The 142,280-nt window shown below is 50.3% G+C and overlaps 1 protein-coding gene and 1 long non-coding RNA gene across 5 annotated transcripts; both read left to right on the top strand.

Moving 5' to 3' along the window:
* Positions 1-39,719: 39,719 nt before the first annotated feature.
* On the top strand, positions 39,720-118,718 carry LOC114670078 (uncharacterized). The gene is made up of 5 exons (XR_013397871.1): positions 39,720-39,889; positions 92,132-92,341; positions 106,233-106,490; positions 106,701-114,242; positions 114,351-118,718. It is a non-coding gene; the product is annotated as an uncharacterized LOC114670078 (long non-coding RNA).
* Positions 118,719-119,083: 365 nt separating this feature from the next.
* Positions 119,084-139,713, top strand: LOC114670077 (uncharacterized). 4 transcript variants are annotated; one of them, XM_077945630.1, is made up of 4 exons: positions 119,084-120,981; positions 121,180-121,256; positions 123,215-123,442; positions 138,935-139,713. In XM_077945630.1, exons 1-3 carry the CDS (start codon positions 120,879-120,881, stop codon positions 123,353-123,355), a joined length of 321 nt encoding a protein of 106 aa, XP_077801756.1. In that variant the 5' UTR covers positions 119,084-120,878; the 3' UTR covers positions 123,356-123,442; positions 138,935-139,713. The 4 variants fall into 4 exon arrangements, 3 of the variants coding, with proteins under 3 accessions (XP_077801756.1, XP_077801755.1, XP_077801754.1); XM_077945629.1 differs by lacking the exon at positions 138,935-139,713 and adding an exon at positions 125,598-131,459; XR_013397870.1 differs by lacking the exon at positions 138,935-139,713 and adding an exon at positions 125,598-131,459 and having other exon boundaries at positions 119,084-120,295; positions 120,439-123,442.
* Positions 139,714-142,280: the final 2,567 nt, after the last annotated feature.

Below are 142,280 nucleotides of genomic sequence, written 5' to 3'. Positions count from 1 at the left end.
GGAAAGGTGTGTGTAGGTGGAAAGGTGTGTGCAGGTGGAAAGGTTTGTGGTAGGTGGGAAGGTTTGTGGTAGGTGGAAAGGTGTGTGTAGGTGGAAAGGTGTGTGCAGGTGGAAAGGTTTGTGGTAGGTGGGAAGGTTTGTGGTAGGTGGGAAGGTTTGTGGTAGGTGGAAAGGTGTGTGCGGGTGGAAAGGTGTGTGTAGGTGGAAAGGTGTGTGTAGGTGGAAAGGTGTGTGGCAGGTGGAAAGGTGTTTGTAGGTGGAAAGGTGTGTGGCAGGTGGAAAGGTGTGTGGCAGGTGGAAAGGTGTGTGGCAGGTGGAAAGGTGTGTGCTGGTGGAAAGGTGTGTGGCAGGTGGAAAGGTGTGTGTAGGTGGAAAGGTGTGTGGCAGGTGGAAAGGTGTGTGGCAGGTGGAAAGGTGTGTGTAGGTGGAAAGGTGTGTGGCAGGTGGAAAGGTGCTTGTAGGTGGAAAGGTGTGTGGCAGGTGGAAAGGTGTGTGTAGGTGGAAAGGTGTGTGCAGGTGGAAAGGTTTGTGGTAGGTGGGAAGGTGTGTGTAGGTGGAAAGGTGTGTGTAGGTGGAAAGGTGTGTGGCTGGTGGAAAGGTGTGTGTAGATGGAAAGGTGTGTGTAGGTGGAAAGGTATGTGGCTGGTGGAAAGGTGTGTGCTGGTGGAAAGGTGTGTGGCAGGTGGAAAGGTGTGTGCGGGTGGAAAGGTGTGTGCGGGTGGAAAGGTGTGTGGCAGGTGGAAAGGTGTGTGGCAGGTGGAAAGGTGTGTGTAGGTGGAACGGTGTGTGTAGGTGGAAAGGTGTGTGGCAGGTGGAAAGGTGTTTGTAGGTGGAAAGGTGTGTGGCAGGTGGAAAGGTGTGTGCTGGTGGAAAGGTTTGTGGCAGGTGGAAAGGTGTGTGTAGGTGGAAAGGTGTGTGTCAGGTGGAAAGGTGTGTGGCAGGTGGAAAGGTGTGTGTAGGTGTAAAGGTGTGTGGCAGGTGTAAAGGTGTGTGTAGGTGGAAAGGTGTGTGTAGGTGGAAAGGTGTGTGGCAGGTGGAAAGGTGTGTGTAGGTGGAAAGGTGTGTGGCAGGTGGAAAGGTGTGTGGCAGGTGGAAAGGTGTGTGTAGGTGGAAAGGTGTGTGGCAGGTGGAAAGGTGTGTGGCAGGTGGAAAGGTGTGTGTAGGTGGAAAGGTGTGTGCAGGTGGAAAGGTGTGTGTAGGTGGAAAGGTGTGTGGCAGGTGGAAAGGTGTGTGGCAGGTGGAAAGGTGTGTGTAGGTGGAAAGGTGTGTGCAGGTGGAAAGGTTTGTGGTAGGTGGGAAGGTTTGTGGTAGGTGGAAAGGTGTGTGTAGGTGGAAAGGTGTGTGCAGGTGGAAAGGTTTGTGGTAGGTGGGAAGGTTTGTGGTAGGTGGAAAGGTGTGTGCGGGTGGAAAGGTGTGTGTAGGTGGAAAGGTGTGTGGCAGGTGGAAAGGTGTTTGTAGGTGGAAAGGTGTGTGGCAGGTGGAAAGGTGTGTGCTGGTGGAAAGGTGTGTGGCAGGTGGAAAGGTGTGTGGCAGGTGGAAAGGTGTGTGCTGGTGGAAAGGTGTGTGGCAGGTGGAAAGGTGTGTGTAGGTGGAAAGGTGTGTGGCAGGTGGAAAGGTGTGTGTAGGTGGAAAGGTGTGTGGCAGGTGGAAAGGTGTTTGTAGGTGGAAAGGTGTGTGGCAGGTGGAAAGGTGTGTGTAGGTGGAAAGGTGTGTGCAGGTGGAAAGGTTTGTGGTAGGTGGGAAGGTTTGTGGTAGGTGGAAAGGTGTGTGTAGGTGGAAAGGTGTGTGTAGGTGGAAAGGTGTGTGCGGGTGGAAAGGTGTGTGTAGGTGGAAAGGTGTGTGGCAGGTGGAAAGGTGTGTGTAGGTGGAAAGGTGTGTGGCAGGTGGAAAGGTGTTTGTAGGTGGAAAGGTGTGTGGCAGGTGGAAAGGTGTGTGTAGGTGGAAAGGTGTGTGGCAGGTGGAAAGGTGTGTGTAGGTGGAAAGGTATGTGGCAGGTGGAAAGGTGTTTGTAGGTGGAAAGGTGTGTGGCAGGTGGAAAGGTGTGTGTAGGTGGAAAGGTGTGTGTAGGTGGAAAGGTGTGTGGCAGGTGGAAAGGTGTGTGTAGGTGCAAAGGTGTGTGGCAGGTGGAAAGGTGTGTGTAGGTGGAAAGGTGTGTGGCAGGTGGAAAGGTGTGTGTAGGTGGAAAGGTGTGTGGCAGGTGGAAAGGTGTGTGGCAGGTGGAAAGGTGTTTGTAGGTGGAAAGGTGTGGCAGGTGGAAAGGTGTGTGGCAGGTGGAAAGGTGTGGTAGGTGGAAAGGTGTGTGTCAGGTGGAAAGGTGTGTGGCAGGTGGAAAGGTGTGTGTAGGTGGAAAGGTGTGTGCTGGTGGAAAGGTGTGTGTAGGTGGAAAGGTGTGTGCTGGTGGAAAGGTGTGTGGCAGGTGGAAAGGTTTGTGGCAGGTGGAAAGGTGTGTGGCAGGTGGAAAGGTGTGTGCTGGTGGAAAGGTGTGTGGCAGGTGGAAAGGTGTGTGTAGGTGGAAAGGTGTGTGTAGGTGGAAAGGTGTGTGTAGGTGGAAAGGTGTGTGGCAGGTGGAAAGGTGTGTGTAGGTGGAAAGGTGTGTGGCAGGTGGAAAGGTGTGTGTAGGTGGAAAGATGTGTGGCAGGTGGAAAGGTGTGTGGCAGGTGGAAAGGTGTGTGTAGGTGGAAAGGTGTGTGCTGGTGGAAAGGTGTGTGGCAGGTGGAAAGGTTTGTGGTAGGTGGAAAGGTGTGTGGTAGGTGGAAAGGTGTGTGTAGGTGGAAAGCTTTGTGGCAGGTGGAAAGGTTTGTGGCAGGTGGAAAGGTGTGTGTAGGTGGAAAGGTGTGTGGCAGGTGGAAAGGTGTGTGTAGGTGGAAAGGTGTGTGGCAGGTGGAAAGGTGTTTGTAGGTGGAAAGGTGTGGCAGGTGGAAAGGTGTGTGTAGGTGGAAAGGTGTGTGGCAGGTGGAAAGGTGTGTGGCAGGTGGAAAGGTGTGTGGCAGGTGACACAGTGGAGTCCTCCTGTGTGTTAAATTGTCATCCCTTACCATCATGTCCTAACAGTAGTTTGACTGAGTGTAGAATCTGGGCTTGAGATGATTTGTTGCACATATTTTTTTTGTTGAATGATTGGTTGAAAATTCTGGGTTGACAATGAAGGTGAAGCTTCATTGTCCTCTCGCTTCCATGGATGCTATTGAGAATGTGGATGTCATTCTGCTTACAATGCCTTGTCATTCTCTGTGTGCATTTTCTTATTTGTGGAGGCTTCTCGTTGGTTCTTGTTATTCTTGGAACAAGCCTGTTGGAGAAGGCGGCCCTGGGGTGGGAGGGTGGGCACTGAGCCACGAGGGTTCTCCCTAGCGGGGCTTGGAGGAGCTTGGGGGCCCTTAGGCCCCTGGATGATGTCACCGCCATTGTGAAATTTCATTGCAAATGTCAGCGCTTCGTTCCATCAAATCATGCATGAGGGATGTGTCCTGGCAGGTACTTTGTTATAAAGGCACTGAGTCGGGTGAAAGCAATGTGTTTTCATGTAACAAAGGCCTTGGGGGCTGGGGGGTGGCCAGGTCTGTCTCCTCCCGAGGTCCATCTGCGTTAACTTTATGGGGTCTGGTGGGACTCACGCACTCAAAAAGAATAGCTGCTCTGTCACGGAAGCCAGGCATCTAAAGTCAAGCAATTGTCTTTCTCTGTGATTGGGCCTTTCTGAGCCATCTCAGACCCACAGGCCCCTCAGTCCACCAAGCAGGGTACTGCTTTTGACCATGCCACAGTCTAAAGTCCTTCTCAAGACCTCCCAGGAAGTGGCCTCTGGGGTGCCCAGGCAGCAGTTGGGCTCTCAGCAGCTGGCCAGAGCTTCTTGGGAGTCTTTAGAATTAGAGGAGGAATGGGCAGTCGTATAGCCTCCCACAGCTCCTGGGCCCCTTTGTGCTGGGCGGCACCTGCGGGGCTACCTGCCTGCCACCCTCACCAGGGATAATGCACCAGGGCAGGCGTGAGCCGGCCCGGTCCTTGCCGTGCTCATGAGCACCTGATTAAGGGCTGCACGCAAACATCAGGCCCGGCCCGACGCCCAGGGTGCACAGCGAGGCCACTTCCTTTAGTTTTATTTCTTTTAATTTCCTTTCATTTTCAACGGCGAACTCAGGATATCTGGGTGATTATATTAAAAGGCAGAATTGGCCAAGCCTCATGTCCTTCCTGGGAAAAGTTCCTTCCACAGCTTCTGCCAGGGTCAGCGTCCATGGTGGGGGCCGCGTGGACACAGACGTGGGTCCGGGGCACCTAGGGCAGGGTGACCGCACTCGGGCTGGCTGGTGCCCTCTGACCTCTCGCCCTGTGTGAGAAGACGGGCTGGCCCACCAGACTCCCTCAAGTCTCATGGCTTTGATGTAAGAGAGATGGAGACCACGGGCCACTTTTCCAGGAGCGTTGGTGGGAGGGGTAGAGATGGGACTGAGGCGGGTGGCAGAACCTGCGAGGGACCGAGGACCACTCTCGAGGTGAGAGTGAGGGTGACCTGAGCCCTGGCCGTGGAGTCCCTGAGGCTGCCTGGTCCAGAACTGCCCCAGCTCGGGACCTGAGGAGCTGCAAGGCTTGACCTTGGCTTTCCGCTGGAGCTGGAGTGAGTACGTGTCTCCTGGCTGCCAACTGGGACCTGCTGCTGTCTCCCCTGCACCCCAGGCACCGGCAATGCAGTGCCCAGGGTCCTGGGTGTAGCGAGGCGGCTCCACCCAGAGTGGCTTCGGCTGGCGCCGTGTCTCTGCATGGCTCCGGCTCTGGCTCCGGCAGCGGGATTTAGGGCCAGGAACTCGATCCCACAAGATTGAGACTGGACTGGGAAGCGGAAGTTTCTCCTGCGTCCTTGGGGCCATCCGAGGGTGTCTGTCTGTGGGTTCCACACGCAGCCTCGTTCATTCTAGAACAAGAGCAGCAGCTGCACCCTCTCCCTGGTTTTCTCAGGTGCCGGCGACACCTGCTTAATCGACCCCTGTGTGGTTTTGCACATTTGTGTGCAGCGTGCACTTCTGAAAGCTGGGACTTGTGTTTTCTGCCTTAAATAGGCCTGGCTTCCAAAGCGGGCCCTGGACCTGCCAAGTCTCCGGCACCAGATGGAGAAGGGAAGCGCGGGCGGCTGTACACACAGGGATGCTTGGCGGCACCGCCCGCTTCGTGAGGTCCTGGCACTCCTGCCAGAGGCGGGCCCTGCTGGAGGAGCCCACTGTGACCTCACAAATCCCCCGGGGCCAAGAGACAGTGGCGTCTGGCTTCCTGTCACTTCAGCCTTGCTCCAGCCTAAGTCCAACAGAACAATCTTCCCTTGCTCCATGGTTACCACCTGGGATCAGATGCTTAAGTCAGCTCCAGAGCTGGTTACCTGTGTGTGTCCCCCACACCTGAAAGAGGGCCGAGAGGAGGTTGCATCCATTTGACAGCTGCCTGGTCCTCTTGAGAACATGCACATGCAACTCAGTGGCTGACATCTCTTGTTCTGAGAGAGGCCTCAGGCTTTAAAGGGTGTGCCTTAAGTTCTTGGTCCTAGGAGACCTCAAGGAGAGGGGCCCGAGGTGAGCACCACACAGCATCCGTCCCGTCCCAGCCAGGCCCCAGGTAGCTCAGGGCTCCGCTTCCCGCCTCTGGAGCTGGGACTGTGGTCACTTCAGTGAGGTTGTCCCCTGACCACGCATTGGCCAGACGGGGTGTGGGTGGCGGGTCAGTGTCACCTTTGTCCAGCGGCCGGTGGCTGGGCAGGCCTGGGTCTGGTGAGTCAGTGGAGCAACGTTATCCTCCTGGCAGCTGTGGCATCAGCTCTGGTTGTTAATTATCCAGTATTATTTAGTATTACCATTGGACCCCACTCAGGGTTTGTTAGAGTGGGACCCACATGGGTTATAAAATGTAGAAAATCCATTTATTTCGTATGATTTAGATTTCCAACTCGATGACCAGCTTTGCTGTTTTTCTGCTTCGAGGGAACTACGTACCTGGTTAGCGTAGATGTTCCAAACAGAATTTCCTCCCTCCCCATTGTTGATTTCTGTTTGGAATTACTCAAATTTTACGATGCCAAATATTTCCTGAGCGCATCGAGGGTGTGAGTGGAATGTATCTTCTGATAGGATTAGGTAATGCATCACACTGTATGGATTGCAAATATTTAAAAACCAGGCAGTGTAGTTTTAAACCTCAGACTGAGGAGGCATGAGAAGAACTGATGTCTGTGTGCCGGGTGGGGGCCCAGGGGGTGGGCAGGCAGGAGTAGCAGGCACTGCGTGTCGCCCCTCGGTGCATGTGGCCCCCACCAGCCTCGCCTGCAAGATGAAGGTGCAGAGGCTGAAATGACTCCTGTCCCCTGCGTGTTCCTGTCCCCTGCATGTTCCTGTCCCCTGTGTGTTCCTGTCCCCTCCGTGTGGCCTGGCTGTGTTGTTCACTGCAGGATGGTGAGGAGGCGGCCTCAGGGGCTCTGGGGCTCTGGCCACGTGGGGGACGCAGGAAGGACACAAGCTGTCCCTCCCTGGCCTCGGCCTTTGCCCGGCCCTTCCACGGTTCAGATGCTACCCACGCAGCGCAGCCTTTGCGATCATTTACCCACACCTGCGGCGTTTTGCATTTTCCGTCCACACCCCTCACAGGCAGTGTGGCCGGCCCTGCGCTGTGGGTTGACATGGAGCTGGCGTCCTGTGCTGGTTACCCGGGGTCTGAGCTGAGACTGGCTTTTGTCTGGTCCTGCTCATGAAGGTGGGGCTCTGCCATTTGTCGCTTAGCTGCTTTCCAGGGGAGTCGGAGGCTTAGGTTGCTGTAAGAAACCAGAAGCCACCCTTCAAAGTGACGTCATATCTTCACAGCTGGAGGTGGAAGCAGTGGCCACTAGGCTGCTGGCGTTGTCCTCTGTCGTGATCTTTTACCTCTCACCTCTCAGCGCCTTGCACCCTCTACTTGTCTGCTGTCATTTGGTGGCGTTAACCAGATTTCAAAGTGCAACATTTGGGACCGTGTGTGTCAAATCTTGATAGGAATGAGTTGGGTGCCGGCTGTGCTGTGCCAGGAGCAGCCGTGGCCACCCTCCCTGCTGTCCTGGGGCTGGCGATGGGAAAGTGGCTGTGGCTTTTCCGCCTGCTCTCGGGCCGGTGCGACGGGGGTCAGGCCGCAGCAGCGGAGCTGACTGTCATGTCTGGCGGGGAGCCCGCTGGTCTGTTCTTCCTTTTTCCCACCCCGGCTGGGGCTGGCTGACCCTCGTCCCCACTTCACGGGTCATGCTTATTGCTGGACCCTCCCCTCCCCAGCTCTCAATTCCTGACTGATCTGCCTGACCCTGGCTAGCTCACACCAGAGTCCCAGCCCAGACCCGGCCCAGAGCATCACCTGAGGAGCAGGTGGGTGGGTGGGTGGTATCCTCCGTGATGGGCAGCTGACCGGGCTCTGGGCTGCCTGGGCTCCCCAGACGTCTCCCTTCCCCTCTTATCCCCAGGAGGACATCAGGTGGACATGGTGGGTGGGGTCAAGTGCACAGCTGTGAAGTGCACACCTTCATCTTGCAGGCGAGGCTGGTGGGGGCCACATGCACCGAGGGGCCACATGCAGTGCCTGCTACTCCTGCCTGCTCACCCCCTGGGCCCCCACCCGGCACACAGACATCAGTTCTTCTCACGCCTCCTCTTTCTGAGGTTTAAAACTACACTGCCTGGGTTTTAAATATTTGCAATCCATACAGTGTGATGCATTACCTAATCCTATCGGAAGATACATTCCACTCACACCCTGTGCCTGCACAGTCGGGCCTGGCAGAGCTGGCCTGGTGTGGATGCCACTCGAGGGAAACTAAAAATACAGGTATTCTTTGACCCAGTAACTCCACTGGGAGTCTTCATTCTACAAGAAAACCCCAAGGGAGCAGAAGGAGCAGAAACGTGTGTCCTAGGAGGCTGCCTGGGACTTCGTTCCTGGAGCAAAGTCCTGCGAGAGAGCAGAGGACGGCGGACATGGGGGGCTGGTCACATGGGTAGGGCACAGGGAGGATCTGGTTAAGAGAAAGAGAAACTCTCAGAAAAACATGCAGATCACGTTGTTATGTTCATAGGACAAGCAAGGAGGAAAATCCTGTCCAAATGTGTATTTGCCTGAAGAGACGTACATTCATGTGTGTATGAATGTGGCAAATTCACATGCCACTGTTAACGCAGGTCACCTGGGGCAGGTGAGAGCTGATTGGTGGAGGGAGGGGCAGCCAAGATGGAGGGAGGAGGTTGGTGAAACCTGGAAACAGGAAAGCCTGGGCCTGCGGTGAAGTTTGTGTGACACCGTTTTGCTGACTTGTACATCCGCAGCTGTAAAGACGTTAAAAAACTCACGTTGCCATTAGACTTTACGTCCTGTCCATGGAGGGTGAACCCAAGGCCTGCGTCTGGCTCAGGTGAGGCTGACTCTGCTTCTCCCTTGGGCCCAGGGGATGCCTGGTCTCCCCCCGCACTGTGCCTCCCAGCTGCTGACAGCGGCCCCAGGAGTTTCCATCCCATTGTGGTTTCTGGCTGGGACCCTGTCACCATGGTCACCACGGCCACTCCCAAGCTAAGGAGAAGGCTTCTGACCTGACAGGAGGGAGCCAGGGACGAGGCCTGTGGAGCTGCCCGCAGATGCTCTCAGAGGCCGTGGGGAAGGTGGCGGGATGTGCCCGGGCGATGAGGGTCTTGCCCAGGATGAGGCCTGTGGAGCTGCTTGCGGACACTCTCAGAGGCCGCGGTGAGGGTGGCGGGATGTGCCCAGGCAATGAAGGTCTTGCCCAAACGTTGGAGACAGAGGGTAGAACCCTGCTGTGGCCCCACCCAGGCCTCCCCAGTGCACTGCTTTCCAAAGAATGGCACCAAGGAACGAGGCTGAGAGACCGAGAATCGGCTTCTGTTACCGGATGCTTAAATGAAAACTTATGAAATAATAAGCTACACAACATAAAACCAAACATCTCCCATTTACTAGTAATTAAATGCTTAAACATTTAAATTATCCGTATCTTATGTTTATCAAATTGCCAGTAGCCTTAAGGCTATAAAAGCATGAGTTTCTCAAGCTTCCCAGATGTTTCATAGCTTGAGATGGTAAATCTCAAGTTGTCAATTAGACCTTTCTCACGGCGGATTGGCACGACAAGCGGAGACATTCACTCCAGCGAGCAACAAAGCCCAACCACGGCAAGATCTCCGTGATTAAGAAAGTAAATCTCCTTCTTCGAGAATAAAGACATAAATGCCATATATTTTTGCTGGAGAAGTGATGTAGGAAGATGCCCTCCGGAGATTGTCTGTCAAACATCCTTGAAGAAACATGTCTTGGTGTGCTTGTTGCAGCAAACGTTCTCTACATGGAACCCTGGCGGAAGCTCCGCTCTGCTAAACGCCGCACACATCACCCGCTTCCTCGAGCCGCGTGAAGGCGTAGCTTTTAGGAGCAGACCCGGATCATCCATATCAGCCTGCCAAAGGCTCCCCCAGGAGAGCAGGGTAAGCAGCAGCAGGAGTCCCGAGAAACCCCCGAAGAGTCCGCATTGTCGCCAGCAGCCTGCGAACAAATCCAAATTCAGAACAGCCGTCAGCTGACATGGCGAAGCAGGGCCACCACCCGCCTGTCTTAGCCGGGTGGGAAGAGGGGTGGTAGCTTCTGACACCCAGTAAGTGCCATTAACTCCCCTCTTTCCAGTAGGGAAGAAGGAAGCCGTGGAGCGGTTGGCTCGCCCTGGGAAAGTGTGTCCTCATTAGCACAGGAAAACAAAACACGCATGTTGAGATTACTTCTCTGGTCTTCTCTCTCTTGCCCAAAGCCTGCGCTCTCTTGTGTAGAATGGAAAAGTGAAACCATTGCTGTCACCGGCAGCGTTTCGGTTATGACTGCTGTGTAACAAATCACCCCAGAACCGAGCAGTCGATTTGTGGAGCTTTCCGGTTCAGAAGGTCAGGAACTTGCTGAGGGTGCAGTAGGGGCGGCTCATCTACTCCAGCATGTTCTGGAGCCTGTGCCAGGAAGACTTGGAACTCAGGACTGCTGGTGGGGTGTCCCCACACGGCTTCTCCGGATAGCATGGCCTCCTCACTGCATGGCGGCCTCGGTGGGGGCAGACTGGCACCTGGCAGCTCATGCATGAGAGTTGCCAGGAACACAGAAGCAACGTCATCTCACACGACCCAGCCTCAGAAGTCGCTGTGTGGCACCTCAGCTCCCCAAATGAGCACACCTTTCTCCTGTGGCTGATACCCGTGTGGACCTACTTGGGGAGGGAGCATCTCATAAATGCAGTCCCAGCCTCCAGTGACTTTGCTGCCCACCAGGGGCCCTGTAATCCCAGCCTCCAGCGACTGTGCTGCCCACTGAGGGCCCTGCAGCCCCAGCCTCCAGCGGCTGTACTGTCCCCCAGGGGTCCTGCATCCCCAGCCTCCAGCAACTGTGCTGCCCACTGGGGGCCCTGCAATCCCAGCCTGCAGCGACTGTGCCATCCGCCAGGGTCCTGCAATCCCAGCCTGCAGCGACTGTGCCATTTCCCAGGGCCCCTGAAATCCCAGCCTGCAGCGACTGTGCCATTCCCCAGGGCCCCTGAAACCCCAGCCTCCAGCGACTGTGCCGCCCACTGGGGGGTCCTGAAATCCCAGCCTCCGGCGACTGTCCCATCCGCCAGGGTCCTGCAATCCCAGCCTGCAGCGACTGTGCCATTCCCCAGGGCCCCTGCAATCCCAGCCTGCAGCGGCTGTGCCATTCCCCAGGGCCCCTGTAATCCCAGCCTCCAGCGACTGTGCTGCCCACTGAGGGCCCTGCAGCCCCAGCCTCCAGCGGCCGTACTGTCCCCCAGGGGTCCTGCATCCCCAGCCTCCAGCAACTGTGCTGCCCACTGGGGGCCCTGCAATCCCAGCCTGCAGCGACTGTGCCATTTCCCAGGGCCCCTGAAATCCCAGCCTCCAGCGACTGTGCCGCCCACTGGGGGGTCCTGAAATCCCAGCCTCCGGCGACTGTCCCATCCGCCAGGGTCCTGCAATCCCAGCCTGCAGCGACTGTGCCATTTCCCAGGGCCCCTGAAATCCCAGCCTCCAGCGACTGTGCCGCCCACTGGGGGGTCCTGCAGCCCCAGCCTCCAGCGACTGTGCCGCCCACTGGGGGGGTCGTGAAATCCCAGCCTCTGGCGACTGTCCCATCCGCCAGGGTCCTGCAATCCCAGCCTCCGGTGACTGTGCTGTCCCCCGAGGTCCTGCTTTCAAGTGTTCTCCGGCCAACATGGACCTTTTTGTCTCTGGAGCAGGGGTTTTATGAGTGGGAGGCAGCATGGGGTGGACAAGGCTAGGGAGTTCAGATGTCAGGGTCAGGCCTCGATCTACGCCTGGGACTGTTTTGTAGCCTCTCTGGATGGAGTCAGTGGACTCGTCAGTGGACTGATGGGTGAAATGGGAAAGGTGACTTCAGAGAGGTTTAGTGGGAGAATGTGTGGAGTCCTCACTGGTGTCTTGTTGAATGTGCACCCATAGCAGTGGCTAATTTCTGGGGACAGTGCATGCCGTGACGCTGTGATTTTGACATGTTCATAGTTTATGTATCTAAAGCGGCTCCCAGGAAGGAGTCACATGCACAGATAGAGGTTTTTCCTGCCCAGGCTCACAGAGAAGTCACACCAGAAACAGGCTGAGAGAACGTTCATACAAGACAGAGTCCAGGGACATGGTCGAAGCTGCTGGCTCTGACTTTGCCGGGGCTGCAGCCAGTCGGAGCAGAGGCGGCTGGATGCGTCCTGTTTGGACATCGGTTCTGTGGACAGCGGAAAGCATGTTTGCAAAGCCTGAGTGATGACGTGGGTTGGAGCCACACAGTGTTGGGTGTAGGGGGTGGGTGAGCCTGTGCCGACCCTGTGTCTGGGTGTCACCCTCGCCTGTCACACCTGTCCCCACTCAAGCCTTCTGAGCAGCTGCCAGCACCTGGGTTAGAGTGGATGTGAGCTGCAGCCCTGGCTGGCTGTGACCTATGGTGTGGCCTGGCACCAAAGAGCGGCCCAGATCCCTTGGTTTCTGGCCTTGGAGATGGCCAGGGGCAGCTATAAGGCTGAGAGATGCCCTGAGCCGGGGGCTGTGCTGACCCCACGCCTGGGATGGCGTCTGGGTCTCTTCATAGTGGGGTGGAGGACCCACGAGTGAGGTCTGAGCTCCCTGCCCTGCTGGCCACAGGTCCGGTGAGCTGGACCTCCAGGCTGTCGATGGCAGAGGTTGCCGTGGGTGGGGTTGGGGAGGAGGTGGGGAGACAGGAGCACGAGGGTGCAAAGCCAGAGGGAGGGGGTGCAGCCGGGAAGTGCGCAGGCCTCTAGGAGCCCCCGGCTGGCCACAGATGCCCCAGGTGGGCGTACACCACTGAAGTCACAACCAGGAGGACGTTAAACGGGTTCCACACCAAATGTCCTGAGGGCTGGGCCTGGCCACAGGGCCGGGTGCTTTCTGTGCGGGACAGTGTGTTGAGAAGCTCGCCCACGGCCAGAGAGTGCACTGCACCCTGGAGCCTGGTCCCCACCTTTCTGGTGCTTGAGAGCCCGGGGACTCCGCTTTGGCCCGGGACCCCCTGGGCCTGAGAGGCCAGGCCCAACACTGAGGTCACAGGCTGACCTTTTCCGGATCCCCACAGTGGGAAAACCTGGGATCCACCCAGGTGGCTGCTGTTCCTGTGGGGCAGGGACTGGAACCCAACCTGGGAAGGTGGATGAGGGTCAGGGCAGAGTGACATCATCTTCTCCCCTGGAGAAGGGGTACTCCCTCGCCACCCACAGGGGAAGGACTGGGCCTGTGGCCTGGAGGCCTTTTCTACGCATGACTGCTCCATCTCTGTGGGCCTCAAGTTTGAGCCTGCGTGGCCCTCTGCATCCCTCTCCAGGCCCTCTGCATCCCTCTCCGGCCCCCTGCAGCCCTCTCCGGCCTCCCGCAGCCCTCTCTGGCCTCGCTCCATCTCAAAGGGCACGAGATTGGGGGCACTGTGCCCACCAAGTGCTCACACACTTCTCCCTCTAGGCCACATTCCAGGCACCTGGCACCCCAGGAGCCCCTGCACGGTGGCCCAAGCCCCTTTCAGGGCCTGCGTGGAACTCTCCAGGGTCTGTCCTCCCAAGGAGGGAGGGGTCTTGGCGCTGGCATTGTGGAGGCATGTGTGCGTGTGTGTGGTGTGTTTGTGTGTTTGTATGTATGTGTGTATGTGTGTGCATGTGTCTGTATGTGTGCACATGGCCGGGGGTGGCCACGGGGCTGTCATGCAGGGAGATGCACAGGAGTCATTGCAGGTGAGTGGGGCTGGGGAGGAAGGCGGGGGTGGCTGTGGGCAGCACCCCTCAGGCTACCACACCACAGAGCGAAGCTGGGTTTGAGCCTGGCCTTCCTTGTGCTGTGCAGGCTGTGTCAGGGTGGAGGGACGGCTGTATTTCATTGTCCCTGAGCTCGATGGCTGTCTCTTGATGTCTACACTGCATTCTAGCCCAGGACCCACAGAGCTCAAGGCTGGCCAGCCTGCCCAGCTCCTGTTCAACTCACGGAAGCCTGACCTGCGTCTTGTGCCACGGGAGGCGAAGGCAGAGGGGAGGGGGAGGCAGGGCCGTGGGACTGCCTGCCGGGCGGCTCAGGACTTCCTCGTGTTTCCTGAGATGCGTCTGTGGCCTCATGCTTATCGGTGGCCGGCAGTCGGACTGGGCTGCAATTCCATATCCTCTCCTTCTCCAGTTAGTCCTGAGAGCTGTCTGCATACCACAGGCGCTGCCCCTGCACCCGGAGGGCACCAACGGGGCCTCTGCAGTGTGAGGCATTTCCCACGCCCATGGTGTGGGGTTTGCCATGAGGCCCTGGGGCAGGGGCTTCATCTCTGGGCTCCGCTGCTCCGCAGTGAGGGCCAAGTCTCTTTGCTTGCCTGGGACAGCCCCACACCCCTGTGGGCATCTGGAGCGTGTATGTGTGCTTATGTGTGTGTTGTGTGTGTGTATGTCTGTATATGTGTTTGTGCATGTGTTTGCGTGTGTGTGGTATGTGTGTTGTGTGGTGTGGGTGTGTGTGTTGTCTGTATTTGTGTTTGTGTGCATGTGTGTGCGTGTGTATGTGGTATGTCTGCATGTGCATGTGTGTGTCTGTATGTATGGTATGTGTGTGTGTGTGCACGTGTGTGCATATGTGTGTGGTGTGTATGTCTGCATGTATGTGTGTATGTGTGTGCCTGTGTGTCTGTATGTGTGGTATGTGTGCATGTGTGCACGTGTGCGCTGTGTGTTGATGGTTTGTGTGTTTGTACGTGTGTGTATGTGTGTGTGTTTTCCTGTTGCAGGAGTGATGGAAGCCCTTGTTGCTCCCTGGTGTCCTGGGCACAGCCCCTGCTTGTGGCTGATTCACCCAAGAGAAGGTTGATGGAACCTGACTCCCCACTTCCCAGCTGGCTCCAAGGGGATCAGGGAACCTGAGCCACGGCACAGGATGATTTAGGTCCCCCGCCTGCTGTAGGATGTCCTCGTGCTCACAGGCGACAGCAGGCTTGAGGCCGGAAGAGCCAAGCCATGGAGGAAGCTGTGTCTGAACATGAGTGGCCAGGAGTGTGTGAGCTCCGGGAAGGAAGCAGGCATGTGAAGTTTGAGTGTTATGAGTTCATACGCCAGTGTTCTGTCCTCCAACAAAGGAACCATGGTTTACAAATGTGGCCTTCTTACTGATGTGCTTTGCCCAAGCTCATAAATCCCGCGTGTCAGAGAAAAGGCCGCAGAGGAGCGTGCCATTTCAGACGTGCACGTGAGTGTTAAGTCTGTCCGCTTAGCTTGTGTGCCGCACCGCTGGGCTTGCTGTAACCTTCCCCTCCATCGCCGTGGCAGGAGCTTCCCAGCCAGCTTTGATGTGCAGGGACAGCAACTGGGGGGATTTAGGGGCAGGCACTGGCCGACCACAGGGCTGCTTACATTGCCTTGGGAGGCCAGTTTTCAGTGAAAGGGCAAGAGAAACCCTCACTGGCTATGTGCTTATCCTGTTATCTGTGTATTGTCTTTGCAAAGTATCTGTTTAATTGTTTTGCCGTTAAAGAGACCTGTGCCAGGCGCAGGGGCGCACACCTGTAATCTCAACACTTTGGGAGGCCGAGGCAAGAGGATTGCTTGAGCCCAGGAGCTTGAGACCAGCCTGGATGACAAAGTGAGGCTCTGTCTCTGTTTATAATAGAAAAAAATATAAAAAGAATACCTGGATTGTTAGATTTCTCATGATTGAGGTAGAGAGTTATTTATATATTCTGGATACAAGTTATTTATCAGAAATGATTTGAAAATATTTTTGCCTCATCTGACTTGTCTTTTTGTTCTCTTAACAGTATCTTACAAAGAGTAGATATTTCTAATTTTGACAAAGTCCAGTTTATCCATTTCACAGGGATTATGCTTTTGGTGTCTCATTCAATGGCTTTTTGCCTAACCTCAAAAGTTATATTTTTTTCTCTCTTCTCTTTTAAGAGTATTATAGATTTTCAAATGATGCTTAAGCCCATGATCTATTTTGAGTTAACTTTTGTATAAGGTGTAAGATATAGGTTGAAGTTCATTTTTGTGTGTATAAATGTTCAAATTTTCCAGAAATATTTGCTGAAACACAATTCTTTCCCCATTGAATTGTCTTTGTACTTTTGTTAAAATCGATTGACCATGTCTGTGTAGGTCTATTTCTTGACTCTATTCCGATCCATTGATCTATATGTCTACCCTTTCATCAATATTACATGATCTTAATCATTGCATGTTTAAAGTAAGTAAAAATATGGCAATGTGAGCTTTGTTCTTTTTCAAAAATATATACATTTTAGAAGCAGCATCTGCATGTCTATAAGAAATCCTGTTGAGTTCATTTGGAATTGTATTAAATTTATAGATCATTTTGGGAAGAATTGATATCTTAACTAAATTAACAACATACCTGTCCGTGAACATGGTATGTTGTTCCATTTATATAGGTTTTCTTTTATTTTTGTTTTTCGGAGACAAAGTCTCATTTTGTTGCCTGGCTGGAGTGCAGTGGCATGAACACGGCTCACTGCGGCCTCGACTTCCTGGACTCCAGTCATCCCCTTGCCTCAGGCCCGCAAGTAGCTGGGACTACAAGCATGTGCCACCGCACTTGGCTAATTTTTGTATTTTTTGTAGAGAAGGGTTTTGCCATGTTGCCCAAGCTGGTCTCAAACTCCTGAGTTGAAGCAATCTGCCTGCCTTAGCCTCCCAAAGTGCTGGAATTACAGGCATAAGCCACCAGGCCCAGCTGAATTTCCATCCTTTTAAATTTGTGATGGCTGTTTTATGATCCAGAATTTAGTTTACCTTGGCAAATGTTTTATGTACACTTGAAAAGAATTTGTATTTTGCTGTTTCTGGATAATATGTTCTATAAATGCCAGTTTAGTCAAGTTGGTTGGTGACGGTGTTCACATTTTCTGTATCTTTGCTGTTTTTCTCTTTACTTGTTTTATTGATCACTGAGAGAGAAGTTGTGAAATCTCAAAATATAATTTTGGATTTGTCTATCTCTCCTTTCATTTCAATAAGTTTTTGCTTCATGAATTTTACAGCTCTGTTCTTAGGTATATATACATTTAGAATTGCTATGTCTTCTCAGTGAATTGAGCTTTTTATGATCATGTGATATGTCTTGTTGTGTCTGGTAATTTTCCTTGTTCTGAATTCTATTTTGCATGATATTAATATAACTATTCCAGCTTTCATTTGACTAGTGTTTTAATCATATTTTAAAAGTCCTTTTCTTTTAACCTGTGAGTATCATTATATTAAAGTGGGCTTTTAGACAGCATGTAGTTGGCTGTAAGTGAAGATTCTGAAGAATGAAAAGTCAAATACTGTATGTTCACACTTGTAACTGGGAGCTAAGCTATGAGGACATAAAAACATACAGAGTGATATAATGGACTTTGGAGGCTGGGGGACCAGGTTGGGAGGGGGGTGAGGAGGAAAAGATTACCTATTGGGTACGGCGTTCACTGCTCAGCTGACAGGTGCACTAAAATCTCAGAATTCGCCACTATAGAATTCATCCATGTAACCAAAAAGCACTTGTACCCCAAAAGCTAATCGAAAATCAGTTTGACAATATCTGTCCTTTAATTGGTATTCGTGACCATTCTATTTTAATATAATTATTGATGTCATTGGATTTACCTCTACTATTGTATTTTTTGTGCTACTTATTTCCTTTGCCTTTGTTTTCTGTTTCCATTTTCCTGCCTTATTTTGAGTTATTTGAATATTTATTTTGCATAGCATTTTAATGTACTTATTGGCTTTTAATTATATCTACCTGTGTAAGTTTTTAAGTGGTTGGCCTAGGGTTAACTACACACACATATACACACACATATATGTGTATATATACACACACACACTTATCTTTTCAAAGTTTACTGAAAATTAATATTTTACCACATTAAGTGACATGTACATGTAGAAACCTTATAGCCATATAAGGCCCTTTACTCTTCCCTTTGTGTTTCGTAGTTACCTTATATATTACAGCTACATTTCCACAGAGCAAGGTTTTAATCATGTATATTTCTTTTAATCACACATATTTTAAAGTATGTAAGAGGAGGAAACAGCCTGAACAGGTAATTCCTGAAGTTTCACTTCCTTCTGGGATTATTTGCCTTCTCTCTGAAGAACTTCCTTTAGCATTTCTTTTAGAGCAGATCTTCTGGTGACGAATTCTCTTTGCTTCTCTTAAAATGTCCCTGTTTTATTTTAGTCTCTGAAGGATACTTTCTCTGGAGGTAGAACCCTAGGTTGACAGTTCTTTCCTTTCAGCACTTTAAGTTGTTGCATCTCTGTCTTCTGGCCCCACAGTTTCTGGTGAGAAATCTGCCCTTATTCAGTTTGTTAGCGCCCTTTTTATAATATGTTTTTACTCTGACTACTTACAATCCTTTTTGCTGTATCTTTGGTTTTCAGTAATTTTATTATGATGTGCCTGGGTGTGGTTTTCTTTGAGTTTATTTTATCTGGGATTTACTGAGATTCTTGAATCTCTAACTTTTTTTCCTTTTGCCCAGTTTGGGAAGTTTTAATTTATTATTTTATCTCATGTGTGTGTGTGTATATATATATATATATACACACATATATGTACCATTTTTTTCTCATTCTTTTTTATTTTTATTTTTTTGAGACAGATCCTCACTCCATTACCCAGGCTGGAGTGTAGTGGCATGACTACAGCTCACTGCAACCTTGACATTCCAGGCTCAAGTGATCCTCCCACCCCAGCCTCCCAAGTAGCTGGGACTACAGGTGTGCACCACCACAGCTGGCTAATTGTTTCAAAAAATGTTTTTGTAGAGATGGGGCCACTCTCTGTTGCCCAGGCTGCTCTCTAGCTCCTAGGCTCAAGGATTCTCCAGCCTCAGCCTCCCAAAGTGTTGAGGTTACAAGCACCAGCCATTGTGCCTGGCCTAGTCCCTCATTCTGAGATTTTAACAATATTAGACTTTTTGTTGTTTTTCAGAGGCCATGAAACTTTGTTTTTTTTTTTCTTTTAATCAGATTGGATAATTTCTACTGATTTGTCTTCAAGTTTACCAATAATTTCCTGTGTCATCTTTGTTCTGCTATAGTGACGTCCAGTGAATTCTTTATTTCGATTATTTATATTTTTAAGTTCTAAATTTTTCATTTGGTTCTTCAATGTAGCTTCTAGTTTTCTGTTGACAATTTCTATCTTGCCATTCATTTTATAAGCGTTTAGCCTTACTTCGTGGAAGATGAATATCTTAGCTGTTTTAAAGTCTTTGACAATTGTAACATCTATGTCATCTTGAGAGTGCTGTCTTTTGATGGCTTTTCTCTTTTCAAATTGCTAATATTTTAGTTCTTCTGTATTGTGAATCATTTTGTATTATATTTCAGAAACTTGGATATGATACTAAGGCACCCTTGATGCCCTCTGGCCGCCAGGTTCTGGGCTGAGGCTGTGAAGACACGGCTTTGACCTGGAGGCTGTGGAGTTTCCTGTGGGGAATTTCACTAATGTCCTAGTCTTGGTCCTGGCTCCAGAACCTTGTATCAGAATCACTTGTGGGGGTGTTGGCACACAGAGGGCTGTCCCTGGGGTTGTAGCAGAGTAAGTTATATCAGGGTCACCCATAGGGGTGTGGGTTCACAGAGGGCTGCCCCCGGGACTCCAGCACAGTGAGCTGGATCAGGGTCACCTGTGGGGGTGTTTGCACACAGAGGGCTGTCCTGGGGCAGCAGCACACTGCGCTGACATGTAGCCAGACAACTGGCCTTTTAAATGTTCCGTGGATAACTGTCCAGTCTGTGGGGTGGGTGCTCTGGGGCCCAGAGTCAGCCTGCGCCCTCCCTGTCACCAAGCAGGGCGCTCCTCAACCTCCCTGGTCGTGCCCATGCTCTGTGGCCCTACATACCCTCCTGGTGGTCTCTGAGGCGGGGGGGGGGGCACTCCCCAGACCCTCACCCTGAGCCTTCCTGGGCCTACAGCTCCCTAATTTTGGTAGGGACTCAGCGAAAATGTGGATGGGAAGTTCTCTTCAGTTGTGGGATGAGCCAGCACTTCTGGCTGAAGAAAAGTAAGTGGCATTGGCATCTATGACAAACCCACAGCCAGTATCCTACTGAAAGGGGAGAAGGTGGAAGCACTCCCCCTGCGAACAGGAACAAGACAAGGATGCCCACTGTCACCACTGTTATTCAACATAGTTCTGGAAGTCCTAGCCAGAGCAAGAAAGCAAGAGAAAGATTATTGGAAAAGAGGAAGTCAAAATATCACTGTTTGCTGACAATATGATCATATACCTAGAAAATCCTAAAGATTCCTCCAAAAGGCTCTTGAATTTGATAAATGAATTCAGTAAAGTCTCAGGTTACAAAACCAGTGTACACAAATCTGTAGCACCAACAACACCAAGCTGAGAATCAAATCAAGAACTCAATCCCTTTACAATAGCTGCAAAAACAAAACGAAACAAAAAACCAAAAACAAAAAAAACTCCCACAACAAACCAAAAACCTAGGTATATACCTAACCAAGGAGGTGAAAGATCTCCACAAGGAGAACTACAAAACACTGCTGAAAGAAATCGTAGATGACACAAACGAATAAAAATGCATCCCATGCTCATGGATTGGAAGAATTAATATAGTGAAAATGACCATACTGCCCAGAGCAATCCACAGATTCAATGCAATTCCTATCACAATACCATCATCATTTTTCACAGAATTAGAAAAAAAATCCTAAAATTCATATGGAACCAAAAAGGAGCCCTAATAGCCAAAGCCATCCTAAGCAAAAAGAACAAATCTGGAGGCATCAGATTAGCAGACTTCAAATTATACTACAAGGCTATTGTAACCAAAACAGCATGGTACTGATATAAAAGTAGGCACACAGACCAATGGAATAGAATAGAGAACCCAGAAATAAAGCCAAATAGATATGGCAAACTGATCTTTGACAAAGCAAACAAAAAGATAAATTGGGGAAAAGACACCCTATTCAATAAATGGTACTGGGGAAATTGGATAGCTGTATGTGAAAGAATGAAACTGGATCCCTATCTTTCACTTATACAAAAATCATCTCAAGATGGACCAAAGACTTAAATATAAGACCTGAAACTATAAAAATTCTAGAAGCTAACAGTGGGAAAAGTCTTCTAGACATTGGCCTAGGCAAATAATTCATGACTAAGACCTCAAAAGCAAATGCAACAAAAAGAAAGATAAATAGATGGGACCTAATTAAACTAAAAAGCTTCTGCACAGCGAAAGAAATAATCAGCAGAACAGGCAACCCACAGAGTGGGAGAAATATTTGCAAACTACACATCTGACAAAGGATGGACATCCAGAATTTACAAGGAACTCAGACAAATCACCAAGAAAAACACCAAATAATTCCATTAAAAAGTGGGTAAAGGTCATGAATAGACATTTCTCAAAAGAAGATACACAAATGGCCAACTAACACATGGAAAAATGCTCAACATCACTAATCATCAGGGAAATACAAATTAAAACCACAGTGAGATTCTACCTTACACCTACAAGAATGGCCATTTTAAAAAAGTCAAAAAAGCAACAGATGTTGGCGTGGATGCAGGAAAACAGCGATGTTTATACACTGCTGGTGGGAATGTAAATTAGGACAACCTCTATGGACAACAGTATGGAGATTCTTTAAAGAGCTAAAAGCAGATCTACCATTTGATCCAGCAATTCTGCTACTGAGTATCTACCCAAAGGAAAAGAAGTCATTGTATGAAAAAGACACTTGCACACATATGTTTATAGCAGCGCAATTTACAATTGCAAAGATGGGGAACTAACCTAAGTGCCCATCGACCACTAAGTGGAAAAAGAAAATGTGGTGTCTATACACCATGGAATACTACTGAGCTGTTAAAAGGAATGAAATAATGTCTTTTGCAGCAACTTGGATGCAGCTGGAAGCCATTACTCGAAGTGAAGTAACGCAGGAGTGGAAAACTAAAAACTGTACGTTCTCACTTATAAGTGGGAGCTAAGCTATGAATCTGCATACAGACTGATATAATGGACTTTAGAGACTCAAAAGTGAGAGGGTGGGAAAGGGAGTAAGGATAAAAAAACTACACATTAGCTACAACGGACACCACTCGGGTGATGGGTGCACTAAAGTGTCATAACTCACCACTATGTAACTCATCCATGTAACCAAGGCCCATTTGTATCCCCAAAGCGATTGAATTTAAAAAAAAAGAAAATTGGCTGGACGCAGCGGCTTACGCCTGTAATTCCAGCATTTTGGGAGGCTGAAGTGGGCGAATTACCTGAGGTCAGGAGTTTGAGACCAGCCTGGCCAACATGGCGAAACCCCATCTCTACTACAAATACAAAAATTGGCTGGGCGTGGTGGCGGGCGCCTGTAATCCCGCTACTCTCGAGGCTGAGGCAGGAGAATTGCTTGAACCCGGGAGGCAGAGGTTGCAGTGAGCCGAGATCGTGCCACTGCACTCCAGCCTGGGTGACAGAGTGAGGCTCTGTCTTAAAAAAAAAAAAAGAAAAGAAAAAAGAAAATTAAGTGGCTTTGGGCAATATAATTTTCTCAACTCATGATAAAGTGAGGAATGGTACCTGCTTCTCAGTCATTCATTTCGGCAGAACTGGGGAGAGCGCCAGGCTTGGGGGAGGAGCTGCGCCAGGTCCAGGGTTGAGTGTCACTGCTCCTACCGCCCTCTGGTGTCAGCAGGCACCAGGATGTGCTTGGCCAGTGATAGATGAGAGGTGAGTTTGTGTCATGCAAGTGGGAGCTCCAGAGCCATCTCGAGGTTCCTCCACCTCCCTTTCCCCAGATGGAACTGCTGTGCTGTGCAGGACCCATGAACCTGGCTCCTTTCAGGCAGAGGCTGTTCCTTCAGTTTGGTTTCAGAACAAGGAAGTAGCAGCTGTAGAGTGTCTGGGTCCCTGGCTGTGGGCACGTGACTGACACAGGGCCCCAGCGGTTGAGCTCTGAAACCTGTTGTGGCCTTTGCACTGTGGCCTCCCTTCCCACAACAGTGACTGAGCAAGGCAGGGACACCTAGGCAGACTAGGCACTCCTGGGAGATGTGGATGCCTCTGATGGTGACTTTGAGCTAATTTCCCTAGGACTGCAGGGGTCAAGACTTTTCCCAACTGCCTTCCTCCCCTCTCTCCTTCCTGAGGGTCAGGCCCCAGCCCAGGCTGCCCTTCGCTCAACCTGCCCCGTTTCCCTCACAGCATCGCCTCTAAGATGTGCTTGGGGGCTGCTTCTTGGAGGCCCCCGACTAACACAGCAGACACTGTGCAGCACCCACGATGGGCATGCAAGTGAGTGTGGAATAAACCCTGTGTGAAAGCTGCTTGAACTTCAGGGTCATTGCTGCAGAATAACGTAGTCTGAGATGAGCTACCCACTGCCCTTGTCGTTCCGCTGGGGGCGACCTCTCACAGAGCCAAGAACAGGGCGTGGCGACTCGGTGGAGTGGTGGGCAGTGGCTGGGGTGTGAAGGCGGGCTCCAGGATGGTGCAGCTGAGGTGGTTAGGCTGACCTCTGCTCTCATTCTGACACATCTCTTGCAGATCTGCTTGGTGTTTTCAGAAACTGGCTGAGTTGGACATGATCCTGGGTCTCAGGGAAACAAGCTCGTGGGGGCGTTTGATTTGCATTCACAGATATCTTTAGAGCTGAATGCGACTTTGCATAGGAATTCACGAGGCTACACTACCTGCTTTTGGCGCGGCTGCGGGTGGGCTCTGTGGCCGAGCTGCTTCAGGAATCCGAGTGGCATCTGGCAGAGCGATGTGTGTAGCTCTGCTTTCAAGTCCGAAATCTCAGCTGGCTTATTTGGTTTCTTCCTTGCAGGCTTTTTCCTCTTTCTTTTTTCTGTGCTTATGAAGCAGAAATAATTTACGAGGGGGAGACCTCTGGCAAATCCCTATTTACCTGCTGGGCCTATGGAGAAAACACCGGCTGCTTTGGAACTGGAGACCTCCCGCCCTTTCAGAATGAGAATGAACTTTCTAGAACCAGCCCAGACCTTTTCTGACACCCAAAGCAGCAGACACAGCCCCTCTGTCTGTGGAGGGAGAGGAAACCACTGCGATGGTTTCAGAAAATGTGCAGGCTCAGGCTAAGAAGGCAAAAACTGCTCTCCAAGGCTCTCCTGGTTCCCACATCAAGGTTATTTCCAGAATACCATTCATTTACCCGATAAACGCAAAAATAGTGCTTACTGCGAGGCAGGACTGCTCTGAGCACGTCATAAATGTGAACTCATTTGACCCTCTGAACACACCCTACAATGAAAGTATTACTGTCTCCATTTTACAGAAGGGGAAACTGAGGCACGGGGTGGTCACAGAACTGGCAAGCAGCAGAGTCCAGATCCAGTCTGGGTCATGGCTGCAGACGGTGCTCTTGCCCACACACTAGCTGCCTCAAGGACTCCTTCCTCCTTAAGGAGAATGCAGGAAGGCAGAGAGCCATGTGGGTGGTCCAAGCGACCCGTCCACTTTTGGTCACAGCGCTGACCTTGGCTGACAATAATGATAAGGAGAACATAGGCATAGCTCAGAGACATTGCGGGCTCGGCTCTAGACCATTGCAATAAGGCAAGTCACAGGAAGTTTTGGTTTAACAGTGCATATAAAGCTTATGTTTATAGTACACCGCAGTCTATTAAGTGTGCAACAGCTTGATGTCTAAAAAAGTGCATGCCTTAATTAAAAGTAACTTTAGTGCTAAAAATGCTAACAATCACCTGAGACTTCAGCAAGTCGGAATCTTCCTGCTGGCAGAGGGTCTCGCCTCCATGTTGATGACTGCTGACTGATCTGAGTGACAATTGCTGAAGGCTGGGTAGGGGGCTGTAGCAATGTCGTAAAATGAGACAGTGAAGTTAGCCCCATCGATTCACTCTTTTCATGATCGATATCTCTGTAACATGCAATGCTATTTGATGGCATTTTACTCACGGTAGACCTTCTTTCAGAATTGGGGCCAGTCCTCTCAAATCCTGCTGGTGCTTTACCTTGTAAGTTTATGGAGTATTCTAAATCTTTTTGTTGCCATTTCAACAATGTTCACAACATCTTCACCAGGAGTTGATTCCATTTCAAGAAACCATGTTCTTTGTTCATCCATCACATAAGCAACTCCTCATTTTTTCAAGTTTGATTCTGAGCCTGTAACAATTCTGTCCCACCTTCAGGCTCCACCTCTAACTGCAGTTCTCTTGCTGTTCCCCCCATATCTGCAGCTACTTCCTCCACTGAAGTCTTGAACCCTTCGAAGTCATCCATGAGGACTGGAATCAACTTCTTCCTAACTCCCGTTAATGTTGATATTTTGACCTCCTCTTAAGAATTATGAATGTTCTTAATGGCATGTAGAATGATGAATCCTTTCCAGAAAGTTTTAAATTTACTTTCCTAAGATCTTTCAGAGGAATCACCATCTATAGCGTCTATAGCCTTACAAAGTATATTCCTTAAGTAATAAGACCTGAAAGTCAAAATTACTCCTTGGGCCAGGCGAGGTGGCTCATGCCTGTAATCCCAGCACTTTGGGAAACGGAGGTGGGTGGATTGCTTGAGGCCAAGACTTCGAGACCAGTCTTGGTAATGAGACTCCATTTCTACAAAAATTAAAAAATTAGCCAGGCATAGTGGCACATGCCTATAGTCCCAGTTACTTGGGAGGCTGAGGTAGGAAGATGCTTGAAGGCAGGAGTTTGAAGTTGCAGTGAACTGTGATCGCACCATTTCACTCCAGCCTGGGCAACAGAGCAAGACCTCTCTCTGTCTCTTTTAAGAGATTGGTCTTGCTCTGTCATCCAGCCTGGAATGTCATGGCACAACCACAGCTCACTGTGGCATGAATCTCCCAGGCTCAAGTGATCCTCGCACCTCAACCTCCCAAGTAGCTGGAACTACAGGTGCATGCCACCAACCCAGCTAACGTATTATTATTATTATTATTATTATTATTATTGTAGAGATGGGGGTCTCCCTATGTTGCCCAGGCTGGTCTGGAACTCCTGGCCCCGTGATCTTCCTGCCTTGGCCTTCCAAAGTGCTGGGATTACAGGCTTAAGCCACCACACCTGGCCAATCCTGTCTCTTAAAAATATTTTTTTTTCCCCTGATTCATGGGCTGCCGAATGGATATTGAGTCAGCAGACAAGAAAATTGCATTCATCTGCTTATACATCTCAGTTACCAGATGCATTGTCAGTGAGCAGAAATACTTTGAAAGGAGTCTTTCTCTCTGAGCAGTAGGTCTCAACAATGAGCTTAAAACATACAGTAAACTGTGCCATAAACAGATGTGCTGTCATCCAGGCTTTGCTGTTCCATGTATAAAGCACAGGCAGAGTCAATTTCTTGAGGGACCTAGGATTTTTGGAATGGCAAATGAGGATTGGCTTCAACTAAAAGTGACCGGCTTCATTTTCCCCAGCAAGAGTCAGCCTGTCCTTTGAAGCTTCGAAGCCATAAATTGACTTCTCCTCTCCAGCTATGAAAGTCCTACATGGCCCCTTCTTCCAATACAAGGCTGTTTCATCTGCGTTGCAAATCTCTTGTCTACTGTAGCCACCTTCATCAATGCTCTTAGCCAGATCTTCTGGATAACTGGCTGCAGCTTCTCCATCAGCACTTGCAGCTTCACCTTGCACTTTTATGGAGGTGGCTTCTGTCCTTAAACCTCATGCACCAACCTCTGCGAGCTTCGAACTTTTCTTCTGCAGCTTCCTCACCTCTCTCAGCCTTCACAGACTTGAAGAGACTTAGGGTCTTGCTCTGGATTAGGCTTTGGCTTGAAGGAATACTATGGCTGCTTTGATCTTCCATCCAGACCATTAAAACTTTCTCCATATCAGCAATGAGGCTGTTTTGTTTCCTTATCCTTCACATGTTCACTGAAGGGGGACTTTTAATTTCCTTCCAGGACTCTTCCTTGGGCATCCACAACTTGGCTCACTGTTTGGCACAAGGGGCCGAGCTTTCAGCCTGCCTCAGCCTTTCTCAGTAAGTTGAATCATTTCTAGTTTTTGATTTAAAGCGAGAGATGTACACCTCTTCCTTTCACTTGAACACTTAAAGGCCATTGCAAGGTTATTAATTGGCATCATTTAACAACCCTGCTGTGTCTGCTGTGTCTCAGGGAAGAGGGAGGCCTGAGGAATGGGAGAGAGATGGGGAATGGCTGACCGGTGGAGCAGTCAGAGCACACGGGACATTTATAGATGAAATCCACTGTTTTATATGGGTGTAGTCCACAGTGCTCCAAAACAATGATAATAGGAACATTGAAGATCATTGATCACAGATTCACATAGCAGATATAATCATAATGAAAAAGGTTGAAATATTTGTAAAAATACCGAAATGTGACACAGACATGAAGTGAGCACGTATTGTTGAAAAAAAAGTCACTGATGGACTTGCTGGAGGTGGGGTTGCCACGGAATGTTAATTTGTAAAAAATGCGCCCAGCACTTTGGGAGACTGAGGCAGGCAGATCACAAGGTCAGGAGTTTGAGACCAGCCTGGCCAACATGGTGACACCCGTTTTCTACTACAAATACAAAAATTAGCCGGGCGTGGTGGCGCATGCCTGTAATCCCAGCTACTCAGGAGGCTGAGGCAGGAGAATCGCTTGAACCCGGGAGGTGGAGGTTGCAGTGAGCCAAGGTCACTCCACTGTTCTCCAGCCTGGGCAACAGAGTGAAACTCCATCTCAAAGAAAAAAAAAGTGGTATCTGTGAAGTACAACACACTGGTGTATAATAAAACAAGGTGTAGGCAGGCACAGTGGCTCATGCCTGTAATCCCAGCACTTTGGGAGACTGAGGCAGGCGGATCACATTGACAGGAGACCCAGGCCATCCTGGTCAACATGGTGAAACCCCATCTCTACTAAAAATACAAAAATTAGCTGGGCGTGGTGGCGCACACTTGTAATCCCAGCTACTCGGGAGGCTGAGGCCAGAGAATTGCTTGAACCCAGGAGGCAGAGGTTGTGAGCTGAGATTGTGCCTCTGTACTCCAGCCTGGCGACAGAGTGAGACTCCGTCTCACTAAATAATAAATAAATAAATAAATAAATAAATAAATAAATAAATAAAAAATAAAACAAGGTATGCCTGTAACACTCTTCGGGTTGGTTAAAGAAGTCAGGTTTGCACATACACAGCTTTGGAGGACAACCTTACCTGGGCCCAGGGATGCTCAACTGCTCCCACCAGGGAAGAGGCAAAAGCGAGAACACGGTGGCCACCCCACTGGGCCCTTCCCACCCTGTCGTTTGGGCCAAGATCCTCGAGGGGCTGGGGACAGTGGAGAACGGGCAGATGGAGGCGGCCTGTGCAGGGTCCCACCTATCTGGGTCAGAGCCAGTGCTCAGGACAGCCACAGCCTCCCCCGCCCCGTGCCGCACCCCCCGCAGCGAAGCACCTGGTGCTCAGGCACCTGCCCCGTGCAGGGTCCCATGGTTTCTAAACTCTGTTGCTGAAGTTGCCTAAGTGGAGAGGAATGGGTCTGCCTTCCCCGACAGCAGGTGTGGGCTCTGCCTTCCCCGACAGCAGGTGTGGGCTCTGCCTTCCCCGACAGCAGCTGTGCTTCCCTGGAGTATGGATCCGGGAGGGGCACCTGGAAGGCATGCCTGGGGATGGCAACGTGACACTGGCTTCTCACAGTGGCTTCTGGAACTTTGCTTGGAAAATCGGTCTTCACAGAGATTCAAATGCCATGCCTGCATAGAAGAGAAATCTGTCAGAAATTACTCAGCGAGGGGGGCATCCCTGTGTGCAGTCTGATGGGGAGGGAGCCAGAGAGGGAGAAAACTGTTAGAAACAGCGAGAAGCAGTGGAGACGACACATGGGCCATTCCTCCCCATTTTGGATCTAAGTTCAGCGTTCGGGGGACTCTGTGGCATGTTGTCGGGGAGGGGCTGTGTGTGGATGAAGAGGGCCCCCCAGGAGCCGGCTTCAACCGGCTGGCTTCCCAGCACTGCAGTGGCTGAAACACAGAGCCCGGGGGTGGGGAGATTGGGGGGTGGGAGGCCTGAGAGGTAGAGAGTCTGGGGGGTGGGGGGCCTGGGGGGTGAGTGGTCTGGGGGGTTTGGGGAGTGGGGGGCCTGGGGGGTGGGGAGGTCAGGGGGGTTGGGGGTAGGGGGTCTGGGGGTCTAGGGGGTGGGGGGGCCTGAGGGGTGGGGAGCTTGGGGGTGTGGGGGTCTGGGAGCGGGGGTTCTGGGGGCTTGGGGGGTGGGGGGGCCTGAGGGGTTGGGGGTCTGGGAGGCAGGGGGTCTGGGGGGTCTGGGAGGTGGGGGACCTGGAGGGTGAGGGTTCTGGGGGGTGGGGGGCCTGGGAGGTGGGGGTTCTGGGGGTGGGGAGCTCTTTGGGTTTCAATTGCAATATTCTAAAACTCCTCACCTTGCAGAGAATGTACTTATCATGGTGATACATGTAAACAAAATAAACCTTTTGTTAAAGCAACTTACACAACCTGTCTTGGAACTTCGATGCTGGCAGATGTCTCCCGTTGGTCTGAGTGGGTGTGGGAGCAGTGTCTGGTCACCATGAGATGCCTGCTCCCCTCACAAGTGGCTGTTGGTGACCCAGCGGGGGCATTTTCTCCGAATACCTGCGTGTGGTTCTGTGTCCTGTTTACACGTGAGTCTGGTCTCGGCGAGGCTGCTGATTTTCCCCTGCGTTTCTGTCTTCTCATCCGTGTAAGGGGTGCCAGCTAAGAACTCCGCTTGCAGAGGAAGCAGGATGGCTGAGTCGCTTTCAGATGCAGCAGCATAAACACAGGGGATCCTTACTGGGCACAGGGGGGCCTTATGAGACACAGGGGTCCTTACCTGACACAGGGGTCCTTACCTGACACAGGGGTCCTTACCGGACACAGGGGATCCTTACCAGACACGGTGGGTTCTTACCAAACATGGGGGTCCTTACCGGACACAGGGGTTCTTACCCAACACAGGGCTTCTTATCAAACATAAGGGTTCTTACTGGACACAGGGGAGCTCTGCCGGGCAGCCCAGCTGCTCCTGGTTCCTGGTGGCAGCGTGGATGCTGTTGCCTGGGGACGTGTTCTGGACCGAGATAAAAGGTCTGTGCCAGGGAAAGATGAAGACAGAATTGCTGGCCAGTGGACTGACTGGGTTTAAAGTGTCTAAAGGAGCGACTGGATCCTGAAGTGGGAGGGACCCAGACGCCCATGGATGACAGCTGATGTCCACTCACGCCAGCGAGCTGCCTTCAGAAGGGGCTGCTGCCCGGGTGGTGGCCTCTGGCTTCCCGCAGGTGCCAACACCTACCTGCTGGGTGCCTGAGGAGCCTGGGGAGTCCAGTGCCCGACTCACAGTGACGAAGATGGGCCCTGATCAGGGTTGGTTTGAGCAGACACTGTCTCCTAGTCTCCTGCCCTGGGGTCCTCCTGGCCCCTCTCCCTCCCTCAACCCTTGGACCAGTATGTCTTGGGATGTGGCCGTACCGCTGTGGGGCCCGAGGCCCTTTCAGGGGACTCAGAAGGTAAAATCTACATTCACAACGACACTCGGTGATATTCGCTGGGTTCATAGTGTTGGTATTACAGGGATGTGGCAAAAGCTGCTCCAAAGTCGTAGAACTGCCGGTGCCTGCACAGGAAACGGGCAATGGCCAGGCCTGGGCGGGCAGTGCCTGCCCCAGGGTCTCTCCCAGAGTCTCCCAGCGTCTCTCCCAGAGTCTCCCAGGGTCTCCCCCAGGGCCTCCCCCAGGGTCTCCCCGGAGTCTCCCCCAGGGTCTCCCCGGGTTTCTCCTCCAGTGTCCCTTCCTCAGTGCCACCCTCTCAATGTCTTTGCTCTCAGAGATAAACAAAAAGCCACCTTCACTTATAAATGTCCTTGATGAGGCAGGGAAAGTATTATTTTTTGAATCTCAATCGTTGACCACACATCCTGTTAATATTCTTTTAACAAAACGGGACACACACCGTCAGGCTTCAGCTAACACGAGAATGGTGATGCCTGGAGGAGGATAGAGTGTGCTTGGCTTTGAGCTGGGAGTTGGACTCGCTGCTTTTCTTCTTAATCCAACACTATTTCTATTTGAAAGAATGACTGAGGGAAAACTGTCATTACCCAGGCCTCAGCAGTGCTGGGCATATACTTTCTCAAAAATGAGCAAAGTGAACTTGTCACTTTGAGGAAAACACTGACAGCATTTGGTGCTAATGATGAAATCTGAACTTTCAGACAAAAATTAGAATTTTGGATAACTGGTGTCTGTCGCTGTCTCTGACAGCTTCCCAATATTTAACAGCCTTTCCAGCGGGGTTACTGGTGATTTGAAAATATGTGATCTTTTGATATTGAATATAAAATGTGCCAACAGTTGGAAGCCAGGAGTGGCCCTCAAGGAAGCTTCACCAGGAGGCTTAGCTCAGTGGGCGTGGTCCGAGCTGGGTCTTGAGGGTTGCATAGGAGTCCAGTAGACAGACACAGAGAGAAAGGCGAGGAGAAGGGCCTTTGAGCAATGAAGGTGCCTCATTCACTGAGCCAGTATTTCCAAATGGCCAGCGCACGATGTTATAAAATCATGCACACGAGAAAAAGTTCCACACAGAGTGTGACACAGAACCATGGAGCTTGGCACACAGAGGAGAGCCGGCCCAATGACGTGGGCGAGATCCTAGCTAACCGTCAGCACACCAGCCACAGTGACCTGAGCGGTCTTCAATAGCGCTCTTCCCTTTGCTAACCACACATCTCTGTGAGGATGCATTTTCTTCAAAAATTACAACCAAAATAACATATAGAAGACTGAATATGAACCAGTTATGGGAATGTAACTGTCCTCTATTAAGCCAGAAATTAAAGAGACTGATACATGTTTATCTGCCTACATTTTGTAATACATACGTGTTATACACATAAATACATACACATATAAAATGTCCTCCTCACTAGTTTTTTTGATTTGAAAAATCCAGTTAGTTGTTATAAAAATGTTATGTCAACATAGGATGAGTTCATAATGCTAATTTTAAATGAACCAATCAATCAATATTGACAATTTTCTGGAATTTACCACATGGCATATATTGATAGATCTAAGCCATGTAAACCAAGGCTCTTTGAAGTCCTTACTCATTTTTCAAAGTGTAAAGTTTGAGACCTGCTGACAGGGGAGGCTGTTTGAAAGCCTGGTGGCCTGTGATCACGGCTCCCCGGCTGGAGTTGAGGGGAAGCAGCTGAGTCTGAACAGAGGCTGGCCGCACTCTGCACACAGTGGGTATTGAGTACAAAGCTGGTAACTGCTTGAGCAAACTTCCCTCCCAGAAAGGAGGCCTGGCACCCAAGGCACCTGCTGTGGACATGGTGGTCTCTCTCCAGAGCGAGGGTCCTGTGAGCAGCTCTGTGGCTCTCCTCTCCCATCCCATCCCAGCTGGGCCGCCAGCTCACTGTGGGCCATGGCTTTTCTCGGAGCAGATCTTTCTGTCCATCTGGGGCTGAATCTTTGTATTTTCAGGGGCACCTGCTGTATGCAGCATCTGCTAAAGCCCAAATTTTGACAGACGTCCGTATCACCCAGGAAGGGCTGGTTACCAGCTCAGCCTTCGAAGAAAGAATAAACAAAATATGTCTACATTTTCTCTTGGCGAATTAGTACCTTTGAAAGCAGAGGGCTGCTATTCTTTCTTGCTGCTTTGAACTCGCTTCATAATAAGGAAACGCTCACTATATTCTTCACAGTCGTCGCTGTTAGACTGTCTCCTTCGGGAATTGTTAAAACAGGCTTTCCACGGCAGTCATTGGCCAGCTTTGGTTCTTTATTTCTTATTTGATGGACACCCATGTAAATAACACACTGCAGTTTGCAAACAGATATATGCTATTTACATACTAAAGAGTATTTGCGCGCCCACCCCTGAAGCTCGTCTACGCTGCCCATGGAGTTCAGTTCCGCACAGACACTAGGATGTACGTTTAGAACTTGGTCCTGTTAAATCCACCGGGGTCTCGGCATCTTGACTTGCACGGCGAGGCCTCACTTGATTCCAAGGAATGGTCACACTTCTCATTGTGATGTGGCAATTTATGCCGCATCTAAGTCTCAGATCTTTTGGCCTCATTTGAGTTACTTGCATTTTGGTGTCGCTGGTGTGGGGGCTCAGGGTTAATGTCTGAAAGTGCATTTGGATCTTGCTAGGGAGAATCCCAGCCACTACCTGCTGCAGGGGGCGGGGGGGTGGAGATGGGGGTGCACAGAGGCATTGCACGGGCAGCGCAGGAACGGGGGCTCCCAAGCACTGGGAGTGGGTTGTTCTTAAGCCGGGCACAGCCTCCAGTGCTTCCTGAGACTGCGTCATGCGTCTTCCTAAGACTAAGACTCTGTGGTGCGTGCAGGGTGGGAAGGCCAGACTCCTCCTTCTCCTCAAGACCTAAATATGCCCACCTTGCTGTAAGAATGTGAGCACCCAGCCCTCATTCTGAAGGCTCATACCTTGAATGGTTTTTTCCTAGTGGTGCTCTCTCAGTGAATACTGTGTATTCATACTGTGTAACCTGCCATGGAGTTGGTAAAACTGTCAAGCACGGTTCTCGTTCACAAGGAGCTTACAGTCTTGAGGGGAGATAAGCCTCAACCAGAAACATCACAGACTGTTGTGGTCTAAGCCACTATTTGGCAATTCAGCGTCCAGGACACGCAGAGCACAGTGGCCAGGAGAACAGAGCGGCCCTCAAGGAAGCTTCACCAGGGGAGGCTTAGCTCAGTGGGCGTGGTCTGAGCTGGGTCTTGAGGGTTGCATAGGAGTCCAGTAGACAGACACAGAGAGAAAGGCGAGGAGAAGGGGCTTTGAGCAATGAAGGTGCAGAGGTGGGACAGCAGAAAGGCCAGGATGTGTAGGGTGGGGATGTGTGTTGGAAGCAGAGTGGACGTGGCCAGTGGGAACTTAGGAGAGTCACGTCGGACAGGAAGGCCTGGCCTGATGCCACGGAACAGGTCAGCAGACTGGGTTGGCCTCTCTGCCAACTCCCATGGGGTTATCGTCTTTTCTCTTTTGATGGTTTTGGGACCTTCTCAAGTTTCATTGTGATGTGTGTCCAGGTGTGAACTTCTTTTTATTTATCTTACTTGGAATTGGTTTGGCTTCTTAGATCTACAGATTAGTCTTTTATTGGTTCTGGGATTCTTATCCCTTAACCATTTAACTATCACCTCTGCCCGTTTTCTTTCCCCTCTCCTTCTGGAACTTCAGTTAGACATTATGTTGTTCTGTGCAGGAAACGCACGAGTGTAGAAGAAAAGGCACACACAATACTTTTAGGAGAAAACAGCCTTTATCTCAAGTATATGGCAATACAGATATAATAAACAAATCATATAATCAGCAAATGACATAATAAGTGAATTGCAATGGGAAGGGGAGAAGGGAAAAGATATAGCTCTTCTGTAACGAGTTGTTTGGCATGAGGCGCAGTCACGAGGGCCCTTTGCGACTGGGCTCAAGGAACACAAAAACGTCAACTCGTTTTTGCGATTATCTATTGTTTTTTAGCTAACGTATAGGAATGGATTGAAATAGGGATTTCTCCGAAACAGCGCTGGATGAATGCCTCAAGGGGCTCATACAACCTGTTCTGGGACTTGGTGACCATTGTTTGTGTCCGTGTCCAGTTGAGTTCACATTTGATATTTAACTTTTCCTCCACGTGTGTTAGGCTTTATTCTTCATGTGTTTTAGTTTCTATTTAAATATTTGCATGTTTTTGGTTCTTTGTGTTTTGTTCTGGATCATTTCTTCACATCTGTGTTCTAGTTTATAATTCTCCCTTCAGTCGTGTTTAATTTGTTGATAAACCCATCCATCAAATTTTACATTTTAGTTATACTTTCAATTCTCAGAATTCTGTTTTTTTCCAATTAGGTTGTTGTTTTAATATTAGTCATTGCTCATATTTTGGAATTTTATTTCATTTCTTTAAACATGTTAAACATATTTCTTTTCCATTTTGTATTCCATAATTAAATTTTGAAATATTTGTATGATTGATTATTATTTCTGCTGAATCTTGTTCCTAGTAACTCATGTCTTTGTGGATTTGTGAGTTTTGACTGTAAGCTCATATTTTTTGGATGTTTATGTGCCAAATTTTTTTCTCTGAACTTTTTTTTTTTTTTTTTTTTGAGACAGAGACTCACTTTGTTGCCCAGGCTGGAGTGCAGTAGCGTGATCTTGGCTCACTGCAACCTCTGCCTCACAGGATCAAGCAATTCTCCTACCTCAGCCTCCTGAGTAGCTGAGATTATAGTCAGGTGCCACCACACCTGGCTAAAGTTTGTATTTTTAGTACAGATGGGGTTTCACCATTTTGGCTAGGCTGGTCTCGAACTCCTGACCTCAGGTGATCCACCCACCTCAGCCCCTCAAAGTGCTGGGATTACAGGTGTGAGCCACCACACCTGGCCTCTCTCAACTTTTATTTTAGATACAGGGGGTCCATGCGCAGGTCTGTTACATGGGAATATTGCAGTCAGTGAGCATAAGTACCCAATAGGTAGTTTTTACCCATTTCCCCCTCACTCGTTCCCCCATCTAGTAGTTTGCAGTGTCTGTTATTCCCATATTTATGTCCATGGGTACTCAGTGTTTAGCTCCGGCGTATAAGTAAGAACATGTGGTATTTGGTTTTCTGTCCCTGTGTTAATTCACTTAGGATTATGGCCTCCAACTCCATCCATGTTGCTGCAAAGGACATGATTTCCTTCTTTTTTCATGACTGCATAGTATTTCATGGTGTACACATACCACATTTTCTTTATTCAATCCACAGTTGTTGGGCACCTAGGTTGATTCTATGGATTTGCTATTGTGAATAACATGGTGATGAACATACAAATGTGTGTGTCTTCTTGGTATAATGATCTATTTTCCTTTGAGTATATGCCCAGCAACAGGACTGCTGGGTCCAATGGGAGCTCTGTTTTAAGTCTTTGAGAAATCTCCAAACCAATTTCCACAGTGGCTGGACTAATTTACACTCCCACCAACAGTGTATAAGGGTTTCCTTTTCTTCACAGTCTCGTCAACAACTGTTATTTTTTGACTTTTTAACAGTTGCCATTCTGGCTGATTTGAGATGGTTTCTCGTTGTGGTTCTGACTTGCATGTCTCTGATGATCAGTGATGATAAGCATTTTTCATGTTTGTTGGCTGCTTGTGTGTTTTCTTTTGAGAAGTGTCTGTTTATGTCCTTTGCCCATTTTTAAATGGGGTTATTTGTTTTTTGCTTGTTGATTTGTTTAAGTTCCCTGTATATTCTGGATATTAGACCTTTGTCAGTGCATACTTTGTCAATATTTTCCCTCATCCCGTAGGTGTCTGTTTAGTGTATTGATGCTTCATTTTGTTGTGCAGATGCTCTTTAGTAAATTAGTCCCTACTGTCAATTTTTGTTTTTGTTGCAATTGTTATTGGGGATTTAGTAAAAAGTTCTTTGCTAAGGCCAGAGTCAAGAAGGGAGACTATTTCCTAGGTTTCCTTCAAGAATTTTTATTGTTTGAAGTCTTAGAGTTAAATCTAATTCATCTTGAGCTAATTTTTGTATATGGTGAAACGTAAGGGTCCAGTTTTATTTTTCTGCATATGGCTAACCGGTTATCCCAGCACCATGTATTGAATAGGGAGTCCTTTCCTCATTGCTTCTTTTTGTCATCCTTGTCAGCCCCTTATGACTATATAGTCATAAGTGTGAGGCTTATTTCTGACTTTCTATTCTGTTCCATTGGTCCATGTGTCTGTTTTTGTACTGGTACCATGCTATTTTGGTTGCTACATCCTTAGAGTATAGTTTGAAGTTGGGTAATATGATGCCTCCAGCTTTGTTCTTTTTACTTAGGGTTGCTTTGGTTATTTGGGCTTTTTTTTTTTTTGTTCCATGTGAAGTTTAGCATAGATTTTTAAAACAATTCTGTGAAGAATGACATTGGTAGTTTGATACGAATAGCAATGAATCCATAAATTGCTTTGGACAGCATGTCCATTTTAACAATATTGATTCTTCCAGTCCATGAACATGAATTTTTTTTCCATTTACTTGTGTTGTTTCTGATTTCTTTCAGCAGTATTTTGTAGTTCTCTTTGTAGAGATCTTTCACCTCCTTGGTTAGCTGTATTCCTAGGTATCTCATTTTCTTTGTGGCCATTGTAAACAGGATTGTGTTCTTGATTTGATTCTCAACTTCGACATTATTGGTGTAGAGAAATGCTACTGATTTTTGTGCATTGATATTGTATCCTGAAATTTTACTGAGCTAGTTTATCAGGTCTAATAGCCTTTTGGTGGAGTTTAGGATTTTCTAGGTATAGAATCATATCATTAGCAAAGAGGGAGAGTTTGACTTCTTCTTTTCCTATTTCCTATTTTGATGCCTTTCATTTCTTTCTCTTGCCTGATTGCTGTGGCTAGGACTTCCTTTGCCTTTTTTTTTTTTTTGAAGCCAGAATGGAAGGTGGGTTTCTTAATCAAAATTTGGCCTTGTTTTATTTATTTATGTTGACAACTGCTTTCACATGGATTTTGGTCTTTGAGAATCCCTTACTTTCTTGCCAATCATTAATGCATTTAAAAGCTGTTTTCAGTATATTTCAGCATTTTAAATTGTTTTCAGGAGGAAATAGGGTTCCTGATTTGTTGCCTTGCTGGAAATGAACACCTGCCCATTCTCTTTAACCTGGAGTTTCTTTTCTTTCCACACAGAGAACTAATTTTTTAATTTTTATTTTGTTAAAATCAGCTTTACTGAGGCATAATTTACATAACAGAAATTCAGCTATTTGCTGTTCATTGTTTAATACATCTTGACAAATTTCTAGATTTACCTAACTACCACCACAATCAACATAAAGAATATTCTCACCACTCCCAAAAGTTATCTGTTTGCAGTCAATTCCCTCCTCCAGTTCCTGACTCCAGGCTGCTACTCTTCTGTGTATGTCACTATTGGTTTGCCTGCTATAGATTTCTGTATACTTGAGGTCATGTGGTGTGGATCCTCTTGTGTTGCACTCTTTCCCTTAGCATAATTGAAAGAGATTTATCTGTGTTGTGCTTTATCAGAAGTTTATTTCTTTTCATTCTAAACAGCATTTTATTGATATAGGTATCTATGGGGGGTTTGGCTCCCATGATTCTAGAGGCTGAGAAGTCCAACGGTAGGCTGTCTGCCTGCCTAGAGACCCTGAAATGAAGGCAGCGTGGCTCAGGCCAAGGCCAAAGGCCTCGAAACTGGGGAAGCTGGTGGTGTAATTCTCAGTGCAAGGCTGAAGGCCGGAGAACCTGAGGGGCTGCTGGTGTGCACCCTGGAGTTCAAAGGCCAGGGGGCCAGAGTTCTATGTCCAAGGACAGGAGAAGAAGAAAGTCCCAGCTCCAAGAGGGAGAGGAATTCAACTGTCCTCTGCCTTTTCTGTCCTTTCCAGGCAGCTGAGGGGGATTGAGAGAGGTGAGAGGTGCCACCACACTGAGGGCAGATCTTCCCTGCTGAGTCCATCCAGACTCACATGGGAAGCTTCTCCAGAAACAGCCTCCCAGACACGCAGATGGAACGCTTTACCAGTTCTCCAGGAGCCCCTCAATCCAGGTGCGTTGACACCCAGAGTCAAGCTTCACAAGCACCTTTGTTGAGATTAGTGGCCCGCACAGGCATGGCCTTCCCTGGAGCTTGTCCTGTTGTGTTGTCTGCGCCTGTCCTTGTGCCCACACCCTCCTGTCTGGGTGCCACAGCTTCACAGCTTGTCCCAAATCAGAGCCCGGAAGCCCTCAGCCCTCTGCTTTTCATGTTCCAGTTGCCTTGGCGAGTCCACCCTTTGCTTTCTCACATGGATTTTGGAACTGCTTATCCTTTGGGCCCCCATGGCTTCCATCTGGAGCCCTGCAGGGGCCACCAGGAGTCTCCTGGCTCTGTCTGACCTTCCCCCAACATGGGGTTTTGTTCCAAAACTTTTGTTGATTTCTGTTCATTTCACTGTATGAAAGGGAATTGTCTTTTTCCATAGACCTGCTAGGATTCGTCAATCATTAAAACGTCCTGGTTATTAAAATGAGCAAGGCATTTTATTTTTCTTCATACTTTGGTCATAATATTATGCATGTAATTGTTTTCTCCTAAATCCAATTTTGATTTCTTACAAGGGCTAATGAGAGTTATCATGCTTGTTTGCTCCAAATTGTGTTTCTGCTAAAAATGTGAATCATTAGCTCTAAGCCACAGGGGTTGACTTGGGCCACCAGGTCGAAGATGAAAGTGTCCACAGGCCACAAGGCCGCTTTGTGCTCCTGGCCACTGCCCCAGGTGGCCAGAGAGAGGCTGAAGGTGCCCTGTCCTGGCCTGCCTGACCTCATCAATCCTCTCCACCACCCCCACTGGCAACCCCGGCTCCTCTGGCTCACCAAGTGGAGGGACAGAGGGGGCAAGGTCACCAAATGAGTGACAGCCATTGAAATTAATGCAAAAACCACAATTACTTTTGCACCAACCTAATAAAATGTTCCGGTGCTTAAACTGGGAAATGCTGCAAATTCCGGATATACTTTCCCCCGTCCCCTACATTTTAGTTTTTCTCAAATTGGGGTTCAGCGAGGGTGATCAACCCTTCCGGTTTGCCCTGGAATTCCTTGGTTTTAGCACTGAAGGTCCTGCCACCCAGGAACCCCCTGGGTCTTGGGCCCATATGGGATGGTCGGTCGCCCTGGCTACAGCTTATGGCCCGTTCTGGTTAGTTTTCTGTTTTTCTTCCAACAAGCTATTATGAAACCGATGATACATTTCATAACTGGTGGAGTCTGAAAACCCGGGAACGGAGCCCAATTCCCCTGCGGGAGAGCCACATGTTCATTAAAGGCCTCCAGGAATTCTAATCTTTCCCGAGCACGGGCCACTTTCAGGGCCATCTATTAACCCCTGCAGAGCCATGCTCCGTGGGAGCCACCCTGAGAAAGGCTGCTCAGCGACAGGACGTTTGTGGAAAGAGCCCAGGGAGTGCAGGAATGCATCCCTGTCACAAAGAGCCGCGCCCTGGGCCTTGCTGCCCTCTGGAGAGAGAAGGTGCCTAGCAACAGGAATTAGCTAGTGAGGGGGAGGGAGGACTGCTGTGTAACTTAAAAGCCAACGAATCTGACCATCTAGTAACAGGAATTAGCTAGTGAGGGGGAGGGAGGACTGCTGTGTAACTTAAAAGCAAACGAATCTGACCATCTAGCTTCTGATCTCTGATGGGAGATGGCATTCATTCCTTCACTGAGCACGGACCTGTGGGGTGCCCAGCATGGGATGGTGCTCCCTGGCTCCTGTCCTCACGGGGCTTCCAGTCTACAAGTAAGCAAACACATCAAACAATTCTGAAATGTGACAGGTACTGGGATGGGCCAAGGAGGGTGCGGAAGGGGCTTTCTACTCTGTCTAGGAAGGTGGTGGGGACGTTTCTGAGCAGGGGAATTGCAGTGGAGACCTGAAGGATGACAGGCTGTCAGCCTGGACAGGGGGGTTTAGTGACGGTAGTAGACAGAGTCTGTCTGGTGGAGGGGCTTGCTGCAGCCGAGGCCCAGGACAGCAAAGAGGTCAGTGGGTGCTCTCAAAGAACTGAGAGGGGTCCATGTACCTGGAGGGGAGGGGAGGGAAGGGGACGTGGCGAGAGAAGCTTATGTGGGACCTGATCTCATTAGGGAACTGGGAAGGTAGGAAAGCCACGGCGATACTGTTTTAAAATCAATTCCCATTCCTTGCCAGTCACGACTCACGGTCGTCAGATGCTTATGGCTAAGGAAGGAGTTCAGTAATGCCTGCAACGGCAAACTCCCAGGACAGCAGACGTCCAGATGTCCTGACACCTCATGACCATGCATGCTTTTAAGATAGCTATAGTCATGCTTTGATGTACTTACGCACTAAAGTGTCAAGGATAACTTTCTTTAAATCCACAAAGTGCTACATTTTGTCCCACTGTCAATCCACCTGCACGTAGACATAACTTAGTTTAGCTTTTACATAGATAAGACCCCCATATAAAAAGAGTTTAAAACAAAGACGGCACAATCCTCCTCTTGCTTTCTGAGGACACCCTACTCTGTATCTGAGCAACTTTCAGTAAACTCTGTCTTCTCCATGAACTCTGCAACTTGCTCTGAATTCCTTCCTGCTGGAGATCCAAGAACCCTGTCTTGGGGTCTGGACTGGGACCACTTTTTTTGGCAATGATCTGAATTGTGCTTTGGAACATTGTTTGAGCTGCGTGGGCAGGGTGGGCCATGAGGGCAGAGTGGCGGTGGGAGCCAGTGTTCCGGGCTGGAGGTGATGGCCGCCTGGTCCAGTGGGATTGGAGGGACGAGAGGGGATTCCAGATGGAACTCCAGGGTAACCAAAGCAGAGTGGGGGCAAGGGTAATACCTGCATTTCTGTCCAGAGTCAGGGATTGTGGAGCCTGGGGACATAAGGAAGATGTGTGGGGAGGACAGTGGTGTAATTTCTAGTGGCGTGAAAATGCAACTCTCCACTGTGAAACTTCACAGGGGCTGAGGAATGCAAGGCGGGGTGGGGCAGGCCTTGGCGGGGGTGACAGTGTGACATTCCAGCACCGCCCATGGTTGTTCTCAGCTGCTCCTGGGTGGGACGCGGAGTGGGAGATCATGTGCTTAGCTTGCAGCTTAATGAGTTCTGTGATTTGCAAAGTGGGAGAGGCATTGAGTGAGCCAGGTTGTTGGTCTACAGCTAAATGAGGGAAGTGAATTTCAGTCCTCCCCCAGAGGCCAGCATGAGGGGGTTGCTGGGACATGGAGAGAAGGGAGGAAGGAGGGGGCAGGTGGGAGAACTGGGAAGAGATTCAGCACCTGAGAGTCCCACAGCCCCAGGGACCCCCATGTGACTTGCCATGGCTCCCACATCTGAGGCCGGCTCCTGCCGTGCTCCCAAGCCCTCTGCAGGTGGAGGAGAAGGGGCAAATACCTCATTTGCATTGGGGCAGGGGCAGCAAAGAGCTCAGGGTGAGATGCAGAGGCCAGGTCCCCAGCAAGGGAGAGCGAGCACCAGAGAGAGATGCCATGAAGACGCGGCCCTGTCCCACCAGGAACCCCGGGAGATGCTGCAGCGACCTGCGGTTTCCTCCGAAAGCCTGGAAGACCCGAGACCCTGGGGTCACCTGTTACAGACGGTGGCCTGGGCCCAAAGCCTGGAGGACCTGAGACCCGGGGGTCACCTGTTACAGACGGTGGCCTGTCGGCAGGGACATGTGTGGGTTCCATGGGCTTAGATGTTCCAGGATCAGTGCCTTGTAGGAGGACCCTGCTTCCCTGCGAATCCCAGTCCTGGGCCACCCTTTGGTGTATTTGTGAAACAAAGCGTGGTGCTGAATTGACTTTGGAGGAATGGTGGTTTCCCTGGGGCAGGACTCGGCAGAAACTTTTCCCTGACTCTGCCCTCCACGGCTGAGTTCTCGGTCTGATCGTGCATCAGATTGACCTGACACAGGGGACCCCGGCTGGAAGGGCATCTCTCCGGGTGCTGCTGGGTTGAGGGCGGTGGGGTCATCCCTGCTCAGCCTGGAGCAGGTTGGCTGACCTCTCAGATGTGTGGTTTACTTTGGAACGGAGCTCTTACCTCCCGCCCTGGGCCGGCACTGGCAGGTGCCCCATGAACCCCAACTGCAGGTGCTGCCGAGCTAGGGCCCTGGGTGGCCCAGGTGTGACTCAGGCTTGGTCTGCTGGGGAGTCCTTGCCTTTGGCACACACTCCTTTCAGTTAATTTTTCTTCCCCTCAGAGGAAAGGAGATGAAGTGCCTGTTGGTAGACTGGCCCCGACTCACTATGGCTTTGTTTGGCTTTAGCTATGACAAATGCCAAAGATGAAAGGCTTGATGAATATTATTCCAGAGGATAGTATCAAATGAACCATCATTGCTGTCAAATTATGTTTAAATATGCTCTGTTTACAAAATCAATTATGCCATACACAAAGTAAATAATGTCCCGAGTGGGCAAAGCTAAAAGTAATCACCCAATCAATTATTAAAAAAAATCTTCAAGTACGGAATCTCTAAATATGGCTCCTTGGATGCTAACAATAAGGTCTCATGTTTATAAAGCACTATACATATGTGTGTATATATATGTGTGTGTATATATACACATATATATAGTGTATGTGTATATATACACACACATATATACATATACTATATGTGCGTGTGTATATATATACACGTGTGTGTGTATATATAGTGTGTGTGTATATATATACACGTGTGTGTGTATATATAGTGTGTGTGTATGTGTGTGTGTGTATATGTATATGTATATATACACACACACTATACATGTTGTGGAGGTTGCATTGAGCCAAGATTGCACCACCACATTCCAGCCTGGGCGACAGAGGGAGACCCTGTCTCAAACCACAACAACAGCAAACAAAACAATGAAATGACAAATGCTTATCTGTCAAAGGTCTTGTATCCAGAATATACAAAGAACACCAAAACTCAGCAGTAAGAAACTATACCTGTGTGTGTGTGTGTATATATATATATAGTGTGTGTGTATATATATATACGTGTGTATGTGTGTATATATATTCCTGGGGGGTCGGGACCTGTGTGTGTGTGTGTGTGTGTATATATATTCCTGGGGGTCGGGGACCTGTGTGTGTATATATATATACACATGTGTGTGTGTATATATATTCCTGGGGGTCGGGGACCTGTGTGTGTGTATGTATATATACACGTGTGTGTGTGTACATATATAGTGTGTGTATATATATATACGTGTGTGTGTGTATATAGTGTGTGTGTGTGTATATATATACGTGTGTGTATAGTGTGTGTGTATATATATATACGTGTGTGTATATATAGTGTGTGTGTATATATATACGTGTGTGTGTGTGTGTATATAGTGTGTGTGTGTATATATATATATACGTGTGTGTATATATAGTGTATGTGTATATATATATACGTGTGTGTGTGTATATACGTGTGTGTGTATATATATATTCCTGGGGGTTGGGGAGAGGGTGTCAGGTACTGCGCTCTCTCCTTACTTCACAGGGAGGCTTTCAGAATTGCTGTTGGAATCCAAGGTGGGCTTCAGGGACTATGGCTCACATCTCTGTCTTTATGTAACTCTTCTCAGGCAATTGTCAAGATCAGATGAAAGAGGGTCTTTTTCCTTAAGCCACAAAGCATGGTGCGCTTACAGAGCTTTTCTGATATGAGGTATATCCTGCCTGCCATCCAAACTTCTGCAACACAGAGAATGTGGGAATTTTACAGCTACTGTTTATTGGGCACTACTTTGAGATTCCCACGTGCTGAGCATTTATATACAACATGTATGTGGCCATCACTGCCACACTAAGCACACAGGCTGTTCAATACAGAAAGACGTGGCCGTCACCGCCACACTAAGCGCACAGGCTGTTCAATACAGAAAGACGTGGCCGTCACCGCCACACTAAGCACACAGGCTGTTCAATACAGAAAGACGTGGCCGTCACCGCCACACTAAGCGCACAGGCTGTTCAATACAGAAAGACGTGGCCGTCACCGCCACACTAAGCGCACAGGCTGTTCAATACAGAAAGACGTGGCCGTCACCGCCACACTAAGCGCACAGGCTGTTCAATACAGAAAGACGTGGCCGTCACCGCCACACTAAGTGCACAGGCTGTTCAATACAGAAAGGAAGGTCCTGTGTGCCATGGTGAGGAGCAACTGGATACCTAGATGCAAGAAAAAGAAGACTCTCCACCCAGTCCTTGCACAAGAAACAAAAATAAATAAACAATAAATAAAAAATAAATAAACCCAAATGGATCATAGACTGAAATGTGAAACCCACAGCTGTAAAGCTTCCTGGAGAACGTACGAGATGATTTTTATAAGCTTGGGTTAGGCAAGGGATCTTAGAGGTGACGTGAAACAAAACACTCCTTGATGGGATTTTGTCAAAATTAAAAGTTTTGTTCTTCAAAATACATTTCTAAGCTGGGCATGGTGGCTCACACCTGTAATCCCAGCACTTTGGGAGGCTGAAGCGGGCAGATCACTTGAGGTCAGGAGTTCGAGACCAGCCTGACCAACATGCCAAACCCCTGTCTACTAAAATTATAAAAATCAGCCAGACTTGTTGGCGGGCGCCTGTAGTTCCAGCTACTCTGGAGGCTGAGGCAGGAGAATCGCTGAACCTGGGAGGTGGAGGTTGCAGTGAGCTGAGATTGAGCCATTGCACTCCAGCCTGGGCAACAGAGGGAGACCCTGTCTCAACACAACAACAGCAAACAAAACAATGAAATGACAAGTGCTTATCTGTCTAAGGACTTCTGTCCAGAATATACAAAGAACACCAAAACTCGACAGTAAGAAAACAAAAGCCCCATTTTAAAACTGGGCGAGAAATTTGGACAGACCCTTCACTAAAGCGAATGTGCAGATGGTAAATAAGCACATTAAAAAAATGCTGTGCGTCATTAGTCATCAGGAAAATGCAAATAACAGCTGCATGAAAACATCACGTCACACCTACTGAAAAGGCTAAAAAGGATATAAAACAACACCCACAGACAATGCGGCCCACCCCAGGCCGGCACTGGCAGGTGCCTCATGAACCCCAACTGCAGGTGCTGCTGAGCTGGGCCCTGGGTGGCCCAGGTGTGACTGTCGGAACCTGGCTATCGAAACTCTCACATCACTGGTAGGAATGTAATATGGTTTGGCAGCCAAGGCGGAAAAGCAGTGTGGGGGTTTCTCACACAGTTAAACACACTCTTGCCCAATGATCCAGCAATGGTTCTACTGGGCGTTCACCCAAGGGAAATGAAAACTCACGTTCACACAAAGACCTCCCTGCGAATGTTTCTAGTAACTTTATTGATAACTGCCTCAACGTGGAGACCATCCAGATATCCACCAACTGGCGAATGGATAAAGAAACTGGGATACCTTCCTGCAACGGGAAATGTTCAAGGAAAAATTGCAGGAATAATCCCCACGGGCCTTATTCTAAGGGCAAAGAGCTGGGCTCAGAAGGCTGAGTGCTGCATGATTCTGTTTCCATCACATTCTAGAAAAGGCAGCACTCCAGGTAGGGGAACAGATGAGTGGCTTCCAGGGGCTGCAATGGGGGGCACAGGAGTGGAATTTTGGGGATCATGGGCCTGGTCTCTTGATTGTGTTGTTGGTTACATGACTTTATGCACTTGCCCAAAATTATAGAGCCACATGCCACTTAGTATGTTTTACTGTAGTTTCAAACAAACAAGCAAACAAACAACAGATGAACAGACAACAAACCAAAAGCCTCCAGCTAGGCAGTGTGGATTCTGCTCCCATCTCCGTCGAGTCTCCGTGGCCCTCTCAGGCCCTGAGTCAGTGGGTTTGCCCTTGGAGTGCTGGGGTCTTCCTTACATTTGGGGTGAAGCAGAGTGGCCGGGGGGCGGTGTGGTGGGGGAAGCAGGCAGCATCTCAGAGCCACTTGTCCGGCATCCTTCGGCCTCCGGCGGCCTCTGGTTTGCCCAGGACCATGGCACGAAGCACGTCTGTTCCTGCCTTTCGTGCACATGCTATTTGCAGGTCAGTCTCCCCCACAGGACTGGGGGCAGCTCTCCTCTCAGCAGGAGTCTCTGTCACCTGGAACCCCAGTGCCTCATGCAATCCGGGCAGTGTGGGGAATGAATGGTCTAGGACTTTTCTCCTGTACGACACTTTCCTTTTAGTTTTCTCACATTTCCAGGGACACTGTGAGGTAGACGCAGCCTATGCTTTAATTCCAGTCCCAGGAACAGGTGTCCCCTCGTGCTGGACACCTCATGCTGGAGGCTGGTGGGTGTTGGCATTCAGACCAACCGGCCATGATCATTTCGCATCATGCGACAGGGGCTGGAGCTGCCACCCGACTCACAGACAATGGCCTCGCGGGAGGGTGTTGCTGCCTCTGTCGTAGGCCCATCCTCACTGCAGTCTGGATGGTTTGATGTTCATTCGTCTGCAACGGTCTCAGAAAGAGAAAGGAGTGACTCCCTGGATGCTGGGGGGCACAAAGCTGAAGTGAGTAGTAAATAAAAGTGACTTTTGTAAGTGAAATTTATGCTGATGGTTTTTTTTTTTTGAGACCTGTCGCCTAGGCCAGAGTGCAGTGGTTGGATCTCAGCTCACTGCAAGCTCCGCCTCCTGGGTTTACGCCATTCTCCTGCCTCAGCCTCCCGAGTAGCTGGGACTACAGGTGCCCGCCACCTCGCCCGGCTAGTTTTTTGCATTTTTTTTTAGTAGAGACGGGGTTTCACCGTGTTAACCAGGATGGTCTCGATCTCCTGACCTCATGATCCGCCCGTCTTGGCCTCCCAAAGTGCTGGGATTACAGGCTTGAGCCACCGCGCCCGGCCATGCTGATGGTTTTTAATCACCCAATGTGGCAGCCTAGGATAACTCTGTTCCCAGGGATTTTGCCTGCACCATGGCGACCTTTCCCAGGTATCACTTGGCCTGCATTTTAATTGCTTTAAAAAGATCAAATCAATATTGTATACATGAAATGTGGCCATTCCCAAATCATACATCATTCAGACTTTTCCAAAGGTAAGGCCTTACATCTTTGGGATGGAGTCGAGTTGCTTGTTCTGCTTGTTGAAATCCATGGGGTGGGGCCGTCAGGGCACTGGTGATGGTAGGTTGGCAGTGTGAGCCAGGAGGGGCAGCGTGCCACCACTGGACCACTGTCCTGGTGGGCAGGTCCTAAGGGGCGTCGCTGAGAACAGCCTGGGGGCCGGGAAAGCACACGTTCTCACATGCACCTGCAGAGAGAGTCCTCCTGCTCGGGAGTTACCCGTGTGGGCCTCCTCCAGCCAGAGGGAGAGGCCCAGGGACTGCCTGTTCGCTGGCAGAGAAGGGGTTGACAGAGTGTGCATCGTGTCTCTACCCACATCTCACGTTGAAATGTCATCCCCAGTGTTGGAGGTGAGGCCTGGTGGGAGATGTTTGGGTCACGGGGGTGGTTCCCTCAGGCCTCGGTGCTGTTTTTACAACAGTGAGTGAGTTCTGAGAGGTGGTGGTTTAAAGTGTGCAGCACCTCCCCCTTCTCTCTCTTGCTCCCGTTCTGGCCACGTGATGCGCCTGTTTCCCCTTCACCTTCACCAGCACCGAAATCTTCCTGCAGCCTTCCCAGAAGCCAGGCAGATGCCAGCTTCCTGCACAGCCTGCAGAACGTGAGCCAATTAAACCTCTCTTCTTTATAAATTACCCAGTCTCAGGTATTCTTTACCGCAATTTGGGAACAGCCTAACAGGGGTTGTGGCTCAGATATGATAAACAAACTCACCTGTCCAAACCCAAGGAATGGACTCAGAGACCCAGAGAACAGCGAAAGTGAGACTTTTAAAGATGGTTTTGCAAGATCGGGTGTCTGGTGGGCAGGCACACCCAGCAGGGTTACAACAAGCCGTTTAACCCATTTAACTGCGCAGGTCCTGCCCCAGTTCCTTATAGGCTGAGTACTGTGGGGTCACAGTCTTTCCGGACTTTGCCTATTGGTTGTTGGGTAGGGGGTGTAAGGTGCAGGTCCCTCCCTCAGATCCTCATAGGCTGAGTACTATGGGGGGTGGGTCACAACCTTCCTGGACTTTGCCTATTGGTTGTTGGGTAGGGGCTGTAGAGTGCAGGTCCCTCCCCTGGTTCCTCATAGGCTGAGTACTATGGGGGGGGGGCACAACCTTCCCGGACTTCACCTATTGGTTGTTGGGTAGGGGCTGCAGGGTGCAGGTTCCTCCCCTGGTTCCTCATAGGCTGAGTACTGTGGGGGGGGGTCACAGTCTTCCCGGACTTCACCTATTGGTTGTTGGGTAGGGGGTGTAGGGTGCAGGTCCCCCCCCCACTTCCTCATAGGCTGAGTACTGTGGGGGTCACAGCCTTCCTGGACGTTGCCTATTGGTTGTTGGGTAGGGGCTGCAGGGTGCAGGTTCCTCTCCTGGTTCCTCACAGACTGAGTACTGTGGGGGTCACAGTCTTCCTGGACGTTGTCTATTGGTTGTTGGGTAGGGGGTGCAGGGTGCAGGTCCCGCCCCCGCTTCCTCATAGGCTGAGTACTGTGGGGGTCACAGCCTTCCTGGATGTTGCCTATTGGTTGTTGGGTAGGGGCTGTAGGGTGCAGGTTCCTCCCCTGGTTCCTCACAGACTGAGTACTGTGGGGGCGGGTCACAGCCTTCCTGGATGTTGCCTATTGGTTGTTGGGTAGGGGGTGTAGGGTGCAGGTCCCACCCCCACTTCCTCATAGGCTGAGTACTGTGGGGGGTGGTCACAGCCTTCCTGGACGTCACCTATTGGTTGTTGGGCAGGGGCTGTAGGTGTTTTCTTTGGGGTTGTCCTGCTGCGTTTTGTTGCGGCCCACAATGCATTGCAATCCCAGTCAGCTCAGGGGCTCTTCCAGTATTTGACTTATGACCTAAGTAGCTGGGCAGGCTGATAAGAACAGACAAAACGAGATATTTTTAGGCCAGTAAACTTTCATCTTAGACTAAACCTCTTTGGTTCGGGTGAGGGCAACTAAGAGGGGGTGCCAGGAAGCAGGCGTTGGCTATCCAAGCAGGGGCCTAGTGCATCCTGTTTCTTCTGTAGTTTGCTGACCTAAGCCGATTCAAGGCCCTTTGTCCTGGAAATGGACCACTGTATACATTATTTCCTTCATCAGAAACAGGAAGCCTGCACGGGGCCTCTGCGCGGCTCTCGCACGCATCCGTTCATTTCCTCCTTCTTTGCCTCAGCACGTGTTCACCGAGGGCCCACTGTGAATGCAAGTGTGCGGTGCCCATCCCTCACCTCCCGCCTCGCATCCACGCTGGGGCGCCCTGCCCTGCCGCTGCTGCTGGGGAACGGGCTCCGCGTTTTGGCCGTGGTGGCCCTGCCTGCAGGCTCTGTCACTCGGGTGCAGCAGGGAGACCGGGCCACAGTGGGGGTGGGGACGGGGGTGACCCCTTCCTTCTGCCTGTTGCATCGGCATCACCCAGAGGTGGCTCCTCTCTGGCAGTGACTGGGACCCCATTTCTCCTGTACCTTTGGAGCCACCGACCAGCATAGTCCTGCCAAGACCCTCCCCTGCGGCCTGAATCTTACTCCTCGGGGATGCCTCTCTGAGCTCCTGGGTTCTGGGAACCCCAACTTCTCTCCTTTGTTTTCCGGTTGCTGGGGTAGAAGCTGCTTCCTGCAGTGTGTCTGTGCCTTCAGCCCTCTGACACCGCTGAACCAATCCCCGGTGTTACATTCGCTCTGTTAGAATAGCTGGGGTGCCTTCTGCTCTCTGGACTGGACCCTGATACCCACGGTTTTAGGGACGCAACACTGAAGTCAGAGGGTAACAACACCATGGTGTGATAGGAGGAAAGACTTGGAGGTTCCAGGAAGGTGTGTGGGGAGGGGCCGGGAAGATCAAGGTCATCCCAGGCTGCCTGGGAATGGTTGACCAAGGCAGGGGCCACCAAGAGAAGAGCACGACAGGGAGAGGGTGGCTTCCGGGGGCTGAGTGCCTCTAACACCCGGCGGAAATTCTGCCGAGGGTCCTGGGTCTGGGACTCAGGAGGGGGGAGTCATTTGCATTTGGGCTAACCGGAGCCCTGGGAGTTGGGTCAGAAAGCAGCTGTGGGTGGAATCTTTCATGGGCTGAAAAGGGTCCCTCCAAATGTATAGGTGGAACACCTACTCCCAGCACCCGAGTGTGATTGCGTTTGGAAGCAGGATCTTTAAAATGGCGGTGAAGGTTAAATGTCAGTAGACAGGGCCCTAATCTTGTAGGACTGTATCCCTGTAAGAAGAGGAGATGAGGTCCCAGGTATGCACAAAGAAAAGACGCTGTAAGGACACAGGGAGGAGATGAGGTCTATAGGCCCAGGACAGGGGCCCCAGGAGGAGCCAGTCCTGCCCACATCTTCATCTTGGACCTCCGGCCTCCAGAGCTGTGAGGACATAAAGTCCTGTTGTTTAAGCCGCCCCGTCTGTGGTGCTGTCATGGCAGCCGGAGCCAGTGTTCAGGATCCTAGGAAGGAGCGAGGAAGAGTCCACCCAGGAGTGTGGCCCGAGTGCCTGGGAGGGGAGGAAGCAGGAGTCCGAGGCCTCCTGGGGTCGCCGATGCACATGGCAGGTCTGAGAAGAGGAGGACAGGGAGGGACCACGCTGTGGAGCTGGGGGTGAGGGCGGTGAGGAAGAGGGGCTCAGTGGGGACCCCCACTCGGGAGCCCTGGCTGTGCCACCCTCGAGAGGTGAGACCTGGCAGGTCTGGGAAGAGGAGGACAGGGAGGGACCTTGTTGTGGAGCTGGGGGTGAGGGCAGTGAGGAAGAGGGGGGCTCAGTGGGGACCCCCACTCGTGTCTCTGCCTTCAGCCCTCTGACACTGTTGAACCAATCCCCTGTGTTACATTCGCTCTGTTAGAATAGCTGGGGTGCCTTCTGCTCTCTGGACTGGGCCCTGAGACCCACGGTTTTAGGGATGCAACACTGAAGTCAGAGGGTAACAACACCATGGAGTGATAGGAGGAGAGACGTGGAGGCTCCAGGAAGGTGTGTGGGGAGGGTGGCACAGCCACCCTCCAGAGGTGAGACCTGGCAGGTGGAGGTAAGTGAGGGCTTCCCTGCTTTCAGAATATTCTTTTAAAAGTATCTAAATCTTTTAAAAATGGAATGTATGATGTGTACACGCAGTAACACACACCTGAACAGCATCAGAAGGCACGTGGTGAAAAGTGGAGACCGTACCTCATTCACATTCACGTGTCTGCCCTGGCCCCACTTCCTGCCTGAAACTCCAGACACATGTAAATATTTTTCTGTGTGTGTGCGTATCGTTTTAGCTCAGATGGGTAAATGGTAGTGTATTATTTATGTTGTTCTGCTCTTTGGTCTTTTAACTTACGAAATATTTAAAGTATATAAACATAGAGAATAATGTACCAAACACCTACATGCCCCCGGCTGGGCGTCAGAAGTGGAGCCTGACCAGCGCCCCTGAAGTCCGCACAAAGCCCGTCCTCCCCGCAGAGGAGCCCAGATTCTGAATTGGGCCCCCGTTATTCCCATGCACAGGTACAAACACTGTAAATAATGTGTGTGTATTCATAAACAGCCTGGAGATTTGTTTAGCATTTTCCTGAAGTTTATATGCCCATCATCCTACAACTGGCTTCTTTTGCTCAGTGTCCACTCTGTTTCTGAGACCCACGCGTGCTGTCTGTGTCTCTCCGTGCCGGTGTTGCTCCTGAGACCCATCTGTGGCTCTGCCTCACTGAATTCACTGGCTGTGTAGTGTTCCAGGGCAGGAAATGCACTGCTCGTGGTCCACGTCTCCTGTTGTAGACTCAGGTTGGTTATTTTTCACCCACTGCAAATTCTGCCTCCAGGATGTTGGGATGCCTGTGATCCCAGCTTCCATGAACAATTCACTTTTGCCAGAAGTTGCAACATTTCTTATGGGAATCTCTGCAGAATGATTCTCACCTACACACAGACACGTGGTCTCATGGTGTTGTTTGTAAAGACAGCTGCTCTGGGCAGGAAGAGTTGAGATTTGTCCATGAGAAAGTGAATTCTGGTCTTTGTGGCTGGTGAGGCTCGGTGTCCTTTGAGGGACTCCAGGATGGGTCGGGAAAGAAGTGTGCCCGGTGGATGCGGGGCCGTTAGACCTGTGGCGGGAACAGGGGGCCAGGTGGCCTGAAGCCCAGGCCCTCTCCCAAGAAGGGCTGACGTTGGAGAGACCCCGTGGGCTGGAGGAGGCCACGTGGGACCTGGGGAGGCATGAGGGCGTCTGCAGCTGTGAGCGGGAACGGAGCAGGATCGACCCCATGACAGCTGTGTTGGACATGGGACATTCTCTTCTCTAATCTTTTACTGTGAGTTGCTCTTTCTAAAAAAAGCTTTATGTTTTGTTGGCAAAATGTAAAAGTTAGGAGTCTAGTTGCTTTTTAAACATTTTATACTTGAAATTGACAGACAGCAAAATTGGACTTTTCTTTTTGGTGGATATGTCTTTGAATTTTGGCACCTGTGTAGATTCAGGATACAGCACAAACCTCCCTTCTTCAAAAAGCCTCAAAAAACCCAACTTACCCTGTACTGAGCCTGTACAGTCGCACTCTCCCTAGATCAAAAAACCCAACTTACCCCATACTGAGCCTGGGCACTGTACTAATCCCACGCAGTATACCGAGCCCACGCAGTGTACCGAGCCTGTGCAGTGTACTGAGCCTGCACGCTGTACTGAGCCTGCACGGTGTACTGAGCCTGCACGCTGTACTGAGCCTGCGTGGTGTACTGAGCCTGCACACTGTACTGAGCCTGCATGCTGTACTGAGCCTGTGCGCTGTATGGAGCCTGCGTGCTGTACCGAGCCTGCACAGTGTACCGAGCCTGCACAGTGTACTGAGCCTGAACACTGTACTGAGCCTGCGCGGTATACTGAGCCTGCGCGCTGTATGGAGCCTGCGTGCTGTACCGAGCCTGCACAGTGTACTGAGCCTGAACACTGTACTGAGCCTGCGCGGTATACTGAGCCTGCGCGCTGTATGGAGCCTGCGTGCTGTACTGAGCCTGCACAGTGTACCGAGCCTGCACGCTGTACCGAGCCTGCACAGTGTACTGAGCCTGCGCGCTGTACTGAGCCTGTGCAGTGTATTGAGCCTGCGCGCTGTATGGAGCCTGCGTGCTGTACTGAGCCTGCACAGTGTACTGAGCCTGCACACTGTACTGAGCCTGCGCAGTATACTGAGCCGGCGCGCTGTATGGAGCCTGCGTGCTGTACTGAGCCTGCACAGTGTACCGAGCCTGCACGCTGTACCGAGCCTGCACAGTGTACTGAGCCTGCGCGCTGTACTGAGCCTGTGCAGTGTATTGAGCCTGCGCACCGTACCGAGCCTGCACAGTGTACCGAGCCTGCACACCGTACTGAGCCTGTGCAGTGTACTGAGCCTGCATGCTGTACTGAGCCTGCGTGGTGTACTGAGCCTGCACAGTGTACCGAGCCTGCACGCCGTACTGAGCCTGCGCAGTGTACTGAGCCTGCGCGCTGTACTGAGCCTGCCCAGTGTATTGAGCCTGTGCAGTGTATTGAGCCTGCGTGCCATACCGAGCCTGCACAGTGTACCGAGCCTGCACACCGTACTGAGCCTGCACAGTGTACTGAGCCTGCGCGGTGTACTGAGCCTGCACGCCGTACTGAGCCTGCGCAGTGTACTGAGCCTGCGCGGTGTACTGAGCCTGCACGGTGTACTGAGCCTGCATGCCGTACTGAGCCTGCGCGGTGTACTGGGCCTGCCTGCCGTACTGAGCCTGTGCGCTGTACTGAGCCTGCACAGTGTACTGAGCCTGCGCACTGTACTGAGCCTCCACGCCGTACTGAGCCTGCGCAGTGTACTGAGCCTGCGCACCATACTGAGCCTGCGCAGTGTACTGAGCCTGCCTGCCGTACTGAGCCTGCGCGCTGTCCTGAGCCTGCATGTTGTACTGAGCCTGCACGCTGTACTGAACCTGTGCAGTGACACTTTTCTTGGACACCACCAAGGTGTTTTCCACACCACAACCCAGACTTTTTGAGAATGTCACGTAAATGACGCCCTGCAGGGTCTCACTCCATGGGCCAGCTTCCAGGTGTATCTGAGGTGATGCGTGTGTCCACACAGGTTCCCCTTGATTGCCAGTGGTGTACTCATGCAGAGGCACCTCAGTTTGTCCATCCATTTACCTGGGGAGGACCTCTTCAAGGAGAACTACAAACCACTGCTCAACAAAATAAAAGAGGACACAAACAATTGGAAGAATATTCCATGGTCATGCATAGGAAGAATCAATATTGTGAAAATGGACATACTGCCCAAAGTAATTTATAGATTCAATACCATCCCCATCGAGTTATGAATGACTTTCTTCACAGAATTGGAAAAAACTACTTTAAAGTTCATATGGAACCAAAAAAGAGCCCGCATTGCCAAGACAATCCTAAGCCAAAAGAACAAAGCTGGAGGCATCACACTACCTGACTTCAAACTATGCTACAAGGCTACAGTAACCAAAACAGCATGGTACTGGTACAAAAACAGATATATAGACCAATGGAACAGAACAGAGGCCTCAGAAATAACACCACATATCTACAACCATCTGATCTTTGACAAACCTGACAAAAACAATAAATGGGGAAAGGATTGCCCATTTAATAAATGGTGCTGGGAAAACTGGCTAGCCATATGTAGAAAGCTGAAACTGGATCTCTTTCTTACACCTTATACAAAAATTAATTCAAGATGGATTAAAGACTTAAATGTTAGACCTAAAACCATAAAAACCCTAGAAGAAAACGTAGGCAATACCATTCAGGACATAGGCATGGGCAAGGACTTCATGACTAAAACACCAAAAGCAACGGCAACAAAGCCAAAATTGACAAATGGGATCTAATTAAACTAAAGAGCTCCTGCACAGCAAAATAAACTACTGTCAGAGTGAACAGGCAACCTACAGAATGGGAGAAAATTTTTGCAATCTACCCATCTGACAAAGGGCTAATATCCAGAATCTACAAAGAACTCAAACAAATTTGCAAGGAAAAAACAAACAATCCCATCAAAAAGTGGGCAAAGAATTTGAACAGACAGTTCTCAAAAGAAGGCATATGTGCAGTCAACAGACACATGAAAAAATGCTCATCATCACTGGTCATCAGAGAAATGCAGATCAAAACCACAATGAAATACCATCTCATGCCAGTTAGACTGGCAATCAGTAAAAAGTCAGGAAACAACTGATGCTGGAGAGGATGTGGAGAAACAGGAATGCTTTTACACTGTTGGTGAGAGTGTAAACTAGTTCAACCATTGTGGAAGACAGTGTGGCAATTCCTCAAGGATCTAGAACTAGAAATACCATTTGACTCAGCAATCACATTACTGGGTATATACCCAAAGGATTATAAATCATGCTACTATAAAGACACATGTACGCATATGTTTATTGTGGCACTGTTCACAATAGCAAAGACTTGGAACCAACCCAAATGTCCATCAATGATAGACTGGATTGAGAAAATGTGGCACATATACACCATGGAATACTATGAAGCCATAAAAAAAGATGAATTCATGTCCTTTGCAGGGACATGGATGAAGCTGGAAACCATCATTCTGAGCAAACTATTGCAAAGACAGAAAACCAAACACCGCATGTTCTCACTCATAGGTGGGAATTGAACAATGAGAACACTTGGACACAGGGTGGGGAACATCATACACTGGTGCCTATTGAGGTGTGGGGGCCTGGGGGAGCAATAGCATTAGGAGAAATACCTAATGTAAATGATGAGTTGATGGGTGCAGCAAACCAACATGGCACATGTATATCTATGTATCAAACCTGAATGTTGTGCACACGTACCCTAGAACTTAAAGTAAAATTAAAAAAAAAAATATGCCCCTGACTTCATCACTTCACCTCCACGTGCACGTCCCTACTCCTGTCCTGGTTACAGCTTAAATGCTAACACATATTCCTGGAGTAGGCAGAATTCAGCTACTGCTGTGGGAAATGCTTTTGTAGGTTATGCAGAAATGGAACGGAGGGACGTTTATTTGTTAGTAAGCGTAACTTGTGCCTGCAGAAGAAAAACAAGATGTGGGAAGAAGCCTGAGTCTTGGGGAGTCTGTCTCCTCCTGCTACAGCTGAGGAAACCCACGGGCCTGGGAGCTCACGTGTCTGGCACGTGAATGGAGGGGAGAGGATGCCCTTCCCTCCCGTTCCGACGGAGGAGCAAGGGCAGGAGGGGGCGGTGCACATAGAGCATTGGGTCCTGGTCCTTAGAGCTATGCTTCATAGAACATCGTGGATACCCAGTGAATAGAAAAAGGCAGCCACACCCGTGCATGCTTCAAGCTGGGCTGCCATGCTGGAAGGGCAACGAGATGTCTCCGGAACTTGCCCTGGAGGCCCAGCACAGGCTGGGGCCGGGAGCCCTGTCTGCAGAGCCATCAGGAGAGGCTGCTGCGGAGCCGCCAGTGGGCTCAGCTTCCTGGTCAAGCTTCCACTGCGTCAGTGGACATTTTTATTTGGGAGCAACTTGGCTCACAAACTGGCCATCAGGGGATGTGCAAAGAAACATGTCTAAGGAAACCCTCTGTGGCACCCGCTCAAAGAGACCGACGCTTTCTGTTTGCTTTAGGACCAGACCTATTTTTATTTACTTGAGGGGCCAGTCACCGGGGGAGAGGGCTGGAGCGCTGAACTGACTTGGCGTAGGAAGCCGTCCAGAGAGCTGGCAGCTCTGATGCATAGTTCATGTTTCTCCACTGATTAAAAAAAATCCATACTAATATTAAAAATAGAACCAAAAAGGATGTTAAATTCAGTGACTTCATTAGTGGAATACATTGTTTAGTTATTTACCTTAAACTATTTTTGGGACTATTTTCTATCATTTGGAGAACAGAATTTATTCTTTCAGGGAACACATTCATACCTTCAGACATTTCAAAAAAGATGAGCTTCAAATGATTAAAGACTCAAGAGATCACAAGTTCCAACAGAATTGTTGAAAGTTACCCGCCAGTTCTGAGGACTCTGGGTCTCTGTCTCCCGAGTCAGAGTCACAGGCAGAGCCGGTGCTGGAGGAAACGTCCCACTGAAACATTTCCAGCAAGTACAAAGGGACGCGGCTGGCTCTCTGTACACGCTTCAGGGCTGCCTTGTAATAAGACTAGAGGGGAATCTCTGCCCCAAAGCGTTGGAATCTTTCATTGAGGTTTCCAGCCCCGTGTGCACACACACCAGTAGCCTGAATTCTGATGTCTAGCACAGGGTGAAGAACACAGCTGTTTTCTAATGTTTGACATGCTGATGTAATCACAACGTCCACTGTTTGATTTTGTTTTTCTAGTGTCATTAACATTGTGTGTTTCTTTTCGCCCTGGAATGTGTCTGGAGAAACTGGATAAAATCCCGGGAGGCTGCCCTAGGGTGGCTTCAGCTCAGCCGAGAGGTCTGATCGACTGTGTCCCCTGAGCTTGCGGAACGGGACTGGAAACCTGGCACGTGGTCTGTGGGTGGGGTCTGATGGTGGAGGTGGTCTAGGAAAGGCAGGAAAGCTGCTGAAGGAAGAGGTGGAGGAGCAACAGGGGGCAAGTGAAGGCCCCAGATGCCATGTGTGCTGCCTTAGTGTCTGGGGACACGGGGGTGGGGGGACCTCACTGCTGGCTCCCCTCCCCCTCTGCTCCTGAGGACAGGGGCCCTCAGCCACACAGCCCAGCCTGTCATCCCTGATCAAAGGCTCCGGCTCCCTGCTGGCCCGCAGGGTGATTCAAAGCAGCTCGCTCCATCCCTCTGCAGGGCCCACGGGCACCACCTTCTTGTTCCTGCACCATCCACCCCCACAGCCCTGCAGCTCACTCTGCCCCGAGAGCTTCCTCCCCGTGACCCCGTGTGGCCTGAGGTTTCCTCCCCTGGGTGGTGAGCCCGTGGGACTGAGAAACTGCTGCCCCTCGTCTGTCAAGTGCTGGGCACCCTGTGTCTGGCCATTCCTCGAGCCCTAGGCGGGAATCCCTTCCTCACCAGCCCCGTGAAGAGGACTCGGCTAAAACACAAGCTGCCTCCCACGTCGCCCTCTGAGCTCTGCCAGAGCCCTGGGCAGGAATACCCTACTCATGCTTCCTCCTCCTCAGGAGGTCCTCACTGGCCTCTCGGGGCTTCCTCTGGCCTGCACAGGTCTCTGGGGCACACACTCTCGCTTCCTGGGCAGTCCTTCGGGTGCAAATGACAGATGGCACCTGTGGGCCGTGTGCCTCCCACTGCTAGCAGAGGAGCCTCCCAGGCAGCCACCAGTCTGGCCACTGTCCGCCCGTGGCCTGAGGGTTCTCTCCCCACCCATGGCTCCCCTCTTCACCCTGGAGGCTGAGCTGTCTGGGCTAAAGCCACCACAGGCAAGACCTCAGTGGCCCTGTTGGGCTCAGCAGGGAGAAGGGGAGGGAGCTGAGCGACGTGGGGGCTTGACTCCTTCAGCTCCTGCCCTGCCCAGCAGCGCAGGTGGCTCCCTATCTGGGGGCTGTGTCTCCTGAGGGGGTGCAGGCAGACTCCCTATCTGGCAATTCCCCTGGGCTCCACTTTGCTGGCCGCCCCCTCCACCTGCGTGATAGGAGCCGTTGCCAGCCCAGGCACTGCGCTGGCCTCGTCCTGGGGGCCCCACCGGCTGCCCCACTCTCACCTGCACAGAGCAGTCTCTGGATCACTATTTATTGGCTGTGTTCATTTGCCTCAGACTGAAGCCTGATCTTCCCTTCTGGCTGGGCGTAAAGGGAGGATATATGAGGGTTGATTTGGAGGAGGCCCGAGCTCAGTCCTTTCATCAAGGGAAATGGAGATTAGTACTTCAAATAAGCTTGGAAGCCTGGGTGGAGAAGGCCCATTTCTGTGTGGATTTGAGCTTGCAGATCCACGTTGCCGGCCCCTTGTTCCTGGGAAGACCTGGCTGGGGTCTGCGGGCTCCGCGTGGCCGCTCCAGCCTCCTCTCCAGTGCCCGGCTGCTGTGCCTCTGGCCATGATGGACCCTTTGTCATTTCTTGCCACTTCTGGGCCCTGCACCTGCAGGCAGTCCTGAGCTGGAAGAATTTTTCTAGATCCCTATCTCCCCTTCTCTGACCAAGCAAGGCCTGCTGGTTTCTCCTGATGACTCCGGCTGCTCTGGCTCTGGGAAGGGTGACCTCCTCCCTGCTGACTGTCTGTGGGGGTGGCTGTGTCCCTCGTAGCTCAGACTTTCCTCCATCGTGAATTTCTTTGGGCTTCACACCCTAGCATCCGGTCTCCTCTCTGCAGGAGGCCTCGAGGGCAGGGGCCGTGTTCCTTTCATCCTGAGTCCTGGCCCCAGTCCCTGCACCCTCTGCTGCCTGGCAAAGGGGCTTCCTGGACACTGGAGATGGGCGTGGTAGGGCGCACACGCTCCTGTGCATGCCATCGCCACTCTTCTGTCTGTCTCCAGCAAAATACTGGACACGTCTAAGGCCATAGAATGGTTCCATTCAACCCTTCCAGTCTGGCGAAAAGGACAACTTTGCAGACTCTTTTGGGAAGTCTTGCTCATGCAACATGACTTTCCACTCTGAAAGACGTCCCGAGAGGCCGCATGGAGAGCTGAGAACTCGACAGCCCTGCTGTGGGCGTTTCCGCTCATGGACTGTCCAAGCAGTTACTCCCAACCTGACGACTTTACCCACATGGGTAGAGGTCAGAAATATTGATTGATTCTTGTGGAGTTTTGAAATCTTTGTGACCTAGAGTTTCTTTTCTTAAGCTTTTTTATTTGAGACAGGATCTCGCTCTGTGCTCACTGCAGGTAGGAGACACCACTAGCTTGGCCCAGGGTGTATGATGTGGGCTGGGGGTTTGCCTCTGACCCCTCCCGCAGTCTAACTCGCCATCCCTGAGGGGTGTGGGGCCGCTGGCTCGCTTTCTGAGCATCCATGTGCCCCACACTGCCCATGTCTCCAGCTTCTAGTACTGCTGCCGTGAAATTCATTTGGTTTCATATATCTGCATAAATAATTTAATTTAAATGACTTTCATCACTGAGACCTGCCTGTTACTGTGAAATTTACGAAGATTAATCTACCTGCTTAGAATATTGATCAGCATGGTAGAAATTTTTTTTGAAACTTAACAGTGACATAATTGTGGCTAGGGAAAAATATCTAGTGAACTCTAAGCAAAATGGCCTCAGATAATTCCCAGGGTTCTGACTGCTAACATGAACCACTTAAAAAGCATCAGAAAGGAGACTTTTAAATAATGGAGTAAAGTGAAGGTACCAGCTGCCTTTTACTGCTGTAACAAATGATCACAAACTTAAAACAACACAAATTTATTCTTTTATAGTTCTGGGAGTCAGAAGTCTGAAATGGGTCTTACTGGGCTAAAATCAAGGTATCGGCAGGGCTGGTTCCTTCCGGACGCCCCAGGGAGGGTTAGTTTCCTCACTTTCTCTGGCTTCCACAGGCCACCCTGTGCCTTGGCTCATGGCCGCTCCCCACATCTTCAAGGCCAGCCTCTCTCCTGCCCTGACCCTCCTGCCTCTCTGCCATAAGGCCCCTTACAATGCCAAGGACCCATCCAGCAAGCCCAGGGGACTCTTCCTGTCTCAAAACCCTCAATTTAATCCCCTCTGCAAAGCCCTCTTTGCCCCATAAAATAACATATTCCTTCCTTTCAGGGTTGAGACATGGACACATTTTTCGGGGCAGAGTTATCCTGAGGACCACAGGCTGGGTATTCAGATCCATCAGGAATCATCACTTTTGAGGCAGTCTCTGTCTCAAAAGAGACATGTAAATTCTTTTCCTGTGGGTGGAAAATGAGGCAGGTGGAAGGAATGTGGGGTGCACGCCTTCCTTGTGATGCCATCCAGCCCGGTTTCTTTAGAGAACATTTCTAATTAGGAACATATTTATTGAAATCTTTGCAACCTAGAGTGTTGTTGTTGTTGTTGTTGTTGTTGTTGTTGTTGTTGTTGTTTTTTAAATTAATGGCATCCCCAGCCACCTGGATGGGACTGGAGACTATTATTCTAAGGTAAGTAACTCAGGAATGGAACACCAAACATCATGTGTTCTCACTCATAAGTGGGAGCTAAGCTATAAGGATTACACAGTGGACTTTGGGGACTCAGGGGGAGAGGGTGGGAAGGGGGTGCGAGGTGAAATACTACAAATTGGGTGCAGTGTGTACTGCTTGGGTGATGGGTGCACCAACATCTCACAAATCACCACTAAAGAACTTACTCATGTAACCAAACACCACCTGTTCCCCAATAATTTAAAAAATTCTTAACTTTTTTTTTTTTTGAGACAGTCTCCCTCTATCAGCCAGGCTGGAGTGCAGTGGCATGATTATGGCTCACTGCAGCCTGGACCTCCTGGGCTCAAGTGATCCTCCCTGCTCAGCTTCCGGAGTAGCTAGCTTACAGGTGTGAGCCACTGCACTGGACCCTTTTAAAAAACTTTTTATTTGGACGTAATTGTAGGTTTACATGCAATTGTAAGAAATGATAGAGAGAGACCCTGTGAGCTCTCCACCCAGTTTCCCCATGGAGCATCTTGCCGAACTCCAGTCCAGGATCGCAGCCCTTCCTTCACCCGGTTCCCCCACGGAGCATCTTGCCGAACTCCAGCCCAGGGTCACAGCCCTTCACCCAGTTCCCCGACGGAGCATCTTGCCGAACTCCAGCCCAGGGTCACAGCCCTTCACCCAGTTCCCCGACGGAGCATCTTGCCGAACTCCAGCCCAGGGTCACAGCCCTTCCTTCACCCAGTTCCCCGACGGAGCATCTTGCCGAACTCCAGCCCAGGGTCACAGCCCTTCACCCAGTTCCCCGACGGAGCATCTTGCCGAACTCCAGCCCAGGGTCACAGCCCTTCCTTCACCCAGTTCCCCGACGGAGCATCTTGCCGAACTCCAGCCCAGGGTCACAGCCCTTCCTTCACCCAGTTCCCCGACGGAGCATCTTGCTGAACTCCAGTCCAGGGTCACAGCCCTTCCTTCACCCAGTTCCCCGACGGAGCATCTTGCTGAACTCCAGTCCAGGGTCACAGCCCTTCCTTCACCCGGTTCCCCCACGGAGCATCTTGCCGAACTCCAGTCCAGGGTCGCAGCCGGGAAGTTGGCTTTATGAAGTCCAGCGTGCTCATGTGATTTCACCAGTTTTATGTGCATCTGCACAATTTTATCACAAGTGCACAGTCATGTAACCACCGCCACAGTCAGGAACACAGCAATTCCACCACACAGACCTGTCCCCCGCCCGTTACGACCGTAGGCACCCCCGCAGCACACCCAGCACGGTCCTTTGACGCAGGCTGCTTCTGGGGAAACCTGACTTGGCCCATGAGCGGAGGTAGCGCTGCCTGGTGGGCTGCGCCTGCAAAGCCTGGGGTCAGCTGTGATCGTTCTGCCCCTTGGCCTTGCACCCTCCATGGGGGACGTGTGGTCACAGCGGCTTTAACCCACGAACCCCTGCTGTGACGCCACGCGGCCTGAAAGAGAGAGTCGTGCCATGTGGAGACGCCGTGCAGAGGGCAGTGTGGAAACCTGGAGCACATTCCATTGCAGAGGGGGCCGCACGTCTCTGTGGCTAACTGCTCTGCTGTCCAGTGGTTTTTGTTTTTAGAGGACTGGACCCTCTTTAGTGGAAAGCTGGTTGAAAAGGAAGAGCCACCAGCCCGGGGCTCCTGGAGCGTGGGGTCACTGCTCCGCCCCGGGTCTGGCTCCAGAAGGGTGTGGTCACTGCTCTGCTCCTGGGTCTGGCTCCAGAAAGCCCATATTGAGAAGGTTTGGCTGGTGTCACCTGAGCTGGTGCTGCCAGAGGTGTTTCATTCCGAATATAACCTGGGGGGACCATCGGCCTCCTCTGCTTGGTGCCAGGATGTTGTTCCTTTGAAGGCTCTCGGTCGTCCATGGAGGGGGGAGTGCCAAGTGCATCCCGCAGTCTGGGGCTGGGGCGTGTGAGCAGCTGACCCCTGCAGTGTTCCTGCGGTTGTGATGCATGAAGTTTCACATAGAGACCCCAGAGCTCTCAGGAACTCACCTTTTTGCCCAGCCCCAGCCTCCTCACATCTGGCATCTGCATGTGAATTAGCCCAGGATCCTAACTGCTTAATCCCTACACACTGTGTTCTCCAAAGGGAATGGAAAGGGACTGTCTTCACTGTTGCTTTCTTCACACTGGAGTTCTCGGAAAGTATGGTAGAGAGCCCATGTGATCAAGCACCTGATGGAGGACAGCCTGGTTCACACCAGAGAGCGTCGGGGTCTCCTGGCACCTAGGCCACTCTCCCCTGGCTTGTTGCACTCCCACGGTGGGGCTCTGCACCAGCCTCTTTCCCTCTGTGGGTTTGCATATGCTGTTCCCTCTGCTTGGCATGCTGTTCCTGCCACACTTCACCTGGCCTGTGCCTATGTGTCCTTGGAGTTCCTGCCTGAATGCTCGTGGGAGACCTTTGCCAGGTGCACCACATCTGAAGTCATCCTCCTGGTCATTCTCTACTTCAGCTCCTTGCTAGTTTCTATCCAACCAAGCAATTACTTAATTCATGGACTTTGAGGGTGGTTTCTCCCGCTAGACACACACTCTGTTGGGGAGACTGCATCCTCTCTGCACACTGCAGCAGACAAGAGGTGAATAAACAAGCAAAGGGAGGGATGCACACCTTCCCCACCCCACCACACATCGGAGGGATACATAGCAAGAAAGTCACTTTGCTGACCCTCCAGACTGCAGGGGAGCAGAGCTGGCCAGAGGCACCCGAGACAGGGAGGAGCCCGTGTCCTCTATGGTCAGAGCACCTGGCCGAGGGCCCAGCTAACATCTCAGCTGGGGGCCCTGCCTCTTCTGCTGTCCTCCATCTGCCCCTCTATCTTTATCTTACTCACCTTCCTTCTTCCTGCTCCCCTCGCTTCCTTCCTTCCTGCTTGCCTGGCCTGAGCCCCTCAGGGAGGGGTGGGAATGGCCTGGCCAGGTGCTGTGTTCAGTTTCATAAACTTCAAGGCAGAGGGTGCAGAGTGGGAAGTGAGCAGTCTCCACCAGCCCATCTGCAAAATGTGCATTAGTATGGACAACAGAAATCAACGCATGGATCAGTTGTGCGTCTGTTGGACACATAGGATTTGGGTCTTTTCCCACTGAATTACATAACGGCAAAGCTGCTCTGTTCCTAACAGAAAACACCTTTTTGACAGATTCCGACTTTATCAGCAGGGATGTTTTGTAGAAGCTGAATCAGTTTTATAACTCATGCATCTGCGAGGAAAACTCAGCTTCAGATGACTTCCGGTCTTCCCCTTTCCTCCCATCTGCTCATTTCCTTGTCCCAAGTGCACACGTACGCACACACTCACACTTGTGCATAAACACACACACAGATAAACACATGGACACACCATCCTCCCCTGTGGTCAGACACACTCCCCCACACCCCCACACTCACTCTCTAACTCCCTCCATCTCTGAGTCACCACGTGGACATCTTCTGATGAAGATTTGCACAAGTGAGCGCTTCACTTTAAGGGCTGACATCCACTGGGATGTGGGAGTTGTTGGTTTTTGCAGCTTAGCTGGTGTTTTCCTGCCTGATGCCCACCCACGCTCCCTGCAGCTTTGACCTGGCATGCATGTGTCTGCCTTGCACACCCAGGACTGTGGGAGATCCCACAACAGGTAGCAAGGAGCACCGGGTAAGAGGATGATTTATGAGACACTCGTGTGAAGGAACCACTCTCTGTGAAGATGTCCTTTATTAAAAACAGAGAGAGAGAGAGAGAGAGAGAGAGCGCGCTCAAGAGTGTGCCAACTGGAAACAGCCAAGAATAGCTGTCTTGAACCGTGAGCAGCCTTCAGGGGCTGCAGTTTCTGGACTAACGGACATGGTCAAGAGGCCACTCCTGACCCCTTGTTTGTAAGCTTGGAGTGATGCCCCCGACGATGACCAGGATTGCTTCAGCTGAGACTAATGTGAGCCGTGCTGGTCGTCTGTCTTAAACTTTTATGTGTTCCTAGTCACACCCTCGACCCATCTTTCTGATCATCATCGTCTGTCTTTGCCAGCCTGTAGCCCACAGAAATGTCTTCAGTGTGTCCCTTCACTGTGTTTTCTGTCTTTGGAATGTTTCTTATCCAGCGAAAATTCCTCTCACTCCCGAGGCCACCGCCTCAATGTTGAGCCGCTTTATCTTTTCCTTTAATCACCAGGGATGGAAAGTGCCCAGTGGATCATTTCTTTCAATTTACATAGGAGCTTTTCCCTGCCCGGTAGGGCTGGGTGATCCTTACAGGACAGCATTGAGGGACCTGGCGATGCCCCTACCCGGACCCCTCAAGGAAGGACCTGTTCCTGGTTGTGGGTAGATGGGAGTCCCCCCGCTCCCCATGCGTGGTGTGCAGGTCTGCCTACTTTGGCCCAAAGTGGGATGACTCTGGTGGCCGTGGCCCTGTCAGCCCCAGAACTCCGGGGGTGACTGGCTGCTGTTGGGGTTTGGGGTGCAGCTTCTCTCCTCCCTCTGCTGACTGCATTCTTCCCTCCCTTCCCGGGAGCTTCCTCACAAATGTCCCGGCACCTGACCCCACCACGGTGTCCGCTTCCCAGAGAACCGACCTGCAGCCAGGGATGACCGTTGAGGCAGTGGTGGGTGTGCGTGCCTGTTGGACACCTGTGGGGTCCAGGCGCTCTGCAGGGCACTTGGAACACGTCACCGGCTTAGTGCTTCATCCCAGTAATCACACTAACTTTAGGAACTATTTCCACCGCTGTATTTTGATGAGAAGTGAAAGTTTAGGAACAGGTGTGGCTGCATGGCGGGGCCAGGGCCATGGGGAGCAAGGTTGGCTCCCTGGCTCCAAGGCCCTGCTTTTAGGGGATGGGCCAGCAGCCGCTCCTTCCTGTTGATGTATCTGCCTCTCCACGGGTGCTGCTGCCCCATCTGCCCCTGCCCCCTGGGCTCTCTGACATCCTGGCCCCTCCTCGTGGGCGACTCCCATGCCTGTGACATCAGTGGACACCCCTCCCTGGCTCATTCCTGGCCTGCTGCTGCCCGGCCCCTCCTGGTGCTCCTGGGCTCTGCTCACTTCTCTCCCGCGCGCTCACTCATCTTGGCCGCCCCATCCCATCTCGGAATTAGGGGGCACCTCCTGCGGGTGCCTGGGGCTCTTCATCCCTGTTCTTTCTAAAATTAAAAATAAATTATAAAATACATCAAACAGCAAGAGAGTGTGAAAATGTGCAGGTTCACTTCAAGAAAAATAATAAAATGAAGGCCCATGTAGCCACCACTCATCCTGAGGAAGAGAACACCCTGGGAGGCCTGGGCCCCTGTCCCACGGCAGCTCCCTGCCTCTCTTCTCACCCCCGAGGAAACGCTACCTCCAGTTTCCTGATGATTCTTCCTTGTTTCTCTGTGTGGTCTGTGGCATCTCCGTGTTTCTTTAAAGAACGAATGGTTCTGCTCTGTTTGCTGCTGGCCGTGTGTGTGTGTGTGTGTGTGTGTGTGTGTGTGGTGTGTGTCTGCCCCCGAGTTTCTGTATTTGCTGACGCCGGATTCTGAGATTCATCCCTGGTGAGGGCGTTGCCAGGCTCCCCTGGCCCCAGGCAGGACTGTGCCATTTCACTTGGGTGGTGGTGAGGGGCTGCCTGCAGCCTGTGGCTACGGTGGCCATTTGCCTGATGTCCACGTGCACAAGTGCCTCAACACCATGGGGCGGCGAATGGTGTCGCTCCACCTGCCTCTGGGCAACAAGTTTAACTGGAGAGAGGTTGCACCCACGCACTTCACATTGTCAACCGCCAGGCGTGGCAGAGACCACATGGACTCAAAAGCAGAAATGATGACCTGGCCTGGGATAGAAGAAGTTGCTGACCCAGCTCCTGCTCATGTGACTTAGCAGGGAAACGCAGGGCCCAGCACTTGTGCGTGCTCCGCGCAAGGGAAGGGGCCTGCACCTTGCAAATAGGGCACTGGCAGTGACGCTGAGCCCTCGTCTGTGCCTGGGATTTGCTGACCTTTACACTTTGCCAGCCTGATGCTGTGGAACGATTTCTTATTTTGTTTTTAGTGTTCTGTCTCCTGATTACATGAGGCCAGGCAGCTTTCTACAGGCATGTTGGCCGTTCTTGTCCCCTCCTCGGAGAAAGGGACTCTTCGAGTCTTTGCCGTTTTCACATTGTGTCATTTGTCTTTTTCTTACTGGTTTGTGCCTTCCTTAAGTATTCAGAATACTGACTGACTGTTCACTGGTTTTACCAGTTCCTGCTTTACAGCTTTGTAAACACATCCAGAGCTCAGATCCTGTGACTTCAGGTCCGGATGTGGCATTTATGTGCCTGTGAGTGTCTGCTCAGTGTTTGTGTGTAGGTTTGTGGGTAGCCATACTCTACTCATTTCCAAAATATCTGAAGTGTCTTAGTATCATGCATGGAAGTGGAAAAGCATAATGACAAATAAAAATAAAGTGGCACAGAGAAACCATTTTCATCCTGAAGAAAGTAAGAGTGCAGATGCAGGATGCAGAGGGCCTTTGAGATTGAGAACATGTGCTTCCTAGGAGAAAGTAAGAGTGCAGATGCAGGATGCAGAGGGCTTTTGAGATTGAGAACATGTGCTTCCTAGGGACCCACATGAAAAGGGCAACGTGATCAGCTACATGATCTAATCTGTCCATAAAGAAACAGCAAAGCTCATTTTACACCATTTGTTTGAAGGGAATAGCGGGTGTGTGTGAAGTGGGGGTGAAGGTTGCTCTAGCATCTGGGGAGCAAACACAGCGGGAACTTCAGATTTCTTCCACTGATTTATCTTGAAAACTGAAAATGTGTCAGCAAAGACCCTCTCTGTGGGCCAATCCCAGGAGCAGGACAACACCTGCCTGTCTCTGATCTTGCGTCCTGAGCCGCTACCATCCATGTCACGTTCTCTGAGGAGGCTTTGCCATCTCACCTGGCCTGGGGCGGAGGTGGGATTCCTCTGAAGAAGGAGACAGGGGTTAACTTTGGGCAATCCATGCTTTCTTCATAATTTTCTGGTTTGAGGCCGCTTTATTTTAAAAGTTACAATCTTGCTGCTACTTGAGATGACTCTTCCATTTCCAAATACAAGCCAGAGCGTACAGGGCAGCAGGACGTGCCTGTACGTCACTGAAATAAACAGGAGCAGATTCTGCGACAGGGACTGCGTGCAAACACGTTTTTCAGGAGCCAGTTCCAGGAAACAGCAGTGGGGGCGTGGAGGGGGGACGTGGGCTGGGGAGAATGCAGCCAACCAAAGGCTCAGGACCTAGCAGGTTCCCTGTGCTGGCAACTGGGGCTCCATCCTCCTGGGGGATACTGAGACTGGGCAGAACACGCCCCTCAAAGGCCTCCCCATCCCGAGGAGGTGGGGGCTGGGGGCATTACCCACTACTCCCATCACCAAGGGTGGACTGCCGCGCCTGGCACTTTCCAGCTGCCATGTGCATGGGCAGAGCAGGCTCTGCTGCCAGAGACAGTCCTTGGCAGAGGCGCTCAGGGCTGCCTGAGAGGTGGGGCCCGCGGGCCTCCAGGTGGCTCCTGCTAAGCAGCCTGGGAAGTGCTGGTGGCGTCTGTGCCGGGCACAGTCTCAGCGATCAGGGCAATGACGTTGCTTTTTCAAATTATTTGGAGATTTACCTCCAGGCAATTGTTTCATCCGAGCCTTTAATAAATTAAATGTATTACTTATATGAGTCTTAATGAAGCCGGGAATAATTATTTTATGGGTCTTGATTAAGTTGGAAATAATTATTCATAATTAAGATTCTGATAACCTCCACTATGTAGAAAATACATTTCAAAATAAAACCAAACAAACAAATGTAAAGGCGTGACAATTATCGCATGACGGTAGGATTCCCACGTGGACGGTAGGGTTCCCACGTGGACGGTAGGGTTCCCACATGGATGGTGGGGTTCTCATGTGGACGGTAGGGTTCCCATGTGGACGGTAGGGTTCCCACGTGGATGGTGAGGTTCTCATGTGGACGGTAGGGTTCCCATGTGGATGGTGGGGTTCTCATGTGGACGGTAGGGTTCTCATGTGGACGGTAGGGTTCCCACGTGGATGGTAGGGTTCCCACGTGGATGGTGGGGTTCTCATGTGGACGGTAGGGTTCTCATGTGGACGGTAGGGTTCCCACGTGGATGGTGGGGTTCTCATGTGGACGGTAGGGTTCCCACATGGATGGTGGGGTTCTCATGTGGACGGTAGGGTTCCCACATGGACGGTAGGGTTCCCACGTGGACGGTGGGGTTCCCACATGGACGGTGGGGTTCCCACGTGGACGGTAGGGTTCCCACATGGATGGTGGGGTTCTCACATGATTGTTTATGCTGCTTCAGGGTCTATGTTAAAGGCAAGGCCACCCTCCCACGCCACCTCGGCTGTGCCCTCTGACCTCCCCCTCCACCCACAAGGGCAAGGTCCCAGTCATCACCAGGACGCTTCTGATGGTTGGCTGATGGTCACCTCTGCAGGTAGCAGTGTTGAATCTGCTGGGTATGTCTGTCCTGATATGCTTGGCCATTCGTTTCTTCTGGGAAATTCATGTCCAATCTTGAGTTACAACCCAAGTTCCCCTGGATCCCTGTGAGAAGCCATAGAGGGCCACTGGTGCAGTGCGTGGGCTGGGGGGTGACCCCTCAGACCTCATCTCCCCCACCTGCCAGCCCACTCTGGCCCCTAGATCACTCCTCTGTGGCCCAGCATCATTCCGAGATCCTGAGATGCCAAGAGCCAGGCTCCTGGAGCATCGGTCCCAGCAGCCAACGATTCTGTCACTATTTTTAGACACTTTGCAATTAAAATGCTGTCAACAATTTACCAATGCCCTAGTGACAGAACCCAGATCCATCTTATTTTATTATTATTATTTTTTTGAGACGGAGTCTCGCTCTGTCGCCCAGGCTGGAGTGCAGTGGTGCGATCTCGGCTCACTGCAAGCTCCGCCTCCTGGGTTCACAGCATTCTCCTGCCTCAGCCTCCGAGTAGCTGGGACTACGGGCGTCCGCCACCATGCCCGGCTAATTTTTTGTATTTTTAGTGGAGACAGGGTTTCACCCTGTTAGCCAGGATGGTCTCAATCTCCTGACCTCGTGATCCATCCACCTCGGCCTCCCAACCATCTTAGTTTAATATAAAACCCACCTTTTGGCATTTGCAACTTCTAGCTCACCTTTCTAAACAGACAGAAGACAAGCAGTACCGCGAGGGAGAACGTAAGGCCACCCCATCCTCAGAATCAGGAGGGATGTCGGTTCTGAGGTGTCAGGAGGCCCTGGGCACCCATCAGACAAGGCGTGCCTGCCCGAGAGCTGCTGGCTACAGTCCCTGAAGCACAGCCGTGCTCTGAGCCCATCCTGCAGATCTCTGCTGCCTGGTCACTCTGCAGGTGCACGCAGGGCGTGTGATAAACTTGGCAAGCGAACAGCAATCTACAGGGCTGGGGGGAACTGAACCTTGGGGATCCCAGAGGCGGTCTGGGCCACACATCCTTGCTGAAAATCCTTCCCCCTTGAGCTTTCTCACATTCCTAGAATCCCACTGGTGCCCCGACTGGGCTGGGAGGTGGCGTCTCCCAGCCACCCGCTCTGCTGGTGTGCAGCCTTCCCATACGTGCCCTCCATCCTGGAAGGACCCCCGAGTCCCTGCTGGTCTCAGAGTGCCCTCTGCCTCAGACACCAGGAGCTGGAGTGGCTTCTCCACCATGCTGGACCCGTCTGGATGGTCCCCGAACCTTGCCACATGTAGCTATACCCAGGAGGCTTTGCTGAGGATCCGATGGATAGAGCGGGAGGAAGGCCCTGGGCCAGGGGGTTCCTCTGGGTCTTTGGAGCCAGCAGCTCACCTCTGAGGTTGATGCTATCGTGGAGTTCAGTAGCAAGGCCGCCAGAAGGCAGGCTGAGGGCCCGTGGGGCCAGAGTCCTCCTGCTCGTGGGGCCAGTCCTCGTGTGACTGGCCAGCTCTTCCAGTTGCTTCAGTCCAGTGGGTCTGGGTTGGCTGAGTGCACCACGTGGCTGGGGAGACGGGGGATCCAGTGCTTGGCTGCCATCAGCAGGGGACATCTGGGAAAGTTCTGCATGCTCCTGAGAGCCCTGAGGAATTGGCCCCTCGGTGCACAGCAGCCATTGCACAGCACAGCCTCACACTGTGCTCCCTCTGCCCCTGAAAACTCACCTGCCCGTCACTCCTACTTCCTGCATCACCTCCCTAGAAGCTACCTACACCCCAGTCCCTGCTGAAAGGGTGCATTGGGGGATTCAACTGAAACAGACTCCAGCAGCAGCAGCAACAGGGTCTCAGAGCCACGTGGGGAGGCCCTGCTCAGGCCAAATTTGCCCAACATTGGGTGAAATTCAAGGGCCTCTTTACTCAGGACATTCTGAGGACACAGGTGGGCCCCGGGTGTGACACTGACCGAGTGGTTTATTCTCAGTGAACACAGCTCCCTGTGGTCCTGTGACCCAGGATGACACACACCTGTGCAGGCATGTACAGCTTACAGCCACGCCACCCATGCCACTGCTGTGCTGTCTGCCTCCCAGGGCCTTTGCCATTACCCTCCACCGTCCCCTTCCCTGAAACTCATAGTGGTCTGAGCCTGCTGTGGTTTTGGGGACCGCCACTCCTCCATCGTCCTCCTTTTCCTCCTGCCTGTCTTGTCTTTCTCTGAGGGGGACAGGAAGCCAGGCCCTGGTGCCAGCAGGTGTGGGTGCTGAGTGAGGATTTGCAGTCTCTGCAGGTGCCGCCCCTGAAAAGCTGTGGCTCCCTCCTGTGCAGGGCAGACACACCACACCTGTCAGGAAATATCGCCACAGTTCTCCTCTCATCTGAGGGCGCCTATTGAAAATTCGTTTGATGTGCAGATTCCTTGGAAAACAGAGAAAATCTAGCTAGTTAGTGCTTTCTAGGTGAAAGTCAAAGGAAAATATGAAACCCTGTCCCAAACCAGACCGTGTGCTCTTTGATGGTGGAGATGTCTGTCTTTTAGTGAGTGCCTGGAAGGTCTGTTGCCCAGGCCCAGCAAGATGTTGCTTAATTATAAAATGTGCTTGGCCATGGGGAAGACGGCATTTGTTGAATGAGCAGGTGCTTTAACCGATGCTTCCAAGCATATTCTGTGCCAGGAACTCTTGCTGGGAACCAGCAAGGCACAAGGCAGAGGGTAGCTCCCCTCAGGGAGCACATCTTCTAGTGGGCTGTTGGTGAGGGTGAGACCATAAATACATGTTGGGGAGGGGGATGAAGAAAACGCAGAGGGAAGTGAAGTGAAGGTTGACATGAGCTGGTTGCACTGATGGATTGTTTGACATTGGGAAGAAAAACACGTTTTGTCATGGGAGCAAATCTTTTCAACCTGGCTTGGTCTTCAGAGACTGGTGGTGCTTCCTGGATCTCCTGGGCACTGGGGGTGAATGACAGATGGAGGCTCCCCAGATCTCCTGGGCACTGGGAATGAATGGTGGATGGAGGCTCTCTGCATCTCCTGGGCACTGGGGGTGAATGGTGGATGGAGGCTTCCTGGATCTCCTGAGCCCTGAGAATACGGGGAATGAATGGCAGATGGAGGCTCCCTGGATCTCCTGGGCACTGGAATGAATGGAGGACGAAGGCTCCTCTGATCTCCTGGGCCCTGGGAATGCTGGGAGTGAATGGTGGATGAAGCCTCCCCTGATCTCCTGGGCACTGGAGTGAATGGAGGATGGAGTCTCCCTGTCATAGGCTGAATTATGTACCCTCAGAAAGACGTGTCCAAGTCCTAAATCCCAGGATCTGTGACCTTTTATGGAAACCCTGCAGGGTCTGTCAGATGGAATTAGCTAAGACGAGGTCACCCTGGATCAGGGTGGCCCTAGTCCGGTGCTGGTAGACTTAGAATAGCTCCTTTTAAAGAGACGGCGATTTGGAGACACAGGCACAGAGAGAGGGAGGATGGCCACAGGGAGACGGCAGCTCCTTTTAAAGAGACGGCGATTTGGAGACACAGGCACAGAGAGAGGGAGGATGGCCACAGGGAGACGGCAGCTCCTTTTAAAGAGACGGCGATTTGGAGACACAGGCACAGAGAGAGGCAGGATGGCCACAGGGAGACGGCAGCTCCTTTTAAAGAGACGGCGATTTGGAGACACAGGCACAGAGAGAGGCAGGATGGCCACAGGGAGACGGCAGCTCCTTTTAAAGAGACGGCGATTTGGAGACACAGGCACAGAGAGAGGCAGGATGGCCACAGGGAGACGGCAGCTCCTTTTAAAGAGACGGCGATTTGGAGACACAGGCACAGAGAGAGGGAGGATGGCCACAGGGAGACGGCAGCTCCTTTTAAAGAGACGGCGATTTGGAGACACAGGCACAGAGAGAGGCAGGATGGCCACAGGGAGACGGCATGGGGACTGGAGAGACACAGCTGGGAAGTTAAGGGGGTGGTGACTGCCGGGAGCTGCCAGGATGTGGAGGAGGCAGGGAAGTGCTCCTCTGAAATTTTTGGTTGGAGTGCAGCTCTGCTGATGCCTTAATTTCAGACTTCTGGCCTCCAGAACTGGGAGAGTGTAAAAGTCTGTTGTTTCAGATCCCTTAGTCTGTGGTTATTTGGCAAGGCAACCCCAGGACGGGATGTGAACAGACTCCCTGGCCCTTTGCTCTCTAAGGCTGGGCACAGATCTCGGGCAATGCCCAGGGAAGAGGCACTGGCTGCAGACAGGTGAGCCTGGTGCGAAGGTCCATTGTCTGCAGACAGGTGAACCTGGTGCGGAAGGTCCATTGGCTGCAGACAGGTGAGAATGGTGTGGAAGGGCCATTGTCTGCAGGCAGGTGAACCTGTTGCGGAAGGTCCATTGGCTGCAGGCAGGTGAGGCTGGTGTGGAAGGTCCGTTGGCTGCAGGCAGGTGAGGCTGGTGTGGAAGGTCCGTTGTCTGCAGACAGGTGAGTCTGGTGCGAAGGTCCATTGGCTGCAGGCAGGTGAACCTGGTGTGAAAGGTCCATTGGGTGCAGGCAGTTGAGGCTGATGTGGAAGGGCCATTGGCTGCAGACAGGTGAGTCTGGTGTGGAAGGTCCGTTGTCTGCAGGCAGGTGAACCTGTTGCGGAAGGTCCATTGGCTGCAGGCAGGTGAGGCTGGTGTGGAAGGTCCATTGTCTGCAGACAGGTGAGGCTGGTGCGAAGGTCCATTGGCTGCAGGCAGGTGAGTCTGGTGTGGCACATGTGGTTGTCTCCTTTCTTCCTGGCTGAACCTCAAGTGTGTTGAGGCATCAAAATGTTCATTAAAATACCCCCTTTTCCAGACACTCCTGTAGCTGGAGTTGGCCCAGCCCAGAGCTGGCCTGAGACAGACCCGTGGTCTCATCTTTCCCTCCTCTCTCCCTTATCCGTTCTGGAAACTGGGCCTGATGCCTCCACCACCTTCCAGCCAACAGACTGATGTTGCATGCCATGCATTAGGATTTGTGTTTTCCATTTCACTGGTGGAGAAACTGAGGCCTGGAGAGCTCCGTTCATCTGCGTCAGCTCACACAGGGTGGATGGCATGGCTCTGTCCTCTGCCTGCTGCACTGGCTTTCTCTCGCCCACGTGGGTTTGCCAGGCCACTCTGGGCGAGAGGACAGCACCCTGCCCTCAATTTCCAAGACAGTTTTGGAGACCAGGCTGCTGAGGCTGCACACTTCTGTGGCTACAGTGTGTCATACGCCCCACGTTTTCCAAGACACCTCAGGAGAGCAGAAATCAATGCTGGACGGTTGCTCTAAACGTCCGTCTCTTGCTCAGATGCACTTTGTCTGGACATCTTCCTCTTTGCTGTCAAAGCAATTTGTCGTCGACACTGTGGGCTGTGAGTCATTTTGAAAACATAAAGGGCAGCTGCAAGCCATGAGGCCCCGGCTTCTCGTGTCCCCTGTCTGTGCTATTTCGGGAAGGTTGGCGGGTCTCTGAAGGCCCAGCCCACGTGTCAGAGGTGGCCGAGCAGAACCTTGACGGTGGAGTCACAGCGGGAGGCACCGAAGGCTGCGCTGACTGCCCAACACACCAGCGTCCACGGCAAGACCCATTCATCTGGAGCATCAGGCTTAGGTCAGCAAGCCACACACTCCTTGGCCTGTGGACAAATTGCCCTTCAAAGGAAAAGAGCTAAAAACTGTATTTTCCGTCTCTTTCCAGCTCTGCGCAGTGTCTCTGTGGGCAGGAGGGTGAGCTTAGACTTCCCTTTGGTCTCACGTGGTGTTTTCACAAAGCATTTTGCCTCTGGCACCAGCTTTGAAGTTTTGCTGTTACTTTAAGGTAGAAAAGGTGGGGGTGGGGGCACATCAGGATTAACAACAACCAGCTCCGCCTGCGGGGCAGAGAAGCCCCAGAGTTGGGGCTCAGGGACAACCCTGGCGTCAGGCCTACAATCCCCGATGGCCGCCTGGCCCGTCAGCGCTCACTGCAGCCGGGGTGCAGAGACGGCTTGCGGAGTGGGGGCAGCTCCCGGGGGTGTCTGGTTCCTTGGTGGGGACAGGTGCTGGGGGAGGGGTCCTGCGGTTTGTGGGTTTCCTGGGAGAAGGTCGCAAAAAGGATTTGTGTCATGGCGGTGTTGCCTCCTGTGTGGGTCAGTGGTGTGGTCATCGCAGGGCACTCGTGGGGTGTGGGGTCCCCATCTGGGAGATGGGGCAGGGTCCCTGTTGTGCGGGGCAGGTGTGAGGACTGCCTGGCCTGTGTATTGCTCAGGAACTGCTGGGGATGTGTGGACTGCGTGTGTCTCCCACACACTGAGCTCCAGTCAATGCCCAGTGAAAGAATGGATGGGTGAGGGAAAGAGGGGGTGCTGGATCCATGCTCCTGTCACCCCCACTCCTCTTGCCCCGGCAGGGTGCCCTCAGCCCAGCACACACCCAGTCGGTCGTACATCATAGCCCTGTGCCCATCAGTACGTTCTCACTCACGCAAAGCAACCTCTGCTGTATGAGAAAACTAAATTAGGGTGGATGTGTAGGTGAATATCACATTAAAAGGCCATATGAGACCCTGAAGCCAATGACATTCTTCACTAAGGCCTATTTTTTTAATTTTTATTTTCTGACAGAATTTCAAACTCAAGTTTCCCCCTTTGTTTTCTAATCAGCACTGAGCTCTCCTCTTTGGAGAAGGAAGCTTTGTTATTCAGAGACAGCCACGGGAAAAGGAATAAAATTAACATGAAAGTCCAGGTGATTCCATGAATATTCATATGGACAATTTAATCAGTGTCTGTTCATTATCCACATTTCCATGAGAAGCAGGTTCCTAGAATATAAATAAAGATTGCAGAGCAATTGTATTGACTTTCATTGTGCTCTGAGATACTCAAGCCTCTCTCTGCCGCTTCAGGACGTGGGCTCTGTGTAACCGGAGAGAGAGGCAACGTGGAAACCTCAGGATTCATTACCTGAGGAGTGAATACCCTGAGAATTCCAGTTGCAGCTTGCAGGTGCCTGGTATTCTTATCTTATTACATTTAAGTGGGTGAGACAGCACCATTTTCCAGAAAGTTACCCTTTGTCCTTAATAATAACAAAAAAGTCCAAAGTGGTGTGGGTGGTGGGAAACACGACTCTAGAGACCTGCGACCCTGCTCGGGGGCCCGTGGGACCTCGGCACTCACTTCTCTGATCCTTGGCCCCGGCGTCCGGGGACTCCCAGTGACAACTGTGAGGGTGCTGATGAGTGTCCTGTAAGTGGTAGCCTTGGTGATGGTTGTTTCCTGGCTGATGGAGATGAGAGGGGCTACGATAAGGAGGGGTTCCGTCACAGAGAGGAGAGAGGAGCTGAGAACTTGACTGAGGTCCTTGTGCTTCATCTCCTCCAGCTCCTAAGGGCTTAACTTGAACTAGGTCTGAGCCAAAGACACACAGACATACACATCATGAGGAAATGCCTGACTTCAGTGGCAGTCAAACGTGACGCGAAAGGATGTAATGGTGACCATCGTGACAAAGGAGAAACCCCAGGATGGGTGAGAGGCTGCGGCCACGTGGCGGTGGTGGTGCTTCTAGAGGGCGAAGTGTCAGCATCACTGTCAGAAATGTAAACAGGGCTCAGACTCCCTAACCCATCGGGCCACTTCCAGAAATTGATCCTGGAGGCAGTATCGGAAATAATTTTTGTATAAGATGTTAATTAAAAGACTTAATGATAATAAGAATTAGAAACATCGTAAATGTTAGCAATGGGAGATTGGTTAAGCACTAGTATGATCTCTCAAAAGATTTGCTAACCGTGCAGACATTCAAAATCATGCTAAGCCTTTCTGGCAGGACCAGTGAATAGCCGAAGGGTGGAGTCTGACTCAGCAGTTCTAATTTTAGGTGCCTATTGGACAGCTTTGTGGTTCACTGTGGAAGGGGCGGGGAGGTTGGGTATGGATGTGAGAACAGCAGCAGGCATAAAGCTCACCACAGCCAGCCACAGGGCAGGGTAAACGTGGTCTGCCTTAGCCTCCGTGTCCGGGGAGCACAGGTGAAGGGACAAGGCCAGGGGGGCTTTGGGGGCCTGGAAATGCTAAGAGAAATCCACAGACAGCAGGTGGGCTGACTCAGCCCCCAGGCGAGTTTGCTAACCCTGCACAGGAAGGCAGGTGCCCTGTTGTGGCAGGCCAGGTCTCGCCAACGCAGGCTTCCATGGCAACGGTCCCAGCACTGGCTGGGTAACTAGGTTAAACATTAAAAGCTGAAAGAGCTAGTGCCTTTATACAAAGGCTGGAATGGAACCAAAGCCCACCAAGAGTTTTGCCTAGGCTGTTCCTGGGCCTTGAAGCGTGACAAGATAACAAAAGAATTCCTAACAGGACCCTTTCAGGATTAAACAAGTTGCATTGGGGGTCTGAAGAAACTCCCCAGGCCTCCACAGAGAAGTTTATTGGGGTCTAAAGGAACTCCCCAAACCTTTATGATTTAGCGGGAGACAAAGGCAATCCCCCAGCACCTGGAGCCATCTAGATGAAGTAAACGTGGAGCCGTCTAGATGAAGTAAACGTGGAGCCGTCTAGATGAAGTAAAAACTTACTGAGGCTCCAGAGGAAGGTCTTCAGGACTCAGACCTCAGTTACAGATTAGAAGAAATTCGTCACTTCTGTCTTTAGGTGAACGCACTCTGACATGTAGACATGTAGCTCACAAGCTATACAAGCTCCGGAAGACTTTGTAATTTTGAGTCGGTCTGGCGATAATTTCCAGGCCTTCTCCCTGTAACCAGTTACAGAAATAAACAATCTCTTCCTCCTCAGTTCATCTGCATCTTGTTATTGGGCTGCGAGAAATAGCAAAATGACCCTCAGTTTGATCCAGGAACAAAATAACCCTTTAGATTTGATGAGGGAGGGATTTTGCATCTTCTTTGGACTCTTCCGATTCTTTGGGGGTTTCTCCAGTGAGCATTGTTCACTTTTGTAATCCCAGGATACATAAAATAAATGTTCTATCAAAGAATCACCCTTAGTGCTTTTCTCTTTTCTTTCTTCTGTTTGTCTCTTCCACGTGCTGTGCTGCTGTGGCCCCACTCCAGGGTGCTCGGCGCTGAGGCGTCTTCCAGCTGCCTCCAGGGTGCAGCCTGCGTGCCTGACCACCTTCAGAAGGTCACATCCAAGCTGTATCGTCTTTGCCTTGCCTGAACTGGCCTCTCCTGGCATGCTTTAAGAAAGATGAAGCCCTCTTGGAGCCCGTGCATTGGAGATTATAAAAGAGTAATGATTCAGTGACTTAAAAGATTTAGTAGCCAGGTTGTTACAGTCTTAGAGCAGAAAGAAGATTAATGAGGTACTAGCTTAACATATGTCTCAGAGAAAGAACAGTCATTTAATTTCTAACTTTGTAGAACTTGTATCTGCTCCCATTTTGCAGGAATAGAAATTTTGCAACATGATTTTTTTTTTTGCTCTCAAATTAGCTGGTTAAAAGAAACCAATGAAATTATGCCAGGGTTAAAGAAGGTGGCTCAGAGACAGTGTCCTGGTTTCCGGAAGGGCCTGGAAGCCCAGGTGTCTGCCTCCAGGGCTGGACACTTGGTGCTTAGCTGGAAGTGGGGCCCTCCCCTAGGCCCCTGTTGGATGTCTTCCTCCTCACTGGGGACAAGGTCAGGTTCCTTGGGCGATGATTTTAAACTATGCTCACAAAGCCATAGAGGCTCCTTCCTTCAGAAGGTGGAGCCTCATTCAGCACACCTTGACCACGATGGGCTTAGTGACTGCTTCAAAACCAAAAGGATGTGGTGACCTGTGGGTCCTTCTCACCTTTTCTCATAGAGGCCTGTAGGTGAGGATTTTTCCTTCAGGAAGGGAAGCCCCATCTCTTTACCTTAGGAGGCACCACCCAGAGGCACCCCCAAGTGCTCTCAGAGCAGTTTACCCATTCCTGCCCCACCTTCGAGCCATCAGTGGATACTGACACTTGCTTCAGTTCTGGCCGACCTTATGGGCGTGAGATGGCATCTTACTGTTTTGATTTGCGTTTCCCTAGTGTTTTGTTGTTGTTTGTTGGACAGTCAGGCTGTCTTTTCTATGAACAGCCTCAACAGAGCCTTGGTGCATTTTCTCCATTGGGCTCTTTGTCTTTCCTTATGGGTTTGTAGGAAAATCATGCTTTCTAGCTGACAATCGTTTATGGGTTACAGAAATTGCAAATAATTTCTTCCAGTCTGTGCTTTAGTCATTTAAATTTGTTTATGGTGTCTGCTGGTATACGAAAGCTTTAAATTTTGTTCTAGTCATATTTGTGATGCTTTTCCTTCAAGATGTACGTTTTTATCCCTTGTCCACCACCACAGTTCATTAGAATACTTTGGTACATTTTTTTTTTCTAATTTGTTTTTGACCGTGCGATCTTTGATCCATTTAGAATTCACAGTTTGCTCTTGTTGAGAAGTAAGGGTCTACGATTTTCCCAATGCAGCAAGCACCGAGTAGTCATTCTTCTTTCTCTGACCTGCAATGCTTCCTCTGTTAAATGACAAAGTCCTCCCCGCATGTGGATGTGTGGTCTACGGGTCTGTATCCGTGGATACAGAGAGGCCTATGGGGCTTTCTACTCTGTTCTGTTGACCTGGTTGTTCATCCTGGACCCTGAAAACACGCATCTAAATTCCCGGAGCTTGTATGAAGCCTGGTTAATCTCGGAAGGAAAGTCCCCCTGCTGTCCTGTTGTTTCCCAGAATTTCTTGGCTACTCTTGAACTTTCATATGAATTTTAAAATGTGTCTTACGGCCGGGCATGGTGGCTCACGCCTGTAATCCCAGCACTCTGGGAGGCGGAGGCGGGTGGATCGCCTGAGGTCAGGAGTTCGAGACCAGCCTGACGAATGTAGTGAAACCCTGTCTCTGCTAAAAAATACAAAAAATTAGCCGGGCATGGGGGCGGGAGCCTGTAATCCTAGCTACTCAGGAAGCTGAAGCAGGAGAATCGCTTGAACCTGGGAGGCGGAGGTTGCAGTGAGCTGAAATTGCGCCATTGCACTCCAGGCTGGGCAACGAGTGAAACTCCGTTTCAAAAAACAAAAAAAAAGTGTCTTACAAGCGCTACAAAAATAATCTCTTTGGTGTTTTGATTGGAATTGCTTTGAATTTACAGATTAACTCAAAAAGAGTCAACATCTGCATGAACTTACGTCTTCCTACTCACCTGCTTCCCCACTCGCTCACCGTTTTCATGTCCTTGAGTAGTATTTTTAACTTTCACTATCAATATCTCGGACATTTTGTGTTATGTTAGATTTAGTTTTAGATACCTTATGGTTTCTTTTTTCTCCTCCCGTTGTGAATGGGATCTTTTATAAATCACATTTTCTAATTAGTTATTGGTGATGTGTAACAACGCTTTGATTTTTGTGTGTTGAGCTTGTGAGCAGTAGCCTTGCTGAACTTTCTTATTAGTTCTAATTGTAAATGTTCTTTCATCTTGTTTTGCATGCAGCTATAAAGATCTGTTAATAATTACCTTATCTTTTATAATCCGTAGGCTTCATTTTTCTCAAATTAACATACTGCCTCGGCAGGACCTCTGGCAATGCAGTGCTGACTGGTGTGGGAGGTATCAAGCATCCTTGCCTCATTCCCTGGGTAAACCCTACTTAGTGGCCATTGAAAATACTTCTGGCTGTGTCTTAAAGAATAGCAGAGTTTCCCAGTCAACGGAGGAAGAATAAAAAGAAAAGTATTCTACGCAAAGGAATTGGTATATAGAGGACACGGAAGCAGGAAGCACATGGATATAAGGATTTGGAAGTGTTTATTACAGCTGCAAGATAGGGTGTGATATTTTGGGGAGGGAAGAGATTGAAGAGATTGCACCCAGAGATGAAGTTGGAGAGATAACCAGGGCCCAGATCATGTAGGACCGTGACTTTCTCACAGGCCATGGGGGACCGTTACAGGGTTTTTAGTTGTGAGTGGCAAGTTAAGTTTGTTTGTTTGTTTATTTGTTTGTCTGTTTATTTATTTATTTATTTATTTTGTGACTGATTCTCACTCTGTTGCCCAGGTCGAAGTGCAGTGGTGTGATCTCAGCTCACTGAAACCTCTGCTTCCTGGGTTCAAGCGATTCTCATGCCTCAGCCTTCCAAGTAGCTGGGATTTAGTAGAGGTGGGGTTTCACCATGTTGGCCAGGCTGGTCTCAAACTCCTGACCTCAAGTGGTTCACCTGCCCCAGCCTCCCAAAGTGCTGGTATTACAGGCGTGAGCCACCATGCCCGGCCAAGGGAACTATGTTTAAATCAGGCCTTATTAAGGCAACATTTCCATGAATAAAATCCACAAATTTAAAGTGTATAATAACAACTGTGCACAGCCATGCAGCCCTCCCCACAATCAAGCCACAGACCAGTTCCGCATCCCTAAGGTGCTCCTGAGTAATTTTGCCGTTAGCCTCTTCATGCTCTAGCAGCCCCTGTAATTTTGCCTTTTTTAGACTTTCTTCTAAACGGAATTCTATTGTATGTAGTCTTTTATGTCTGGCTTCTTCCACCTAACATGATGCTTTTGGGATTAACCCATGTTGTTGCCTGTATCCGTCATTCATTCCTTTTTCTTGCTGAGTAGTATTCCATCATATGGACATACCACAATTTATTTAGGTACTCACCAGTTGATGAGAGTTTGGGTTACTTTCAGTGTTTGATGATTACAAATAAAGCCATTATGGCCATTTGCAAGTCCATCTTCCTGGGGATATATATTTCATCTCTCTTGGGTAAATACCTCGGAATGAGATGGCTGAATTACTTGTCAAGTGGATGTTCAACTTTATAAAAACCTGCCAAGCTATTTTCTGAAGTGCCTATGTCATATTGCATTCCCCAGCAGTGTATTTGAGTTCCAGTTGGTGCAAGTTCTGACTGACACTTGGTATTGTCAGTCTTTTTTTTTTCTTTGAGATGGAGTCTCACTCTCTTGCCCAGGCTGGAGTGAGTGGCGTGATCTCAGCTCACTGCAACCTCCACCTCCTGGGCTCATGCCATTCTTCTGCCTCAGCCTCCCGAGTAGCTGGAACTACAGGCACCCACCACCACGCCCGGCTAATTTTTTTGTATTTTTAGTAGAGAGGGGGTTTTTAGTAGATGTGTAGTGGTATCTTATTGCAGTTTTAACTTGCATTTCCCTAATGACAAATACTGTTGAGCATCTTTGCATACACTATTGACTATTTGTACATGTTATTTTGTGAAGCATCTGTTTAACTCTTTTGTTTTGCACAACTAAAAAATTTTTTTTCTTATTTTTGAGCTACACTCTATTTTATATATTCTGGTTACAAGTCTTTATTAGACACATGTTTTACAAATATTTTCTCCCAGTCTGTGGCTTGCCTTTTAGTTTTCTTATTGTAGTTTTTAAGAAGTAATAGTTTAAAATTTTTATAAGTCCACTTTGTCAATTATTTCTTTTATGGTTGTACTTTTTGTGTCCTATCTAAGAAATATTTGCTAACCCAAGATCATACATATTTTTCTATGTGTTTTATAATTTTAGCTCTTACATTTAGGTCTATGGTTCATTTTGAGTTAGTTTTTGTATATGATGAGGAGATAGGGGTTGAGATTCTTTTAATACCCCCTCATTGATCTTCAATTGTTGTGGCATTGTTTGTTGTACGTTAACACTTATTTTGGGTCTTTTTTTATCTCTCTCTGCTTTAGTTTAGATTGTCCATATTTCTAGTGCTCAAGTTCACTGACCATTTCTTCTGCAGTGTCTAATCTGCTGTTGATCTTAGACCATCTAGTGTACATTTAAAATGGTGATTTTAGAGTAGTTTTAGATCGATATAATTATTGCAAAGATAGTACAGAGGGTTTCCACCTACCCAACACTCCGTTTCCCCTCTTATTAGCATATTATGTTCGTATGACACATTTGTCACAATAAAATGCACCAATATTAACAGGTTATTAATTAAAGCCCATATTCTGCTCAGATTTCCTCAGCATTTCCTTAATATCTTAGAATTTTTGGTAGGGGCTTTCATCTATGTTCATAACTGAGATTGGGTTGTCATCTTTCTGCTTTGTATGGTTTTGGTGTCAATGCATGTGGTGTTTCCCCTCCTTTTCGGCTCTGAAATACTGTATACATGTGGCAGCATCTATCCCTCTGTCTAGAACGCCTTTCTTCTTGAGTTTGGACCAGATGGTCTCTCCTTGGCATTCAAGCTTCAGTTGATGATCACACACTATGACTGCCCGGCAGAGGTCACTGCCTGGCAACTATCACAGCATCCCACTGGTGTTTTTGTGTTCAGGGGTCTCTAAGAGAAGAAAAAGGTGGCTGGGAAGGAGAGGCACATCTCTCCTGCTTCCCTCCCTCAGAATGTTTTGTAGAGGAGAATATTCTCTTTAACAGCGTATGTTAATTTCTTATTGTCAAAACTCAAGTTCTTCTGTGAAATGGGGTTCTGAAGACTCAGCCCTTGGGCTGACTACAGGCCAGTGAGGATGTGGTGCCAGTGAGGATGTGGGTGCACACTGTTTGCTTTAGGATCTGGGGAGCCAAAGCATACCGGTGGAGCTTCAGGATCCAGTGCAGAGAGGTCTGGCCCCTGGGAGAGGTGTTCTCTCCATTCTGATCTGACTTAGATCATATGGTCAGAGTATGTTTAGTTTTGTAACACACTGCAAAACTGTCTTCCCTGCTGTGGAACTCTGGGGCCAGCGGCTGAGAGTGTGGGAGTGACAGAGACTTCAGTGAAGAACATGTATCTGGTGGGTGTCAGCGCAGAGATGGGGCACAGGACAGTACTTCCTTTTCCTATAGTCCTCAGAGGCTCTGTGGTGCGGTGGGGCTGACTCTCAGTGGGATGGAGCTAAGACTGGACTTGGGGGGATTCAGGCTGTCATGCTGGTGTAACCCTTTGTGTTAAAACTGCAACACCGGTTCCACTTTCCAGGGAAAGTCCTGGTACAGGACCTATGAAAGGCTTCAGGTTCTTTCAAATGAAATATTATTATTTCCTCAAAAACAACAGCTGTATCTACTCTTTATGTAATTGCATGGCATTTCTGAAATTGTATGTTACTCAAAAGGACTAATTAAGACAAGTTAATTTTAAAAAGGGAAATACGATAAGAGAAAACTCCCACTGAAAGCGTGGTGGTCAGGAACAAGGCAAAGATGCTCCCTCTCACCAGTGCTTTTCAATGCTGTGCTGAAATCTCAGCTAACTCAGTAAGACGAGAAAAGGAAATAAAAGATGTATACATTGGGAAGGAAGAAGCAAAACTGTCTTTATTTGTGGATGGCATTCTCATCTAAGTAGAAAATCCAGAAGAATTGACAAACTGGAACTAATGAGAAATTCTAGAAAGGCTTCAGGGTACAAGGCTAATATATAAAAGTCAATTACTTTTCTATACGCCAGTAATGAACAAGTGAACTTTGAGATTTGAGACACATTGTTACTTATGCTAGCACTCAAGAAACAAAATATTTAGATACAAATATGAGAAAATATGTACAAATATATGAGGAAAACTGCCAAACTCTGATGAAAGATATTACAGAATAACTAAATGAATTAAAGGATATTCCATGTTCATGGATAGCAAGACTCAATGTTGTCAAGATATCAGTTCTTCCCAACTTTTTCTATAAATTCAATACAATTCCAATCAAAACTCTGGCAAGTTAATTTGTGGATGTCAACAAACTGGTTCTAAAGTTTATATAGAAAGGCAAAAAACACATAACAGCTAACCTAATACCCAGGAAGAATAAAGTTGAGGACTGACACTACCTGACTTCAAGACTTACTATAAAGCTGTGATGGTCAAGACCATGTGGTATTGGTGGAATAGTAGACAAATAAATGGAACAGAATACAAAGCCCAGAAATAGGCCCACACAAATATCCTGAATGAATCTTTGACAAAAGAACAAAAGCAATTAAATGGAAAAGGATAGTCTTCTCAACAAATGGTGTTGGAACAATTGAATATCTACATAAAAAATGAATCTAGACACAGACTTTACATCCTTCACAGATATTAATTCAAAATGGATCAGAGACCCAAACGTAAATGCAAAAGTATGAAACTGTTAGAAGATGACATAGGACAAAACTTAAATGACCTTCAGTATAGTGATGACTTTTAGATATAACATCAAAGTCACAATCCTTGAAAGAAAGAATTGATAAACTGGACTTCATTAAAATTAAAAACTTCTACTCTGTGAAAGACACTGTCAAGAGAATGAGGAGAGAAGCCACAGACGGGGAGAAAATATTTGCAAAAGACGCATCTGATAATGGACTAGTATCTGAAATATAGAAAGACCTTTTAAAACTCAACAATAAGAAAACAAGCAACACAATTAAAAAATGGGCCAAATACATGAACAGACATTTCACCGTAGAAGAAAACAGATGGCAAATAGGCACATGGACGTATGGAGAGACCCTCTGCATTGTGTGGCATCGTGGAAATGAACATAGAAACAACAGTGAGATATCACTACACACCTATCAGAATGGTCAAAGTCCAAAGCGCTGATAATATTAAATGAGGCAACAGGAGCCCTTCCTCATTCACTGCTGGTGGGAATGCACAATGGTATGGCTTTTTTGGAAGACAGTTTGGCAGTGGGTTACAAAACTAAACATACTCTGACCATATGATCCAGTGCTGTGGTTTGGATGTGGTTCGTTCCCACCAAAATGCATGTTGAAATTGGATCGCCAAGGTGGCAGTGTTGTCATGGGAGTGGATCCCTCATGACTAGATTAATGCCCTTCCACAGCAGTGAGCGAGTCCTCAGTCTCACAGGAATAGATTAATTCCCAAGGGAGCAGGTTGTTATTAAGAGTCTGGCTTCCTTGGTTTTCCTCCCTCACTTCCTCTCGTAACATGTAATCTCTTTGCACACACCGTCTCTCCTGCTTTCTCCCATGTGTTGAAGCACTGTGAGGCCCTTACCAGGAACAACTGCCCAATCTTGAACCTTCCAGCCGTGAGAATTGTGAGCCAAATAAACCTCTTTTTAAAAAAAATAAATTATCGAGCCTCAGGTATTCTGTTACAGCAACACTAAATGAACCAAGATATTCAGCAATCGCACCTCTTGGTATTTATCCAAGGGAGTTAAAGACTCAGGTCCACACAGAAAACCTGCACATGGATGTTTATAGCAGCTTCCCTGACAGTTGCCAGAACTTGAAAACAACCAAAATGTCCTTTACTAGATAAATTTATAAATAATTTGTGGTACATCCAGACAATGGAACATTATTTAGCACTAAAAGGAAATGAGCAATCAAGCCATGAGAAGACGTGGAGGAACCTTAAATGAATATTACCAGTAAAAGAAGCCAGTTGGAAAAGGCTAGAGACTGAATGAATCCAACCATATGACATTCTGGACAAAACAGAACTATGGAGAGAGTAAAAAGATCAATGGTTGCCAGGGGTTAGGGGGTAGGAGGGATGAACAGGTGGAGCACAGGGAGATTTTAGGACAGTGAAATGATTCTGTATGACATTATAGTGGTGGATGCACGCTTTTCTGCATTTGCCAAAACCCATAGAATGTGCAACACCAAGAGAGGTCCCTAATGTAAACTGTGGATGTTGGGTGACAGTGGTGTGTCAATGTAGCCTAATCAGTTTTAGTAAGTGCAACACTGTGGTGGGGGACGTTGATAGTGGAGGAGGCTGTGAGGGTATGGGGCTGGGAGGTACATGGGCACTCTTGGTACTTTCTGCTCAATTTTGCTGTAAACCTAAAATTGTTTCAAATGTTAAACTTTAGTATTTAGAAAGTCTCAGAAAAAGCATGCTGAAGTTTTAGATTGGATAATATTGTAAAATAACTTAAAAATCACCCATATTTAAGCAATTGTTCTCTAATAGCTATTTCTGGGAGTGTTCTGTCTAGCCCACTTCTTCTCCTAGTGGAAAGGTCTTCCTCCCATAAATCTGCATAGATGGATAGTGAGTTAACTGAGTCACTTTATTTTTACTCCCATTTTCACTTGATGACTGCCTTGTATTTTTTGTTAGAACTCCTGAAATAATACGGACAAATTAATTAAGATGACAAGTTGAGTATGAATATTACATTTCCTTTTTAGTATCATGATTTGGAGAGACTGTAATTTGAATTTACTGCATTTTAATCCCTAAAATACCTATTCAGTCTTTGGGGCGAGGAGAAAAGAATGTTTTTGGGACACATTTTGCTTTAGGCAAATGGACCTTCTGTCTTGGTAGAGGTTCCCAAGGAGTATGGGGAGGAAACCTCTAGATGCACCCAGGCGCTCAGCAGCTCCAACTCATGCAACTACCATACCTTCTCTTTGCTTGTTCCTGAGCTTGGTCACCCCTTCCTACAAGAAAAAAATGTGACAGAGCAGTCAGCCTTCAGGCCTGGACACAGACCTGGCCCCCAACCCAGGGCTTCCAGAAGGCGAATGGGCATCATCAAATGCTTTTTCAGGTTTCAACAAGAGTCATGGAAATGATTTCTTTCCGCCAGGGAACTCAGAGGTCATGGTGTTTTCAATGAAGTTTGTCTGGAAAAAAAGGTGTGAAGAGGGAAAAGGATCCTTGCTGTATGAGCTTCTGCGGCTCACGTGCCTTTACTTCTATCTTTTTTCATAGAGATGACGTCCAAACACCATCTAAAAGGCAATCGTCAGATGGTGAGGTTAAGATGAAGATATTTCCTTGCTACAGTTCTACCCAAGGGACAAGATGAATTTTATCCTCTGAGTTCTTGCCCCATCTTGTCCAGGATGTCCAACTGGGCTAAACTAATAAAATCAAACCCGGCATCTGGCCAGAATCAGCCTTGAGTGAATGACCTTGTCCAGTGATGATGCTCTGGGTGGGGAGCAGCTCTGAAAACATGCACCACTGCGGGGCGCGGTGGCTCAAGCCTGTAATCCCAGCACTTTGGGAGGCCGAGGCAGGCAGATCACCTGAGGTCGGGAGTTTGAGACCAGCCTGACCAACACGGAGAGACCCTGACTCTGCTAAAAATACAAAATTGGCCAGGCATGGTGCTGCACGCCTGTAATCCCAGCTACTCAGGAGGTTGAGGCAGGAGAGTCACTTGGACTGGGCAGGCAGAGGTTGCGGTGTGTTGAGATTGCACCACTGCACTCCAGCCTGGGCAGCAAGAGTGAAACTCCTCAAAACAAACAAAAACAAAAACAAAATCAAAAAACAAAACCATGCACCAGCTTTCTCCTGTTACCACCACCTCCCAATCCTCCTCTGATCCAACAGACCAAGTTGGGTCCCTGCTCATGCTGCCCTGCACCTGTGCACACCTTCATCTGCTCATGCTTTTAAGTAGAGAGTGCTTTGGTGATGTGGTGGGCAGCCCCGCAGGCTTAGGTGAACCTGAGGGGACGTGGTCAGCAGCTCTGCTGGCTTAGGTGTCCCTGGGGCAGGGGCTGAGTCTTGCTCATCACTGACGCCAGTACCCAGCCCCGCTTGCTCAAGGAGGGGTGCTGGGCATCATGGCCAGAGGGCTGCAGGCCTGCCCAGCTGCTCCTTATCACAGTCTCTGGGCTCCTGGCTTCTTTGGAAATTTCTGTTTTGGTTTTCAAAGCATATCCCTTCTTGCTGACAAGCGGTTGTTTTTTAAAATCACACACATGGCAAGAGACAAAAGTCCTCCAGGGTGAGAGTGAACACATATTGTGAAGGTCAACATGCTGGCATCAGCACGTCCAAGGGGGCCCTCAGGATGTCCCCCGATGCAATAATGTCCCCCATCATTTGTGCCCAGCAACTTCCACATGTCTCCCTGGTTCTCCTTGTGTTCTACCCCTCTCAGGCCCTGGATGCTGACCAGAGGGGCTACATCTGTGGGCCTCCTTCCCCTCTGGCTTCTGCTAAGTTTGGCCAAAGGGACCTGGGCAGGGCTGTGGAGAGAGAGAATGCAGAGCGCTCAGAGCCTTTATTCTCCACTCCCTCTCCCGGGGCAGGCTGGAGATGGCTGTGCCCCTCCTGTAAGGGCTTGGCTCCTGTTGGGTGGTCCTCTGCTCTGGGGCTCACCTCAGGACTCCCCAGTTTCCTGTCCCCAGTGGTGGTGACAGAGCCTTGCTGTGATTCCTGGGTGTGGCCTCCCTAACTGTCCCTACACCTCTGTACTGACCCCCTTTTGGGACTTTCTGAGAGTTGCCCAGTTCAGTTGAGTGTGCTGTCCTTTGTGCAGGCTGGGGTGGAGTTGAGAAAGACCAGTTCAACCCTCATTCAAACCCTGCTTGCTGATATGTCCTCCGCTCTTTGGTGCTGTGGCCACCCAGGACCAGCTCCCCCTCACCTCATCCCTGCACCCAGTGCTACCCAGATGCTTTTCCTGCTGTGGCCACGGAATCTGAACGGCCAGAGTCCTGCCAGCTACATATTAGGGTGGGCTTTCTGGTGTTTGTCTGGGAGCAGTGTGGAGATGTGGATTGTTAAAAATCACGTTCTACCAGCAGATCTTGGCTTCAAAGAGCACCTTCTATTGTGTAAATGGAATTGAAAAAGCTCATCATGGAAAACAAGAAGCATTTTCAGCTCCTAAATTAGAGAATTTATGGTAATAAATCAAGAGAGTCTGCTCTAATAATCACAGGAAAAAAACATGATAATATGATTTAATCTTAAAATATTTCTAACATAATATTAGAAAAATTATATTTCACCTAATGTCTGGTTAGCCTGTTGTGAATGTATGCAAATATCTCAGGAAATATTAATATATACTGCCAGCTTTAGCTAATTAAAGAAATAGTTTTAGGAGTAACGGCCTCCTGATAATTTAATCACTGTTCAGTCTTTGCAGATAATTATGGTATTTGTTATTAAGTTCTCTCTGATTTTCCAAGGAATGAGAAATCTGATATAATCTCTTACTACGTGAGCCAAAAATTAAATTTTATTTAATTGTGAAAATTATTGTGATCTGAGGATTTTAGAGCCTAATTCCAGAAACATTTCTTTCTTCTAGAACTGCCCAGTGTTGCATTTTACAGCACTTGAACTCTGGATTGCTGAGGAAGTGAACAGCTCTATGGCCAATAAAAGGCAATTAGGCTGAGATAAATTGTTGTAGAACAAATGATCTCATAAGAAGGTTTCCTTATGCTTACGGCCTATGAATAATTTTCTCACAAAGACTTTTTGAGGTATAATTTAAAAAATGATATTAATCATAGCATTTTTAAAAATAAAAAAGTGAAATGATCCAGAGTGTTTAATGATAATTAGGTGGCCCAATAAATAACTTGCACTTATGTAATCCACATTAAAGGCAATATGATTCAGTCTTTAAAATTAAATTTTCAGAGTTCTTAAGACTGTTGTAGTTATAACTTTAAGTGAGAAAAAGAGAAAATTATTTAAATTGGCAGGACCAAAAAAACTATAGAAAAAAAAAACTGAAAGGAAATATATAAAAAATATTAAGTAGGTCCCCCAGAGTGGTGAAATTATACAGGTTGAGCATCTTGAATCTAAAAATCTGACATCTGAAATACTCCAAAATCAGAAACTTTCTGAGTGTTGACATAATGCTCAAAGGAAATGCTCATTGGAGCATTTTGGATTTTAGACTTTTGGATTCAAAATGCTCAACCAGTAAGTGTTATGTAAATATTCCAAAATCCAAAATTCAAAGCATTTCTGGTCCCAGGCATTTTGAATAAGAGATAACCTGTATGAGATTTTCATTTTCTTATTTTCTACTTCTGTTTATTCTCCACATTGTGTACCGGGAACATAAAAGATGTTCAGTAACTAAGTATTGTTGAGTGTATAATCAGGGTAAGAACTCATTACTTTTTAGTCTTTTTTGGTAACTTAGGTTACGAGGTCTGCAGGGCCAGTGTTGTGGAAGGCACCACTCTCTCCGACTCTTGGCAGGAGAAAGGCGTCGACTGCCTGTCTGCCAACAATGCCAGTTCCTTGTTAGGATACAAGGATGACTGTGCCTGGTGCCCTCGCTACTGGAGCTCCAGTCCAGAGCTGGTGATGGGTCAGTGGACAAAGGACCATGATAAAAGAAAGAATGGAGCAAGGACAGTAATCAAGTTCTCAGGGTGATTTGCTCACTGAACATCCCTGCCCCACTGAAGCAGGCAAACCCGGGGACTTGCCTTGGCCGATGAAATTGGAGTACAAGTGTCATGTGGGAGTAAGGCCATGTGACTTGCCTTGGCCAGTGAAATGTGAGCAGAAGTGTCATGGGGCTCTCCTGGGCAGAAGCTAAGAGCCACCATTTGTTCACCATGAGCTCATTTCCTGTCTCTCTGACAGGCTGCCATGCTCCAGTTTGTAGATGTCCATCCACCTGTGAAGGGCTGAGCCAAGCCCTGGGCATGGGGTGAGTGACAGGCAGATCTTCGTGGTGGGAAGCCTCTGTGATTGCAGGACATTTGTTACTTGGTATAACCCAGCCTGTTCTAACTGACAGGGAACACAGCTCTGATTTACAGATAATCCTGTACTAACAAGTCTATCACGTGCATCTTGATTGACATCCTTGAATGCCATTGTGGGTTGGGGGGTGGGGTCTGAGTTCTGGTCCTTTTTCCCCAGGCTTCATCTCCTGTGTCAATTCAGGCAAGAGGAAGAGAGAGGAGGAAGCTTCCAGATCCAAGCCAGAGGAGGTGGATGCAGCACCCATCGCCCACAGCTTTGGGGCCTGGTCCAGCCTCTACCTGGCCGAGACACCCAACCCCAATCCCACCCACATGGGCATGCAGAAGAGTCTGAGACGGTGCACACTGACCTGCGGCAGAGTTACAGGTGACATTTGTTTTGTTTCTACATCCTAAACCTTTCTACAGTAGATGAACGTGTTGTAATAGGACTTTTGCTGCTAGTTAGAGATGCACGTTGCTGATGCACCCTCTGCAAGACCTTCTGGCACCGTGGTCCTCAGCCTTTTTGGCACCAGGGACATGTTTTGTGGAAGACGATTTTTCCACAGACTGGGGGTGGGGAGATGGTTTGGGGATGAAACTGTTCCATCTCAGATCATCAGGTATTAGGGTCTCAGAAGGAGTGGGCAACCGAGATCCCTCGAAAGCACAGTTCACAATAGGGATTGTGTTCCTATGAAAATCTAATGCCGCAGCTGATCTGACAGGAGAGGGTGCTTGGGCGCCAATGCTCCTCAGCCTGCTGCTCACCTGCTGTGTGGCCTGGCTCTTAACAGGCCACAGACTGGTACCGGTTCATGGCTGGGAGTTGGGCACCCCTACCCTGCTGGACAGGGAGCCTCTAAGGTGTTGTGGCTGCCAGTGCAAAGCCTGCCTCCCTATGTCTCCCTTGTAAATCCCCTGCACCTCCCTGCACCTCTCTCTAGCCCTACTCCAGTGCCCTTCTTGGTGATGATGAGGCAATTGAGGTCAGGGGCTTATTCCCCAGTTGCCACTGGCAATGGGGTTCCTCTGTGTGCTGGATTGGTGAGGGGACTAGCTCCCAAATTTTATCCTGAAAGTCTGCTTTCTAGAGCTTTCAGGTTTGGTATCAGTGGTCTTGGATGGAGCTTCTCCAGCAGAGCTAGGGACAAAAACTTGAGTTCAGGCTGTTTCCTTGGGCAGGGGTCTCAGGGCTCAGGCGAGCAGGAGTGAGGAGAGCGAGGGAGGGAAGGAGTGAATGGGAATACCGGATGGCTTATCCAATCAATAGCTGCTTGGAGTGACTGGTGCTGGGCCCTTTGAGACCTTCTGAGGCCCTTTATGAAATGTATCTCCGCACGGTCCCCTTGGGACAGTAAAGGAAAGAGAATTTGTTATCTGCTTCTGTCCTGGCCAGTGGAGGCTCTGTGTTGGTGACCTGCATACCTGTGATTGCTGAGCAGCCTCCTGGAAGGTGGCCCTTCCCAGGGCCAAGGCAGGAAGTAAGAGGTGAGCAGGTCTCTGAGCCCAGGTGGTGTCAGGTGACACCTGTGCAAAGCTGATCGGAGCCTGGGAGGTGCGGTGAAGTGGCGAGGTGAGGCTGGGAGGGTTTTCATGTGGGGTATAAAAGGTATCCCATAGAATTACCTTACATAATGAGGTTTTGCACATGAGATGGGGCACACTCCTCGCTGTTCTGCACCCTGGATAATCCCTGGAGTGTGGGGCAAGGGAACATTTTATAGAATAGGACTGGTGGGAAGGTTCCCTGTAGGGGACAGTCAAGGAGAAAGAAAGAAAGATTTTGCAAAACACCAAGCTGAAGTTTAGCTGCACTCTGCAGCTTTGGCGGCCTGACCCCAGAGCACGTGCTGGTCCTGTGAACTTTGATGCCGCTGAGCTTTCCCTCATGCAGTTCCCTGCTTCGAATATGTGTCTTTCACATTGGGGATGAGGTTACACTTCTCTTTCCTCAGCTGAAATGGCAACTTTTCCTCCCTGCCACCCCTCAAGTCAGACAGCTTCTTTCTCTTGCTCCCGTAGTGCCTTTGGATGGACACTTGTTGCATTAGATTATAATTTAGATTATAATTCTTTTTTTTTTGAGACGGAGTCTCGCTCTGTCACCCAGGCTGGAGTGCAGTGGCGCGATCTGGCTCAGTCACCCAGGCTGGAGTGCAGTGGCGCGATCTCGGCTCACTGCAAGCTCCGCCGCCTCCTGGGTTTACGCCATTCTGGGACTACAGGCGCCTGCCACCACGCCCGGCTAATATTTTTTGTATTTTTAGTAGATACGGGGTTTCACCGTGTTTGCCAGGATGGTCTCGATCTCCTGACCTCATGATCTGCCCGCCTCAGCCTCCCAAAGTGCTGGGATTACGGGCGTGAGCCACCGCGCCCGGCCTAGATTATAATTCTTATATATGTATATATACATCTGCTCATTCTCCTTGCCAGGCTATGGGCCTTTTGAAGGCAGAAATCGTATCTTAATTTTCTGAGTGTTCAGCACCCAACCCAGTGACCAGTCCAGCCATGTGATAAATAACTATTGCATGGAATTAAATTATCTTGTACAATAATTATATATAAATATGTTTTATATGAATAAGTACAAAAATATATAAATAATTGTTTATGTTTTATATATGTTTATGCATATATAAAACACATATCTCTCCTATATATTTACCTTTACATAATATAATGACAAAATGGAATCAGGGTGCGCTTAGTTTGACTTCTCAGAAAACTCACAGTGGCTCATAGCTACCGGTTCCTTTTCACTGTGATTAGAGCCTTTTAATTTGCAACCATCTCAGTGAGATTGATTTCTAGGTATTTTCTTTAAAGCAAGTGTCTTCATTCTGTACTATGTTCTTTCAAATTTGCCTGTGGAACTTTGTGAATGTGCACGCGTGTTCATTTTCCCAGGGAGATTCTCCCAAATTTTATTAGGTTTTCAAAAGCATCCATGACCAGTTAAGAAATGCTGCCTTGAGGCTTGTACTCAGATTATATTTGTCACATGTAGGATTAACAATGAATAAATTCACATATATTTTACCATTTTCCCCTAAATAGATGAGAACAATGTGTTCATTGCTACCTCTACCAAAACACAGTTGTGTGGACTTCACTTTTTGGAACATGACTTGTGACACTGTTACCACCACCTGGTGGCAGCATATTTTAATCACATACTTGGTTTTTGAAATGGTGAATAAATTAGAATAAAAAAAAGAGCCAAGTCAATAAATTCGAATCTATATAATGCCGGCAATAGATGTCACTTCAGTCAAAACCCAGTGTAATTGTTTTTTTTTTTCCACTGAGTTGGCCAGAGCTTTTAGGTGGCACAGGAAAAGGCGAGCCCAGCTCCAAGGACTGTGCGGTGTGCACTGACAACACTGTTACCTTAGTCTCCTTGGCCTGGGAACATAGGTTCCAGAAGTTTGCCTGTGCATAACCAAAGCTCCCAGCCAATAAGCACTTAAACTCAGAACTGCCAGGGTCCTCAGAAAGAACAAGTCTCCATACCCCTTTTTGCAACAGATCGTAACTCAATGGAACCAGTTCCATGTGATCAGTGATCTAGCACATTCAGACTTGTACAGACTTGTGTATTTTCTATCGAAAAAGATAATCTTTTGAAAAAATTCAATGTCATCCTTAAAATGTTGACACTTATGTCTTAAAGACATGACATTTACAGTGATGTTTCTCAGGCCCGTTTTTCTTTGTCAGGCGCACGCACGTACCCATTAGTTCCTGTGTAGGATGATAAATGCAGTGAGAGCTTGATGAAGATTTTGTGAATGAATCAGCACAGAGCCCTTCTCCTTGGCCAGGTGGGTCTGATACGCAACAAAGGACCTGACTTCTTCCATTTAGCACCTCTGGGGGAATCAGTTTGTTGAAGCTTCAGTGGGGCTATAGATCCACGTGATTCTTTCTTGAGAAAGCTCCTCTTGCTCAGGATTGATCTTAAAAAGCAAGAATTAGGGGAAAAAAGAAGGGGACTAACCTTTGCTGAATTTTGGGAAATGGGGATAGCAATGCTAGAAACAAAGGGTAGGCAAGGGCCTGTCAGCCACCCTGCAAGGGAGTTGGGCGGCCAGAGGAGCCCAGTCCACCCTGAGCAGAGCCGTGGGCTGTGAACGCGGCAGGTGATAGAGGGGAAGGCGCTCATGGTGGCCTGGCTCCTGCCTGATGTGCAGAAGCAGAGAGCACAGCAGCTCTCCGTCCCCTAGGGCAGCTCCGCAGGGTCAACCCGATGAGCTCTGATGCTCACCTTTCTCCTCATTTCAACTGTCACTGCTTTTGTGTAACGTTGGCCCAGCATCCCTGTAGGAGTTGGGGGGATTGGCTTTGGAGTAACACCCAGGCTGAGAGCTGGTTCTGCCATTTATTCTCTGGGTCATGTCCAGCAAGTTGCTTCTCTGCGTCTCATGTTTTCCTTCTGTTAAATGGGGATAACAATGGTGTCTGCCTCATGGACGGCGGTGAGAATAAAACCAGGTAATTGATGCAAAAGGCCCAGGGGTGTGTCTGGTGCATAGTAGGTGGTCAATGAATAGTAAACAGGCTTTTGAAGTTGCTTATTTCAATTTTCTTTTGAGTAGTAGCCAGTAGAGGCCAGATGGCTTCTGAACTATCACAGTTGATTTTCTATATGCTCTCGGGTATAAAGTTTCTGCGGAATTCAGTGAGCTGCAAGGTGTCACGGAGAAGAAACAGGCTGTGGTAGCATCAGTGGCCTTTTGGGGGATTGAGTCCAGCCCTGGGCCTGGAGGAAGGAGTCAGGAGTGCCGTGGGGAGTGTCTCAGCAGGCCAATGGCAGGGGAAGAGGAAAGTCTACAGAGCAGGACTGCTGGGCAGTTTCTACTGCTGTAGGGGAGAACCAAGGAGACATTTTGCAAGTTTAGCTGCACTCCACGGCTTTGGTGACCCCAACTTAGAGTATTAGCTGTTCCCGGGAAGGTGTGGAGCAGGAAGCAAGGGGCCTCTTGGCTCGGGCCAGGGTGTCTGGTTCCAGGCCAGGGTCAGTATGCACGGAGGCTGTGACTGTGGGCAAGCCAGCCACCCAACCTCGCTGGGTCACAGCTGCTGCATCTGTAAATGGCAGTCACAGCGATGACAACCTCCAGTTGTTGTGAGAAGACACCATTTATGACACTTAGAGCCACGTTGGGCCCAGAGTCGGCCCTGCGAAGGCAGGAGGAATCATCAGTCATGTTGACGCGGATGTGGAGGGGTGGCTGATGCGGACGTGGAGGGGTGGCTGACGCGGACGTGGAGGGGTGGTTGACACGGACATGGAGGGACGGTTGACGTGGACGTGGAGGGATGGTTGACGCAGACGTGGAGGGACGGGTCCCTCCATTGCACATGGTGAGGGGAGGAGCCAGAGGTGATGATGGAGTGTCCACCCTGCACAGGATAGGAGGCCCAGAGGAGAGACTGGCTTGGAGGCAGGGGGAGGGGAGCTCCTCTGGCCTGCTGGGGTTGAGACTGGGGGCCTCTGGCTGACATGGCAGGATTGACTAGGTGTAGTATGTAAATAGGTCCCACTGAGGAAGTCTACAGTGGCCACACTGTGGCAAAGGCAAGGCTGGGGTCCCATGGGCAGGGCCACTGTCTATTTCAGCAGTCAGAGACATGTGACCAGTTGTTGCACCAACAACCTCTGACTCTCAGTGGCTCTAGGCACAAGGTCTGTTTTATTTCTGAAGATGTCAGACAACAGTGGGTGGTCATGACACTGAGATGGGCGCACATCATGGGATGACGAATTTCATGCTTCAACTTGACTGGGTCGTGTGCCCAGACATTTTTTTGGGTGTGTCTGTGAGTGTGTGTCCGGATGGGGCAGCATTGGTATCTGTAGACTGAGTAGGGCGGATGGTGCTCCCTGGTTAGGGTGGCCCCTGCAATCAGGCGAAGGCCTGAGTAGAATGAAAGGGTGGGCCTCCTGCTTTCCTCCAGTCTAATCGCCTTGAGTGGGGACATTAGTTTTTCGCTGCTTTTGGACTAGAACTGAAACATGAGCCTTTTTCTGGTCTTGAACCTGCCGGATTTTGGACTGAAACTTACACTGTTGGGTCTCCTGGGTCTCCAGCTTGCAAATGGCAGAGCTGGGACTTGTCAGCCTCCATAACTGTGTGAGCAACTCCTTACAATGAATCTCTCTCTCTCTCTCTCTCTCTCTCTCTCTCTCTTTCTCTCTCTCTCTCTCATCAGGAAGTGCAGGAATCCTCAGTCCTTTGTCATCTTGGGAGAAAGAATTTGGCCAAGAGACAGTTTATGGAGTTTATTCTGTTATCCAAGAAGATAATTTATGGTAGGAAAATTGGAAGCAGGGGGTTTATTTAAAGGGACAATGCACTCTGAAAGATGAGACAGAGGGGGCAGCTAAAGGAGAATGAGCTACAGCCCCTGAGGGTTCTATGCTGGGTTTTTATGATTTTGAATTTTTTCCTGAAGTTCCCACCTCTGTCTTAAGGCTCTGCCTTCTTTTGGGGGGGATCTAGTTTTCTCATTCTTGTCTTAAGTCCCCACCTTCTCCTCACCTAGTTCTCACCCTGGGTTTCTGGGGCCCTCCCTTATTATTAGGCGGTACCCATGCCAGGCTGGTGTTGGATGCAAATTCTACCTAATGGCTGCATTGCTCATTACCTCCACTAAGGAAGGTTGTACCATGGACAGATCTGCACTTACTGTGACTGCTTGTCTCTGAATTTCTCCTTTGCTTTCTTTCCTCTTTATCGGCATGCAGCTAGCTCTGCTCTGACAGGTTGACTGTGGAGGGAGTGATGACTGGGTGTCTCTAAGGGGTGTTCCTTCCTGCATCGGTATTTCCCCTCCTCTGCTCATTTCCAGCATGCATGTTTCAGGTGGTCCCTGGAGTGTGAGACTTTCCCAGACCTCCCTTTTCTCAGGGGCTCCCTCTCCTGCTCATGTCTAGCCATCTTCCCTTTATTTTATTTTATTTTATTTTATTTTATTTTATTTTATTTTATAGAGGTGGGGTTTCACTGTGTTGGCCAGGCTGGTCTCAAACTTCTGACCTCAAGTGATCTGCCTGCCTTGGCCTCCCAAAGAGCTGATATTACAGGCGTGAGCCACCCCACCTGGCCACTGTCTGCCTATTCTAACAGATCTATCTCTACCTATCTATTGATTATCTATTATCTATGTGTATTAGTTCGTTCTCATGCTGCTAAAAAGAACTGCCTGAGATTAGGTAATTTATAAAGGAAAGAGGGTCGACTCACAGTTCCACATTGCTAGGGAGGCCCCAGGAAACTTACAATAATGGTGGAAGGCAAAGGAGAAGCAGGCACCTCTTCACAGGGCGGCAGGAGAGAGAATGAGAACCAGCAGGGGAAATGCCAGGTGCTTATAAAACCATCAGATCTTGTGAGACTCACTCACTATCATGAGAACAGCATTGGGGAAACTGCCCCCGAGATCCAATTCCTGCCACCTAGTCCCACCCTTGACAAATGGGGATTATGGGGGTTGCAATTCAAGATGAGATTTTGGGTGGGGACACAGCCAAACAATATCACTGTCTATCTACCTATCTATTGATTATCTATCTATTGATCTATCTATTATCTGTCTACCCATCTATTGATTATCTGTCTATCTAATCTATCCTGTTGGTTCTGTTTCTCTGGAGGACTCAGAGTAACGCAGACCTGAAGAAGCAGTGCACATGGTAACCTGTGTTCTCAGTGTCCTCACGGGGTGAGGCTCATGGGGAAGGGCTGCTTTCCTCTCCTGTTCCCCACCCCCAATACAGACAGATATTCATGATCTGGCAGCCCCTTTTCCCAATTTAGGGTTCAGGAGGAGGACAAGGAATCAGATTAGAGATGTGTTGTAGGAAAGCTGGAGGAGAGTCGGGCGGGCACAATGTCACTGTAGCCAAGAGGCTTTAGGAGGAAAGAAGGATGCCAGTATTACCATTTCCTCTAAGAGCTCTGAGAAAAGGCCACTGAGTTTCTTACTTGATGAGACTCCTCCAAGAATCTGACGTTCATCAATACGTATTTCCTCCACACTGGGAAAATGAATGTGCACACTGGCCATTTAGATTAAACTCAAATTCTCCCCAGGAAAAACGACAGCTATTGTTTTCAGTTCTAGAAATAGCTGCATCACTACCCTGTTATTATAGATGAAAAAGTAAAGCACAAAAAGTGTTGGTTTGGCAAATACAAGAGAAAGATGAATAATGAAACTGTCTTGTCCCCCCAAGCAAATACTTCCAAGTCTTCAGAAACAAACAGCACAGCAAAGACTTCCATCACTCGCTTCTATGTGGGATTGAAGTCACCTCTAGAGAGAGAGTTGTCCCATTCCTGATGGCTAAGCCCCATCAGAGCTGGAGGACACAGTGGCTTAGGAAGAACAAGCAGGAATGCGGGGCCCGAGACAGAGTGTCACAGCACAGAAACATGCAGAAATGTCACACCGCTGAGACAGAGGCCATCCAGAGTGTTGTCCTGGTGAGTGAGCTCCGTGCTGTGGGGAGGCCCCTCCACCAGGTAGAACGTGAAGCCCCCACAGAGAACCTCGATAGATTCAGCAGAGGGGCAGCCAAGAGCACTTGGGTTGTGCTTCTGGGTGGTCAGCGGAGAGCCCCAGGAGCCCTCTGTGCTGGGGACAGTAATGGTGACAGTCTGGAGATGGAGAGGCCTTGGGAGCTGGTGGAGGGCCGGGGCGTCGCAGGGAGAGCTCAGCTCCGAGAGCAGCTCTGGGGCTGCTGAGGTAGCCCCATTTATAATCCCCCAGAATAACGGCATCTTCTCATTATTTTAAATAAAACGTGTATGATTGCTTGTCAGTACACGAAGTGTATCTCGTTCTGGGGAGGGAGGGGGTGGGGGAGGAAAAGGAGGTGGCCAATGGAGGGTGAATGCATGTGGGGCCCATGAAGATAACAAGGCTGGCCAGGCTTCCCAGGACCCTGTGGGCCAGTGGGCATCCGGCCCCTCCAGGCTAATGGAGGAGCAAAGGACTGTCCCCTTCCCACCTCACGGAGACACAGATAATGCATTCATTTAATCATTCATTCATTCATTCATTCATTCATACACTCCAGGATTTTGGTTCCTCTCCTCTACAGTCTAGCAATAGAACTTAGGTGTTTGGTATTCTCATCCCAGAGTTTTTGTAGAAATTCCTGGTTATTTATAACAGTGATTCTCAGGAGGAGACAAAAATAGAAACCAAACAAAACCAAACAGCAACAGAAAGGCAGCGATCCCTGGGAGAAGATACACTGGTCAGGATTCCTGACCTGAATGACTCTCAGCTCTGGAGGCTCTGCGGTTTCATAGAAGCCTTGCCTTTGTGGGACCCCTGCAGTGCCCTCTTGCCTGCCCTGTTGAAGGGTCAGGTGGTGGAGGACAAGTGAAGCAGTGGTCAGGAGGCTGAAGCTGGATGCCAGGCACTCCCACAGGCCTTGGGCCCGTCCTGCAGGCTGAGCCGCGTGTGTTCTCTGTGGGGTAAGGTGGGAGCCGGGCTTGAGTCAGATACTTCTTAGGAAGGACTTCAGTGTCTCACTGTCCTGCTGACTGGGTTTGGTTTTGTGTCTCAGACCCGAGGCTGAAGCACCTCCACTGCCGGCGTGGTTGGGGCAGCCAGTCCCAGAGAAAACTGGGATCTCCAGGGGCGACTGGATCTGAAATTGAATGCCAGAATTGTCAGGAAGAAATGTCGCTGTGTAGAAACCCTCACCAGGGTGGCAGGCAGGCTGGGACTGAGAGGGCAGCTGCTGCTTCCCAGCGGTGATCTGTCCCCTCCTCTGCACTCCACCACCAGCTGTGTTGGCCCCCACTGCAGAGCCCCTCTGGTTGTTTAAGATGGAAACCTGTGGAAGGCGACACACGCTCTCCCAAATGCGGCAATCATCACACAGCCTGGGGCCGCCAGCCTGGGGGCAAGCGTGTCTCTCTTGTCTCTCGCAGAGGGCCCACTGCTGGCAACCAGGAGCCCAGTGGTAACTTAGACAAAGGAGGAGACCCCTGGTTCCACAAGTGGGGTCCCATAGACTCAGAGATGACTGGGTTGGGGTTCAGAGAGTCAGAAGAGGAACTGGTCTCCCTCCATCTCTCCTTCCTGCCCACTCTGGACTTGCCACTGTGGGCAGCAAAGGTACATCTTGGAGGAAGGAAGCCCACTGTCTATGGTGCCCAGCCAAGAAAGTTAGCCAAATATCTACAACAGCCAGCCCAGGAAGCCAGCACACAGGAAACCAGTCTGCCTTCTGCACTAATCAGCCCAGGAGACCAGTCCACCATCTACACTAACCAGCCCAGAAAACCAGCCCACCATCTACACTAACCAGCCCAGGAAGCCAGTCTACCATCTACACTAACCAGCCCTGGAAGCCAGTCCACCATCTACACTAACCAGCCCAGGAAGCCAGTCTACCATCTACACTAACCAGCCCTGGAAGCCAGTCCACCATTTACACTAACCAGCTCAGGAAGCCAGTCTACCATCTACACTAACCAGCCCAGGAAGCCAGTGTACCATCTACACTAACCAGCCCAGGAAGCCAGTCTACCATCTACACTAACCAGCCCTGGAAGCCAGTCCACCATCTACACTAACCAGCCCAGGAAGCCAGTCTACCATCTACACTAACCAGCCCAGGAAGCCAGTCTACCATCTACACTAACCAGCCCAGGAAGCCAGTCTGTCTTCTACATTAACCAGCCCAGGAAGCCAGTCTACCATCTACACTAACCAGCCCAGTGTTAAGGACAATACATTCCTCTTCAAAGACTCCTTTCTGCTTGATCTGTAACAAGCCCTTGTTCCTCAGCTTGATCTATAACTAGGAAACCTCTTACTCTATAAACAACCCTTTACCGCACCTGGACATGCCCAGACATGCCTTAAACTTGTTCCATAGACAACCCTTCCCACCTTAGCAACAGACAGTCTCTCCCTCTCCTCCCCTCTTAGCAAGCTGTGTGTTTACCATATTTAGAAAAGTGAAAGTCTTAGTCATATCTGGAAAATTTTAAGTGTTAGCCAATCTGGTTAGTTTGGATTGTGTGGTCTGACCCCAGCAAATGGAGAAAGGACACAAATAGGAACTGTGTTAGGGATAAAAACCAATCTCTCCTTTGTTCATTGTGCTCTTGCAATCGTGGCTGATGCAGGCAGCATCCTTCTGCAGAAGTAAATTGCCTTGCTGAGAAAACTTTTTGTCTGAGTGTAGGTTCTTCTTTGCAGCACCAAGCACTTGTTTCCAACACCAGGAAGCCAGCCTGCCATCTACACTAACCAAACCAGGAAGCCAGCCTGCTGTCTATAGTGATCAGCCCAGGAGCCTGCCTGCTACATACAAATCAGTCTGGTAGGAAGTCAGACCAATGTCTCTAACAACCAGCGCAGGAAGCTAAACAGTATCTTCTGTGATAGTAGGCTCAAAATGGCCAGGTCTTGATCAATAACTGACAATTTCTGTTGTCTCTGCTTCCAACTTGGGACCAACTAGACAAAGCCCCTTGTGTCCCCCTAGCTGGTCAGATGGAGGTTTGCTTGTTTTCCACTCTCCTACCTTCTGGCCATCAGCCTTCCTCCATCCATACCTGAGACCTTCCTGTGTCTCCACTGTGAGGCTCTCCCAGTCCTCTGCTGCCCCGAGTCTCCATCAAACCTACTTCTTGCTAGCTGGCTCTGAACAAATAGGATTTGTCTGTTCTCATTTGCAGGGGGTGGGGTCTTTGTTTCCAGACCATCTCTGTCCCTGCCCCCAGCCCTCTCCCATCCTGTCTTGGCCTCTCTCAAGTGTCCCCCCGCAGGGGTCTTTGTGCTGGAGTGGCTCTCGTGGAACCGGAGTGTGCGAGGTCTGAGGGGGCTCGTATGGCCATGTTCCATGCCTGTGAGTCCGGCGGAGGAAGAGCTGTGCTGTGTCACAGGAGAGGCCTAAGAATCAATGAGAAATGCAGTTGCATGGGCAGCTTCTGCAGGGCTGGCATGAATGTGGGCGCTGGGGAGTGTGTGTGCTTCATGACACCTCTGCTCAGGTGTGATTCTCCTTCCCTCTCTAAGGGCATAATGTCAGGTGTTTGCCATGTTTATGCCTTTGTTTTTGAGACAAATCAATAAATAAAATGCAGGGGAAATCCTATCAGTACAGCTCTTGTCATCCGCCTTCAGATAAGGCTGGCATGTGTTCCTGGTTATTTTTAGTCTCCTACGTGTCCGTCTATGATTGCTTTTTGCATTATAGTTATGGAACAATCCGAATGATTGAATTACAGCACCACAGTAATGATTCTGAAACATTGAACTTGACTGTCCCGAGGACATCACAACTGCCATCTCAAGAAAGCCTGTCTGCAGCAACCATCCCCTCCTCACTCCATTGCTCTCAAAGACACAGCCACTGGTGAGGCTGGTTTCAAATCACCCCCAGCTCCGGCTGGAGAGAGCCGAGGAGGGAGGCAGCGGCCAGGGCTGAGTGGGAAGCGCCTGCACTGGAGGGTTGGTGGCCCCCATGCTGGAGGCAGGAACAGGAGGCTCCTGGAATTGTCCTGTCTTCTGCCGGGAGAGGGGAGGTGGATCCTCACTGCGCAGCAGCCCAGCCAGCACCGAGAAGGAAGTGGGTGCCCGTGGGACCCTCGCCTCTCTGCGGAGGGGCCTGTGGAATGCAGCCTGCACCCTGGGCCAGCCCTGCTCCTAGGAAGGTCCTGCTGCCTCATTGGCTCTCTCTCCCTCCTTCTCCTCTCCACTCCCAGCTTTTTTTCTAGCAACCTTGAACCCTCATTTTCATCCAGTCCCATTGAGAGGCCAAGTGCTCCCTCCTCAAGCCAGAGCTCCCAGCTGCAGACACAGGTTCAGCCCCCAGCTGAGTGAGGAGCGGCTTTCATGCTGGTGCCTGCCGCTCCGCTGCCCTCCACGGGTCCTTCGCTGCTGTGTCCTGGTCCTGAGGCGGTGACACAGAAGCCCATGTCCCCTTCCTTTCTGCTTACCTATTTGTAGGTGGGACCAGGCTTCATGTCTGCACATCCCCAGAAGGCAAGGCCTTTAGGTCCCCTCTCTGCTGACCCAGACACAAAATGGTTTTCTTTCTTAGTTTTGGAATCTGAGCGAAAGGGCAGAGATCGTATTCTCCTAGCCTCTCGGTTGCTCACGTCGGTTGGCCACGTTTACACCCGCGTGGGCGTCTGTGCACGTGTGCCTTAAACCATTAAAGACTTGGTGAGTTTTATTGAGCCTGCTGCCCACCCTGTGATATCTTTTCCTGGTTTGCTTCTCCACAAGCAGACCCCAGACAAGCAGCTGTGTTTGTGGGGTGGTCTCAGGAACGCCTGGTTGGGAGTGGTGGTGAAACAGAAAAGGCAAGAATCCCAGGCTGGGAGTAAGCCCTGCACGGGCCACTGTGCTCAGCCCACTGGGGCGTCGGGGAGTGCATGTGCTTCTGCCTTCATGACACCTGGGGCCTCGGGAGCGAGCTCAGGAAGGCCCCACGGAGTGTGGGGGCTACAGGCTGGTCCTCTTTTCTTCACTGACCGCTGAGGCTGGGGCCTCCTCCTGCTTCTGTGCTGTGCTTTGCGTCGCCAGAGAGAACCCCCAGCAGGAGTGATTCAGGGGGCAGGCGCTGCCACTTCCTGACTGGTGAGCTCTAGAGGTTGGGGAGACACAGGGGGGTTTGCTCTGATTCTTTCAGTTCACTGCAGCGGGTTCTGGCAGGGGGGTGTGCTGTGGGAGGAGACTTGCTTTGCTGCCACAGCTATTTTAAAGCCGGTGGAGCGGCAGAAGCCTGCTGATCTTCTCGTCATCGAGGTGGAAAAATAGACCGGAGTGCGAATGGCTTTTGGAGCCCCTCATGTGTCTGACCCCAGTTTAACTTTGCCTCTCATCCCAACCCATGGTGATGGGGGCAGGGGACAGGGAGGGAGAGAATCAATAGCTAAAATCATAACTCTCCAGGCCGACATCCGCAGGGACGGAACGAGCCACTGAGAGCACACCAAGAGAGAATTACACGGCAATATGTTTTTCAAGGAAAGTTATTAAAATATTGACATTTCATCTGCACAGCTTATCCCTCAGACATCCTCAGAACAGCCCCCAGACAGGGCTAATTTAATTATGCTCCACCCGAAATGTGCCCCGTGCCCTGTGCCAGTCAGATTCTTCCAGAGGCACCAGACACAGACACATCCAGTTCTGGAGGCATTCCTGGAACTTATCTCAAACTTCCAACAGGCTTCTTTTTCCTAAAAAGATGAAGTTGAATGTTGATGTTTTTACAGTGCTGGGAGTCACGCAGGTGTGTCTCCTCCTGCAGCAGAGAGCCTCCTGGAAAACCAGAGGTCTTGGGTCCTGATGCCTGAGCCGGCGACAGCTCTGAGTACACTGTGAAGGGCGACTGTGGATTTTTCTTCTTTCTCAAACAATGATGCAATCATTGGGATCACTTGTCCTCCTGGGACGCGTTTGTGCGAAACTGGTGTCTTCCAAAAAACAGCCCAGGGGAGTCGAGATGACATAACAGGTAGAAGAAGGCACAGGTGAGCCACTTGACAAATTAGGCGAAGGCCGCCAGCCTGCCTGCCAGGTGTGTGGTCAAATATGGGCGAGGCCAAGGTTGGGGTGTGAAAGTGCGTGACATTTACACCCGCGTGGGCGTCTGTGCACGTGTGCCTGTGCCTGTGAGCTGCCTATGTGCATTTGCAGAAAGCAGATCTTCTTCATGGGTGAACAAAAACCTCACGTTTTAGGTTCCAGGGTGATGCCAGTGAGCTGTGTTTCTGAGAGGAGAAGGAAGCCGTCCTTCTAAGTTTCCACTTGGACCAGTGCTTCCCTGCGTGGGTCCTGGCAGCAGGGGATGCCCAGGCTGCGGTGGCAGAATGGTGAGCGGCATGGCCGGCTTCCACTCACGTGAGGCCAGCAGCAACCCCTCCCCAGGGATGACAACCAAAGGGCGTCCTCCAGACACTGCCAGATGTCCCCTGGGGGGAATTGTCTTCGGCTGAGAATCACTGCTTTAGACGGATGATGATCTTTTAAATGGACGGTGCTGTCCCTGGCTCTGAGCAGTCAGTTCCCTCCCTCCATCCGTCCCTCACTGTTTACCTACAAAACAGCTGCATCCCTGGGATTTACTAGTGAGCCGGCGGAGGTGTGACCAAAGAGATGCCATGGTTCGCTTTTCTCTGTGATCAATACTTGGAAAGATTTAGGGGCCTGTGTTAAAATTATAAATCTTCTGTAGAAGATTTTGGCAGTAAAAAAAATAAAAAACGCCTATGAAGTAAACAGAGATGGCATAGTCAGAGGCTCCAAATCACAGAGAAGGTACCTGCATCCACAGTGGCTTTTGGCTTCCTCCTCTGCTGCCGTTTGGACTCATTGATCTTTGGGTCTGGTGGATTTTTTGTGATGGGGAGAGAGGAGGGAAGACACAGAAGGGCCATTCTCATGGCAAGGTGAGGTCCCAGGGGCTGGGCTGGGAGTTAGGGGGCACTGGGGTTCTACCCAAGTGGCGAGACCAGGCAGGTCATGGCACCTGCTATGGTCATGCTGAAGTCCTGGAGGCAACAACCATTGTTACCTCGAGACGACACCGAGAAGGGCAAGAACATGTCCTTTCAACTTGTCCTTGAGGACATCTTTAAGGCAGGTTGGAAGAATCTGAAGTCCTTCCGCCTTAGCATGAACAAACATGTGAAGCGGATTTTTAAAACTCAGGTTTGATCTTTACAGTAACCAGATGGATTTTATTTCAACATGCCAGAGTTTTCACATCACGCCACCCCTGCACGTCAACGTGCTGTTCTTGAGGCTTTTTAAAGTTCAGCCCTGGCATCTAACATGGGGCGTCTGTTTTAACTCCAGGCGTGGGGGTCCCTGGGGAAATGATTACTTTCTGATGTGTGACCACCCCCAGGCTGACGCCTTCCCCCTGCCCAGGGCTGAGGCTGGACCGAGGGCACCTCCTTTTAATGGCCTCTCTCTTCCTAACACAGCAATCATGTTACTCGACAGCTGTATAAAATAACTGCCCTAAAATCACAAATTCAAAGAAAATCAGCAGCCAGAGTTCCTTCCTGATATTTTGCAAGTCTGGGTTTCGTGAGTGAGTCTTCTACTGAGGGAGCCATTTGGGGTTTCAAAGGCCTTTGGCTTTGTGGAAAACAGCTTTGTGGTGTCCAGAGCTGTGTGGGTGCCTCTGGCAAGCGCCTGCACCACAGAGGCCCTGAGTAAGCCCACTCAGCCCTGTGCCCTCCACACCCAGCACTCAGACCCAGCCTCCTTCACTCAGGCCTGGGGGCTGGCCAGGCTGAGGCATGTGGCCTGGCCTCCTCTCAGCCCCTTTCCCACCCACCCACTGCTGTTCCCATGGCAGGTTCATCTGTGTCCTCCCTGTTCTGGGGGGCCAGGCTCTGTGCCCCCCTTGCACCTGCACCAAGGCCACCATTCCATCCCTTGCTGACCTTCCTTCTGTGTCCGTTTGGCCTTGCAGGTTCCTGCTGGGCACCATTTCCAGCCCGCGGGGTGAGCACTGAGGAGGCAGCAGGATGCTGAACTGGCTGCCAACCCACCTGCTACCCCACCCACTCTGGTTCTGGCTCAATGGCACCAGCGTTTCCCACCCAGGGGATGCCCTGCTCTTGGGTCTCACCAGGTCCAGACTGGCCCCGGCTCTCATGCCACTTCAGCAACATACCTGTCATTGCACCTGTCACCACACCCATCACCACATCCATCCCAGGGTTTGACCTACATCCCTGCAGAGTGGAGCACGGTGGGTGCCTGTATCCCTGCTCATGCCCACGCCCTCGGGGTCAGGATCTCAGTCCAGAAACAGCCCTCCTGAGACACACGCAGGCCTTCCCAGCTGTCCCCGGCGCTGTCCATGTCAGAAAACCCGGGCTGCAGGTCTCTGCCCCTGTGGCTCTGGGTTCATTCTTCCAGTTTCTGCAGCTGAGCTCTCCGAGGGCCTCCAGTGGAGCCACCTGGGGCTACACAGTCCCCCAGATCACACCTGCTCCACAGCAGAGCTCCAGAAGGAGCCAAGGGGCAGAATGACAGCATGGTCCAGGCCGGGTCACAACTCTCCCTCCACAGCCCATTCCTCACAGCACTTAAAGTGGAATTTCCAGATGAGTGCCACACCCAGGCGACATCCAGGTGGGGCCAGCTCTGCTCAGTTGCAGAGCAAGGAGGTGGTGACCTCCCTGCACCATCACCAGCTCCTGGGCTTCCTGGTAGCCAAGGGAGACAGGGGACCCACAGCTTGCGGCTGAGGGCCAGCTCCCCAGTAAGTGGGGCCTGGGACCCTCCAGACTTCCAGAAGCCCCAGGCTCAGCTCCAGGGAGAAGCCAGTCAGCCTCCAGCTCAGTGGTCCTTGAAGCCTTGGGACCCGATAAAACCCAGCCCCCCATAGACTGTGGCCTCCACGCCAGCTCCAGGTGCTTCGGACCCTGCCGAAGAGCTACCTGGTGGTTGGGTGCCCAGCCCCTCTCCTACCCCTGACCCCACCTCCCCCACACCGCCCCTCCCTGTCCTGCATCTCCCTACTCCTCCCCTCCCTACCCCTCCCCGCCCCACCTCTGTGCTCCCCTGGGCCCTGGTGTCAGCTGTTTACTGCCCTCCTGCCCTGGTCCCCATGTCACCCCAGAGGCCAGCATCTTTTCCCTGGGCCAGGAGCCCTCTGCTGGCTTCCCCTCCGGGCAGATGGAGGGGTGGGCTCTGCATTCATGGGCCTGGCAGCCAAGGCCCCACAGCTTCACTGTCCCCCATCCCCCTTTCCCCATCCTGCCCCATCCAGTTACTCTATTTCCCGCTTTTCAGAAATACAGGCCTCTTCTCCCTGCATGCCTTTTAGATATTGAGTCCTTGGCTTGGCCAGCTTCTAGTATTCAAACCCATAACAAATATTTTCTCCTCTAAAAAGTCTCGTTTGGGACAGCCTGTTTCCTGGGCTGTCACGAGTCTGTCTGTGTTCATGACCATCTTCCACGGCTTAGCCTGCACCTCACGGTGACCTCTCCTCTCCCTGCGAGCTCCTGAGGGCAGGGATCTGGCCTTGCCAGCCTGGTGCTGAGGGATGGAAAGAGAAAACAATAGTTATGAGAAACAAATTCTAACATTTAAGACCCAAAGCAATGCAGAGCCCATTCTCGTATGGAGGAGAGAATTGTCCATTCAAACGCACGGCAGATGGACTGCGTCAGTAATAACAGAAGAGGGTGAGAATGGTGCCTCTGGAATCCTGTGGATGCCTGCTGCTTTTCCAGGAACTGCTGGGTCCTCATATCCCTGGCCCCAGCCATCTCTGGCTTCCCCCCAGTCCCTTGCACCACCAGGCATGGTGTCCCCCAAGGGGCTATTATGGATCAGGTCAGCATCATCAGGGAGACAAAAATTATAAGTGTTACTTTGAGTGAAATGGTAATTTGGGTTTTACAGACAAATCATTCATGTCAGCAGATCAATGTGTCCATGGAGCAGAGCCCAGCCAGCAGCCTGGCAAGTATCGACCCGGCTGACTTGGCCAGTGGGCGGCGGCGCTGGACGCTCCGTCAGTTCCAGTGGATTTTTGGAGAGGAGACCAGGATATTATCGTCAACACCAGAAGACTTAGCCTGGGGTGCCTTAGTCAACACACCCATAAAAATTCAATGAGTCTTTCAGCTTGCTCTAAGTTGAAGTCAATTTTTAATCACGATACTCATCCTGGTGCGCTGTAGATGTTATAGCAACAGTTTCATTAATATTAAGAAACCTTTTTCTCCTCTCATTTTTGTGCATGGAAACGAACCACTTTACACAGGTTCCGGAGCATGTGCCAGAATCGCTTTGGGCCTTCCGAGCCGCCCCGAGGAAGACACAGCCTCTCCCAGCGCGTTTTGTGGAAGCCAGGACGGAACTGCAGCAGGTGCAGGCTCCTCATGCCTCCAGTGCATTTATTACTGGGGTGAGACAAAGTCGCCCATATCCATTCACTTAGAGAAATGAAATGTGTCTGATGAACTTGCTGTGTCAGATGGCAGCAATCAAGTTGAAACACATTGCAAACCAGCCGGCAAAAGGTTTCACATTTTTACCAGAGAGGCTTCCTCCAGCATCAAATAATATTACCAGAGTAAGTTTTTATACAAATAGATTTTACTGTGAGGCTCTGATGATGGTCTTTAAGGGAGAAGTTGTAGAGGAGGTGGGACTGAGCTCATTTACTTATGTATCATGTGTCATTTACATATGTGCAGGTCATTACATATGCACAGATCATTACACAGATCATTACATAAGCACAGATCATTACGTAGGTTTAGCTCCTATGCAAAGCTGAGCCCCCTCAGGGTATGAAGCAGTAGGGAACTACTGATGGGTGCTCACCTCAGCCTTACCTTGTGTGGGGTACTGTCCTTGGCCAAAGGTCTCCTCTGCTTATTCCCTCTCCAGTGAGACTGGAGTGGCTGACCCTGGGATCTGAAGCAGGATTAATCTGGAAGGGACACAGGAATCACTCAATAAGTGCATGTAAAATAGAATTGACTTCAAAAATGAAATTAAACCAGTCCAATCCCAGGACTGGGGTGAGTTTTCAGTGATGATCAAGGGTGGTCAAGAGTAGTTAAGGGTGGTCAATAATGGTCAAGGTTGTTCAAGGATGGTCCAGAGGGGTCAAGAGTAGTCAAGGGTGGTCAAGGGTAGTTAAGGGCAGTCAAGGATTGTCAATGATGGTCAAGGGTGGTCAATAATAATCAAGGGTGTTCAAAGGTGGTCTGGAGTGCTCAAGGGCAGTTAAGGGTGGTCAAGAGTGGTCAATGATAGTCAATGGTGGTCAATAATGGTCAAAGGCATTCAAGAGTGGTCTAGAGTGGTCAAGGGTAGTCAAGGGTGGTCAAGATTGGTCATGGGGACAGGGGCCAGTTAGCAGGAAGGGGTCCTCCGAGCTGCTGTGCAGTGCTGCAGAGGGAGGTGTCCTCCAGAGAGTCCCCTCCTATCACCAGGAGTCACCCAGCAGGGCTGGCGGTCCCCAGTAGGCAGTGGGGACCTGGAGGATCCCTGTATATGTGAACAGATGCAGAATTGGTCTATCACAATGATTTTCTTAAAGAAGAGCCAAATACAGTTTGTTTTTTTAAAAAAGATTTTGATATCAGACATTGCCTTTTGTGATCTCTAGCCTTGGATATCTTTCTTGCCGTTTATTATATTTACCAAAAAGTCAGAAGCACACTAAAGTTAGGATGGAGTGCAGATGGATTTGGGGTGCCCTCTATGACTTGAGTCAGAAGAGCTGAGGCTGCCCCCCAGGGAGCTCGCCCAAGCTACAGGAGAATTCCAAAGGTAATCTAACCCTTGACAGTCAAAAGAGCTAGGAATGCATTTGTGTTGATTTTTTTATTTGGTCACAAGCATGAGGCCTTTTGAGGGAGGAAGACAGTGGCAGAGCAGAGCTAGGGGCAAGAGGGAACGCCTGTAATTTCCGAGTGACCTTGTTTCTGCCATGTGAAGTGCTGGGCACGAGTTGCATCAGAGGCCTAAGGCGTGGATCTGAATGAAATCAGATGATTGAAATGACTAATTTTCAGATGGGCACTTTGTAATGCTGGAGTGTGAACCTTTAAAAAGACAAGATATTATTGATGGATGGATCCGATGGGACCTGAAACAAAACAAGGAGTTTATTATGACAAGGTGAATAGTAGTGTGCTGGGAAATACACGTATATAGTTCCGTATAAATAACATTGTGTTTGGGGAAGGGCCTGCCCCCCGTGTGTGTAGGGGCTGCACAGCTGCCTTGATCATTGAGATAAAGACAAGGACTTGGATATTTGTCAGGAGGGGTAGGAGTAAGTGGAAATTGTCTAAATCACATTCCTTCACTAGTGACTCTGAGTGCCATGAGCTAGGAGCATATTAGAGCCTGACGGAGTAGGTCGAAGGTTAGATGAGAGCTGGACAGAAGCAGCGTTTCCAGGCCTGCAGCCTTTTATCTATGACGTTCTAATAGTCATGGCCTATTCTAATAGTCTAATAATAATGATGAAACACATGAGATATAAGCACCTTACATGCTCACAAGCACTGTCGTAAGGGTTTCACATATATGAGTTACAGTCACGTGCCACATCACGGCGCTTCTGTCCCTCGGATAGCATGTACGGTGGGGCTCCCATGAGGCCCCAGTGCAGCTGAACTGTTCCTATGGCCTGGTGACACTGGGTTGCTCCTGACCCTGTGTAGTCTAAACTAATGTGTGTGTTTGTGTCTTTGTTTTTAGCAAAAAGTTGAAAAAGTTAAAAAAAATTGAAAGCAGAAGAAAGCTTATAGAATAAGGATATAAAGAAGGAATATTTTTGTACGGCTGTACAATGTGTGTTTTCAGCTAAGTGTAATTACAAAGGAGTGAAAAAGCTTAAAACGATGAAAAGTTTATACATCAAGAAGTTACAGTAAGCTAAGGTTAATTTATTATTGAGAAAGAAAAAGACTTTAAAATAAATTTAGCGGTGCCTAAATGCACAGTGTTTAGAAAGCCTGCAGCGGTATACAGGAATGTCCTAGGCCTTCCGCATTCACGCACCACACACTCACTGATTCACCCAGATCGGCTTCCAGTCCTGTGGGCTTTGTTCATGGTAAGTACCCTATACAGGTCTGACATTTTACTTTTCTTTTTGTTTTTTTTTTTTTAGAGATACAGTCTGGCTCAGTCGCCCAGGCTGGAGTGCAGTGGTACAGTCTTGGCTCACTGCAACCTCCACCTCCTGGACTCAAGCGGTTCTCCTGCCTCAGCCTTCTGAGTGGCTGGGACTACAAGCATGTGTCATCATACCCAGCTAATTTTTGTATTTTTAGTAGAGGCGGGGTTTCACCATGTTCAGGCTGGTCTCGAACTTCTGATCTCAGGTGATCCACTCACTTGGGCCTCCCATAGTGCTGGGATTACAGGCGTGAGCCACCACACCCGAGGTATGCCCTTTTAAAAAATTTTTTTAACCTTATTTTAACTGTCCCTTTTCTATGTTTAGATAGAAACACGCAAACAGCACTGTGTTACAACTGCCTGCAGTACTCAGCGCGGTCCTCTGCTGGACAAGTTTGTTGCTGTTTTAGGAGCCGTGGGCCGCGTCGTGCAGTTGTGCAGGCTGCTGTGCCGTGGGCCGTGTCATGCAGGCTTGTGTGCCAGGGACTGCGTCATGCAGGCTTGTGTGCCAGGGACTGCGTCGTGCAGGCTTGTGTGCCATGGACTGCGTCGTGCGGGCTGCTGTGCCGTGGGCCATGCTGTCCAGGTGTGCACAGGTACATTCTGCATTGTTCGCACAGTGATGAGGTCACCCAAGGGTGCATTTCTTGGAACGTATCCTCATCATTAAGTGACTCATGACTGCTCTCTCATTCTCCCCTCAGCCGTATGGGGTGCGACAGTTTGGTTTAATATGTGAAGAAACTGAGGTACAGACGGGGTAAGTAACGGGTCCAAGGTCGCTCAGCTGTGAGAGGCAGAGCAGGGATGGGAAATGGCTTCTTCATCGTGACCCTGCTAGCCGCTGACCAGAGGAGGGCCCTACCTGCCACCAGGAAGGGTCAAGCCTACCTGAAGGGGGTTACAAGAGGTAAAAGGGATGTCGCAAAGTCGATCTTTTTGTGTTGCTGCTTTTATCATAACTTAGGTTAGAATTCTTACCTGACGCTGTGAGGCTTGCCTATCAATCCTTCTTCCCACAGCAGGGATGGTAACCGACTTGAGCACGAGGCAATTCCTCATTCATTGGTCTTGGTAGCCCAGAATCTGGTGCAGGTCCTGCCAGAGAGAGGTGCTCAATAAATGTTTGATGTGTAGTGGGTTCTGAGGACCACTGGAGAGAAGGCGTGTCTGGGAACCCATCCCTCTAGAGGCTCAGATCAAGGCCATGGCTACTCAGTGTATCTTCCCTGACCACGGCCATGGGTTCCTCCAATTTTATCATTGTTGATTTGGAACTCTGATTCTACTTCTTAATTTAGCAATGCTTCATTACTGTTCTTACAGTCACTACTTTTCTTGTTGAAGCACATCCTTTGGCGGTTCTCTTGTGAGGGTGTGTGGTAGAACCGTCTTCTTTATGCTCCCTACGCTGCAGTGGGTAGGAGGAAAGTTCCATGGCGACCGTTGCTGCTTTGATGGGGTCTGCAGCCTGTCCAGCTGCTGTCCCATCACTGGCTCTGCTTGGCTCTTTGGTGGCGGAGCTGATGCCGTCTGTCTATGTTCCCTTGACTTCTTTTCTGTGCTCATGCTCTCAAGCTCCTGGCAGGCAGGACCTGCACCTCCCTGCTGGACGGCTGCTGTCAGGTTGCAGGAGCCCACTCTGCAGCACACAGATGGCCACAAAGGCCTGAGAAGGCATGTGCCACAGGGGCAGCCCCAGTTAGGACTGCCCAGAGATGTCACCCACACTGTCTTCAGAACCATGCGATTTGCCCGCATCACACTCCTGCACAGCCTCTGTCCCCTCCTGGACCAGCATTTAATTCTTCCCTCAGGGCCTGCTCCTGTGAAATCCAACCTCAGCCTGCAGCTGTAAAATATTTTGTGTACTCAGTTAACCCTCGGTTTCACTCCTTGTGTTTACCTTTAAATTTATTTTTTATGTAACCTGCTTTCAACTGAGATTTGTATTCCTTCAATTTTTGAAAAATATCGCCACTATCTCTTCATATACTGAGTTTTTGTAATTCTCTTCTTCCGGAACTCCTAGTAGGTGAACACTGGATCATTTCAATCTCTCTTCCAAGTTTCTTTCACAATTCTACTTTTACGGTTTGTCTGTACTATGTTGTGAACGGATTCCTCATCAACATTTTCCAATTCACAAACTCTCCTCTCAACTGTTTCCCATCTGGGATGTATCATAGTGGTTGGATTATTTCTTTATTTCAGGAACTGCATTTTGTAATCTCCGAGATTGTGGTTGGATTTTTTTTTTTTCACATTTACCTCTTCTTGTTTTATTTCTGCCTGTTCTGTTTCAAAATTCCTCACTGGGCCTCGACTTATTTCTTTGACATTTATTCACCCTTCAGCACTCGCCCTTTGATGCCAGAGCCAGGGTTTGCACAAGACTTCCCCAGGAGTTATTGCCAGCAGCCATTGCCAGCAACTCCCTGTTGGATTCTGCCGACTGGGGGCACTGGGGAGAGCAGGGGCAGCCAGAGAAGTGAGGGGCTCTCTGCCGCCATTCCACAGCAGCTGGGGTGCCGAGCGCTTCCTGTTCATCATGGTACCCACTGCCTTTCATTTACTCTAAAATTCCATTGCTTGTGCGACGCACCAGCCATTTGTGTGTTCATCACGGTACCCACTGCCTTTCATTTACTCTAAAATTCCATTGCTTGTGCGACGCACCAGGCGTTTGTGTGTTCATCACGGTACCCACTGCCTTTCATTTACTCTAAAATTCCATTGCTTGTACGATGCACCAGCCGTTTGTGTGTTCATCACGGTACCCACTGCCTTTCATTTACTCCAAAATTCCATTGCTTGTACGATGCACCAGCTGTTTGTGTGTTCATCACGGTACCCACTGCCTTTCATTTACTCTAAAATTCCATTGCTTGTGCGACGCACCAGCCATTTGTGTGCTCTTTAGAAAGAAGCAATGCTGCCAATTAAATAAGGTCATGTTGTTTATGGAAATATGTGTCCAGACTTCAGAGATGTTGAAATGTGAAAAGCTATGGCTAAGATAGTGGGATTTTAAAGTGTTTGTCAGACGGTTCTCTGGTATTTATGTTCAGATCGATGGTTTTGTGTGCTGTCTTCTGTCTCTTTTTGAAGAGAGCCTCATCCTGTCCCCGTTTGCTATGTGTGCACTCCTGCCAGCCCCCAGGACGAGTTCCCTTTCCTCCTCTTTGTGCTCTGAGGGGGCGGGGCTGCCACGGCCATTCTGAGGAAGAGGATCCTGCTGCCAGAGATGCAGCCTCACTCACTGAGAGTCACATGGGAGGAAAAATGCTTCTGGTTCTCCGCAAGTGTCCTTTTTCTTTTTCCACTTCTTTCTCTACTTGTTTGGATGGTAGATATTAAACGCCTATTCTTAGCAGATGTCCTAGATATTTTAACATATATATAATTCATCTAATTCCGGAGTGCCAATGCTTTCATCCTCCTTTTTGAACAACCGTGGATCTTTCTGTGCTGAAATTCTCCATCATCTATTTCTGAACCTCATGCATCTTTGTCCGGGATTCTTTCCCCACCAACTCCTGCAGAGCAGGCCTTGTTTGTAATGAGTCAATGTTTGTTTCAATGCCATGAGTTCCCGCCGTCTTCACTCTTCTCGCATCATGGACCTTCCATCTGAGGTCCTTCCCTTGTGGCCAAACTGCAGACTTTAGAATTTCCTTTACCTGAGGTCTCTTGGTATGTGGGAGGCTGCAAAACTGTCCATACATTCTCCCCGTACCAAGCTTGCTTCTCCACCCCTTGGGGCTCGCTTGGAAAGGGGATGCCGGCAGATGCGGGTGAGGTGCTTGCCTGTGGCGGTGGAGGGGGACTTGCTCTCCTGCCCGCTTTGGACCCTGGGCCATCTTGTGCATGAGCCTGAGCAGGAGTGTTCAGGTCCCAGGCAGCAGCGGGTGAGGAAGGGGGGCCATCCTGGGTCACCCAGCAGCTGACTGGATGCCGGCTGACCGCAGGTGCAGGGGAGAGCAGAAGTCAGCTCGGCCCCTCCGTCCTCAGCCCAGCAAACGCTCAGGAGCATGACGGTTTACACCATGAAGCTCTGGGGTGGTTTGTGCTGTAGCAAAGCTAATTTTCATGGTGACAAACTTAGTGTTATCTTCCTGAAATATCTTTGTTTCATCTTCATTCTAGAGACTTCTAGCATTGGTGTAGAATTCTAGGTTGAAAACTGTCTCAGAACTTTGAAGATGTTCAACTGTCTTAACTTGCATTTTGCTGTTGAGAAGTCAGCAGTTAATCTGTTTTTCTTTTGTAAGCAACAATCCCTCCCCCGCTGCCCCCCAGCCATTTCTAGATGCTTTTAAGATTGTGTTCATTGTCTTTGACGTTTTTTAGTTTCACAGTGATGCATTTTGGTGTGGATTTTGTAATATTCATCCTGCTTGAAAGTTGAGGGGGTGGATTTTAGGATCGCGGTTTGGTGTCTTTTTATGTTTTTTTGAGCATTATTAGCTGTTATCTCTTTAAATATTGCCTCCTCATTTTTCTCTCTACTCCCTTTTGAAATTCAAATAGATTAATGTCAGACCTAATTCATCTTATCTTCCACGTCTTAATGTTTTCCGTCACTTTCATGTTTCCCATCTCTTTGTCTCTGGACTGTATCCCTGATAACATCTGACACATCTTACCAAGTTTCTCTCAAACTCCAGCTAGTCTGCTGCTATTTCACTCATATCTTACCAGAAGTTTTGTTATTTTTTGAATATCTTGTTTCTTACTAATACATTTAATCTTCCTTTTGAAACTTCCTTCCAATTTTTAAAACATGTTAAAATGTTAATATTATATTAATGCTATGTGTCTGGTGTTTCTGATATCTACGGTCTCACTGAGTCTGTGTTTGCTCTTCTGTTTTTCCCACTCACTCACACTCATGGCACCTTTCTTCCTTGTGTATGTTGGGTGGGGAACTCATCTTCCTTTGAACTGGGAGTTCTTTGAGACCTGGGTTGAAGTTGAGAGGACTTTTTCTCCGTTTCTCCCTCCCCTCCCCTCCCCTCTACTCCCCTCCCCTCCCCTCCCCTCCCCTCTGCTCTCCTCTCCTCCTTTCCCTCCCCTCCCCTCCCCTCTGTTCCCCTCACCTCCCTCCCTCCCCTCCCCTCCCCTCCTCTCCCTCCCCTCCCCTCTACTCACCTCCACTCCCCTCCACTCCCCTCTGCTCCCCTCCCCTCCCCTCCTCTCCCTCCCCTCCCCTCTACTCACCTCCACTCCCCTCCCCTCCCCTCTGCTCCCCTCCCCTCCTCTCCCTCCCCTCCCCTCCTTCCCCTCCCCTTCCCTCCCATCTCCTTCCCTTCCCTCTCATCCCCTTCCGTCCCCTCCCCTCCTCTCCCCTCCCCTCCTCTCCCCTTCTCTCCCCTCTCCTCTGCTCCCCTCCCCTCTTCTCTCCTTCCCTCCCCTCCCCTCCCCTTCCCTCCCCTCCCCTTTTCTCCCCTTCCCTTCCCTTCCTCCTTCTTTTCTGTTCTTCTTATTCCTCTTCCTCCTTCTTCTTTCTTTCAACGTTTGAGGTTACTTGGGCCATTGATATCTGGAACTAAAGTTTACCCTGAGGTTTGCAGGGTCACACAGGTAGCCTCACTGATCACAAAGCTGTTTGAGGACCCATTTGATGACAAAATGAGATTATTTTTTTCCCTTTACGTAATTCCAGGGTTGAGACAGGTAAGTTTTCTTTCTGTCCCCTTCTGAGTGATCGCTTTATTTGTTGTTCACTCTTACACTGGGCATAGCCCGTAGACGGTCCCAGATTCATCCGGGGTCTCCTGTGTTTCCCTGCTCTGGGTCAGCCTCAGGCCACATCTTCTTCTCCCCACGGTGCTCAGGGGCTCTGAGGTGAGGCGCGTCCCTGTGGGGTAAGTGCTGTTGGGTGGGTGCACCCCCAGGTTCTGTTTTCAGCTCCCTTTCAGGGCCTGTCCCGTCATTGCCACTGTGCCAGCCCAGCCATGGATTTGAAATCAGTTCAAAATAGTTCACTCGACTTTTCTCTGTTTCGGTGGCGGTGCCAGGATGCTGCTGCAGGATAAGCTGTTCTCAGGGTCTCAGCATCAGGTTTCCCCTCAGCTGCAGTCTTATTGTTTGCAGGCTCATTGTCAGTGGGAGGAGTTTTGCTCTGTTTTGTTTTGTGGTTAGTCTGTTTCTCTTTCTTGCCTTCCCTCCATTCCTGCCGCACTTCTTTCTAGCAGCTTTGCGGTTGTCTGGTGCCTAAATGCCCTGTCTCACGACGGTGGTTGGGCTTCTGTCCCACTGGGGCACGAGAGGTCACCCAGATGGAGCCATGGTTGGCAGGGGGTTGACTCACTGCTGACCCCGAGGTTCAGGGCCTCCTACCTACCCTGGCTTGTGGGTTCAGGGTGCTGAAGCTCTGATAGGGGTCAGGCAGCTTTACTGGGGGCAGGGGCAGGAGTCCTTCGTGCCTGGCTGGGGGTCTTTCACCCTGTATGGGCAGTTTCAGTCTCTCCACCGTTCGGGAGCAACCCACTGGCCCTGCTGCCCGTTACCAAACCCGAGGTCCACAGGCTGGGGTCTTTGGCCACCCACAGTGCTGTGCTTGTCATTTGCAGACAGCAGGCTACATCCTTCATGGCTTTTTTCAGTGCCTGCCATGCGTCTGGAGCAGAGAAGAAAATGAAGTGTGAGTGCCCTGCCCCCTCCTGACCACAGGTTTAAGATGTGGCTTTGAAGCCTGTACTCTGGTAGCGATTATTTTGTGGACAGAATAATCTCCCAGGTAAAAAGTGACAAGTTCTCTTTACGCATGCTCATTCCTTCCTGAAGAGACCAACGCGAGCTCGCCAGGTTTGTGCATGTCCTGGTTGTCTCACCCGATAGCTGTGATCACCAGCCAGCACGTGGCTCCCCTGAGCCTTTATCCTCGTCGGCACCACTCGGCAAATTCGTCTCGTGGGTGACTGTTTCCCAAGCATCTCTACATGCCAGGCCCCGACATGCAGGCAGGAGAATGCCCCACAGATGTTCCCACTGAATGCCCCAGGGCCTGGGGGTGTGAGGGTCACATGACCAAGGAGAGTGACGGCTGCTCACTGCTGACCTGCGTGTGGGGAGAGCCTCCTGGTCACCCAGGGAAGCTGATGTCTTCACGAACCCATGAACATGGAAGGGCGAGGCAGGAGAGGAGGCCAGAGCCAGTGGAGGCCAGAGTGGTGCTGCAGCGCCAGCTCTGAGACGGCCTAACGGCCACCAGCCAGGGAAGGCAGATGCCCACTGAAAAAGGGCAAGGAAGCGGATGCGTCCTGGAGCCTCGGAAAGGAACACGGCTTTTCCGAGATGCTGATTTGAGTCCAGCGAGACCCAGGCCAGGTGTGGGAGCTCCCGAGCTGTTGGGTGGTAACTGTGCTGCTGGAGCCTCCCGGTTTGTGAGGATTTGTCACAGCAGCTGTAAGGCGTGAATACAGCCATACACAGTGAAGGGCTTGCGAAGTGATTCCCCGTCAGGGCAGAGGGCGTCTAACACCTGATGTCCTGACCAGGCTAAGGGCCTTGGGCTTCTTCCCGCAGCCTCCGGTCTCCGGGTCCCACCACCAGCCACGCAGCGACTTGTAAGGGGAGCGCAGATGCCTGGTCCCAGCCAGACGGTAATTGACAGGCAGCTGCAGGGACCTCTTCTGATTCATTCACGTCGAAAAATACCCTGGATGTATTTTTATGGTGCCGTGCGGGGTGGGGAGACTTTGCGGCCGTGGTTTTCCATGGATTTTTCAGGGAGGATGTTCTGCAGCCGCTTACTTCGAATGCTTTTGACAGGGCAGCTGCCGTTCACAGCCCTGTGGTCTCAACACTGATGACTTAGGATTTCACCGAGAGCAGGGAGCAGTTGTCCCTCTTCAGGAGAGGGATGTGGACTTAAAGATGGTCCTGCAGGTCAGCGCAGGGCGGGCCGGCTGCTGAGGGAAGCTGGGCATGTCCCAGTTAAGCAGAGAGGGTTAGCGCTGGCTGCCGGGCTCCTGCAGTCCGGCCCCCTCTTTCCTGGATGGGAGTCTCCAGGGCTGGGGGAGGGTGGGTGCTTGCAAAGCCACCTGCGCACTGGGGACGACCCTGACGTGGGGGCCCTGGGCCACGGCTCCTCTGACGCCTCTTCCTGTGAAATAGAAGCAGTGCCCCAGCCTTGTTTCTTTTCTTTTGTTGCCTCGTGATTTATTTTCATGCCCCAGCAGGCAAGCCGAGGCCTCATTCTTTCCACACGTCCCTCTCAGCTTTCCGGGGCCAAGGCTGGGCCTAGGAAGCAGCATGTCCCTTTTGCTCGAGGAGGGGCAGGCGCCAGCCACTCTGCTCATGTGTTCAGTCCCAGGGAGAATCTCTTCTGCTCTGCGGGGTCCTGGGAGGCTGGCTGGGTGGAACTTGTTGGGCACACAGCCCTGGGGGTGTTGTGGAGCTGACAGCCTTCCTGGGTGGAAAGACTGGCTCCCTGGAGCGAGGGGAGGAAGTCAAGGGGCTGACCAGGGCTTGGGCCCCTGACCATTGGCCTATGTGGGGAGGGAGCTCCCCCTTAGCTCCCTCATGGGCTCAGCTGGCCCCAGCAGGCTGGTTTCTCATGACTCTCGTGTCAACCACTTGTCCTCCAAAGTCTTACACACATACACATGTGCATTCACACACATGCACATGCATACACACATGCACACACGCAGACTTGCACACACATGCACACGTGCATGCACATACGTGCACATACACACGCACACACGCAGACACAAACACACATGCACATGCACACACAGGCGCACACATAAACACGCACATGCACACACAGGCACACACGCAGACACAAAGACACGTGTACATGCACAGACAGGTGCACACACACACGCACACACATGCACACATATGCAATGCACACACGTGCACACATGCAGACATACACACATATGCATGCACACATGCACACACACATGCATACATGCACATGTGCACACACACATATACACATGCACACAGCACACTTATGCCCATACACCCTCACACAGTCTCACAGTCACACACATGCACTCATGTTCATGCCCAGGGTCCGGAGCTGTTCCCTGGGAAGCCTTTCCCGCTCTCTATAGGATTGTGATGGGGATGCAGGCACAGCCGATGACGTCTCACACCCTCCTCAGTGGAGCTCCCAGGCTGGGGGCGTTCCCAGGGGCTCTTCCTTTGCTCCAGGTTCCAGTGAGTGCTTGTGTGGAGCTGCTGCTCTGTGTGCCTGAGCTGCGGATATCCAGTGGAGTCTGTGACATTGCCGCTCCTTCTCACCCTGAGTGCCTGCAAGCACCAATCAGCCGTGTTATTGAAGTCTGGGCATTCAGGGCTGTGCAGTTCCCCGAAAAGCACATGAGGCAGAGTAGAGAAGGCCTTGGTGTCCTACGGGTTTAGAACTTTTAGCTTTTTAATATATTGTTGCGAAAAATGGCAGCCCTGCTGCAGCCCCTGTGGGAAGTCAGGGCTGAGCAGGCCTGTGGGGTGAAGCCGGCAGCCCCTCTTTGGCCTCCGGGGTCAGGGGAGCAGAATACGAAGCTGAGCATTCCTGAGGATCTGTTCTGGACACCTGCAGAAAGCCCTGGAAGCCCAACCCATGGCCACACATCCTTCAGGAGCCGTCCGGCCGCACCGGGTGGCTGGAGAGACCCTGTGTCCGCCGCTCCCCCTGCCACAGGCCACACAGACCCTGCTGCACCGGGTGGCTGGAGAATGAGACCCTGTGTCCACAGCCTGAGGCTGCCCCCGCCGCAGGGCACACAGACCCGTGATCCGGGCAGCCCATCCTGTCGGAGCCACCTCTGTATGTATCCATATGTGTGTGTGCTGTGTGTGAGTGTTATAAGTGTGTGTCTGTGTGTGTTGTGTTGTCTGTGTGTGTGTTGTGTGTTGTGTGTTGCGTGTGTGTGTGTGTGTATAGGTCTTTATGCTGCTTGCATCTTGAAGGCCCCTCTTGACTCCCGACCTGCCTGGGCTGGGATCTGGTGATGTCACTGCCTCTTTTCTGGGCTGGGCCTTCTTTTCTGTCAGGGCTGTCAGTGGTAGCTTCTTCCAGGCAGTCCTCTGTGGTGCCCAGGCGGGGTCAGGCACCCCTCCTTCAAGCCTCCTGGTACCTCACCTCTGTCCACCGTGGCCCTGCAGAGGAGCCGCACCCTGCCCCGCCGGCGCTGCCGCCTCTGCCTGCCTCTCGTCCTGAGCGAGCACCCTCTGCCTTAGCACCTGCTCAGGGCATGAGGATGAAAGATGAGCGATGGGCGAAAACGTGCAGGAAACGCACTCCCATCGCCGCGGAGGCGTCTTCCCGCAGGCTGGTGAAGCTGCTTCTCTGTCTTGCAGTTTGTAAACTGCTGTTCATTGACGTTTGTCTGTCCTTTAAGATCGATTTAAAAGTTTCATCTAAATTCACATTCATACTTCATGCCTCAGAATAGGGACGTCTTTTTGTTTCTGACTGTTAGGAACCAACATGGTATTGGAAAAGGCAAGAGCTTTGGTCACATTCCCTATGCTTAATTCTCACTGGTTTTAATGTGTCTCTCAAACATCTGGTCCCATGTCCCGGGTTTTAAGTTAAGGGAATAACAAAATCACTGTAGGCAGCCTCCTGTGCTCCTGTCCTCCCATGCCCCCTGAGCTCCCAACCTCCTGGGCTCCTGTCCTCCCACACTCCCATCCTCCCGTGCTTCTATCCTGCAGTGCTCCCATCTTCATGTGCTCCCATCCTCCTGTGCTCCCATCCTCCTGTGCTCCCATTCCCCCATGCTCCTGTCCTCCCGTGCTCCCATTCTCCCATGCTCCCTGTGTTCCTATCCTCCTGTCTCCTGTGCTCCCATCCTCCCATGCTCTTGTCCTCTCATGCTCCTGTCCTCCCATTTGGCATCCTCCCATGCCCCCTGTGTTCCTGTCCTCCCAAACTCCCATCCTCCCATCCTCCCATCCTCCCATGCTCCCATCGTCCCATCCCCCCTGTGCTCCCATCCCCCTGGATTCCTGTCCTCCCATGCTCCCACCCTCCCGTGCTCCCATCCTCCCATGCCCCCTGTGCTCCCATCTCCCGGGCTCCTGTCCTCCCGTACTCCCATCCTCCTGTGCTCCCGTCCTCCCATGTCCCCTGTGCTCCCATCCCCCCGGGCTCCTGTCCTCCTGTGTTCCTGTCCTCCCGTGCTTCCATCCTCCCATGCTCCCATCATCCTGTGTTCCCATCCTCCTGTGCTCCCATCCTCCCGTGCTCCTGTCCTCCCGTGCTCCCTGTGCTCCCATCCCCCGGGCTTCTGTCCTCCTGTGCTCCCATCCTCCTGTGCCCCCGTGCTCCCGTCCTCCTGTTCCCCCTGTACTCCCGTCCCTCTGGGCTCTTGTCCTCCTGTGCTCCCATCCTCCTGTGCTCCCATCCTCCCATGCTCCTGCCCTCACGTGCCCCTGTGCTACCATCCCCCTGGGCTCCTGTCCTCCTGTGTTCCCGTCCTCCTGTGCTCCCATCCTCCCATGCTCCCATCCTCTCGTGCTCCCATCCTCCTGTGCTCCCATCCTCTCGTGCTCCCATCCTCCTGTGCTCCCATCCTCCCATGCTCCTGCCCTCACGTGCCCCTGTGCTACCATCCCCCTGGGCTCGTGTCCTCCTGTGTTCCCATCCTCCCATGTTCCCATCCTCCTGTGCTCCCATCCTCCTGTGCACCCATCCTCCCATGCTCCCATCCTCCTGTGCACCCTGTGCTCCCGTCCCCCCGGGCTCCTGTCCTCCCGTGCCTCCCATCCTGCTATTACCCCAAAAATGGGTCTTCCAGGGAGACGGAAGGTGAAGTGTGTGTCACGAGGCTTGATGAGTTAAATACAGATGTTTACTTCAAATTTTAATGAAAGGGTGGCGGTCTGAGGAGTGGTCTCCATAGGGAAAAGCATTCCTGCTCTGCATTCGGGCAGGCTGGTGCTGAGCCTGAGGTTTCCCACCTGTCTCTTTCCAGTGGGGGATGCCGCTGGGACGGACCCCAGGCCTCCGCATGAGCTTGGCTATGACGGCATCCTCTCTGGACCGTGCAGAGTCTGTGAGGCTGTGCAGAAGAGGGCCCAGCACAGATCTGGCACCGAAGGGGTGAGAGCTGAGAAGCACCTATGTGGGGTGGCCCAGGGGTTCGCCAACTCATGACTCCAGCACCCGAGTGGGTGTGTCACGAGAGTTCGCAGGCTCACGACTCCAGCATCTTTAAAATGTGACGATGGTATCAGGAAATTGAGAGTAGCATAACCCTGTGTCCAGTTGCTTTGAGATAAAAGCACTGGTTTAAGGAATGTAGACACATTATTAAAAGAAAAAACAAAACCTGGCCTAGCTGGTGTCCTGAGCATTGTTCAAACGGAAGAAGAAAGAGAAAGTGGGCAGGGTGCAAGACGGAATGTGCAGGTGACTTTCCTTTCAGGCTGGGCAGGGCCGCCAGGGTCAGGCTTTGTCTGGCTACTGAGCCAGTGTTCTGCCCAGGATGGCAGCGAGTTGGCCAGGGGGCCTCAGCCACCCTGGCTCCTGTATGACCAGCCTCTTCTTGGGAACCGCAGCTGGAGAAGAAATGGGGGCCCCTGCATGTCACATCTTCAGGGGGTTTTCCGTGCCGTCCTTTCCCTGGGTATTTCCCAAGCACTTCCTCGGTGGAAAGCAGAGACGGGGTCCGCAGCCCTCGGTGTAGGAACTTTTGGACAAGGTCTCCGGGCAGCAGCAAGAGCCAAGCAAGCCCATGCTCGGCTCACTGTGCAGGGCTGTCCAGGAGATGCTGGCCTGTCTTACGTGCCCTCCACCAGAGACCTCCCGGCCTGGAGGGCTGCAGATCCCACCCTGCCCCATGGTGACTTTCAGAAAAGGGGAGCAGTGAGGTAGCCTTGACTGCACTGAGATGGGCCCTGAACCCTCCAGTGAGTGACCTCTGCCAGCATGGGCGGCCTGGGGCACCCACACCCCGGTATCCCTTCCCCATGTGAGTCTGAGTAGGGGGTGTCTGACTGCAGGGACAGGAAGCAGCTGTGGCCCCTCTCTTTCCCTCCCTCTCTGTGTCTCCCACACCCATATGCGTTTTGGAGGAAGGCGGCCCCGTTGCTGACTTGGGAGGGCTGGTCCTGCATCCTTGTACAGCAGTGGTGAGCATCTCCCTGTGGGGCAGGGCTGTGGCTTTCCACGGTTCCCCCGGGGGTGGGTAGCAGGGGAAACCCAGTGCCTTCTTTATTTAGCTCTGTTTTTGGCTTGAGTTTCCATGGAAACCACGGGTAGCTGAAAGTTTCTGAGCTATTGTTATTTTTAAGAATATGGCTCCTCTTTCTTGCCCACGTTCAGATAGCAGTTTCCATGGGAACAGAATAGAAAGTGCCAGGATGAGAGGGAGCCCAGTTTGGCCATGTCCCTGGCTGTCTGTGGAGGGGAGACTGGGGAGGAAGGGAGTGCACGGATGGGACCGTGGTCGGGGAGCCCAGCACCCTCTGGCTCCTTCCTGGACACGGTTCTGCCACTTCGGCAGGAAGGGGCTCCAGGACGAGCCCCGATCACTGGTGATTCGCCTTCACTGTGGTGGCTTTCAGTCTTTGGGGAGGGACCATGATGCCAGAAAGGGGCGAGAAAAGTTTCAAAGAAGGTTTATCCCAAAGTGCACTGAGTGCTGGTCCCCAGACCCTCCCATAAGGACCTGCCAGGCCCAGAGGGGCCCCAGATGCGCCGCCACCCAGAGGCGGTGTCCTCACAGGGAAAGCCAGGTGCGGGGAGCACAGTGTTCCTCTGGGCGCAGCTATCATCAACCCAGCTTGGAGGAGACGTCCTGAGGCCCTGGAGGTTAAGCCGCTCGTCGGGGTCTCAGTCTCACAGCTGCGAAGTGTCCCTCGGCCTCCGGTCCCCAGTGCCCAGGATCACTGTGCTTGTGCGATGCTGCAGGTGGGAGGTCCTGGGGTCCAGGACCCGGGAGAGGGGCTTCCTCATGGGCGCCTGAGGCTTTTCCAGGCACTGGGGGTAGAGCCATGAGAGGCAGCCTGGCGAGCTCAGGGGTGGGGCCTCATGCTTCCCAGATCCCCACACCCGCACACTCCTGGGTGTTTGTGCATTTAACTCTCACATGCCCTCCTTGCTGACTTGAATCGTGCCCGCCAGCCACCCACCCCCGCCGTAAGATATGCCCACCTGGTACCTGGGAATGTGACCTTATTTGGAATAAAGGTCTTAGTAGATGTAAGTAAGTTAAGGATCTTGAGGGAATATTCTCAGGATAGACCATGTCTTCAGCCATAAAACAGAACTCAATATATTTTATTTATTTATTTATTTATTTGAGATGGAGTCTCACTATATCACCCAAGTTGGAGTGCAGTGGTACGATCTTGACTCACTGCAACCTCTGCCTCACCAGCTCATGCGATTCTCCCACCTCAGCCTCCCAAGTAGCTGGGATTACAGGTGTGCGTCACCATGCCCGGCTAATGTTTTTTGTATTTTAGTAGATACGGGTTTCACCATGTTGCCCAGGGTGGTTTCTGCCTGCCTCGGCCTCCCAAAGTGCTGGGATTACAGGTGTGATCCACCGCGCCAGGCCTCAGTACATTTTAAAGACTGCTATTATGCAAAGTATCTTCTGACCAACATGGGATAGAATTAGAAATCAGCAAAAGAAGGAAATTTGGGAAATTCACAAATACGTACAAATTAAACAGCACATTCCTCAATAACCAGGTGTCAAATGAGTCACAAGGGAATCAGAAAATGCTTTGAGATGAATGAAAATGAAAACAAAACATACAAAAGCTTATTGGATGCAACTAAAACAGAGCTTTGAGGGAAGTTTGTAGTTGCAAACACTTATATTAAAAAAGAAAAAAGATCTCAAATCAATAACCTAATCTTTACCTCAAGAAACTAAAAGAAAGGAAAGCAAAATGAATCCAAAGCAGACAGGTTTGAGGAAATAATAATGATTAGAATGAAAAGAAATAAAATATAGAGTATAAAACAAGAGAGGAAATCAACAAAACCAAAATTTGGTTATTTGAAAAGATCAACGAAACTGACAAGCCTTTAACTAGATGGGCAAAACATACAGAAGGAGAAGGCTCAAATTAATAAAATCAGATGAAAGAGATAACATGAAATCCAACCTTATACCATACTGGCTAAAAAATACAAAAAATTAGCCGGTGTAGTGGCGGGTGCCTGTAGTCCCAGCTACTCGGGAGGCTGAGGCAGGAGAATGGCGTGAACCTGGGAGGCTGAGCTTGCAGTGAGCCGAGATTGCACCACTGCACTCCAGCCTTGGTGACAGAGCGAGACTCTGTCTCAAAAATAAATAAATGAATGAATGAATAAATAAATAAATAAATGAAAATTAAAAAAAGAAAACCAACCTTATAGATATAAAAAGGATTATCTAGTAATTGCAGCACTTTGGGTGACCAAGGTGCGTGGATCGCATGAAGTCAGGAGTTCGAGACCAGCCTGGCCAACATGGTGAAACCCTGCTTTTACAAAAATACAATAATTAAACAGACATGATGGCATACGCCTGTAATCCCAGCTGCTTGGGAGGCTGAAGCAGGAGAATCACTTGAACCAGGAGGCAGAGGTCGCAGTGAGCTGAGACTGTGCCACTGTACTCAGGCCGGGAAAAGAGTGAGACTCTGTCTCAAAATAAAATAAAATAAAATAATAAGGATTATCAGAGCATATTATGAACAATTGCATGTCACTACATTTCATAACTAGATGACATGGGAAAATTTCTAGGAAGACATAAACTATGAAAACTGATTCAAGAAGAAATAGAAAATTGGCATAGGTTTATAACAAGTAAAGAGAGAGACTAATTTTTAAAACTCAACGATGCAGATGTGTAATACAGAGCATGTATAAAGATCCCGCAGCACATGTCATAGTCAATGGTATGGATGTGTGATAGAGAGCGTGTATGAAGATCCCACAGCATGCATCATACTCAATGGTACAGATTTGTGATAGAGAGCACATATGAAGATCCTGCAGTACGTGTCATACTCAACTGTACAGATGCGTGATAGCGTGTATGAAGATCCCACAGCATGCATCATACTCAGTGGTACAGATGAGTGATTGAGGGCATGTATAAAGATCCCGCAGCACATGTCATAGTCAATGGTACGGATGTGTGATAGAGAGCGTGTATGAAGATCCCACAGCATGCATCATACTCAATGGTACAGATTTGTGATAGAGAGCACATATGAAGATCCTGCAGTACGTGTCATACTCAACTGTACAGATGCGTGATAGAGAGCGTGTATGAAGATCCCACAGCATGCATCATACTCAGTGGTACAGATGAGTGATTGAGGGCATGTATAAAGATCCCGCAGCACATGTCATAGTCAATGGTACGGATGTGTGATAGAGAGCGTGTATGAAGATCCCACAGCATGCATCATACTCAATGGTACAGATTTGTGATAGAGAGCACATATGAAGATCCTGCAGTACGTGTCATACTCAACTGTACAGATGCGTGATAGAGAGCGTGTATGAAGATCCCACAGCATGCATCATACTCAATGGTACAGATGAGTGATTGAGGGCATGTATGAAGATCCTGCAGCATGCGTCATACTCAATGGTACGGATGTGTGATAGAGACTACGTATGAAGACCCCAGAGCATGTGTTGCACTTGATGGTACAGATGTTTGATAGAGAGCATGTATGAAGATCCCACAGCATGCATCATACTCAATGGTACAGATGAGTGATTGAGGGCATGTATGAAGATCTGGCAGCATGCGTCATACTCAAGGGTACAGATGCGTAATAGAGACTACGTATGAAGACCCCAGAGCATGTGTCGCACTTGATGGTACAGATGTTTGATAGAGAGCATGTATGAAGATCCCACAGCATGCATCATACTCAATGGTACAGATGAGTGATTGAGGGCATGTATGAAGATCTGGCAGCATGCGTCATACTCAAGGGTACAGATGCGCAATAGAGACTACGTATGAAGACCCCAGAGCATGTGTCGCACTTGATGGTACAGATGTTTGATAGAGAGCACGTATGAAGATCCCACAGCATGCATCATACTCAATGGTACAGATGCATGATAGAGAACATGTATAAAGATCCTGCAGCCTATGTCATACTCGATGGTACAGATGCATGATAGAAAGCACGTATGAAGATCCTGCGGCATGCATCATACTCAACGGTACAGATGCGTGATAGCATGTATGAAGATCCCAGAGCATGTGTCACACTTGATGGTACAGATGCATGATAGAGAGCACGTATGAAGATCTCACAGCACACGTCATAATGGTACAGATGCATGATAGAGAAGATGTATGATGATCTGGCCGCATGCGTCACACTTGATGGTACAGATGCGTGATAGCATGTATGAAGATCCTGTAGCACGTGTCATACTTGGAGGGGGAGACTGAGTATTGGGGGAGACCCCCAAGGTCCGGAGTGAGACGTGGGTGGCACTGCGAATATAAAATGTTCAGAACAGGCCAATCCCTAGGCAAAGCAGATCAGCGGTTGCCGTGTGGGGACTGAAGAAGGAAATGGGAAGTGACTGTCGCTGCGTGGGGACTGAGGAAGGGAACAGAGAGTGACTGTCCCCACATGGGGGCTGAGGAAGGGAATGGGGAGTGACTGAGGAGGGTATTTTGTATCTTTTGGGGGTGATGAAGATGTTCTAAAATTAGGCAGTGGTGATGATTTCACAACTCCATGATTATACTCAAAACCACTGAACTGTACACGTTTAAAAAGTGAATTTTATGGTATGTGAATTATGCCTCAATAATGCTGAAAAAATAAAAACAAAAAAAAGGTCAGATGCTGATGCAAGAAATCAAGAAGGTGTTTACCTGGTGGGGTGGGAGTGGGGCAGGAGAGTGGGGATTTGGAGGTGGGCAGGGGCATGGGTTTTGTGGGGGTGCCTGGTTAGTTTCTGTCTCTTGGTGTAGGCGCTGGTTACATGATGGTTTGGTTCGTGAAATCCAATGAGCTGCTCACTTATGACAAATGCACATTCTATTCCAGTAGAAAGTTTTAAAAGGAAATAAAAGTAAACGAGCATGGCCAGGCTCACACGGCAGCGTGGGGTGGGAGTCATGGCTGCAGAGGGACACTGTGCCCCAGAAGGTGAGGTGGGAGCTGGATCGTTTCCCATCTGGGTGTGGAGCTCGCAGTGAGCTTGCATGTTGAGGGTGGGCTAGGATGGCAGGGGAGGTACCTCCAGCCAGGTTAACTTGTGCATTTCCCTCAAGGCTTGCTCAAGGTCACCTTCTCCTTCCAGCTGCATTTTGGGGGTCCCAGAGCAGCCCAGGCCCCTTCCTCAGCCCTAGGGTGCCTCACGCTCACACATTGCATGTGCACCCAGCCTCCTGCCTGCCCGCTCTCATGCCTGTGAGCTCCTCCGTGGAGGGGCAGGGTCTTGCTCAGTGCTGTGTTCTCAGCACTTAGCAGGTGCACAGATGTTTGCTGATTGACTGCATGAACACATGCTGCTGTGCATGATGGGTAATGAAGCCGCAGCTGTGCATGATGGGTAATGAAGTCACAGCCCCCACACTCAGACCCTCCTCCCAGTCCTGAAGGATGGTGTCCATCCTGTGGGGATGGTGGGCAGTGATCTTGTTCCCCGCCACCCTCTACGTTCAGTATGGAGCCCAGGCAACTTTCAGGAGGAAGACAAATGCCAGGTGTTGCTCCCTGTTTGCCCCTTTGCCCCTCTCCCTAGAACAGCCGGCTGGCCTCCCTGGTCCTCGGCCAGCACAGGGCTTGTGTGCAGCCCCCAGAAGCAGGCCTGGGCCCTCTGTACCCCAGCCCGGCCTTTCCCCAGGCTCTGCATCCTGCCTCCTCTCAACCTTTCTGCCTCTGCACCTGCACTTTGTAGATGGGTGAGATGTCCTCCAGGTCCTTCCCACATGTGCCATGGTGGGGTCACTGGGCATCTCCTCTCACTTAGCAAAGATGGGCACCTCTCTGCAGCCTCCCCACCATGGGGTATGGGGAACCCCACTAGGAATTCCATGCCCTGACACTCAGAGAGTCACCTGGGACACTCACAGATCATCCCACACCCATCATTCTTACAGGTGCGGGTGGGTGAGAGGGGCGTCCAGAGGAAGCTCGTGGGGCCGGGGCCCTGTTTAGGCCAAGAGCGCCAGCACTGGCCTGGCTACTGGTTCAACCCTCCAGAGGCTGACCTTAGGAGGTTGACCTTGGGCAAAAGACTTCACCTTCCCACGATTTTTTTAATGCAGTGAGGCTGTGGCGAGGATTATTGTCAAATTCTGAGAACAGAGTCTGGCCTGTAGTAAAGGCTCCAGAAATATAAATGGAGGTGACTTCTCTCATCCCTCCTTTGGCCACCGGTCTCTGACAGACCAACCTCGCACCAGGAGGGCAGTCGGGGTCAGCCGGCTGCGGCGGGCAGTGTGGGAACTTCACTCTTCCAGGGATCTGTGCCCGGGCTCACCCATTCCCTACAGAGACTAAATCCCAGACCTTTCATTGCTTTTAAACAGTGTTCCACATTTTTGATATAAAAACCCTGAAGTGCTGAAAGCATGAGGCGCGTGGGGAGGGATGTGCGTGCCCCCAGCCCACTGGCACTGACATGTCCCCATTTTGGGTGCTCAGCTTGATCTGAACTTCAGGGATCTGGCTTCCTTCCCACTTAACATTTAAATACATAAGCAACAACTGAACTTTTCAAAAGTAATGGCGCTCCTTTGATTTCCGCTTATAGGCTGGAGAAATGCAATTTCTGCTTCTAGGCTGGCTCCCCTGGCCCCAGAGCCTCAGGAGGGCAGGTGATGCCCCGGTCCCCTGCTTAGGTGTGGCCTCGTCCTTGTCCTCTGGCCTCCACTCCTTTGCCCTGTGCCCAGCCTCCTTGGCCAAGGCTTCTGCTGTCTTGTGACCCTCATGGGTCCCCAATAGCCCACCGTCCCTCACGTCTTCCCCAGATGACCAGGGGCTGCCCCAAGTCCCAGGGGCCAACCCTGAGCTTAGCTCCCTGCTAGGCCCTGGACACCCCGCCTGTCCGGACCTGAGGGTGGGAGGCTGGTGCCGTCCTAGGCTCTCCCTCCTCTGACTCTGAGAGAGCTGAAGTCCTGTCTTGTGGGCCACCTGCTTCCAGGGGTCCCACAGCCTCAGATTTCTTCTTCGATGATCACAGCAGATCCTCTCCTGGAGCCCTGGCCTGCAGGCCCCACTTCCCTGGCCTGAGAAGGCTCCTGAGGAATAAACACAGCTGCCCCGACCCGTGCCATGCCTGGCGGCCGCCTGGATTTTCTGCTCAAGTCCAGCTCTCTGGGTGCTCGGGGTGGGGGCTGCTCCCCACGGGTGGCACCTCCTTGTCCTCGCACTCTCTCCCCTCCCTGTGCCCAACACCCACCTTAGGGCGAGGCAGGCCGGACAGCCAGTCCTTGTGGAAGTCTGCAAAGCAGCAAATAGGCACTTTTCCTTTTCTCTTCCACATTTTCACTGATTTGGCAGGAAAAATGGCGTTTTGTTTTAGGAACGATGATCACCGGATGAGCTTTTCACTGGGCAGCCACAGGATCGAGCTCTGAGGGCCGCATCCTCTTCCTCCCTCCTGGTCAGAGCCTCGCGCCCCCAAGGCAGCCATTGCTTCCCGCGATTGCTTTATTTTTCTTTTACTTTTTCAAAGGCTTCCTGGCTTTCTACCTGGTTATTCGATATTATTTGATAATCATGCTGTCCTATCAGACAAAGACTTGCATGGATTTTTATTCAAATAGGGTGAACCTAGATGTAATTTTGGAATTAAGTTTTATGATTTTCTTTTCCTTAAAAAATTTTCCAGTTGTTGCTGTAACAAATTACCACAAATAGCCCACATTATTTCGACGTTCAGGAGGGAGGAGGTTGGGGCAGGGCTGGCTTCTCGCGAGGCTCTGGGGGAGATCCACCTCCGGCCTTTCCAGCTCCTCTCGGCAGCCTGCGTCCTCGGGCTCCTCAAAGCCAGCAGTGCCGCCTCTTTGAATCTCTCTCATCTTGCCTCGGTCGCTGTGTTCCGACCCTGACCCTCTGGCCTCCCTCTTCTAGGGCCCCTTGTGATGACACTGAGTCCACCAGCTAAGTCTCAAGATCCCTGTCACTCATCACACTTGTGAGCCGCTTTTCCCACGACAGGCGGCCTGCACAGGGACCCTGAATGCGATGATGCAGACACAGTCGGGGCTGACGTCATTCAGCTGACTCTGCATGGCACACCTGCTATTATTTTTCTTTCTATGTCCCCATACAGTCGTGTAATTTTCTGCAGGTAACTCTTTCCATTGTATGGCAACAATCCTGCCAAACATGTAGGTTTTCTGCCTCTACAATGAAAGGTATTAGGATTTTTTTCCCTCTACTGATTATTGCTACCATATAGAAAAACTACTGATTTATTTACATGATCAGGTTTTCAACAACTTTACACAGAAGTCTTTTATGAATTCTCGTAGATTTTCCTCTTATTTTCTGGAATTTTCTTGGTATTCAGTAATTGCATCAACAAACCATGATAGTTAGAGCCTCCATGCCATAATTAGACTCTAGCATCTAGAGCCTCCATGCCATAATTAGAGTCCAGCATCTAGAGCATCCCTGCCATAATTAGAGTCCACAATCTAGAGCCTCCCTGCCATAATTAGAGTCCACAATCTAGAGCCTCCCTGCCATAATTAGAGTCCAGCATCTTGAGATTCCATGCCATAGTTACAGTCCACAATGTAGAGCCTCCATTAGAGTCCACAATCTAGAGCCTCCATGCCAAAATTAGAGTCCAGCATCTAGAGCCTCCATGCCATAATTAGAGTCCACAATCTAGAGCCTCCATTGCCATAATTAGCACCCAATATCTAGAGCTTCCCTGCCATAATCAGAATCCAGCATCTAGAGCATCCCTGCCATAATTAGAGTCCAGCGTCTTGAGATTCCATGCCATAATTACAGTCCACAATCTAGAGCCTCCATTAGAGTCCACAATCTAGAGCCTCCATTAGAGTCCACAATCTAGAGCCTCCAATCTAGAGCCATAATTAGAGTCCAGCATCTCGACTGCTTTCTGCATTCCTAGAGGTTCTACAGAGTCCATGCACAACGGTGGAAGAGCGGTTCTGTTTCAGGTTTTAATTGCTACACTTTAAAATTTCCTTTAAAGAGTTTCTTCCATATGAATTGTGCCTGAATGCGTGGAGGTAGGTGGCAGGCGGCAGTTCTCTGAGGACTGGGGTCGGGGAGGGTCTGAGCCACTTCTCTGAGCTCCCACAATCCCTAGCTCCCTCCTGGTTTCCATCTTCGTTGGGGGACTGGCATCTCTGAGTCGTGGGGGTGCAGGCACCCTGCTCTCTCGTGTTCTCAGAACTTTTCTCCCTGGACCCCTCCGTCCCTTGGCCTGCGTCCTGTGCCCGGCAGAGGCTGCCCGTGGTCCAGGAAGACAGAGGGGCACCGTCTTCCTTCACGGAGGTATTTCCTTCAAAGTAGAGCCAGGCAGTGTGATTGTCATAAGTGAGTCTCCAGGCTATGGAACATAAAATATTTATATCTATATCAGGGAAGACAGATTAATCCAATAATGAAAACAGTCTGGAGACCGCACCAGCTCTTCTATTTATGAGGGCTTCCTTTTGGGGAGCACCAGTGTGGGATCAGGGGCTCGCCTCTGCAGCCTCTTTGCAGGGAGCTGTCCTCGGCCTTCCTCCCTGTCACCCTTGACGTGCTGCGGGTAGACAGCCCAGGCCATCTGACAGGTGTTCGGGGGCGAGCGCTCTGGGTGGGCAGCCCCTCAGGACTGACAGCCTGGCGTGGGCCCCTCCAGAGGTCACTCGCAGCCACCTTTTCTGCTCTTCCTGCCTCACTGTGAGCCCTCTGCTGGCATTGCTGTGGATGGGAGGCTGAGCTGGTGCTTCTTTGCCTCTATCCTAGAGAGCCAGGGCCAGGGAAAGCATGCATGGGCAGCTGCAGGGCCAGGGAAAGCACGCATGGGCAGCTCAAATCCTACTGGGGAGCTTCTCGAGGAAGGAGACTTCACATCAGACTCACCACAGAAAGCAACTTGCAGAAAATGTCAGTGGCAATTTCTCTTCTCCCACATGGCTCCCTTCCTGGCTCCTTCTCGGGGCATCTGGCTGACCACTCATCTGCCCCTTCTTCTACCAGTGCTTCGGGAAAAACCATAAGTGGGAATGTTTGGATTTGGCCCCTACCCCATATGAACCTCTCACCATCTCCTGTTTTCCCTCCAGCGTGGTCCCAACCCCCCACATGCCTGTAATTTCCTCAGAAACTGGGAACAGAAACAAGCTATTTTCTTTTTTCTTTTTTTTTTTTTTTTTTTTCAGACAGAGTCTCACTCTGTCACCCAGGCTGGAGTGCAGTGGCACGATTTCGGCTCACTGCAAGCTCTTCCTTCCAGGTTCACACCATTCTCCTGCCTCAGTCTCCCAAGTAGCTGGGACTACAGGCACCCGCCACCACTCCCGGCTAATTTTTTTTGTATATTTAGTAGAGACAAGGTTTTACCATGTTAGCCAGGATGGTCTCGGTCTCCTGACCTTGTGATCCACCAGCCTCAGCCTCCCAAAGTGCTGGGATTACAGGCGTGAGCCACTGTGCCCAGCTGAAACAAGCTATTTTCTAAAGATGTGTTAGTTCTTTTAGCAAATCAGCCCTGAGACTCCTGATCAAATAGCTGTGTGTATCTGTATCTGAGTATGTTCGTCTCTGCATTCCTGTCTGCAGTGGTCATCTCAGTACCCATCATTCATGGTGTGTAACCAATCACTCCAACATGTAGGTTTAACACTGAAGTAAAGCAGCAGGCAGGTTTTTTCTTACAATTATGTCGTCAGCAGTTTGGGCTGGGCTCAGTTGGGTGGTTCTTCTGCTGGTCTCATCTGAAGTCACTTTCTGACTGCATTCATCTGGCAGCTTGATGGGCAGTTGGTGCCGGACATGGGCTGTGTGGCCTCTTCCATCTGGAGCTGTGGTCCACAGGAAGCAGAGTGGATCTTTCAGACTCTTGAGATCTTGTCTTGTGTGTGCATGCCTGTGTGTGAGTGCATGTGTGTGCATGTGAATGTGTGCATGTGCCTGGGTGTGGGTGCATGTGTGTGCAGGTGTGTGTGTGCCTGGCTGTCAGTGCATGTGTGTACATGTGCATGTGTGCATGTGCCTGGGTGTGAGTGCATGTGTGTGCATGTGCATGTTTGCATGTATCTGGGTGTGAGTGTATGTTCATGTGTGTGCACCTGTCTGTGGTGCCGGTATGTGCATGTGTGCATTTCTGCATGCCTGAGTGTCAGTGCATGTGTGTGCAGGTATGCATTTGCCTGGGTGTGAGTGCATGTATGTTCATGTGTGTGTGTGCCTGGGTGTGTGTGCATGTGCATGCATGTTTGTGCCTGGGTGTGAATGCATGTGTGTGCATGTGTGCATGTGTGTGTGGGTGTGTGTGCAAGTGCATGTGTGCATGTGTGTGGTTGTGTGTGAATATGCATGTGTGTGTGTATGCCTGGGTGTCAGTGCATGTGTGTGCATGTGTGCCTGGGTGTGAGTGCATGTGTGCATGCATGGGTGTGAGTGCATGTGTGTGCATGTGTGCATGTGTGTTTGCACCTGGGTGTAAGTGCATGTGTGCATGTGTGTGTATGCATGGGTGTGAGTGCATGTGTGTGCATGCCTGGGTGTCAGTGCATGTGTGTGCATGTGTGCCTAGGTGTGAGTGCATGTGTGCATTCATGGGTGTGAGTGCATGTGTGTGCATGTGTGCGTGTGTGTCTGCATCTGGGTGTAAGTGCATGTGTGCATGTGTGTGCATGCATGGGTGTGAGTCCATGTGTGCATGTGTGTATGCCTGGGTGTGAGTGCATGTATGTGTGTGTGTGCCTGGGTGTGAGTGCACGTGTGCATGTATGTGCATGCATGGGTGTGAGTGCATGCATGTGGACACGTGCCTGTGCATCTGTCTCATCAGGCATGGGGAGAATCATGGAATTAGTTTGTAAAGAGTTTCAGGAGAGCCCCGGTCTCATGGATGCTGTCCTGGTTGGCATGAGCATCATGACCCCCTCCAAATGTCCCCAGGACAGGCTCTGCTGGAGTCTTGGCCTGGGTGAGGGGCTCTTCTCTCTGAGGACAGCATGGGCGGCACCTCAGGCCCACTCACAGGAGTGGGAAAACGTGGGCTGGATGAGTTTTGCTCCAGTTCTGGGGCTTGGCACCTGGTTTACTAAGCAAATCAATGAGCAGTCCTGCTCCTTGGATGATCCTTTTCATCTTTTATTCCCAGATTTCCCAGGTGTCTGATGTGTGCCAGTTTCCAGGCTGAAGATGAATACGAGTGGGCCCGCCTAGTCTGAAAACTCAGTTGCTGTTTTAAAAGGGACTTCAGAAACTTCAGACCTTCTGGGCCACACACATGGGTCATGTGACCCTTTCCACCCACTCCACTTAGGAAGCCCCAAACCCTCTAAGGAGCAGGCTATGTCGGTTCTCCTAAGGAGCTCCCAGGCACCCTGCTGTCCTTGTTGGCGGAACAGCCCGGCCTGCTGGATGGTATTGTCCCACTTTCCAGAGGAGAAAACAGAGGGTTTGGGGAGTCTGCTCTAAGTTACACAGAGCTGCTGCAAGATTTAGGATTAGAACTCGATGTCTGGAACAGCTGCCGACCTCAGAAGTTAGGTTCGAACACAATTTCCACAAACTCCGTGTCTCTGAAACCCCACATGGGTGATGCTTCCAAGGGGTTTGCAGCATCCAGCCAGAGTCGTTGATTGTGCTGAGTGGGAAAAAGGGTCAAAATAAATGTGTGCTACCATCATGCTCCTGCGTGTCATCGATCAATGGCTTAGATTTTTGGGGAGTAGAATGTGCTGTCTACACTGGTGCTGCTGCCGATCGGGGAGCTCAGGTACTGGACGGCCCTCAGAGGAGCAGCCCTTGTTTTCTCGTGGGGTCCACTGTGAGATCTGCTTTACCTGGGTCCTTCCTGTCAGTGCCTGCTGACCTCAGCCACCCTGTCCCAGTCCCTCCTGATGGTCCCTTCCTTGCAAGCTTGCCAGCTCCTCCTCTCAATCTCACTGTCCACATCTTAGGGCAATGACGTCAAAGTGATTTCCAGGGCTCGGGAACACGCCAGTGAATTTCTGCAGGCTTCCGGAAACTGGGCCACATGGGCACAGTCAGCGTGGGGGGCGTGGCTTTCTATGGAAGTTAAAGCCTTTGCATTTTCATGCTGATGCAAATGTAAACACACGCGCACACTTGCACACATGCACCACACATGTGTGTATGTACCCACCACATACATACGTGTGCACCCACTCTCAGCACATAGGAACTGCCTTGCAGGCGAGCTTGATGCCTGCTGAGCTTGGTCTCTTCTCAGGACTGTAAGCCTTTGCCCACGACATGGCACACACCAGACATGTCCAGCTGCTCGTCCAGGCAGGGCCCTGCCTCGCGCTGCCAAAGATGCTCCCAGGAGGAGGGTGCAGTGATGCCAAGGGGGGAAGTGATGGGACTGAGTCCCGGAATGGTGATTTGGTGTCAGCAAAACCATATCATCTGCCACATTGAATTTATATTTTTAATTTGAATTTTGTTGCTGTTATAGTTTTGTGTTTAATTTATTAATGTGTTTTGTTGTTAAGGCCGTATAAAAGCAAAAAGCAAGAGGAGTTTATGTCTAGTTGAATGTTTGTACATATTGAAACAAGATTATAACTAAACAATTCTCAGTCTGTGCTGGCGGTGAGAAGCTGTGTTTCCATGTTCTTCTATTGCCTGTATTTTAAGGTGCCCTTCAAAGGCCCAGGCCTTAAGCCACGGTTGGCAAATGCCCCAGGCCCGACCTAGACCCTGGCGGTTCTGTCAATCAGGTTTTCCTGGGATTCAGCCACGTCATCCCAGTGTTTCCTGCACCGGCTTTCATGCTACGGTGGTGGGCAAGCTCCTGCAACTCAGGCTGTGGGGCCCACAAAACGTGCAGTTGTTTCTGGCTCTTAGAAAGGCATCTGGGAACCCCAACCTTAAACAACAAGTTTTCTAAAGCTGGCTGGACCTCAGAGTCAACCAGGGAAATTCAACACAAAACAAAAATATAAGGCCAGGCCCCAGGTCCCGCTCTGGAAGCCACTTTGGAATCAGCAGGGGACTGTGAGTGCCGAGTCCTCTGCATGCTCCCAGGTGATCCCGGGACTGTCATGACTGCCCTGGTCCCTCAGAAGACCTGGAGGCGACGCCCCAGCCTGTGGCAGGCCCAGAAGAGAGCGTCAGCCACTACCCAGACCAAGGATGGGGCCACCCGGACCCCCGTCACTGCACCATTAGCACAGGCTGGAGGCCCACCTCTGACCCCACATCTGGTGGTCTTTCTGCCTCTGGGATAATGAGCCCGTCTTAAGAGGCTAAGTTTCCCTCTGTGTGGTTTGTCTGAATTCCATATTCATTGCTTTACTCCCCTAACACATTTATATAATCGGCCACTCCCCAAATCACAAGGAAATTTATTTAAAACATTTTCTCCAATTTAAATGGCAATTAAATTAGACCTTGTGGAGACACCTGGGAATGAAGATAAATATTTTATTTGCTTTTTCTTACATAGAAAAACGATGCATCCCAAGAATGCAAACGATGTTTATTTCACAGGGCGAGTAGGATTGTCTGTGGATAGCAGGTACATCTACTTACCTTGTGGCTGGAGACAAGGTGGTGGCCAGGCACCTGGCATGGCCTGCCCTACAGAGTGGCCTCTCTGGACACTCTCATGCCTGCATTCAGACAGCCCAGGAAGCAGGCAGGGCAGCTCTCTGGGGCCATTGCAGGCTGTTCCACTGATGTCAATCAGCCTGAGAGCTGGAGGATGCTGACAGCGGCAGAAGGAGGCGGGAAAGAGGCCAGGGCAGTGGGATGGGAGCAAGGAGAGCTCAGGAGAGGCCCCCAGGAGTATCACTGCAGCTCAGGAGAGCAATGGCCTGGGCTCTTTCTATGGAAACTAGAGCCACCATCCAGACGAACGTGTTTGCTGTCAGAGCAGAATCCTATGCACTCCCTCAAATAAACATTTTGTTTTTCATTCTTGGAATGCTTCATTTTTCTATGTAAGAGCAGAATTATTTATTGTGGCCATCGAAGGAGAGGGCATTTCTGTGAGAGGTACCCGTAACTGGATACTGGTGTGGTTATTCCTCACTTGATAACAAGAGGTTCCCACAGAGGGCAGCTGCTGAAAGCCAGGCCAGGCTCGAGGTGAGCGAGAAGAGGGTGCGCACGGATCAGGGCGGGGGAATGCACCAGCCTCCAGCCAGGGGCTTCCTCGGAACCAGGGGCTGTCATGAGCCCACCGGGGGACAGGCTTTTGCCCCAGGATGACTCACGGTGGGCTGCTAACAGGTTGTACACTTGGCTCACGGGACACGTGACCTGTTTGTGGACAAGCAGCACATCAGCTTTCTTTGGATTAAGGCAAATGCATTCACATTGGAGCCCAGAACCTTCCCAACCCCCCACTCTGACAAAGGCCCCTCTGGGAAGGATCCCTGGAGCGGTCTGGCAGCCCCAGCTGTGGTGTCTGGTGAGCATCCTGCCCAAGTAGGAGAGAGGTAGTTCCTGTCTGGAAAGAGATATATCTA

Source organism: Macaca mulatta, chromosome 9, assembly GCF_049350105.2.
Source record: "Macaca mulatta isolate MMU2019108-1 chromosome 9, T2T-MMU8v2.0, whole genome shotgun sequence".
NCBI lineage: Eukaryota > Metazoa > Chordata > Mammalia > Primates > Cercopithecidae > Macaca > Macaca mulatta.
This window is presented reverse-complemented; position numbering and strand designations above follow the sequence as displayed.

Bases quoted from the DNA above. Each gene is read 5' to 3' on its own strand.
- LOC114670077 (XM_077945628.1), top strand. From the start codon at position 123,070: ATGGCAGCCCTGCTGCAGCCCCTGTGGGAAGTCAGGGCTGAGCAGGCC. The intron at 123,443-125,597 runs GTATGTATCCAT...GTCTCTTTCCAG, and splicing joins ATCCTGTCGGAGCCACCTCT to TGGGGGATGCCGCTGGGACG.